This window comes from Gossypium hirsutum, chromosome A05 (assembly GCF_007990345.1).
Source record: "Gossypium hirsutum isolate 1008001.06 chromosome A05, Gossypium_hirsutum_v2.1, whole genome shotgun sequence".
Lineage (NCBI taxonomy): Eukaryota > Viridiplantae > Streptophyta > Magnoliopsida > Malvales > Malvaceae > Gossypium > Gossypium hirsutum.
This window is the reverse complement of record NC_053428.1, coordinates 107,606,682-107,732,937: the sequence shown is the minus strand read 5'-3', so window position 1 is coordinate 107,732,937 and position 126,256 is coordinate 107,606,682. Positions and strand designations below refer to the sequence as shown.

Sequence of the window (126,256 nt, the reverse complement as noted above, 5' to 3'; positions counted from 1 at the left end):
CTAAAAGTATTAGTAATTACCGTCTTTCTATTATTTAACCGAAAAATTGGAGTGATGGATTAAAACTAAAATTAACTAAATTAATTAACTAAAAAACATAACAAAAAACAAATCAGGAAAATAATCGATTAACAACCAAGAAGCAAGACAATATCTAAGAAAGAATCCACCTAGACTTCATCTATCATTGTAGCGACCTAAAAATTTTGGTGGATTCGGGGTCGCTAATTGTGGCAATCTAGTGAAAAAGTTTGAAAACTGAAGTTTGATTTTAAAATAAAGAGGGAGTCGCCACCGATCCTTTTCCTAGGTGTGATCGGACACCTACAAAATTCTCCTTTTTTAGAAAACTTTATTCTTAAGCTTTTCTAAAAAGAGGTAATTTTAGGTCTGCGTGAAAATCCAGAGAAAATTAGGGTTCGGGAGTCGGTTACGCGCGAGGAAGGTATTAGCACCCTCGCGACGCCCAAAATTGGTATCTCGTTAAACACATGTTGTCTTAATTTTCAAAAATGCGAACTCAATGTAAAGTTTAGTTATGATCCGAAAAAAAAACGAGAAATTTTAGTTTATTCCGGTTTTGAGAAGGATATGCCGTTTTAACACGAGTCAATTGACGTTCACCCAACATAGCGATGAACTCGATGACTTAATGTTTAATCGGTACATTTCCTTGTTTATTGAAATTAATTAGCAAAACAAGTATATGATTTTTGAAATAATGCAAAATAAATTGATATGAAATAAAAATAAATAAATGATAGGGCTAGGCATATATTGAAACAAATAATCGAGGTGACAATAATATTAGAAAATAATAACCGTGCATGCAAGATCAAATGCAATGTTAGCATTGAATACGAGAACGTAATAAGAATACAATGATTACACATATGAAGATAATTAAGAGTATATACGTAAAATATTTATATAAATGGTAGTAGTGTTAGAAATATATTATACGTATAGTGTTTGAAGTACATATAAGATAGTAAAAAAGTACATAACTAGCAACAATAAAATAAAATATATACATATATGTGTAAAAAATAATATTATAAAAAGGGTATGTATACATGTATAAAAAAATAAATGTATTAACAATGAATATAATAGGGGTAAGAAAACAAGTATATACACAATATATATGTAACGTGGTACTAAGGATATATATATATACAATACAGTATTTAAAATAATATTTACGTAATATAAAAATATAATATTAAAAGGTATATGTACATACGTAATATATAAATACATATATAATATAATGTTAAAATATTTACATAATATATATCATAATAATGTGGAAAACGAATATTAATAATGTTACATAAATATATACCTATATATATATTAAAGATATATATAAACATATACTAATATCAATACAAATAATAAGGATAACATATAAAAAATACATACATGAAATAGTATATATAAGAAAACATAACTAATAATAAAATATACATACAACGACATAAAAGTATATGAACAGTAAGAAATATACAATACATAACATTAAAAATATATATAATAATATACACAAATATAATATATATATATATTAAAATAATAATATGAAAAAGAAAAGCATCCGTACATTATATAAGTACATACATGAAGATATACACTAATGTACAATAATAATAATAATAATAATAATATTGAAATACAAAAAATGTAATATTTAATAAAGAAACAAAAACAAATAAAAAAGGACTAAAATTGAACTAATAACAAAGTTTTGGGGCAAATGTGAAAGGAAATAAAGAGAAAAGTGCTTATTTGAGCGCGCACAAAACATAGGGGACCGAAACAACAATTATTCCTTTCCATTAAAACGCAGCACATTGGCGGGGACTAAATCGAAAAGCGCAAGAAATTATGGGGCCAAATTGGAAACAAGAAAAATGACTTAATTGCAAAACCCTGAAAAAGCGGAAGGACTGCGCGCATAAATATCCCATTCAAACGAAAACACGCGGATCCTCTAGCGGGTCGGGTCGGATGGGTCGGGCATGGTCAAAACGACGTCATTTTGGGGCTTAAGTGTAGCCCCCAAAACGACGTCGTTTTGGAGGGCTATATAAGGCCTAAAATAACCAAAAAAAAATCATTTGGGGAGAAGGAAAGAAAAAAAGAAGAGAGAGGGAAGAGAGAAGGGAGAGAGAAGGGAAGGGGAAGGGGAATCCGGAAAAGGTAAAAAATATTTTTTTATTTTTTTATGTTTATACTTTTTTGTATTTTTTATATATATTAATATTTATGTATGGAAAATAGGTTTAGAGAACGAGACTAACAAAATAAAGAAAAAGATTACCTTATATTTGTAGTTTTTGATTTTTTTGACAACTTTGAACTTCTGATTTCAGTGTTAAAGTCACGGCTTGTACATGTGTTTCATTCTATCTTGGTTATTGATTTCTTTTGAACACTTGAATGAATGTTAAAAACGAAAACAGAAAAGAAAAAAACCCCCCTTTTTACAGTGTTTCATTCGGCTTTTTATAGCCTGTTTTGTTACACACTTTGTTATTATTTTTTTTCTATTCTTGCTTCTGCTTTGCTTGTCTGTTATTTTTGCAGGGCATGGCCGGTGTTGGTGGTGGGAGTGTCAGACGGTATGGGACTGTTGTAGTGGAGGTATGGGGCTGTTGTAGTGAGGGTATGGGGTTCCTTCATGGTTGCGGCGCAGAACAAAAGGGGGGGACTTAGGGTTGCTGAGATATTTTGTGTGTTGGGCTAGGTGGGCTTTTAGGGTTTTTGTATTATTTGGGTCAATCGGGTTTGGGTTGTAAGAGGGGGCAATGGGCTTGGTATTAGTGGGCCAAAATTGGCCTACTACAATCATTATCAATCTAAATTATGCAATTTCTTCACTTAGTATTTTGATCCGTAGAAATCCCTATATTATGTTAATATCTCTCTTCAAGACTAAGAACAACTAACTCTAGGTTGATTAATTGAAATTTCATTCTAATTAAAACCCCTATTATCGCATTAACTCAATCTGTATATTCTCCTATTAGATTTGACTCTAATCCAGTAGATTTATGTCGTTCTATTTCTAGGATTGCATGCAACTCCACTCCATTACGCTAGATCTACTTTTAATATGGTCTATAACAAAATCCATCCTAGGGTTCATCTTCTTAGGTATTTGAAAAATTAGTTCATGATAACAAAGATAGTATAACCACAAAAAATAAAGAAACTTATAATAAACTTCAAAGAAATCAAAATGAGATCTTCAATCTTAACAGAAATCTTCTTTAGAGTCGGCTTCAATGGTATTCTCCGAATTGTTTTCTTAAATATTCTATAACGGCTCTCCTCTATCTTCTTATCTTTGTCATATATATGTCTTAGAATGCTCGAAAAACCTGTAGGTTTGGAGTGCGATTTGCAATTTTCACACGGTCTGGCACATGACCGTGTGGCAGCCCGTTTGGCTTCTAAAACTTGCTCCAATTTTTTGATTTTCGCTCTTTTTTGCTCATTTGCTCCCAAATCCTCTCCTAAGTATAAAAACATGAATTTAAAGGATTAGGGGCAGAAAATTCACCATTTTAAATCAAATAATCATCTAAAAACACATTAAGAATGAGACTAAAATATGTTACTTGTGGCATTTATCATACTACTCTAGTATTAAAGTATGTGATACAGTATTATATAATGAAATAATATATTTTATAAGTATTAATATATATTATATTATAGATTATAATAAAAGATATAACATCAATAGCTATGTGTAATTTAGTATATTATGTTTATAATTATAACTAACAATACATAAATTATTATTCAAATTTTAATATCTTAATAAAATATTATTTTTATAAAATTAGATTTCAAATTGGGATTTAACTTTTACAAATTGTAATTGGGTATTAAGTTTAATTTCTTTTTATTTTGGAGTTGAGATTTCGATTATAATTAGTTTATTTTGAGTTTGGGTAATAAAGAGCATATTATTTAGGTTTGAACTTAGTATAATATATTTGAATTTTTGAATAAATATTTTAGGATATGAGCATCATATTTATAAATTTAATAAGAAAAATAAAAAATTATTCGATTGTCAATATAATATAATAATGAACAATAAAAGATATTTTCGTTAGTTTATATAATATCATAGAATAATAAATTTTACATTTAATTATTTTATATAAAATAAACTTATTAAATATATATAATTTATATTTTTTATAAGGTAAATTTGAATTGCGTTGTCATCAAATAAAATTAAAATGAAGTATTACATTTGAAACTAATATATTAATAACTTATAAAATTCAAAATTATTTAAATTTGTCAGAGACCAACCGACTCGATCCGACCCGAAAAAATCCGAGTGTGAAAGGGCTCAATCCAACCATCATATTTTATATTTCCTTTATATAAATCATGCATGTCAAGTTTTACGTAAAATTAAAATTTTTTAACTATTTGTTTATGTAAAAAATTTCAACTTTTCAATCAATATATATATATAGTATTTTAGATCAATATAATAGATATATTAAATTAGTTCGAAAATTTACATGCATGAAAAGTATGATCATTAGAATATTATCCTACAAAGAGATATGAAATTGTATAAAATTATTTTAATTTTACACCAATATAAGTGGATCCTTCCCTCTACATATTCAATTTTCTTAATTCTAAATTCGAGTATTTTAATGCAAATATTAAAAACTGATTTGGTCTAGTGTTTTTTTAGGCTTAATATAACATTTGGTACCTAAACTTGACACTTTTTTCTAATTTGGTACCTAAACTTGACTCTTTTTCCTTAATTTGGTACATAATCTTTTTTTGTTCGATTGGCACTTGAACTTGCCAAACATTTTACAAATTACTCTAATATACTAACAATATTTTTTATGAGGTAGCAAAAATAATCAATGTATGATCGACATGTGACAGATGATATGTTTTTTTTATACATTCAATTACTTTTAGTTTTATTTATTTATTTATTTCATTAATTAAAAATAATTAATTTATTCTAATTTGGATTTTTAAAACTCTTTTTTTTCTTACTTAATATTAATTTGTTAAGCATAGCTAAATACCTATTTTTTTAACATGAATTTCCTCTAATACTAACAAATTTTTGTAGCATAACAAATTTTTTTTAACACCATTAGCATTTTGTGTAATTTGTATAACATTTAATAAATTTAAGTACCAAATTGAACCTAAAAAAAAGCTTATGTACCAAATTAGGAAAAAAAAAGTCAAGTTCAAGTATCAAATTAGGCCCAAAAAAATTTAAGCATCAAATTAGGCTAAAAAAATTTAGATGTCAAATTAAAAAAAATACCGAAACTAAGTACCAAATATTATATTAACTTTTTATTTTTATTTTGTTGGTCATATTTTCTAATATTTGACGTGATTCATGTATGTTAGTAAAGAAGAAGATATAAACATGGGAACCGTAAATTCCTTTTTAAATAATGGCCCAAAAAGTATTCCCTTCTTAAATTAAAAAAAAAATGAAAAGAAAGAAGAGAACATCTGCCAATCTAAATAAAATCCCTATAGTACAGCTAGGAACAGCACACCTTCATATGGATTTGTCAATAATATTCTTGTAAAACAAACAATTAAAGGAATTAATGAAAAAAGAAAACGGGTAGTTCAAGTATGATAGTAACATATTTTATGTTTACAAGTTTAGTATGAAATGAAAATATGGGATAAAAATGTTGTCAATATTTACTCATCTTTGTGAATGTCTAATTCAGGTCCATTTTACGTTGGCACATTTTTTTTATTTTTTGAAGAATATTTATAATATTTTAATTTAATATTTAACATTTTTTTATATCTTTTTCATTTATTGAAATTTTATATATAGTAACTTAATATTTTTTAATGTTTGCATTATACTATTATATATTATTATAATTTAATTTTTTATATGTTATAAATTACATAATATAACATCGGACTTTGAATATTTGAATCCAAGTCTAACTCGTATTTTAAACGAATCTAACTTTTTTATTCAAACCCATTTTTTAACCTAATATTTTAAGCGAAACCCTCCTAAAATTCGAGCATACTTTTGGACTTGAGTGGTGTGAGACCTCATGTATTTTGAATTTTTTAGTCATATCGGATTCAATTATTTTAAAATTAAGTAGAATTAGATTCTACAAAGCTCAAACTCCGAAATTTTATTTAAAAAAATTTAATATTGTTGATAAGAATTAATGTGATACGATTGTTGACACCATTTTTTGGATGAAAACGGGGTCGACTTGGATTTTAAAAATGAAACGAAAATGGGAGTCGCCACCAATCTTTTTTGATGAGGTGTGATCGGGTCACCTTTAAAAGCAGTTGTTTTTAATAAACAATTTAATTTTATTAAAACAATGAGTTTGGTCTACGAAATTCAGAAAAATGAGTTCGGGAGTCGGTTACGCACGAGGAAGGATTAGCACCCTCGATACGCCCAAAATTGGTACCTAGTTAATTAGTTAGTGTCTTAATGTCGAAAATTAAAAACTCGAAAAGAATTTTAAAAATATGATCCCTCCTTATATCGTGTTATTTTAAAAATACTCGAATAAATCAAAATGGAAAATGCCTCCTTATCTCGAAGTAACAAGATGTTATATCCAGTAAGTTAGGACACGACACCTCATATTTTTGAGAGTAAACTTGCCTTTCATTTTCTTTATTTAAACCTCATTTATTTTAATTTTAAAAGGATATTCGATTACTTAGAATCAACGAGAAAAATCGAAGCTCAGTAAGTTAGGGCACGATTTTCTCGAACTTTCTAAATACGGAATATTGCCTTTACTTTCGAAAAATCCTCATATCGAGAAAACCACGTGTCATATCCAATGCGTTAGGACACAACATATTGAAATCCCGATAATGAGTTTTTTTATTTATGTTGTTTATTAAAGAGCATTCTCGAGTATTTAGATTCAACAGAAAATTAGAACCCGGCACGTTAGGGCCCAATTCTCTCGAAGATCCCAAGTATCGAGTATTGCCTTTATTTCCAAAATTTTCCTTTTTTACGAATTTGGGTAAAAATTGATGTGACGGAATAACAATTACGATAATGCGAGCAAAAATAATACGAGCGAAAATAACAAAAATAAATATATAAAAGAATCAATTATATACAATAACAAGTAAATAAACAAAATAAAAAATGAAAACATTTTTTAAAAATAATAATGGACACATAAATAAATAAATAAACATAAAGTAAAACAATAATAATAAAGAAATGAATAAAATTATAAACATTTTAAAAATGTATGTATGAATTTTAAAAAATTTAAAATACAAAAAAAAAACTATGTAGGTATATATATAATGAAAATATGTATGTCTATACGTATATATATGTGTATGTATAAGAATTATAAAATATGAAAACATAATTACATATATATAAAGAACATGCGCATGTGTGTATATATATTACATAAAGACAAAAAAAGATATAAATATGTATATTATAAAAATAAAATAACGTAAGTGTGTACATACATTTATAAGTATATGAATTAAAATATGTAAATATATAAGTATATATATATGCATGTAGAAAATACGAAATATAAAAATATATATTTAAAATAAATAAAGAATATGTACATGTATATAAATTATAAAAAGAATATGTATGTGCATATATAATGACTTAAATCAAATAATACAAATAAAAAGAAAGATATTAGGTAAATAATAAATATATATATATATAACTTAAAATAAATAATAGAGGAACTCCCCTTTTCTAAAAAAAATAATTAAATGAACTAAAGGATGAAATTAAAATCAAATCAAAATCCGGGGGTCCAAACTGTAAATATATGAAATATGTGGTAAAGGGACTGAAATAAAAGGCACCGAGGACATGGGGGACCTTTAGGGAGATATTCCCCATCCCAAAACGCAGTGAGAGTCTGCGCATGGTCCAAGGACCAGATTGAAACAGACGCCATATTTGCAGCCCAAATCTAAAAGAAATAAAGAGTTATATTGCACCTTCACGCAAGATGGAGGGACTAAATGCATAAATTACCCATTAGGGCAAAGCATGCACAATATCCCCCACCAAACGGCGCATTAATGGTTAATAAAACCCAAAATGTTTTTTTTTTTACTTTTCTAGCAAAAATTGAAAGAGTCTCTCCCCTTTTTTTAAAACCCCTTTTTTTCAAACACCCAACTCTTGGGTTTCTTAACACCTGGAGCGCCACCGCCACAGCCACAAAGATCGACGGCCGACGATGAAGGAGAGACCCCCCGGCGGCACGGTCACGGCCAACTCCTGTGAGTTTCTCCTCCCCTTATTTTTTTTGCTTTTGATTTTATAGTTATTTAAAATAGATTTGCAAAAGAAAAGAAAAAAAAGAATAAAACAAACAAATAAATAAATAGAAAAAAACGAAGAGTAAATAACAAGGATTTAACCCTTTAAAATTTCTATTCTTTTTGATTTCTGATGTGGGTTCTTTTACAAAGAAAATCCCCCCCTTTTTGTGATCGATTTTGGCTTTTTTAAAGCCGATCTATAAAATATTCATTTCCTATTTTTTGTTTTCGTTCTTTTGTTTATTCTTTCCCCCATCCCTCGCATGCTTCCTTTTGCTGTTGTTTTTGTCTCTGTTGCAGGTGTGTCGGGTATGGGTGGTGCACGTGATGGCCAAGGGCAGAGGTAGCATGGGGCGACTGAATCTTGGGGACAGAGGGAGGAGCGGCTAGTTTTTTTTGTTTGCTGAAAATTAGTTAAGGTTGTGGGCTGATTGGGCTTTTAGGGTTTTAATTTGTTTGGGTTTAAATTTTGGGTTATTTTGTTGGTATGGGCCCGGGCAAAATGGGCTCGTACAGCTGCCCCTCTTTGCTTGTTGTCGTGTAACGAGAACAGAGCAAAGACTAAGAAGGCCAATTTTGCCGGGTCTCACCGAGTCTTGATTTTATGGTGCTTATCTTCTTCAAGTAACCTCATTTCAGTCCACTGCGTCTTCTTGCTTTGATCCACTTCACGGCAACTTCAGATACGCCTTGTAGCTTCAATCTACTTTGTTACGACTCCATGGGGATGAGATCTGTGTTTTTAGTCTGCTCCACTACTGCTTAGGGAGATAAGACTTGATGCGATCTGCTCCACTATTGCTTAGGGAGATAAGATCTGTAATCTTCACTCTATTCCACTGTTGCCCAGGGAAGTAAGATTACTGGCTTCAATGTACTCCACTGTAATCAGTGAGGTAAAATCTGCCATCATCAATCTGCTTCTTTACCAAATACAGGAAGGCAAGATCTGCAATCTTCAATCTATTCCACTGCCAAATACAGGGAGATAGAGTTATCGGCTTTAATGTACTCCACTGTAGTCAGGGAGGTAAAATCTGCCATCTTCGATCTGCTTCTCTGCCAAATACAAGAAGGCAAGATCTGCAATCTTCAATCTATTCCACTGCCAAATACAGGGAGATAGAGTTATCGGCTTCAATGTACTCCACTGTAGTCAGGGAGGTAAAATCTGCCATCTTTGATCTGCTTCGCTGCCAAATACAGGAAGGCAAGATCTGCAATCTTCAATCTATTCCACTGCCAAATACAGGGAGATAGAATTATCGGCTTCAATGTACTCCATTGTAGTCAGGGAGGTAAAATCTGCCATCTTCGATCTGCTTCGCTGCCAAATACAGGAAGGCAAGATCTGCGATCTTCAATCTATTCCACTGCCAAATACAGGGAGATAGAATTATCGGCTTCAATGTACTCCACTTTAGTCAGGGAGGTAAAATCTGCCATCTTCGATCTGCTTCGCTGCCAAATACAGGAAGGCAAGATCTGCAATCTTCAATCTATTCCACTGCCAAATACAGGGAGATAGAGTTATCGGCTTCAATGTACTCAACTGTAGTCAGGGAGGTAAAATCTGCCATCTTCGATCTGCTTCGCTGCCAAATACAGGAAGGCAAGATCTGCAATCTTCAATCTACTTCACGCCAATACATGAAGATAAGATCTGCTTTCTTCGATCTACTTCACCACCAGTATGGGAAGACAAGATCTGTATCTTCGATCCACTTCCTACCAATATAGGAAAATAGGACCTGCTATCTTCGATCTACTTCACGCCAATAAATGAAGACAAGATTTGCTTTCTTCGATCTACTTCCTACCAATATAGGAAGACAAGATCTGCATCTTCGATCCATTTCCTACCAATATAGGAAGATAGGACCTGTTATCTTTGATCTACTTCACGCCAATACATGAAGATAAGATTCATTTTCTTAGATCTACTTCGCCACCAATATGGGAAGACAAGGTCTGGTTCTTCGATCCATTTCCTACCAATATAGGAAGATAGGACCTGTTATCTTTGATCTACTTCACGCCAATACATGAAGATAAGATCCACTTTCTTCGATCTACTTCGCTACCAATATGGGAAGACAAGGTCTGCATCGTCGATCCACTTCCTACCAATATAGGAAGACAGGACCTGTTATCTTTGATCTACTTCACGCTAATACATGAAGACAATATCTGCTTTCTTCGATCTACTTCCTACCAATATAGGAAGACAAGATCTGCATCTTCGATCCACTTCCTACCAATATAGGAAGACAAGACCTACTATATTTGATCTACTTCACGCCAATACATGAAGACAATATCTGCTTTCTTCGATCTACTTCCTACCAATATAGGAAGACAAGATCTGCATCTTCGATCCACTTCCTACCAATATAGGAAGACAAGACCTACTATCTTTGATCTACTTCACGCTAATACATGAAGATAAGATCTGCTTTCTTCGATCTACTTCGCCACCAGTATGGGAAGACAAGATCTGCATCGTCGATCCACTTCCTACCAATATAGGAAGACCGGACCTGTTATCTTTGATCTACTTCACGCCAATACATGAAGACAAGATCTGATTTCTTCGATCTACTTCGCCACCAATATGGAAAGACAAGATCTGCATCTTCGATCTACTTCACGCCAATACATGAAGGTAAAATCTGCTTTCTTCGATCTACTTCGCCACCAGTATGGGAAGACAAGATCTGCATCGTCGATCCACTTCCTACCAATATAGGAAGACCGGACCTGTTATCTTTGATCTACTTCACGTCAATACATGAAGACAAGATCTGCTTTCTTCGATCTACTTCCTACCAATACAGGAAGACAGAATCTGTATCTTCGATCTACTTCCTACCAATATAGGAAGACAGAATCTGCTTCCTTCGATCTACTTCACGCCAATACATGAAGGCAAGATCTGCTTTAATGACTTCAATCCATCCCACTGTAACTTCAGGGGTATAGAATTTGTTTCTTTGATCTGTTCTCTGGGGAACATGACCTGCAAAATCCATTTCATGGACCTATTTATGCCTAGTGTTTAGGATGACATGATCAGAATGAATCAAATGCTCCTAACTAGATGTGTATGTATTATATTTGTAGAATGTCATGAGAATGATCCATTTTTAATGCTTAGGTTGTCATTCCTTATTGTTCATCAAGGTTCTATCACTGATGCCTTCTTGTTCAGCCAGTTTGACAGAAAACCCAAAGAAATAGACGCTATTTAGACTATCATTTCTCAAATGTTTCCAACCCTTAGGTTTGGTTAGTTCTAAACAATAGTCCTGTTTCAGGTCCTCGTATTATTTAGAAACTTTCAGAGTAATATGCAGAACTCCTTCTGCATGTGTATTGTCAATCCATTAATCATTATTTCAATGAAAAATGCTTAAAAAGATTATCAAAATGGACAAAATAAAATTTTGCTGAGAGCAAAGCTCGAAATGAATAAATCAATCAAAATAGCAACTTTTGCTGAGATATGATGAAAAAGATTATTACAATGAATAAGATGGAACTTTATTGAGAGCAGAGCTCAGATAGTAAATTTTGCTAAGATGTAAATAAGATAAAAACAGGTGCCCCAGATATCGCAGCATGAGCTTCTCTGCCCCAAACTTCTTAAGGACCCTTTTGAACTTGATATGTGTTTAGAAGTCCTAGAAGGCTTTGTTGATGCCCCAAGATGTAGCATCTCTCCTTCTTATTAATTCAGAAAGGGCAAGACTACCGCATGCCCCACCTTTGAACAAAATTTGAACTGCCCATTCATGGGTTTTCAATTCAAAACCCTTTGGTCTCAAGGCGCCCTTTGCGGGTTTTCACATTGGCCTCTCCTTTTTCTTTTTCTTTTTTCTTTTCTTTTTCATTTTTTCATTTTTCTTTTCGTTTTTTTTCAAGTGAAGTATTTATTTCTTGAATCAGAATTCTCGAGATTAGGCAGGTTCTTGCCATCCATCCTGTCAATATCAACGCTTTTTCAGATAAGGCCTTCCACATAAGGTCCTTTCCAGTTCGGCATCCATTTTCTTCTGAAGTCCTTTTGTATGGCAAGAATATTCTTCGATATCAGGTCTCCTTCTTGGAATTCTCTGGGGCGAACCTTTTTTGGTGAGCTCGCGTATTTTATTTTTGGTACTTTTGACCAAGACGGATAACCTTGAATCTTTCCTCTTCAATCAAATTTAACTGATCATATCGGGCTTGGATTTGCTTCATCCAGATTCAGCTCTGACAAGACTTAAAGGGTAGAAATATCAACTTTGATTGGTAAAACTACCTCTATTCCATATACTAGTGAGAACTGAGTTGCTCCAGTAGAGGTTTTTCTTTTATTTGGTTTTTTTGTTTTTTTTTGCTTTTTATTTTTTTTATTTTTTTGCCTCCACTGAACTGTTCATTTTGGGCGGCATGGTGTTAATAGACTGCAAACTTCTGATGTCGTGTCGTTGTTCAAATTCAATGCATTGTCTGATATGAGCATTTTTGGCATTCCATATTGACATATGATTCTTCAAGAAATTTGCTGATTGTCAGCTTTGTGATATTGGCATATGAAACAACCTCTACCCACTTTACGAAATAATCGATGACTACAAAGATGACTCGATGACCGCTAGAAGCTTTTGGCGAGATTAGCCCAATGACCTCCATGCCCCCACATAGAGAAAGGTCATGGAAAAGTCATAACATGAATAGATGGAGGTACCTGAATTTTGTCCCCGTAAATTTGGCCCTTGTGGCGTTTCTTGGTATAACTGATGCAATCCTCTTTCATGGTGGGCCAGCTGTACCCATATCTCATGATTCACTTGGCCATTGCAAAATCAATGCATGGGTTCCTCGGATACCCTTATGGATATTTTCTAATACTTTCTTAGCCTCAATAGCATCCACATGTCTTGGTAGCTCAGGCATATCTTGATCATACGAAAATATCTTTGAATTCTCAGAGTAACTCAATTATGTCCTGCTTTGTCTCTGCGGTGATACAAGCTCTGATTTTCACCTTTTTCTCTTCTCCTAAGCTCATAATTTCAAACTAATTTTTTTTAAGGCAGGGTCTGTTTCGACTTGTTCTACCATCCTTAACAAATCAGGAGATAAACCATAATCTCGGTCGTCTTCAAAGTCCTGAGGTACCTCTAGACACATATCTTGCTCAAAAGGAGATTCTTAGTCAATAGCAGTGTCGCTCATATCATTGATATCTAGAGACCTGTTATAGGAATGAAAGAAGACTCAAAGAACAAATGAATCAAAGGGTAATTTTCTGTGTGGTATGAATATGAATGAAATAGAATGAACAAAAAGAATGTTTTCCAAAACAAGACACAAAGATGCATTTCATTGAAATAAAGAATAATGGACACGTGCCTTTTTCACAAAAGGATTTTCTATTGCTCCCAGGCTTAGAGCAATAAGAGTGTTATGAATATTACTCTAAAATGGTCCTAAAAATTACAAGAATATCCTTCACAGTCCGGTTGTTTAGAACACCTCTAGGGATGTAGAAACAAATCCCTAATAGGTTTTTTAAGTTCTTTCTTCAAAGGCGCGAACATCTTTCCTTTCCATACCATAGATATCTCCAAAGAATTCTAATTCTTTTTCCTCCATCTGGCTCTGTACTAGAGTTCTGAACTCAAAGCACTTTTGGATTTTAGGAAATTTATTGTGTGCAATGAAATGTAATGTTAATGAATGAAAAGATGCATGCAATGAAATGTAATGCAGATGCATGGATGCAAAAAGAGACGCTGATTCTTGATTCAATTCTATTAGAACAACTTTACTAGAAAATAAATCTCTTTACATAAAATGGATATATACAGTTTTGCCCTCGTAGGCGGAGTCCTTCGATCCTCTTCTTCAATCGAGCGTTAAGGTAAGTCTCACGAATTCTTCAAAAGGGACGTCGCTTCTATCTCCGTTTTACTTGATTCGGGCCGTGACTCGTTGCTCACTCAATCTCGTGATCCTCGTTGGCTTCTCTTTTTAAGAAAGTTCAGCAGCTCTCAAATAATCTTTGTCATCTTGAATTCTCAGGCAACGGAGCAATGGTTGTGTAGTCCTCCATTAAATTACCATCCTTCTCTTATCATGTTTTCTTAGACCATATTCGGACAACCGTATTATTATCCACTTTATCAAGAAACTCATTTCCTTATGACAAGCTCTCTATTTAACAACCGAACATGAATCAACACCTCTTTTTATGATGAAAATGCAATGCAATCATAACAAAAAGAAAACATGTTAGTACAAAGCAAAAGCAAGTAAGAATAAATAGAACACCTATTTGGGTGAATACTAGGGGTTCGAGGTGGTTCTACCTAGGGTGGGCTCCTAAGGTTCACTACATGAGGTTTAGTTCTAAAGTAAGGGTACCTGAACCAGCAGATTCCTCGATCCTCACCCATTATAGGCTCATACGGACTGAGTTCAGTTCAGGGGAATACATTTCCCTATGGCCATGCGGAGATGAAAATCTCACGAAGACATAGGTACGGATGTATCCCGAAAGCGATTCACTATCCCATGCGGAGGTGAAAACCTCACGAAGGCGTAGTTTCTCACTCCCACTTAAAAGGGTATGACCAGCGGTCATGCAATGTAATGTGCAGAGGTATAAAATAAAATACAGAACACGATAAAAAAATATAACTCAAAACAAAAGAGATGCAATGAGAGGATCGTAAATTTAAATCGAATTTTCAACTTTTGACTAAAAGACAAGAAAACCGAACGTGAATCAACACCTCTTTTTATGATGAAAATGCAATGCAATCATAACAAAAAGAAAACATGTTAGTACAAAGCAAAAGCAAGCAAGAATAAATAGAACACCTATTTGGGTGAATACTAGGGGTTCGAGGTGGTTCTACCTAGGGTGGGCTCCTAAGGTTCACTACATGAGGTTTAGTTCTAAAGTAAGGGTACCTGAACCAGCAGATTCCTCGATCCTCACCCATTATAGGCTCATACGGACTGAGTTCAGTTCAAGGGAATACATTTCCCTATGGCCATGCGGAGATGAAAATCTCACGAAGACATAGGTACGGATGTATCCCGAAAGCGATTCACTATCCCATGCGGAGGTGAAAACCTCACGAAGGCGTAGTTTCTCACTCCCACTTAAAAGGGTATGACCAGCGGTCATGCAATGTAATGTGCAGAGGTATAAAATAAAATACAGAACACGATAAAAAAATATAACTCAAAACAAAAGAGATGCAATGAGAGGATCGTAAATTTAAATCGAATTTTCAACTTTTGACAAAAAGACAAGAAATAATCAACACGTGGCTTGACTCTCTTATTGTCCCCAGTGGAGTCGCCAAGCTGTTGACACCATTTTTTGGATGAAAACGGGGTCGACTTGGATTTTAAAAATGAAACGAAAATGGGAGTCGCCACCAATCTTTTTTGATGAGGTGTGATCGGGTCACCTTTAAAAGCAGTTGTTTTTAATAAACAATTTAATTTTATTAAAACAATGAGTTTGGTCTACGAAATTCAGAAAAATGAGTTCGGGAGTCGGTTACGCACGAGGAAGGATTAGCACCCTCGATACGCCCAAAATTGGTACCTAGTTAATTAGTTAGTGTCTTAATGTCGAAAATTAAAAACTCGAAAAGAATTTTAAAAATATGATCCCTCCTTATATCGTGTTATTTTAAAAATACTCGAATAAATCAAAATGGAAAATGCCTCCTTATCTCGAAGTAACAAGATGTTATATCCAGTAAGTTAGGACACGACACCTCATATTTTTGAGAGTAAACTTGCCTTTCATTTTCTTTATTTAAACCTCATTTATTTTAATTTTAAAAGGATATTCGATTACTTAGAATCAACGAGAAAAATCGAAGCTCAGTAAGTTAGGGCACGATTTTCTCGAACTTTCTAAATACGGAATATTGCCTTTACTTTCGAAAATCCTCATATCGAGAAAACCACGTGTCATATCCAATGCGTTAGGACACAACATATTGAAATCCCGATAATGAGTTTTTTTATTTATGTTGTTTATTAAAGAGCATTCTCGAGTATTTAGATTCAACAGAAAATTAGAACCCGGCACGTTAGGGCCCAATTCTCTCGAAGATCCCAAGTATCGAGTATTGCCTTTATTTCCAAAATTTTCCTTTTTTACGAATTTGGGTAAAAATTGATGTGACGGAATAACAATTACGATAATGCGAGCAAAAATAATACGAGCGAAAATAACAAAAATAAATATATAAAAGAATCAATTATATACAATAACAAGTAAATAAACAAAATAAAAAATGAAAACATTTTTTAAAAATAATAATGGACACATAAATAAATAAATAAACATAAAGTAAAACAATAATAATAAAGAAATGAATAAAATTATAAACATTTTAAAAATGTATGTATGAATTTTAAAAATTTAAAATACAAAAAAAAAAACTATGTAGGTATATATATAATGAAAATATGTATGTCTATACGTATATATATGTGTATGTATAAGAATTATAAAATATGAAAACATAATTACATATATATAAAGAACATGCGCATGTGTGTATATATATTACATAAAGACAAAAAAGATATAAATATGTATATTATAAAAATAAAATAACGTAAGTGTGTACATACATTTATAAGTATATGAATTAAAATATGTAAATATATAAGTATATATATATGCATGTAGAAAATACGAAATATAAAATATATATTTAAAATAAATAAAGAATATGTACATGTATATAAATTATAAAAAGAATATGTATGTGCATATATAATGACTTAAATCAAATAATACAAATAAAAGAAAGATATTAGGTAAATAATAAATATATATATATAACTTAAAATAAATAATAGAGGAACTCCCCTTTTCTAAAAAAATAATTAAATGAACTAAAGGATGAAATTAAAATCAAATCAAAATCCGGGGGTCCAAACTGTAAATATATGAAATATGTGGTAAAGGGACTGAAATAAAAGGCACCGAGGACATGGGGGACCTTTAGGGAGATATTCCCCATCCCAAAACGCAGTGAGAGTCTGCGCATGGTCCAAGGACCAGATTGAAACAGACGCCATATTTGCAGCCCAAATCTAAAAGAAATAAAGAGTTATATTGCACCTTCACGCAAGATGGAGGGACTAAATGCATAAATTACCCATTAGGGCAAAGCATGCACAATATCCCCCACCAAACGGCGCATTAATGGTTAATAAAACCCAAAATGTTTTTTTTTTTACTTTTCTAGCAAAAATTGAAAGAGTCTCTCCCCTTTTTTTTAAAACCCCTTTTTTTCAAACACCCAACTCTTGGGTTTCTTAACACCTGGAGCGCCACCGCCACAGCCACAAAGATCGACGGCCGACGATGAAGGAGAGACCCCCCGGCGGCACGGTCACGGCCAACTCCTGTGAGTTTCTCCTCCCCTTATTTTTTTTGCTTTTGATTTTATAGTTATTTAAAATAGATTTGCAAAAGAAAAGAAAAAAAGAATAAAACAAACAAATAAATAAATAGAAAAAAACGAAGAGTAAATAACAAGGATTTAACCCTTTAAAATTTCTATTCTTTTTGATTTCTGATGTGGGTTCTTTTACAAAGAAAATCCCCCCTTTTTGTGATCGATTTTGGCTTTTTTAAAGCCGATCTATAAAATATTCATTTCCTATTTTTTGTTTTCGTTCTTTTGTTTATTCTTTCCCCCATCCCTCGCATGCTTCCTTTTGCTGTTGTTTTTGTCTCTGTTGCAGGTGTGTCGGGTATGGGTGGTGCACGTGATGGCCAAGGGCAGAGGTAGCATGGGGCGACTGAATCTTGGGGACAGAGGGAGGAGCGGCTAGTTTTTTTTGTTTGCTGAAAATTAGTTAAGGTTGTGGGCTGATTGGGCTTTTAGGGTTTTAATTTGTTTGGGTTTAAATTTTGGGTTATTTTGTTGGTATGGGCCCGGGCAAAATGGGCTCGTACAACGATATTATAAAAAGAGAGAGAAGAAAAGAAAAGAAAAATAAGAAGGCAAAGGAAAGGAAAGGAAAGGTTAAAAATTCTTAAACAAGGTTGACACAAGGAATAAAGTGGCAGGTTAACAGGGTAAGATTTGGAATGTTGTTGTCTGGTTTTATCAAGAAACTGAAAAAAAGTTGTTCATCCATTGACTTTAATATTATTAGGGTTTTACTTTTTTCACTGAATTCTGGGTAAAAATGATTGTTCACTACAGTTTACGAAGTAAAACCTTAATCCAATTAAAGAAAAAAAAAGATTTGTGGTTCAGCAGCTTTAAATGTGGTTGATGAAGGAATATAACCCAATGGTCTACCTTTTTCAAAAAGTTGGTGTCACATATAGAGGACATGAACCATGCAAAAATTGAAGAGAGTTTTCACGTGGAAAGAGAAGATTAATGAGTTTGGTAAAACCTAATCCAACCAAAATTTTTGATTAAAATAGTGAAGAAGATAAAGCGTCTTCAAGGCTCTAACATGGAAGAATCCAATGCCAATGTCAACATGAAAACACATGCCATTTTATTATAACTGGATTTCCCCAATCATTGAACCAAATGAGATCATCAGCTTTATTTTCATTTTTATTTCTGAATGATCGGATCTAAGTAACATTTGTTAGATTGGTACGTCAAACATAGTATTAGTGCTACACGTTTAAAACTTAAGTTTGAGAAATTGTGTGATTTTAGGTGATTTTTTAGTTTTATATCTGTTTAAATCAGTTTAATATTTAAAAAGTGAGAATTTTCCCAAAAATTCTTTAAGGCATTGAAAAAATATAGTGGAAGAAAACTCGAAACGAAATAGTAATGAGAGAATTGAAAAAGCCACAAGAAAGTAATGCATATCAAGTGTTTGAGTAATACCTCTCTTTATAGTTGAGCTCTCCTAAAATCAACAGTACAATTTGAATTACATCAACGACTAGATTAGTGCCTACCTACAATGTTAGAGTCCTAAGGGATTTAAACTCTATACATCTTTATCCATTAGGATTTACATTAATTATCCTGATAACTTTAGTTTTATTAGAGGGCTTCACTGAGCCACCAAAGCTTCAAGTAGATAGACTTCTTTATAGATTCCACTATCAAACCAGTTCAAGTGAGTTGAACGAGTCTCATTTAATAAATTAACCTCTATAAGATGTTCTGTACGTAATGATCACGAACTTTAATCCGTAGCTCGTAACAGTAACAATTTCACAATCTTCTTTTAGTTAAAAAATATAAATTTATTTTTGTTAGGTAATTAATATATTTAAGTAGCACATCTTAAATTTATGATATCCAATGAAGGTTGGTTTAACATTGTTTCATACAATTACTCTCTAGGAAAAAGTTGAATAGATTTAATAACGTGTTTCACTACTAAAAAAAATTTAAAATTATTTTATAATAATGTATATTTATAATTAAATTTAAATAAAAATAGTTTTTACTAAAAAAATAAATTCTTAGTTGATTCCAATAATTTTTTTTTTAATTCTGTATCCATGTTAAATCTAATACAAGCTAAACCAATAGAATTGAGCAAGTAGGTCGAGTGTCTAATTATACTTGAGGTTAATTAAAATATATATTGTCGAAACTTTTTTTTTGAAAAGGCGAAACAATGTGTGGAGTCGCCGCCAATTTTTTGTTTTGGTGTGATTGGATCACCTTAATAAAATATTTTATTCCATTTAAATTAATTTTGGCCTATAAAATTCGAGAAAACGGGTTCGGGAGTCGGTTACGTATGAGGAAGGATTAGCACTCTCGTTACGCTCAAAATTGGTACCGAATTGATTAAATAATGTCCTTATGTCTAAAAAAAAGTTTTGAAATACTATTTCTTTTAAAACACTTGAATGACTCAAATTGAACGTCAAGATTCGCTTGTTTCAAAGGAATACAGTATCACATCCAGCACATTAGGACACAATCCTTTAAACCCTCGAAACTACGATAAATTCCGATTTCTGAAAGCCCATACACTTGAAAATTACAAAAGGATGTTCGCTTATTTGGTCCAACGAAAAAACGAAACCCAGCACGATAGGGCATGATTTCTCGAATTTCCAAACATTGAACATTGCCTTGTTTTAGAATTTAGAAAATACAGATGAAATTTCAAAGGAATATTTGATTATTTTGGACAAGCGGAAAATCGAAACCCAGCACTGTAGGGCACGATTTCTCGAGCTCCCAAACATCAATCATTACCTTTGTTTCAATAAATTTTCAAATAAACAATTGTAGAACTAGCTCAAAACGTATTAGTTTGACTTGAAATAAAATGGAATAAATAGTTTTTTAAACTAAAAGAATAAAATAAAATTATGGGATGACATACGTGCATAAAGTACAATCCTTGGTAAATGAAAATAACATAACCTTATTTAATCAATCAAACCAAACAATTGAATATAATTAATCTAAGCAAAATGAAACCAACTTTCTAAGCATGTATGGAGAACAATTGATATAATAATACAAAAATGAAAATAATATACAACAATAATATATATAGCCTAATATAACACAATCAATACAAGATATACAAAACAAAATGGAAATTAGAAATCAATGATGTATATAACAATTTTAAAATAATGATGAACTAATGAACACATAATATATAATATATAAATTGATGAAGTTAAAAAACTAGAGATATATATGTAACCATTAAAATAAGTGTTATAGAAGGAAGATTTTAAATCACATAATATATACAGTGTTAAAAACATTTGTTAAAATACATAAAATAAAGGAAAATTTGAATAATATATAAAATATGAACGAATAGCAAGAATACATAATAAAATATAATCTTAGGAAATGCACATAATAGATTTACAAAACATATATATATATATATAAATAGATTTAGAAGTAATCATTTGTAAAAATATCATGAAATTAATAATGCAAATAAGATTAAATTAATTTTATCATAAATTATGTATGTAACAAATTTAAAAAAAGGGTTATGTATACAAAAAAAAAACTATATGTATAAAACACGTGGACTTAATGATGTCTCTAGATCAAACATATTTACCAATATATATAAAAATATTTAAACAAAATATTATAAAAAAATGGTAAAATAATTTGATGTAAAAAAAAGAGCTTCAAAATGATGAAACAAAATAAGGTTATCAAAATAGCTCAACACGTATAAAGATGTTAAGAACCTTAAAATAATAAGCATTACAAATTAAAACCCCAATTAAAATAATACATGTATAAATATATATAGAAATGTTATACAAAGAAACTTCAAAATAATTGTACAAATAAAGACAAACAAAATTATTAAGGTGGATTAACATATATAAAAATATTAAATGTATTTTAAAATGGCAAGTTATACTAACAGAAAACTAAATTAAAAAATGAATTAAAATAACAGGGATAATTTAAAAATAAAAGAAACCCAAAATAGGGACCAGCGTGCAATGTGCGCAAATGCACAGGGACTAAAGCTGGAATTATTCCAGATCCCGAAACACTTCGTTGAGGCTTGGACCCAATCGCAAATAAGCACAAATTACAAAACCAAATTTAAAAAACGAAACAAAATGCATAAGGCACGATTACAGACTTGTGCAAAAGGGGAGGACCTAATGTGCAATTATCCCCTCTCCGCATAAACACGCGGATCCTAGGGGCAAAGGACCGAATCAGGTTGGGTTGGCTCCAGACAACGTCGTTTTTAAACCATTGAATATGGTTTAAACGGCTCTGTTTTTGCTTCTTTATAAAGGCTAACTAAGGCCTTCATTCAGCTGAACCAACAAAGCAACCCTAGCCTCCCCATTTCATCATTTTCAGCCAAACCCTAGCCCTCTTCTTCAAGCACCAATCCACCTCCCTAAACGGCGATCAGTACTTTCATGCTTTGAGGGACGCTTTTTAGCCTCAAAATTCCATTTTAACTTTGATTTCAACAAAGCCAAAAGAAATCTACGGCCTATTTGCAAGGTAAAATTTATCTTATCCCTTTTCTTTTATTTTCTAAATACAATGATGAAGAATTTGAGTAAATACCAGAAAAAAGAAAGAAGAAAAAAAAAATAAAAGTATCGAAATCAAAAGTGGAAATCATCTTAAAAAATTGCCTCTGAATTTTCTATTCAGTATGTATTTTAGTGTGTGTAATGTGCGTAAAAAAATTACAATGGATTGTTCATGGCTTTATAGCCGAATGTTCAAAAGAATAAAAATACAATTTTTTTCTTTGTTCTTCGTATTGGTTGTTGCTCTGCTGCTGTTTGCTTCTTTTTTTTTTCAGGTACGGAGCGTGTGTTGACACTAGGCGTGAGACGTACGGAGGCGCACGTGGCAGTCGTACGATGCTGAAGGCTGAGGCTTGGCTGCGGCGTAAAAGAGGAGAAACCCTAGGGTTTCTGTTTCTAAAGTATTTTGGGCCATTTGGGCCTCGAATTTTGGGCTGTAATTGGGTTTTTTTTTTGTAATGGGGTTTGGGTCTATTTGGACTGTTTAAAAGATTTAGATTTTATATTTATTTAGTTTATGTTTGTACAGGCCCCGGGTAGATTTGGGCCTATACAGCTGCCCCTTTTTGCTCATTGTTGTGTAACGAGAATAGAGCAAAGACTTCAAAGAGGACCAATTTTGCCCGGTCTTGCCGAATCATAACTTCTTTGGTGCTCTTCGTCTACGAGGTAGCTTTGTTCCAATCCTTTGCAACTTCAGGGGTATAGGAATTATCGCTCCAATCTACTCCTCTGTAACTCTAGAGAGACTAGCTTTGTAGCTTTTAATCTGCTCTATTGCAACTGCCCCACTGCAACTTCAGGGAGATAAGGATTGTGACTTCGATCTGCTCCACTGCAACTTCAGGGAGATAAGATCTGCTAACTTCAGTCTGCTCCACTGCAACTTCAGGGAGATAAGACTTGGGTAATTTTATCCTGCTCTACTACAACTTCAGAGAGATAAGCATTGTGGCTTCGATCTACTCCACTGCAACTTCAGAGAGATAAGGATTGTGGCTTCTAAAGTATTTTGGGTCATTTGGGCCTCGAATTTCGAGTTGTAATTGAGTTTTTTTGTAATGGGGTTTGGGTCTATTTGGACTGTTTAAAAGATTTGGATTTTATATTTATTTAGTTTATGTTTGTACAGGCCCCGGGCAAATTTGGGCCTATACATATATAATCTATTTTACCAATATTATTTAGATTATTATTTTAATACGGATAGGATCAAATGAGGATTATTTAAAATTGAAAGTTTAGAGGTAAAAGTATTAGGAAGGTCCCTGTAGTAGGAGTAAAATTACATTTTGCTCCTTCTATCTAAAAAATGTGTAAATTAGTTTTTATACTTTAGATCACAGATAAACTAATCATTCTCTTAAAAGTTCCATCTATTTCTATAGTTAAAAATAACTAATCTTTGTATATCAATATGATGTATACATGGTACACCACGTGTAATTGTCTGATTATCTTGTCAAGCACACCCGTTTTTAACCGTACAAATAAATAATAATTTTAACAAAAATGACTCATTTGCACTTTGATCTAATGTACAGGGGCTAATTTTCCCATTTTCGAGTAGAGAGGGCAAAATGAAAATTAACTACTCCTAATATAAAAACCTTGTTCTAGAATTATAATAAAATATATCGTAACTCGATTCGATGCCCAACCCACTCTGGTGACCCAGTATCCGACCCGAAAACCCACCTTAAATACATTTCCAAAGACCCTATTTGGGGAGTCTACTCTCCAGACGATCCACATCTTATCTCCTTCTCCACTTCCGTTGATACTATGTATCAATGGTGCGGTGAACGTGGCTCGAACTCGCCAAAAGAGTTTGTCGTTCTCTGTGATGTTGAGGTTCTTGTCATCATCTTTGCCAATACTGGCAAGCTGTTTGGTTTTCCAGCTCTGGTTCAAAAGCAATAGTTGAGAAGCTGAAGTACCCAATGGCGACGGTGGATATCAAGAGGAAGCGAGTGGCATCAATAGAAGAGACATGCACTGCTAAGAGCCACGCCAACCAAGGGGAAGGGCTCTAACAACACTATATCCAACACATACTTCTGCCTCTTTAGTGCTTCATAGCGATTTATGGATACATTTGTGATTTTGGCTCCACCTTCATATATTCCAGCTTGCCCCAGTTACCGTCTCAATTGTTGCATTATTCGTTTCCTATCATCTGTGTTATGGGGTTCGCCATTTATTGGCGGATTTTTCGGGAAAGCTAAGGTGAAGAACGATGAGGAAGAAAGGATGTGATTCAACTTCAAATCGACTGATTTGTTGGCTTGAAAATATAGTCACCTTTTAGGAAATAAAAAGAGAAGGTATTATGCCCACACCAACTGTTTCTACTGTGCCCATGATATGCCAAAAAAAATGACACCTAAGGGTGAGCCTCTAGTCTTTTCCTTTGGTTTGTAGCACCAAAAATCAAACTTATTTTCATAAAACAATTAAAATATATTTAAACTATTTTATAATTTTACATTAATTTACAATTTATTTTATATATTTTGTAATTCAATTTTTATTTAACAAAAATAAAGTATTAAATTATTAAATGTGTATGATATATACAATTTCTTAGATCAAACATAGATAAAAAAGTATTTATGGATTTCAATTGTTACTAATTAAGTTAAAATATGTTTCAAGTTGTACTTTTTATAAATTTGGAATTCAGTTATTATACTTTTCAGATTTCAAAATTCAGATTCAATTGTTAACAGCACATTAAATTTATTTTGTCAATTTCACCGGTGTGACATTTTAAAATTTTTAAAAAATACTCACTTAGTAATCATATAACAAAAAAATAATGCTTCAATGAACTTGAATTTAACAAAAAAAAAAAACAAACTTTAACGATGTTAATAATTAAACTTGTATTTTTAAATCTAAAAAGTAGAGGGACTAAATTATTTAAAATAAAAGTAGTAGGATTAAATTTCAAATATAAGAGTATATGGATTTAGATTTTAACCTACTTTTAACCTACTCATTAAATTCAATTTTAAATATTTATAGGGTCTTTATAAAAAAATTAATTTATTTTTAAATATTTAAATATTTTTTATTTTTAACTTGTCGAAACCATTTTTTTTGAAAAACAGGGATCGACTTTTTGAAAACAAAACATGGAGTCGCCACCAATCTTTTTTCGTTTAGGTGTGATCGGATTACCTAGAAATTTGATTGTTTTAATAAAACATTCTGGTTTACTAAAACAATGATTTTGGTCCACGAAATTTTGAGAAAACAGGCTCGGGAGTCGGTTACGTATGAGGAAGGATTAGCACCCTCATTACGCCCCAAAATTGGTACCAAATCGATTAAATAACTGTCCTTGTGTCTAAGATTTAAAATGTTTTTGAAATGAGGTTTCTTTTGATCACATCTGAATAACCCGAATTGATCGTCAAAATCTTCTTGTTTCAGAGGAATATAGCACCACATCCAGCACAGTAGGATGCGATTCTTTATACCCTCGAAAACACGATAGATTTCGACTTCCAAAAATTTATAATTTGGAAATTTCAAAAGGATGCTCAACTATTTAGTTCAACGAAAAATCGAAACCCAGCACAGTACGGCACGATTCCTCGAATTTCCAAACGTTGAACATTGCCTCGCCTTAGAAAACACGAACGAAATTTCGAAGGGATATTCGATTATTTTGAACAAATGGGAGATTGCAACCCAGCACGATAGGGCACTATTCCCCGAATTGCTAAACATCGAACATTTCCTTCATTTTAAAAAGTTTTTAGAAAACATGAATGGAATTCTAAAGAGATATTCGATTATTTTGAGCAAACGAGAAATTGCAACCCAGCATAGTAGGGCACGATTTCCCGAATTGTCAAACATCAAACATCGCCTCCGTTTTAAGGAACAAATAATTATAAAACCAGCTTGAAATATACTAATTTAACTTGAAATAAAAGGGAATAATTGGTTTTAAAGAATTAGAAATTATAAAGTGATATTTGTAAATCGGAATGGAAATAAAAAACACGGGATAATATACAAGTATGAAGTATTATGATGAATGAATGGAGATAATATAATTCGTTTAACCAACTAACAAGATAACAATCGAATTCCACTAATCTAAAAATTATCAATTTCCTAATCATGGATGAAGAATAATCAATTGTGATACAAAACGAAAATAATATACCACAATAACATATATAACCTAATACGACACATTCAAATACAAAACAAAATGAAAGTTAAAGAAAAATATGTATATGTGTATAAGACAAATTTAAAAGGATGAACACATAATATATACTACATGAATTGTTAAACTAGGAACTTTTTACAGAGACAAAATACAGGTATATGTATGACCATTAAAATATGATTTAGCATTAATATTTAAATCGAATGATATACGAAGTGTTAAAGGATATCGGTTTAAATTTGACAACTTATATATAATAATGGATAATGAAAATTATGTATAAAATATGCAAAGATGATAAAAATATATATAATGAAATATAATTTGAAGAACATATTAGATTTCCAAATCGTATATATATGTAAATAAATTTAGAATAAAATAAAAGGGAAATGTATACAAGATTAAATTAATTTTGTTATATACGTACAAATATATACAAAAGTGTTTGAATGAGATACTTAAAATAATACAATATAAAAATTTCAAAACAATAATTTTAAAAGCACAAAAATGAATTTTAAAACGACAATCTAGCCATGAAAATAATATATGTACAGATATACACAAAATATTTAGATAAGACATTATACAAAAACATGATAGAACAAACTTCAAAATAATTATACACATGAAAACAAGGCGAAATAATTAAAATAGATTAACAAATACACCTAGATTGATTTTAAAATACAAATATTCCCAAGTAAAAAGCTCAACAAAATTAATATATGTACACAAGTGTATCAAAATATTAAAACGAAATGCTATATAAAACGTCGAAATAATATGATATAAAAGAAACCTAAAATAGTGATTTCATGAAAAAAAAGTGGAATTATTAAAGTATCTCAACACCTATATAATATCATGATCTTTAAAATAATGAATATTTTAAATGGAAAGTTCAATTAAAATAATGTATATGTGTAAATGTATAAAATATTTAAATGGAATATTATGCAAAATGTTAGAATAATATATCATGAAAATATTAAAACGATACATATTTTTACAAACTAAAATAAATAAAGTAATCTCGACACATAAAAGACTTAAGCAAATTCTTTTAAAATAAGCATTATATAGATGATAGACTTGATTAAAATAAATTTAAAATAAAAAGGATAATCTGAAAATGAAATAAATTATTGGGTAGATAATGGGGACCAACGTGCGACGCGTGCGAAATCGTAGGGATCAAATCTGGAAATTTTCCAGGTCCCAAAACGCTGCGTTAAGGCATGGACCCATTTGCAAACATGCGCGAACTATAGAACCAAATTTAAAAAACATATAAAATGCGAACAAGGCCTGATTGAATGTTAGAGCGAAATGGGAGGGTCTAGCGTGTAATTAACCCCCCCACAGCAGAAGCACGCGGATCCCAGGGGCAATCGGGTCGGGTAGAATTAGGTGGCCCTATACGACGCCATTTTGAAGCCATTGCAAAGGGCTCTAAACGACGTCGTTTTATGACGTATAAAGGAAAAAAAATCCTAAAACCTAAACACTTAATCATTCTTCCCATTATTCTTCCCATTATTGGCTAAGCCAATACACCCCTAATCGGTGGGCCCCACGTAATACCTCTCTAACACGTCGTTTGGTTTGATGTATTGGTAATACGCATCTAATCCATTACCTTCTTAATCGGTGAAAACCACCGATTTCTATTCCCCCCTCTTTGCCCAGATTAGCTACTGATTGAGCATCACCTCCCTGATTTGCCCTCCCCACATCCCCTTGTTTCTCTTCTGTTCCTTCATCCGATTTCCTTCCTTATTTCTTTGCTTTTGTTTTCTGCCGATTTCCTCCCAGTCCATTATGCCTCTTTGCTGCCGATTTGTTCCCTCCGTTTCCTTTCTTTTCTTTTTCGCTCTGCCACTCTTTCGATTGCCTTCTCAACCAGTCGACCTTCTTCTTCTCAACCAGTGAAACCAAAAAACCCGACGATATCCCCACTGTCACCGTAGCCATCGCTGGTTCTATCGTCGACAACGCTCAGTCTCTCGAGCTCGCCACTCGAGTAATGGAAAATCCCTCTGTTTCTCTTCACTCTTTCTACCCTATGTTACAAATTTTCATTTAATTTCTCCTTTTTCTATCAGAGTCAAGGAGGAATTCATCATTTGGAATTTGGATTTGAAAAAAGCAATGCGGGAAAGTCTTTAGTATCTGAAGAAGGGATTCAAGCTGGAAGGAAAAGAAGAGTTGATAGCTCACCTTCACGTGGTACTAAAAAAATGAGGCAAACAAAAGATGCTTCTGTAATTCAAGAAGAGGATTGTGCTCACAGGTATCCACTTCTGCTCTTATATTGATTTCTTTTGGCATGTTATTTAACCATGTGCTGATATTCTGATTATTTCTTGATTCAGATAACTGAGGTTTGTTTACAATTACGTTTGTTGTTTTTCAGTGTAAATTCAACAGAACCAAATTCGCTTCCAGATCAGCCTGTATCATTGTCATATGATCAGAGTCAAGGAGGAGCTGATGAGACTAATGCACTGGTTGTTGATAAAATAACAGAGATTTTGGAAGAGACTTTTGAAAAAAAGGTTGTAGTTGATTCTTTCAATCTAGGAAATACTGATCATTTGCAGGATATTGTAGCAGAATCAATGCAGGGTATTCCTCAAAGTGGAGGAATGTGCAGTCTTGCAAGTGCTTCAGGAGAGAATGGTGGATCTGGGGATCCAGTAATTGTTCAAGAAGCACATTTGGGGAAGGTTTCTCAAGTTACCAAGCCCTATCAGGTAAAGGCTGATTCTAGCTATATGCAAATTCCTTTTTTCTTGCATGCAGATGACAGTATCAACATTTTACTAGGCTCTTATTTACAATGTGCATTTGTATTTTGTTTGCTTTTCCCCTCATTTGTGTTCCCCGGGTCTTTAACAGTAGCATTCCCCATTTATGATCAAGTTATTAAATTTCTCATAATAGTTATACAAGTTGATCAGGTTCTTTTGTTTTTGGGTGTCTTTTTCAGTCTTTCTATTTTGTATCCTTGCGGTTCATAAGTGTTTTTATTCTGTAGCCAATGAAAGACGTGTCAGAAGGAGGCACAAAGCTTGAAGACAACGTAGTTCCCAAACTAGATGAGAATGAGAAAATTGGAATGAGGACGAGGTCAAAGCAGAAGTTGTAGAAATATATGTAGTTTCTTTTTAGCTTCTACAGTTATATTTTAACCATTTTGCACAAAGGTACTCTTTTCTTTCCAATCTCGCATCCTAGTGTCCCGTCAAATTATGAATTACACCTTGAAGCAGCTTTTGAAGTACTCTTTGTTTTTGGAGTTTTGCAGAATAGCAGATGTTCAACATGCCATGTAACAACTAAACATGGGAAAGTTGCTTACTAACTTGGATCTTGTTCAGAATACTTGTAAATGCTTATCCTTTTATTTTGGTGTGGGTTTGTTTAGTAGTGCTGGTGCCTTTTGTGATTGTTATAGGTTTCTTACTAGGTCTATAATTGTTAAAAGGTGAATTGTAGGAAGGATAGATGCGGACAGATAAATTGGATTATTTTCACTTTTTTGTTGAATTATTTTCACTCTTGAATTATAAACTTCATCTTGTTTCCTTGTTCTTGCTGGTAATTCACAATTAGTTCTTATGTAGCCCTGTATAACAGACACAGTCACATAGATGATCTTTGTAAGTCATCCTTCTGAAATCTAGAGATAGTCAAATGGGAAAGAGTCGTAGGCAGTCTAAGAAGAGGTGTACAAAACCGACTCAGAGTTTCATTAGAAACTGCCAATGGTGCGTCTGGATTTAACCTTAGCTACTGGTTGCAACTCTACGTCATTGAATGTACTATTGCGGGGTTCATGCGTATCAATCAAATGGTGGTAATCTTCCTCGACTGATGTTATTGTGTTTGTATCTGTCATTATGATTGAGCATGTTTCTGTGTCTATGTTACCGTTGCAATGGGAACTAACCAAAACTTGGATTATGGTAATAAAATTGTTCTTATACTATTTCATGTTTCATGTTTCATTGTCATGTAATTGTTTTTCTGAATTGTTTTTCTGAATTTAGCTGATTGCATTGATTGTTTTAATTCATAGGATCAGTGATGGACATCATTCAGCTTCATTGTTTAGTTTCTGGCATTGGTGCTCATGACATAGGCAGAGTAAGTAGAGATTCCCTTCTGCTGAAAACGAGGAACAAGTAAGCTTTTGATTTCTTCTGCTGAATGCTTGCTTTATATTGTAGTTGAACTAAGATCTTGAGGCAGTACTGCAACTTGTCAACAAATATGTCTTCTGGTTTTTGGTGCTTTAGAGGAAACATGTGCTCTTGGCAATTTAGCCTTCCTGGAGAGGTAAATTACTTTTGATTCATTGTGATTTTTTAGCAACCTTACCTCATGGCCTTCTATTTCCTGATTTATCAATGCATCATATAAATCCAGAATTGGCAGAGATTGTTTTTTCCCTTAACTTGTGGAATGGACACATGAAGTTGGAGGTTATTTTCAATGGCAACTTTGGACAGTATTCGTTTTCCTGCTAGATTGGTGAGCTATTTTGTTTGAAGTGAAGGATCGGTTTCATGGAAGGCCAATTGGAGTTGACAGCAAGGTGAAAGAGATATTGTATCGGCTTGAATTTCTTCTATTGAATGCTTGCTTTATATTTTTAGTTGAAAGTGAGATATTGAGGCAGTACTTCCGTTTAATTCAGAATTGTTGTAAATTCAATCGAGTTCTTGATGATAATTCGATATGGTTATGTTTTATTTTTTATTTTTTAGAGTTCAATTCTTACTTATTAAATTTTATTAGTTATAATTATTTTAAATTTTATTAAATCATATATTTTAATTAAAATATATTTAATATTAATTATTTCAAATTATCTTTTATAGTATCATATAATATATTATGATTTGAGTAAATTCATATAAGAATATTAATTATTAAGAATTTTATTAAATTATATATTTTAAGTATAATATATTTAATAATAATTATGTTTAAATATGATTAAATTATTTATTATTCATATTAATAATCTTATCAAAATTTAAATAACAATAACAATAATAATTTACCAAAACAAATTTTTGGTAATTATTAAGAATTTTATTAAATTATATATTTTAATTAAAATATGTTTAATAATAATTATGTTTAAATATGATTAAAATATTTATTATTGATAATAATAATCTTATTAAAATTTAAATAACAATAACAATAATCATTTACCAAAATAAATTTATGCTAAGGGTATTCTAGTCATTTTAGTTTTTTCCACTATGCTATTACACCTCTATTCCATTCAACCAAACACAAGATTACTATTACGCATCTATTCCATTACATTCAACCAAACAGTTGATTTGCTATTACACCTCTAATCCAATACACCTATAATCCAATACACTTCTAATCCAATACATCTCTAATCCAATACAGCGAACCAAACGCACTCTTAATCATTCTTCCGAAAGAAAAAAAGAAAAAGAAAAAACCAAATGCCCTCTCAACCTTCCCATTATTCTCTCTAGCCCTCAGACTCCGACCTTGGGGACTGCCGAGCTCATGTCATTGAACACCAACGACGGCGCAACCGTCTGTGGTGACCTTAAAGCCCGTTCTCGAGCCCTCTTGGAGATGAAGTCTCCGACCTTCGCGAGGAGAGTGAGGAAAGAGAGAAAAAGGGGCGGTTTCTCTGAAAATCGGCGTGCCGTCGAACCCCGAATCGGACCCCAAGGGGTCTTGGGCCTTGGCGCCGGAGAGTAAGGCCAACGGAGGAAGACAAAACGCCTCCGGTAAGTGTGTATCTTCCCCTTCCTTTTCTATTATTCTTTATCAATATATTCAGATCTTTTTTTTTTTTTTGCTTTCAAGTTTGGAAGAAAAATAGAATAAAAGTGAAGGAAAATCACCTATTTCTTTCAATCTGATTTTTTTTATCACTGTTTTGTATTTCAATGTCCGTGTAATACAACCCTTTTTTGTGTTCCAAGAAAGAAAAAAAAACCCTTGCTTTCGATCTCTTAGGCTTTTATATAGCCAATTTTTACAACATTCTCTGTTTTCTTCACTGTTTTCGCATTTAATCCTTGTCTTTTCTTTGCAGGAGTAGTTGGTGGTGGAGCAAGTGGCCACCAGTGGCGGTGACAGAGTCTCGGGGCTAGGTTCGGCACCGAATAGGCAATAGGGGCTAGGTTTTTTTCTTATTTTCTGAAAATATTAGGAATGGGCTAGGTTTATTTTTTTGGGCTTGTAACCGGGTAGTGGGCTTATTTTAATTTAGTTTGGTTTTGGGTGTTGGGTTTAAGGATTATAAACGGGCCGGGCAAATTGAGCTTATAACAGAACTCATCAAATATAGTAAAAAATATTTATTTTACAAATATTTTAAGGAAAATAGGATTTTTTTAATGGTTAATCTTTGTTTTGACCTTATCACTTATATGAAATCCTTTTTTTTAACTAATAAAAAATTTTAAATATTATTAATTAACTTAAAATATGAATAACCCATGTGGTAGTTAATTAGGTTGTTCACAATCAATTGGGAGCTATATATATAATTTTAGATATAGTGTCATGAGTTAATATAACGTTAATTTAATTGGAAACTAACTAAAAAGCACCACCTCTCATAAAGTAACAAATCTAAATCTATATATTTAAAGGAATTTTTTATCTTTTATATTTTTTGACATCATCTTTTTATATTTTATGTAAAGTTGATATAAAATTCGAATTCACGTGACAAAAAGAAAAATAGGAGAAGGCCAAAAAGATTAGAGCTAAATATAATCACGGGAGTTAAATGATATGATACTGGTGTTTTCTATTTTTAATTAGTGGTCGAAAATTCAATTCTCGCCGTGAGTATAAATTAAATTTAAAATTCATGACCAACATTTATTTCTTAATGGTTTACAAAATACGAAAAATCAATTATTAGGTTTGTTCCTATAAATACTTGGAGAACTCAAAAAAAAAAACTAATATATCAAATATTTTAGATATAATCATAATTCATAGGATCTTGGATGAGTATGGAAGACGGAATGCTCACAACCTTTTGTCTGTAACGTAAGTTTCACGTTCCCGTGTTATAAATTAATTCCGCTATCCTTCTATGTTGCGACTCTTCCATCAATTATCAATTTTGATTATAAATAATTTGATTTTTTAAAATAATAAAAATTTGATTTAATTTTTCTCTTTTTGCTCAATTTGTAATTAAGCTTTCAAAGGAAAAGTCTCGGTGAGAAGAATGATATGATTAATGTGTTGGAGTGAGATTGTAATTTGATGAATGAATTAAACTTAAATAACATTTTGTACTACAATTAATAGTAGATTAATTTCTGGTTATTACCTTGCAGAATTAGTAAATTTTTGAACTACATAACCATTGGAAGGCAAATTATAAATATGTAAATTAATATATTAGTGAAATTACATTTTAATTTTTATAAAAATATATAATTTAATTTGGGTTTTTTTTTTCTATTTAGCAGGGGTGAAGATAGAATTTTTTTTGAAGAGATTAAAATTAAATTATATATTTTTATAAGAATTAAAATGTAATTTCACTAATATATTAATTTAATTTTTTTAAAATTTGCCTTCCAATGGTTATGTAGTTCAAAAATTTACTAATCCTGCAAGTTAATAACCAGAAATTAATCTACTATTAATTGTAGTACAAAATGTTATTTAAGTTTAATTCATTCATTAAATTACAGCCTCACTCCAACACATTAACCATATCATTTTTCTCACCGAGACTTTTCCTTTGAAAGCTTAATTACAAATTGAACAAAAAGTGAACAATTCGTTTACTATAAATTTGTACTAAAATAAATTCCTCTCGAATTGATGGAAATAATGTATTAAATAATAATTTAATTATTGTTCTCTCAGAACGAATTTTGTTTTAAAATAATTATTTAATTATTATTTCGCCAATGGCTTTAGACATTGCTAGTATTTATTATCTATGTGAATGTTTATTAATATATTTATTTTTATTATATAATTTTATATATTTTAAAAAAATTGAACTCAAAAAGTGTAAGGTAACTAAAAGTTATATTAGCATAGCCGATTGAATATTAACTTGATTGATATGGATATTATTGTCAATACAAGATGATGTGGGTTCAAGTGCACTAAAGCGTATTATCCTTCTATTTATGAGTTAGGAGGAGAATGTCAAAGCAAAACCACACAATACACTATATGGCGACAATTGGCCTGTTATGATCCTACCACCTACCGACCTCATGATCATTGTCTACCCTTCGTACTGTCGATTGCGTAGCATTACAAGACAAGTACCCCAGAGCATGAGGGACTAAAGATCTCCCCTTCTAGCCCCAAAAACCCCTAAGGATGTGCTTAGTTGAGTGAAAAAGTTGATGGATAGGAAGGAGGGAATGAAAAAGTGGAAAGAAAATCAGATTTGACTGTGGTTAGTAAAAATTAAAAGTTAAAAGGAAAGAAAATACGAGAGATGATCATTTTCCATCCTAATATATAAAAATCAATCATTCAAAATTGAAATGAAGAGAAGAAAGAAAATGAGAGAGATGTATATGTTAGTTCAAAATTATGTATTTTTCAAATGTTTTATTTTATTTTCCTTTCATTTTTCAAATCTATCAAGCCATGGATGGAAGAAAAATAATTTTCTTTCCATTTTTCATCTTTCTTACCAAGCACACCTATGAAAAGAAAATTTATATCTTCCATCTTTCTATTTTTTTCTATCCTTTCAAATTTTCATCTTTTTAATTTTTTTCCACTCTACCAAGCAAAACCTAAGTGTCACCAAGCTTTCTCATTCTTTCTTCTTTCCTCTCCTTTAACACCTAAACTCGTACCTCCACCACCGTCTCCTCCATGTTGAGTACTCATATCGACATATTTATTATCAAATTATTTCCTTTAACAAAAGTGTTATAGTAAAATTCTTAACTCAAACAATTAATAAACCTAATGATAAACCTACAATGTGAGTGAAAAAAAATATGTATCAAATTTATAAAAATTTATAATATAAAAACTAAATGTAGGTTTGTTTGAAATAGTACATATCATAATGTCGTTGATTCAAATTTTACAATTCCTATTTTATGAACATATTGTTCTAAATTTATCAAAATATAAAAAGACATAAATATCTTCAAAATAATATAAGTTATTTTGTAAAAAGAAAGAGTTTTAGGTAATTCTACAATCGAGTTAAAACCTAATTGATGAGTGACATCAACTTAATCAAACTCTTAATATATATACACATATATATACTATAGATATAAAGTAGAATATATTATTTTTATTACTGTACAATCATAGACAAGTCAGAAAATTTGGATTGTGGAGTTGATTTTTTTAAAATTAAAACGATTATAAATGTCATATAAACAAATGCATAATATTGTCCTTAATAAAAATAATATATAATATTAACTCGCAATTTTTCTTTGGGGAAAGTTGTGATTGTGAGGTTGACAAGGTTCTTTTTGCAAATATGCCCTTCTTATGTTGTCTCTATCATTTGGATAATCTATATATAATCTTAGTTCGAATTAGTTGAAAGGTTTCTTGACCATTTTTTTACTCTTTTTTTAATTGGCTTGTATTTCTTAAAATAATTTTCATTTCCGTTAAATAATTTTAACAAAAAAATCTAAACCTTAAACACATAAATGTTTTCATAAAGCCAACATACAACTATTAATTTTATTTCACGAGAACAAAAATCACTTTTGGTATTATGATAATGCAGTATGTCAAACACTAGATAACAAAAATACAAGATTTGCAATAATCACACTAGTAACAACAATTTCTAAATAAAAATGTTAAATTTTTAATCAAAGTTCAAGAAATTCAAGATCATTAAGACATCAATTCTAAATTTTTTTTTCAAGTATTTATAATCAACCTTTAAAAAACTATTATCCAAACAAGATGTTAGAATTTTTGTATAAAATCAATATCCCAACAAAAATTAATCAATAAAAAACTGAATCTTGCATAAAAATCTTAATCTATCACATGAAAAGTCACAATCTTAATTTTCTATATATTAATCGATAATGCTTGAAAGGAAGAGTTGTTACCAAATTAGGGAGCCACACTTGAAAGTATTGGAAGATTGATTACCTATCTTGTAAAAATACTAAAGAGTGTATGTGAGCGAAAATATTATGTATATTTTTTAAATGATATAACAACAAAAAATGACTTTAGTTGAAATTGTAAAGTTAAAAGAATAAAAATGATAATATTTTGAGTTCAAATCCCATAAGGTACAAATATTTTTCTAAATGGTATATAAAAAGATAAAATTACTTTCAAAATAATATTTATTATTTATTAAAAATAAAAGATTTTTGATTAATTCATCACTAAATTGATAACTCAACGGAAGGTAACATCAACCGTCAATAGATAATTATTATCACATTTATTGATTTGATTCATATAATACATATAAACAACCATAAAAATTTAGATCTCAGAGCTGATTGAGTCTGACATGAAGATTGTTGTCAATGCAAAATGACATGAATTTAACTGTATTGAAATGCATTCTATTTATAAGTTTGAAAGAGACTCTAAATAATTCTATACATTGTTTGTGTAAGAATAAAATGATAATTAAAAAAAAACAGATTGTATAAAAAGGCAAAGCAAAATCTTGGTGCCCCCAACAAGACAGGTAAAAGAAAAAATAAAGTAAGAAGACTGAAAAAGCAACCCACCCAAACCCCAACTCATCAATCTAGCTTATACAGAAAGTTTTCACACACTAAAGATTATACCAAATTCATTAAATAATTCCATGAACTCTCCTTCACATGAACAATATAAAAGGATTCCTAACACCTCCATTCTCTTACCTCCCTTCACACGTCTTCTTCTCTTCCTTCATTGTTTGAACCGAGCTATAACCTCCATTTTTTTTTTTAATAAAGGAAGATGTCTACAGATCTTTTAAGATTACCCAAACTGAAGATTCAGTCACCCACTGAAGATCAAACCCTATGTAAAACTCCCTGCTCCAAAGAAAACAAGATCCCAGCAGTTGTGTCATGTCCGCCAGCACCCAAGAAACCTAAGACCAGACCCCTTTCATGCAAACGGAAGCTGTCTCTACAATTCCAATTCCTGGAAATGGTTAACAGGGATGAAGTGGATGCGTTTTTCAAAGCTGCTTTTGATGATTCTCACTCTAAACGGAGGTGCCCTTGTATATGAAACAACCTTATCATTTATTTTATTTATTTATTTTCCTCGTCTGTTTGTAATGAATTGAAATTACATGCAAATTCTACCACTAGGATTCAAACCAAGTCTGTAAATTGTTCAGACGTTTGGATCCCATGTTCATTTTATATGATCTGGTTTTCAATGTAATTTTATCAGATCATATATATATACATATACTATTTCTCATTTTCCTGCTTTTAATTATAGCCAGTGAATGGGTTGCAATGAATAGCATTGAAAATTTGTTCTTGGGGATGGGTGGTAGTTTAAGTTTGAAAAAGAAGAAGAAGAAGAAGAAGAAGAGATTAGTTGAAGTTTCTAATCAATATTAATTTATTACTTTGTTGATTCAAACTTAAAATGGTTGGGTTTTGTTTTTCTTGATTATTATTTAATTTTGGTTTGACATGTGGGAAACTTTGTGAGTGATTGACATGGCTTTGGGATTGCCCAAAACTTAGATTTGAATTTCTCGGAGATGATTTTCCTCGAGAAAGTGACAGAAAGGGAGAGAAAATGAGAATGGCCCAATGTGCTTGTCATAATGCTATTGTTTTGTCTTTTTGGATCATGTTTTTTGCATCATGATGGTAGAATATAAAGATAATGTCTTACGTTATCTTTGAATTATTTAATGGTTAAAATATTCAGAAGTTACTGTACTTTTCAAAAATTAAAAATTTTGCTTTTAGATTTCGAAATTTAGATCTAACTATTAAATTCTTTTTGTTAAATTCAAGTTAATTACAAAGTTATTTTTTAATTACATGACTATCAAGAGAGTATTTTTTTTATTTCAAAAATATCACGGTAACCAATTTAACAAAAATAATTTATTAATGTTAATAGTTGAACCTAAATTTTAAATTTTAAAATGTAGAAAGACTAAATTTCTAATTTTCAAAAAGTACAGGGACCTTTCGCACATTTTAAGCTTATTTAATTTGTCAATATGAATTTTGTACATTCACTCTTTGATTATTTAGGTTTAATACATGTGAACTGATAATATTTTAGTATATGGATTTTCATCATATTTTGAACTACATTTTAAGTTATGTACCGAATATAACCTAATACAAAGCATAATTTTGGGCACATGGCACAAACAACCCCTCAAGTTTATGTGAACTTTTAAAGAGGTCTATATATTTTCAAATTGTTTAATTAAGGACTTAAAATGTCATTTTATTTATATTTTATATTTTGTCATTAACAACTTGACTTGTAGCATTACTAATTTATGACATTTTTAAAAAAAATAATTATATTTTTTAGGCTTAATAGTATCGTAAGCTCCTATACTATTACGGAAATCAATTAAGCCATTTGAACATTTTACACTCAATTGAGTTCTTGAACTAAGAAAATTAATCAAATTAACCCTTTGACTAATGTTGACTGTTAGCTGCTAACGGCATCGCTGATGTGCCCATTAATGGTTGCTGAGTCAACTAATGGATATTGATATGGCAATCCACACTAACAAAAAAATAAATAAATAAATACAGAATGAACCTAAACAAATAGTTGCCCTCGTTCATTTGGATCTAGACAGCCATTCGTCCAGATTCATTCTGGATGTAGTTTTTTAAAATTGCGATAAATGCATAAAAAAGTTATAAAAATTATAAAAACAATCAAAATTTTATAAAAATATAAAAAATAATAAGCCTAACTAAAAAAATGGTGAAGAAAATTTACTAAAACAACATTTGAATTGTTATAACAAATCATTACAACATTTGAATTTTTTTTTATAAATTCTTTACGATCTTTTATAATTTTAGTGATTCCTATACAAAATTAAATTCTATTTTTATTATAAATTTTAAATATTTTCTATAATTTTTTATAAAATTTTAATTTTTTATAACTTTTATCGATTTTTATTTCTTTTAATATTTTTCGTCACATATCACATCGTGTTGCGACACATGATGGCTTTAATTGAAAAAAAAGGGAGTCGTTAACTTTAACGGTGAAATAACCTTTTTGATTAATTTGGTAGTTCAAGTACCCAATTGAGTGCAAAAAAAAATAAGGACTTAATTGCTTTTCTTGAAAAAGTTCAAGGACTTTTTACTTCCTTAAGCCATTCTTTTATATATCTTTTTCATTTTTTTAATTTGTAAAATTTTTAAATTTTCAAAAATTATTATATTTTAGGAATATTTTAGGATATTTTAGGATTGATTGTTATTTTTAAATGAATTTTTATGTAAATTTTAAGTATTTTAAAATATTATTTTTGGTATGAGCAATTAAAAATATTATTATTAACAAATAATTTTAATTTTTTATACTTTTAATATATTTTATTTGCATATCTTGCTTTTCAATTTTTAAAATAATTTTATTTTTCTAAATATTTGGAAACTTAGATTTAATTATTTTAAATATTTAAGCATTTAGCCGGTTGTGTCTTGATTCGATTGTCATGAGTATTGTTGCTAATGCAGGAGAACATCAGTTTGAGTGTGTTGAAGATCATTATCTTTTTATTTACGGATTGGAGAGAGACTATGGGCAGTTCTAAACATTATATAAAAGGAGAATAGATATAATCAGAACCTGTAATTAAAAAAAGGGGTGATACATCCATATATATATAAGTTTTTATTATTTTTAGTAAATATTAATTTGCTATCTAGATCCATTTTCGATAAACATGAAGTTACTTACACCAATTACATTAAATTAAAAATTCATAAAAATATCAATAGGACATGTGCCAAAATCTCAATCTTGTTTCCGAAGTAAAAACTTTCTAATACTTGTGTACTAAACCATCACCCTTTTATTATTAAATAAATGGATGAAGGATTGTGTTAAACATATATTGTTTTAGACCAAATTACTGATATGATCTCTCTATTATGTTTAAATTTAGAATTTAGTATCTATTATTTAGTTTTATATAATTGGTTCCTCTACGTAATATTATTAGTTAGTTGAAATAGTCTATACCCTTAATTAAACAAAACTTGATTCAACCATCAATTCAACTGAATTTTTAATTGATTCATACCGATTCTCAACCTAACCCGTTCAAAGCTACTTTTTAAACCGTTCTAAATAGCATTACCAAAAGTCGATAAGTAGATTAGAGTAGGCATAATTTGCGAGTTAATAAAAAATTTTAGGAATAACTTTGAAAAGGAAAAAAGAATAAGAAGAGAGCGTAGAACATAAGCAATTCTTAATTAGCATCCTAATGTTGACTGAATAAAGAAGAGATAATTTTGTGAAGAGGAAACAATAGACGTTACTTAAAGTATAAACAAACTCAACTTTTGACTTAAAGAGATTTATTTCCTTTTACATACTCTTATTTTTATTTATTTATTTATTTACTTACTTATAAAGTGTTCAAAACTCGAGCTGGTTCAAGTGGGATATAAAAATCCAATTCAATTTATTAAAAAAAACTCGAAAAAAATTATTTTATTGTTTTATTATATATTAGAAATTTGGAAATTATATATTTAGAGTATAGACGTGTATTTCAATGTATACACATCACCAATGTTTGCATTCATGGTGAAAGGTTACATGATATCCTAGACAAACTCCACTAAGTAGTGATGAGCAATGCTAGTAACCTTTTAGAGTTGTGATCAATTGAGTGATGAGCAATGCTAGTAATTTATAAAAGAAATAGAGAGAATTAGATGAGAGATTAAACTAGTCCTAATATAGTAATTTAGGCAAGGACCTAAGATTAATTAAACTATTAATAATATATGGTTAGTGTCTAAGTGTGATCATTGCCACTAATTTCCACTAAGTGTTTCATGATGAACCTATAGCCATTGATTTATTTATTGTTATTGTCAATTAAGTTTAATTATTTATACACATACATAATAGTGGGAGAGAGAAGGATGAAGCAAGGTTCATCTTCATCCTTTCTCCACTGTACAATGAAAGAAAAAAAAGGAAGAAAAAATCCTTAAGATTCTCTCCCATTGTGGTGCATCAAACCATAAGGTAAAGAGATACTTTCCTTTGATTTTTTTTTTTGAATCCTTAGCTTTAAGTAAGTTGATATAAGTGACCATGTGTTAGAATTGAAATTTGTCATGAATTGATCGAGAAACCATGGATGGGTGCTTAAAGATAGAGACAAATATGATGACAAGTTTGAAGAAAAATAGTGTTTATAGATAGTTTGAGGTCCCTAAAGCATAGTTATAAAGTTGGATTTAGAATCGAATGAGAGAGTGATAAAATATGGGAATTTTGGATATTAGAGTTTTAAGGGGCATAAGTAAAAAAATATTCATTCATGTTTTGATTTTGATGGCTTTTATGTTTGACTACAAAACTAACAATGTTTTCGTAAACATATTATTGTATATAATTAAAGATGACACTGAGATTTTGAAGGAGAAAGGAAAGACGAAAGTGATCAACGACTAACAACTTCGATTTGTACTTACATAATTCATTTTCATTACATGGTTTATCAAGTAATTGAGTTTATATGTATATGTATATGTATTAGAGGTAAATGGTGACATGAACATGAGCTTATGCGTTGTTGGTTATGAACATGAAAGGTAAGTTATCAGCTTTTTTTCAAAATTAACCTAACAAATTAAATAATTATCAAAATTAACCTAACAAATTAAATAATTATAAAAATGACTTAGGAGCAAAATCATGTACAGGAATGACATGAAATCTATAGTGCTTGTCGATGCCACCAGATACATCGGCGGCATCACTCTTCATCATTAGTCAATCATTGGTTTTTATAAATAAAAAATTTGGGTGTTGCCACTATATGTATTTTTCAAAATACTTGTATTTCTCACAGGTATTCACGGTGGAATTTTTTTTTATTTTGGTGTCATCTCTGTGTTAGGCGGCACCAATTTTTTTTAAAAATTTGATCCCACCGCCGTATCAAGCAGCACTGTTGTCAGGTTTTGAAGATTTGCTTTATTTATTTTTTGTGTTGCTAGGGTGTCAGACGACACTGGTGACCGTTTTTAAAAACAATTATTTTTTATAGTTATAAAAAGCAAGCAATTCTTAAATATAGTGAAAGAGAAACAAAAAAACACTATAAAAACCAAAATCACAAGTAAAAAATCCAAGCTAAAAACTGAATAGTAGGATGTAGTAAAAAGGAGCAAAAGAAAACAAAATGGAAAAAAAATATATACTTGGAAAAATTATTTGCAAGAGTATTGAAAGAAATTAATGCTTTTTCGTTCCAGATTTTCTAGGCAAGAGAGGGAGAGGATTATTGAAAACTTTTCCTGGTAAATTCTTTTCTGACACGAAAATGAAAAATGAGAGAAGGGGAGGGACAGATAAAAACAAATTTCTGGATTCAAAAAAAGTAATAATTAACGTAATTTAAGTGGTGTATTGAAAAAAAATTAATGCTTTCTTTTTTCAGATTTTCTAAGCTTAATTGCATTAATTTTCGTGTATGATGTTGCTCCTAAAGTTATTTTTGTAATTATTTAATTTGTTTGGATCAATTTTGAGAAAAAAAGAACCTAAATCATAAAGTAAGTATATGTGAATTTCACTATAATATGTGGTAAGATATATTGATTTCATGATGAGTTGAATTATGTGATCATGCTATATGAATAAGAATTTATGTTTGATGATTTCACAACTGAATATGAGTTGTGATTGGATATTATGGTGAAAGTTGTATTAAAATATGCTTTAATGATATTTAATAATAGAAATATACTATTAAACGATGTCGGATAGAGTTTCAGATATAATTAGTATGTCATAAGATTAGATATATCAGATGATGTTTTAGTATTGGGCATACTTTATTTGACTCTCATATTCATTGTTGGGTCGATGAGAGTTCTTTAATTCTCTATTGAGTCAAAAACACATTATTATCTCTAATTTATTATTTGATCGAGAATAATTCTTTAATTCCTTGTTGGGTTGAAAACATGTCATTATTTCTAATATTTGGATTTAAATTCATAAATTTGTTTATTATTTTTATTAAATTTGAATATTATTATTTTAATTTAATAAAATAAAAAATTAAATTAAATATTTAAAAGTAAAACAAATATTCAAATCCTAATCAATTATCCACAAAAGCAAATTGATTTTAATAATAGATATAAGAATCTAAAGTTATAATCCACAAAAATAAAGTAAGATTTTATTAGAAAATGTATTTTGAAATACTTTACATTTTAAATTAAAAAAAATAAAGGTAGAAAATGTTTGATACAATAAATTTGTCATTACTTTTAATTTAAATTCATTCAATGTATTAATTTAATTTCTCCCTATCTAATTTTTTTAATCAATAAATATATTACTATTAATTGTTGTGTTTAATGTTTTTTTATTCTACCGATTGAGTCTTAGTTCGAATGACATTGATATTATTGCCCGTGCAAAATGAGTTTTAGTTAATTCTATTTAGCTTTCCTCTTCACCCTCATCTGCATCATATCCTTGATCATGCAATCTGCAACAATTATGTGTGAAGAGCATAATTGCATTCTCATAATCGTGTGAATGAGAGAGATACCAGGCAATCTCACAATCTGCAACAATTATGCTCATATCATGTCCTAAATCGTCAGGTTTGACATAACAAGACCATCTATCATTTTGTTTAATCCAACTTAAAATCCAAATAAAAAAACTGAAAACAGTTGCCAGAATTTCATATCAGAATAGGAGGAATATACTGATCCTAGAGTCTGCATGACTGACATTGGATGAATATAATGAATTTTCTTAATTTGTCGCACCTCAGTGCTGAGGAACACTAAACTGCCTAAATATTACAGTCAAAACATATTATGCTGCCAAAATTGAACAAGATGACAATTTCAAAGAGTGTTCGAAGAAATCTTATCTTGCGTGATTTCATATCTCCCCGGTTCCAAGAGGTTGCCTTGAGGTATCACCAGAAGCCCATGCTTGATAGTCTTTAACAAGCTGCCAACACAGAAAGGTATTACAACTATGTCATTCAAAATTCAGAATTGAGCATTTACTTTAAGTTATACTTGTTGGTTCGTATTTTCATATTTCCAATTACAGAAACAAATCAATTCCAGTAGAAGCAGCACTTGCTGCAACTGCACATCAGAAAAAAAAAATGATATCAAGCACCTATGTTACTCAGACTCGGATGCGAAAATCGGGTATGTATCGGTGTGCAGCATACATAAATCCATTTCTTTTGAAAGTGTTTTTTTAATGAAGATATGATCCTCCGAAGACTTTCTAAATGCATGAAAGAACTACAAAAAATTGAATATTCCCGTATCTGCTACTCATATGAGTCCAAGTAACAAAGAGTAAGAGTCCGCAAGGATGGCCAAACCGAACAAGAGAAGAATAGTCAGGAACATTTTCAATCGCCAGCTATATTTGTCAATGCCATTCATGCAAACAATTTGGATTTGTTTGAGCAAAAACTCATTCCAAAAGTGAAACCTGCTGAAAAAATATTTTTAGATCAAAGGGATCTCTAATGTCATTCCCACCCATATAAGCACCATAACATGATCCACTGCTAAGCTAGTGTCTGAATACAGAGAGGCTTCCGATGAACTAGAAGTTTATAATACTCTATAAGGGAAATTCCAAGAACTTCCAAAAAGTTATTTCTACCACTATAAATAATATAACTGAAAACAGAAGTAGAAGATATAAATAGTTTTTCTAGTTAAAATATTGTACTAGACCAGTCCATTGTGTGAGTCAAATTGATTTCAGATCTACTAAATTTGGATTTTAAAAATTTCAGATCATTTTGGTTTGAATTAATTCCAAGTTTGGGTCAATTTTGGATACAAGTGGTCTTGGGTTTGAGGCTCGGATTTTTCAAGTCGGGTCATTATAAATTCAGATCATTTTGGATTCTAATCACTTTGGGATCAAGTCATTTCGAGATTACTTGTTTGAGTACTTTCAAGTTCGGGTGTTTCGGTTTGGATTGTTTCATGCTCAGATCAACTTGGGTTCGATCAATTCATGTTAAGGTTAGACAAATTCATGTTATTGACTTTTTATGGTCACAATACATTGGGTCGGGATTGGTTTCCGGTTGATTAAGTCAAATTTTAGGTTTGGATCAGACTAGACGGGTATATATATTATACCCTTTGTATCAACAATCAAAATAGTATAGTCTTACATTCTTTATAAGCATGTAATCTTTCCCAATTGGCAATCAAACATAAATATAAATGTAATAGTTGGATCCCAAGAAGTGCTGCCACCATCTTTATTTTCTATCATTTTGACAGATACCCTTTAATTGATAGTCAATTATAAATTTTGACTTCAAATTGGACCTCATTGGCCACAGAGAAGAATCTAGCAAACAAATTATGAGTTTAACGTGACTATTACCAAGGAGTTTAAAGTAACCTGTCTGAGAAAAACTCAAACTGCCAAAAATATCTGCTTACATACTAAATTTATGTTACTTGGACTAGGGTGTATGTTAGATATAGGTATGCGTTTGACATAGGTATGGTCAAATTTTTCTAAGTTTTTTCATGTACATGGAGGATACTCAGAGATATCCATATGTCGAACATGGAAACTTCAAGAAAAATGAAGAGCAAAGCAACAATTTAAGTATTGAGGGAAAAAGAAATCAGTGAATCAGTGAAAAAGAAATCTGAGTAATATTCTACAAACCTGCGCCATAAAACGGGGCAGCATCAGCCTGAGTATTTGTTCAAGGACTTGGGTCCCACTTGATTCAATCATTCCCAATGGAATTGGTCTAAATGCAAAAGGAACCTCGATGTTGACCTAGATAGAATGCAAATTACAGTGAGAAAGATATGCCTCTCTGAAATGCAATGGCGATATTGGAGAAAGAATAATTTGCAAACACTACCTCAATAACTGCGTCCGATGTAAGCTCTTGTACTAATGAGTCATTTCGGTTGGTATTGCACGATATTCGGTTGACCATAGAAGCTGCAGTTTAATGTCAAATCAGTGTCAAAGCATACCAGAAAGAAAAATTGCACCTTAATTTAGGTATAACTGACTCAAACAGATAATGACTAAGCAAGTTGCCATTTCCTTAAAATCATGCTGCAGTTGTTCAATATCTCATCAACACCAATGGCACCCCACAAGCCACAACCCAAAAAAAGTGGCGAGCTACACAAATTAGTTAAGACATCCAAGCTTATCAGAACAGTACCCCAAGCAGCAAAGGCACTTGAGTAGAAAAGAGCTAAATGTATACATTCAATTTGCAAGGTGAGATGAAATAGCAGAGAATGATGAGATTCTGTAGAACGTTAAGATTTTATTATGTTAATGTACTTGACAGTACAAAGCTAGCAATATCCACACACAACCCAACCCACCTACCCACAAAAATGCTTTTGACAAAGAAAGCTTACAAAGATGACACCGGTGTGGTCAAGGCATGCGCCTAGATATGCCTACGTATTAGCATTATTCAACAAAAAGACCTCATACCCATTAGGCGAGGCCCATTTGATCAGGCACATGCTTGGTGAGCTTAGGCACTTTTTTTAAGGCGATAGGCATAAGAAAGAAAACAGGGCTCGCCTGATTGAATTTCACTTTAAATTTCATTTTTCTTTTCAGTGTTTTCATTTGATATACCTTTATTAGTAAAAAAGGAGATAACATCAAACTCTGTCCTTCTCAATATACAGCATAAGAAAATCATGCATATTGACCTGTGAAAAAATTGCATGTTTTGTAGATAAACTACACCACACTTTAGACTTTACTATATATCTTAAGCTTTATATGTTATATATGCAAACACAGACTAGAAAAAACTCACATACATATTGCGGTTTACTTCACTCTGGCTAGTGCTTTTTTTGCACCTTGCACCTAAAGCAATATAAGGGTTTTAGCACCTAGACTGCATCTTGTGCTTCACAACACTGGATGACACTCGCACATAAAAATGGTTTTGAAAAATAAAGCTAATAAGCTAGTTAAAACATTGCATATGACCAAATGGAATTCAAATACAGAATAAGGGGAGAACAGAACACATACAAGTTAAAGGTCTATCCTAGTGCGCATGTAGTGACAAAATGACAAAAGCTAGCAACAACCATATATAGTCAATAATTGGAGGGAAAAAAGTATGTTAAAACAATACACATTTAAATTTATTGTTCTCATTAACGTCAATAGCCAATTTGGAGCCAGAGATGAAAAATACGCTACAAAGAGATTGAGAGGAGAAATGGTTCTTTTATTGGAATAAAGAGAAGGAAACAGACCCAGTAAAGGATTGTTAATCTAAATCAGACAAATCAAATAGACTATGAAATTTCATTTGCAAAATCTCGTATAACAGAACAAGCATAAACAGCCTTTTGCAGTTTGCATTGTGCAACAATTAGTTGTAAAACCTGCTGCTTGTAATTTGGATTAGAAGAAACTTAAGATAATTGTTAAATTAGAAAGTAATTAAAATAAATCAGGGTAAAAGTAACAGGTCACCTACATAATTCAACTTATTCTATTAAAAGACAATAGGATCAAAAAGCATCGGTCCAAGACATGTTTCTGAGATGCTCAAGCTTCACAAAAGTCTCATTGCCTTTTAAACATAGTACTAGTGCTTTTTTACTGATAGCCTGATACTGCTTCAGCTATGAATCAATTATATACTTCTTTGATGAGCCACGGCTTAATACATAGCAAAGAAAATATCAAACAACAAGATTAAACAAAAACCACAATAAGAATTGACAATAACTATGGATTTATCCTTAATTGACCTTATCACATAACATTCAAAACTAAAAATATGATATCTTTATTGGATGGAGAAGTTACAGACAGATACTTACCATCAAACTTATCATTCTGTGCAACCACAATTGGTGAGCCCTCCAGCTGCAATCAGTGGACAGAACATTATGACACTCTCAAAATCCAAGAAAATCTATAAAATTCTAAAATGTATATATTAGCAACCCTTCAGTATCTGAAAAGTGTTTCTAAGCGTATGTCTAAGTCCCTAGAAATACCGATTAAGATACCATTTCAAGAAATGTTGCACTTCAAAATGTTAACAAATATTAGATGCAAAGTATATTTTAACGAATTCATAGAATGGAACTTTGAGATTACCTTACAAGACAAGAGCTTAATACAGCAACCATTAGGCTGTTCTTCAACTCTAACAAGCAAAACAGGGCAAACCTCGAAATTGAAAAACTTAAACCTATATACATAACACCTAAATGTATTATCATCTACCCTCTCAATCCTTTCTGCATCCAGCACCGAGTATTGGCTCGCTGGTAAGCTCATATAATCAACTGCACCAAAAAAAAAATCCCAATTAAAATAATAACACAAAAAAATTATCTCATCAGGCTTCAACAGCAGATTAAGAGAGTGACCCATCTATTTTAAAAACAACTTTTTTTTTGGTGTGAAAAAAATACTTTAAAGAATTAAAAAAATGTTTTAAGTAATTATATGAATAATTCGTTAATATTGCTATTTATAATTAGATAGAAAACTGTTAATTAAATAAAATCAAACCCTTTTAACAATTTAAAAATAGTTAAATGCATAAATAATTTTAACCTTAAGACAAACAGCAACAAAGAAACAAGTAAAAGAAAACAATATATATAATTGTGGTGCAAGATTACTAAGAGGGCGGTTCAACTGGCGAACGGAAATGGACTCCTTTCGACGAGCGACAAAACGGGCTTTAGGGGGGGAGTTGGTGGCGGAGGCCTTAACGCAGAGCAAGTGAAAAGAAGGTGGATTTTTGGAGGTTTTGATGGATGATATGTTTGAAGGGAAGGAAAGGCGCGTTGAAGTGAGTGAGGAAGAAGATCCTAAGACCATGTTTGAAACGAAGTCGGAGAAATGGTTTCCGAATCCGAGAAGGTAGATAGAAAGCGGATATTTGGGGAAGAAGCCTTGGACTGTGGACTCTGGTGTTTTGTTCCCAGGGATAAGAGAAGAGATTTTTTGCCTGCCATTTGCGCCTGTGGTTAAATTGCGCCCCCTCGATAAAAAAACAAAATTCAAACTAGTCAGAAAAATATGTACGTTACTTGTGAAAGTTAAATTACTTAAAAAGGTTAAAATGATAATTATATGCACAGGTGCTCATAGATTGGGTCGGGTTAAATTTAGGTCAAATTTAACTAAAATTTTAGGTTTATTTAGTGAGCTCGAACTGAGCTGGATCTAAAAAATTAGCCTAAAATTTTACCAAAACTCGACCCAAATAAAAATATTAAAACCTGAGTCTGGCCCAGTCTGCCCATATTTATTTTTATATTATTTTTAAATATATATAATATATAAAAAATACTAAAAAAATTAAAATAAATATTTTTCATCAAATTGAAAATAAATTTTAAAAAATATGTAGACTTAAATAGCACTAAGATAGATGCAACTTAACAAGCAAATACCTCTAAAATAATAACAAAATTAACAAATGTCTTTAAAATAATAACAAAATTAATAATAAAATAAGTTTTATACAATATCCAAACAATAACAACAAAATAGTAGCAACTAATAGTAATATGGTAGCAAAATAGGGAGAAAACAACAAGAAAATAACATTCAAAAACAAAAAAAAGCAAATTTTTTTGTCATTTACTGAATTCGAGCCGAGCCGGGCTCGGGCCAAAAATATCTTACCCGAGGTCTGGTCCATTTTTTAAACAAGCCTTATTTTTTTGTCCAAGCCCATTTTTCGGGCCTATATTTTTGCTCAAACCCTCCCACATTTCGGGCGGGCCTTCGAGCCGGGCTGGGTAGCCCGACCCATGAGTAGGTCTAGTTGTGCATATACACCTTCACTCTTGTGATGGATACTCGTGATTTTTGACTCTTGTAGATGCGTTTATATAGACTATTGAGTGTGATGTGTTGTATTTAGTTTATTTTTTTGTCTTACCTTACTGTATTGTTATAATATTTAATCTCACCGCTACTATTATTTTTATACTAATCACGAATAAACATACTGTCCATCTAAACTCACCCTTCTTCAAAAAACCTAAGTGTTGTTACACTATACTATACATCTCCTATTCCTTAACCAATGATTCCTTCTCTCTCTTCTCTCATTCCAACTTTCTTCAAAAATTACACTCTCTTCCTTTTTTTTTCTAGCTCCTTATTTATCACTAATTAGGGGTGTGTTTGGGACGGCGGTGCGGTGCAATGCGGTGCATTTAGTTTACTTTTTGTCTCACGCTACAGTATTGCTATAGTATCTAATCTCACCGCCACCGCTATTTTTACACTAACCACAGATAAACGCATCGCCCATCTAAACTCACCCTAACTCTATTTTCATCTTATAACTCTCAACTTATGAAATAAACTATAATGTCAACTTTCGCCACATTTTCCCTCAATAATTGATTTGATGAGCGTAAACATACATAATTCATTCTAGCTTACACATTCTTGAATGTATAAAGAAGAATGAGAACAAGATTCTCAAGTTTAGTACCAACTTCAAACAACCCAAGTCAACTTAGACTAGTGGGAGGCAACAATATCTTCCACAACAGTTGCAACCAAACCACCATTATTATCTACATTAACCTGTAAGACCCTCGCCACCTAGATATTACACTCAATATCCAAACCAACAAAACCAACCACCCCCTCCTTAAGGCAGCCATGGGGAGCAAATTTTCACAAACCCAAACTCTAGCTTACAGTAGTTCACAGAGATGCAAGAAAAAAATGAGGATACTTGATGAACAAATTTCCATGCAGCAACGAACATATTAGCAACAACAAGAGATGAATTTTACGAATAAGAAAATTATAGAAGAACTCAAAGCAAATAGAAACCCCCAAAAATAGAAGCCTTCAACTTGGATTATAATGGGAAGAGACAGTTCAATTCTTTAATAAAAAGAGTCCAAAGTCCATCAGAAACCTAGAGGCTGACCCATATACTAACCACAAATGCATAACCCACAAAGGCAAGCCAACTTTTTTAAGAGCAAATGCAGACTCTTAGGAAGGAAATGCAACCTTTTTTGCAAAGGCAGGTCCATCGAGTTTGAATGGGATTACTCTAATGAACCCTTGGCTCTAGAGTGGTAGGAAAATCTATGTGTCAAACTCTCAAGCTATCTAAAGAGACGTACAATGGCTAAGGCGACCCTCAAGGCAATTTAGCGCACTACAATAATAAAATGAATATATTGGGCACTTCAAACGGGGTGAAATGTCACGCCTTTTCGATGACCCTAAGAGATAATGAAAATCTTGGTATTTGTCTTTACCAAAGGGCTCCATACATTCCTTCCTTGAGTTTACAAACCTATTCATGAGTCAATTCCTCGCCAATAAAATGTTGCAGCAAAGTCCTATTTCTCTCCATTAAAAAAGAAGAACGACGAGCCCCTCCAAGAATTCATCTGCAGATTTAATACCGCAATGATGAAAACTAAGGGATTAACGGATGAATGGACGATGCAAGCGTTTATTGCAGGGGCAGTGCATGAGCATTTAAAATATGCATTGATAAATGATCACCAACCAGAGAGGTTGTCAACTTTATTTGAGAAGGCACATAAGTACGCAGAAACTAAAGAACTTCAAGGAGCTAACATTCAATTATTTAAGTTTTATGTTGAACCTTCACTAGAAAGCTATAATAGCTCGCACAGAGGTTTCCCACCATTACATGATCACCAAAGGCGAAATCCTAACATACACTTACATTTAAGGGCCAACATTTTTCTAACCTTGCTAATTCTATGAACTCGATGAGCAGAAGGAGAGATGGTAGGTAGTGGAATCAACAACGAAAGCAAATTGAAAGAGCTTCATATAACAGGTTTGAAACTTATGCACCTAACATTACTTCGTCGCTTATATTCTTAGCTAGATAGAAAATTAAGGAATTTTAGAAACACCCCCATTGGTGAAACCTAGTCACTTTACAGTCAGCCCATCGGTGTTAGTTTCATAATGCTCCTGATCACAAGAATAAAACTGTATACACCTAAAGGGTGCAATTGAATCTATTGTGTGGAAGGGATAGTTAAAGTAGTATGTAGCTCAACCCTTCAAAATCGAAATAACAGAGAGTATGGTAATTGAAATGTAGGTTCTTCTCAAGCGTTTAGAGAGGACAAAGCAAGAGATAAGCAACTACTTAAGGGAGTCATCAACGTGATAGTGGAAAATAATTAGGATTGGACAAGACTTAATGCTAAGAGGAATGCAATGTTCATCAATGCTCCATTAAAAAAGCCTCACTCGGGGCAATCATGGCAACTTGGGCTTAATGGAATTGATTAAGATCAACTTTTAGATGTAAATAGTAATGACCTTCTGGTGGTTATCAGCGACCATAATTGGGTTTCAAGTGAAGAGAATATTAGTTGACCCTGAAGTGCAGTGGAAGTTTTACATTGATAGACATTCAAGTTGATGGGTTTTAAGGAATCAATACTCAAAAGCGTGAGACCTATTTATGGCTTCGCTAACCAGCCAATAGAGGTCAAAGTGGCAGCAACTTTATCAGTCACGTTAGGCGATGGTCAGCATACAAAGACAGAGATGATTGAATTCTTGATGGTTGACCATCCCTCAGCCTATAATGCCATATTTGGTAGATCAATCATAAGGATGGAAAAGATGGTCGCGACAACATTTTGTTTGAAGCTTAAATTCCTTACCCCTACAGAAAAAGGCTACATGAGATCCAATCAATGTACTACTAGACAACGTCATTTTGCATGCGAATAAAGCAAGTAGAAAGGGAAGTGGCATAGGTATCTCCATTAGAGAAGCGTGGGAAAGATATATTCACATGATAAATGCAAGGGCTAATCAAATTGGAAAAAGTACGATGAACTTGGAGAGTCTAGATAACAAGGCAAAGACGAGGATCCATAAAATAGAAGCAGCAAACTAGACAGAAACTTTGTGTTTTTTTCATAATGATTTTGAGAAAACAACATAAATTTCATTTGTTTTTCCTAAGACAAAAAGTGAGCACTAATTCACCTTATAGGAGTAATTCGATCTTTTAAGGGTTTTTGGCTTAATTGTGATAAGAATGTAAGTTTCAATTTTAGGGGCTAAATTGAATAAAAGGTAAAATTTTAGGAAAATAGTGTAAAATGTTATTAAATAGTCATATGTATGTGTTTAGACATTTTAAAATTGAAAGTGATAATTGAGTTAAATTATTATTACAGACCAAGAAATGGATCAACCAATTAATAAACGTGGAAAAAGGAAAAATTGTTGATTAGTCATCGATGTGGTGTTTATTGTTGTTTCGTTTAAGTAAGTTCGCAGTGGGCTCATTTTGATTGATACTTATGTTTGTATTAGGTGCATATATGTGTGTTGTTGTTGTTGTTGGCATGATTGTTGGAAATAAATGTTGAAATTGATATTAAAAGACTTAATTGTAAAGTATAACAACTTATGTGTTTGGAATGAATTGAGAGATGATTTGGAATGTAAATGACCATGATGAATATGAAACTATGTTATAAAGATAGAAAGAGTGTGATGGTGGAATTAAGGCCCGTGTGATCTTAGTGAATGATTAGGATATAAATGACATGTCATCATTAGGGTTTATCACACTATGTGCAGGTGATTATATTTATCAAGTACTATGAACCAGTGACCATATTATCAAATACTTTGTACGGTGTTCATGTTGTATAAGGCACTATGTGCCGGTGTTATATTTATCAGGCACTATGTGCTAGTGTTATATTTATCAGTTACTATGTATCAGTGGTGGATACCATTTCGATGGCTAGAATTTAGCATTTGTCACTGATACTCGACAACTTGTGTGAGCAACATTGAGTAATGGTTAATGTCTCGATTTACAACTTGAGTGAGCAAAGTGATCCCAAGTATCCTAAGTTCATTTATTATAGTTCTCCGGGCAAAACTAGATAAGGAAATAAATGGAGATGGAATATTATGGCATAAAATGTTATTCATTGAATGAATGGAAATGTCATGTGTATTATGCTATTTATATGTCTTGATGTTTGCTATATGTTCATGACTAACCATTTTGGTATGGTAAGGAATATGTAACTTGGTCAGGAATACTAAGTTTATATGTTAATTTCAATTTGTAGGAATTTAAATGACAAGTATGTTGTGTTTGAATTATATGAACTTACTAAGTTTTGAGTAAGCTTACCGTGTTTCTTTTCTTCCTTGTAGATTTTGGAATCATGCTGTCGATTGGATCGTCTTCGGAGCTCACACTATCCGCTAATTCTTTTGGTAGACTTTTACTTATTTTGGCCTGGTTATAAGTGACATTTAAATAGGTTAATGGCAATGTAAAAGTCCAAAATAACCAGATGAATTTGTATATAGAGGTAAACCTTGATGGTTGCTTTGGTTAGCCGTGGTACTTGATGGTATAAGCATGCTTTGGTACCTAGAATGCATTTTGTTTGATGAATTTGACCATTTGGGATTGATGTTGTATTGGTGAATAAATAGGTATGAAACTTTGGTATGCTTATACATGAACATTAAGTGATGAATGGTTGATTTGATGTGCCAATTGTGACATTAGTCACTTAGGATAAATGATATAAGTGTTGTTTTGGCATGTTTTGATGTATTTTACTAGGTTGAGGAATGATATGTTGCATGGTTGTGGTATATTTGAATGTTTTGATTGGTAACTTTCCTTGTAGGGTGCCTTTTAGGTATACACGGTTTGTCACATGACCATGTGACACACATGGCCACGTGGCACGGTCGTGTAGTCTGTATGTTTTGGAAGGTTATTGTTGTACATGGCCTTAGAGAGTTACACGATCTAGGACATGGCCGTGTGACTTTTTTTTAGTAATTTTGCATTTAGGTCCACATGACTTCAGTCTGTTACACAGCCTGATGACACGACCGTGTGACCTTGTTATACACAGCTTTAGTCTGTTGCACAGTTTAAGCACATGACCATGTCATCTAGCACCACACGACATCAGCCCGTCACATGGCCTGGCCACATGACTGTGTGACCCCTATTTTTCATTTTTACCTATCTTTTTGTAAAAGTTTCAAATTAATCTTGATTTGTTTTGAGTTGGTTTAAGAGCTCTATAGGCTCAATTAAGACACAATTTTAGTTGTAAATCATGTTATACTTGTGTTAAAGAATGGCTCGTTGATCGATTTAATATTTAAGTTTAACTCATAATTAATAGTGATCGTTAACTGTCGTAGCATCTTATAGTTCAGGTCTAGCAACTGGATCGGGTATAGGGTGTTACAATTTCGTTTAAGATAATCTGGAAACATAAAATAAAATTTTAAAATTTAAAAGGAGATTAAATTAATTAATTTTAATATTATAGTAACAAATTAGTTGACATTATTAATGGATAAAAAAATTCAACAATTTATTCAATTTATTTTGATGTTTAGAATTTAAAATTTCAATATTTAAAAAAAATTAGAATTTTGGCAATGGGATAAACAAGTATAATTTGACAATTCCTGTGTATTATTTTAGTTTATATCGCTTTTTTACTTTGATTCTTGAATTTTTTACCCCAATCAATACTTTAAAAAATATTTATTGGGTGAAAAAAATGAAAGCGACCTAAAAGTTGGGTGACCAAAATAAACGTATAAACATGATGTGGACTGTACAGTTTATCGCCATTAAAGATTTAATGCTTGGATGACCAAGATGTAAGCGCCTAAAATTTGGGTGATTAACTAGGTAGTTTATCCTAAAAAATAACGCACGCTTGTCTTGAATCATATCAACGAGATTAAAACTCTTATCAAATACTCATTTGACACGGATTCAAATTGTATGATCCTATCCCCTGACCAATGTTGTATAAAAAAATAATGCAAACTTTTAAAGATAAAAGCTTTATCTTCTTTGAAATCCAAAAATCCAAAATTAAAAATCTTTACAACATTTAAATTTATTATAGAAATAAAGATATGCATGCAATGGTGATAAGCAGACATTGCATTTTTATTTTGAAATTTATAAATCAAAGGACATTTTTGTACGTCATTGATTGAGTAGCAACCACATTTCATCCATAGATTGAATTTAAGGTGAGAAATCACCACCTTCCCCACTACCATACCCTGAGCCATAGCCTGATCCACTTCCATAACTTGAGTCATTGCCTCTACTTCCACCACCTCTTCCTCTTCCACCACCACCTCCTCTTCCTCCACTGCCACCTCCACCACTACCACCTCCACTTCCATATCCGGACCCATATCTTGACCCTCCTTCATTGCCACCACCGCCTCTACCACCTCCACCACCACCACCACCACCTCTTCCACTACCTCCACTTCCATATCCAGATCCACTTCCGTATCCAGATCCAAACCCATATCCTGACCCTCCTCCATTGCCACCTCCACCTCCACCACCGCCACCTCCTCCTCCACCACCACCACCACTAGCACTACCACCTCCACTTCCATATCCAGATCCACTTCCGTATCCGAACCCTCCTCCATTGCCACCACCTCCACCGCCACCTCCTCCTCCACTTCCTCCTCCACCACCACCACCACTAGCACTACCACCTCCACTTCCATATCCAGATCCACTTCCATATCCGAACCCTCCTCCACCGCCACCTCCTCCTCCTCCTCCTCCACCACCACCAGCACTACCACCTCCACTTCTATATCCAGATCCACTTCCGTATCCGGACCCTCCTCCACTGCCACCACCTCCACCGCCACCTCCTCCTCCTCCTCCACCACCACTACTAGCACTACCACCTCCACTTCCATATCCAGATCCACTTTCGTATCCGGACCCTCTTCCACTGCCCCCACCTCCACCTCCACCACCACCTCCTCCTCCACCACCACTAGCACTATTGCCTTCACTTCCATATCCAAACCCACTTCCATATCCTGACCCGAAACCATATCCCGATCCTCCTCCATTGCCGCCGCCACCACCACCACCGCCAGCTCCTCCTCCATTTCCTGTCCCACCACCAGATCCGTACTCTGATCCAAATCCTGACCCATATTCAGATCCACTGCCTGATCTAGAGCCACCTCCACCTCCTTCACCCCCGCCTCCACCTCTTCCGTTACCATTAGCTCCTGAACCATACCCAAAGCCACTTCCCGAGCCATAACCTGAACCATATTCAGAACCTGTGATACCACCTCCACCTCCACCACTTCCTTCTCCTCCGCTGCTACTAGCTCCCTTTCTTGCAGCCTTAAATGGCCTAGCAGCAAAAGCTAAATCCACAATGAGCAAAACCAAGAAAGCAGCACCAATAACCCTAGAATTTCCCATATTCAAACCACACATAGACAATTAAAAGCTGAATTCAAACTTAGAAATCTACATAAAACAAGCTTTGATGATGGAGAAAAAGGTTAAGGCCAAGCAATCTATTTATAGGAGTTAGAAATCAAATAAAAAAGTTTAAGTAAAACTTGAGATTAATAATTTAAATCTCTCTAATCCACACTTGCAAATTAATAATTTAAATCTCTCCATGTTAGCTGAAATTCTACTACTGCAGTCACGAAAAAGAAGGTTGAGAAGAAGATGGTAATGGCTATCAACTTACGTCTTCTTCTGCATGCAATTTTAGCATAAAGTATTATCCTATTTTCCCAGTTTTGACTTTGAAGTTTTTTTTTTCGTCACAACTGTGGGCTACTTAATTTTTATAAAACAATATTATATATAATTGAAAAAAATATTATCCAATGTTTCAGAAACAGTAGATATGGTTTTCCTCTTCTTCTTTTTTTTGTTATTAAACCATGTTTTGACTTTTTGGTTTTGACTTTCCGCACAATGTTTTAGTGGCTTATAGGCATCCATCAACAATGGAGGGACCAAAGTTTCAATAACCATATATATTGAAGGATTCAGTAACTATACCCATATATCAACCTATCCTCATAGAGACACCTGTCATTTTTTATAGAAAAATTCTCTTCATTAAAAATATTTATTTCTCCTAATAATATATTAAGATATTATATTAAAAGTATTCGCGAGTCAAGTCAAGATCTAATATAAATATAATTTCAATTTGAGTTTAGATAGAACCAATAGTTGATTTTTAAGTTTCTAAAATAATGAAAAATAAATTTTATTTAAATTTAATTATAAAAATATATTAATATTAATATAAATCTTTTAATTTTTAAAAAATAATTCAAGCCATGAGAACTTACAATAGTATCAGTAACATGAAATAAATACATGCATATTTTCAATAAAAAATAGCGTTACAACTCAAGTCGAAGGGTTAATAGTTAATTTGGTCCCTGAGATAGCGTTAAAAATTATTTTGATATTTTTAAAATTTTTCTAATAATAAATGTAAAAAAAATCTTAGACTAGAAATTATTAGAAAATCTATAAAAATAATAAAACATCATAATTTTTAAAAATATATAAAATATTTAAATATGTACAAATCTAAAAAATTCTTAAAATTAAAACTAAAAAAATTTCAAACTAACATTTCTTGCAAATTTTTATTATATAAAAATGAGTGAGATCAAAGTGAATGGGTGATTTCTTTTTCTTTTGTGAAAGTTCAAATACTGTGATTTTGATGAGATTGGATATGCAAAAATTAGCTGCAAAATTCTTGGTTCTTCCTTGCTGCAATTCAATGATTTTTTTTAAATTTTTAGGGTTTTAATTTTTCTAAAATTATTGCTAATTTTTTTTAAAAATGTCAAAATAATTTTTTTAACTATAGCTCAAGGATGAAATCAACTATTAACCCTTTGACTTAAGGTGCAACGTTACGTTTTTAACGGAAGTTTACAGTCATGTGACAAAAATGTAACAATTTGATATTGTTAGTGACTATTATGTAACTTTTGAAAGTTGAGTGATCGAAATATAATTTTAAACTAAATTTAAGGACAATTGGTGTAGTTACCTTATGTTATATTATACGTCGATATTGGCAGTAGAAATGACCCAAAGTAATAAGAAAGAAAAATAAGAACACAGATTTTACGCGGAAAACCCTTTTTGGAAAAAAACCATGGGCAGAGGAAGAGAAATTCACTAATGCTGAGAAACAACAATACAAGAGTTTTTCGACTACACACATTTTTAAGTGTTAAACAATCCTGTTATAATCAATTTCTAATAGAAGAAGTATAGTTCTATACGGATTCAACTTGTGCGGCATGGTTCGTACCGCGAGGGCTCCACCCCCACAGATCTCCCTATTTTATTTCTTTAACAAGTGACGAGATTCAGGTCACATAACTCTAACATCTTATTTTATAATATATATAGTAATATTTTTAGAGAAAAATATATAAAATATTTTTTTTAACATTAATCTCATTATAGGTTTTTATCTTATCTGCTCTTTTTGATACAATGTCTAGAACTACTCATAGTCTATCCCAAACCCTTAAATAGGAGGATAATACGTTTCAGTGCACTCGAACCCACGTCCTCCTATATTGACAACAATATCGATGCCAATCAAACTAATACTCAATCGATATATATAAAATAAGTTAATATTAAATATTTAAATATTTAAATATTTTAATGTATTAAAATTATATAAAATAAATTTAAACTCTAATACGTATAAAACAAAAGGTTATCCACGAATCATTAAACTATTCATTAAATTCATTGCAATTTTTTATGTGGTTATCATGTTAATATTTAAAAAAAAAAAATCAAACTGCCACTTCAGCAATAAAAGAAATTTAATGGTGTTACAAATTTGACCTAAATTTTAAAGTTAAAAAAAATAGACTAAATTATTTAAAATAAAAGTATGAAATTTAAATTTTAAATAAAAGTATGAAATCTAAATTTTAAATGCATGAAGAGTATAAAGGCTAGAAGTATATTTTAACCTTTAAATTTTACTCTATAATTTGGTCAAAAGCAATTCTTAAGTTGTCCCATATTATTTATAGTTTTTCATAATAATTTGTTTTTAACCCTAAATCCATTTACAAAATATAAAAAATTAAATAAATTATCATAATTCAATTTTAAGTGTTTTTTTTCATGTGGCTGTCGATGTGTCAATGGAAGTGGCCACTTCCGCTAGCACATCGACAGGAAATATACTTGCCTTATTTGGAGTTTCAACCAAATCACTTGGGCAATGACTTGAATAATCTTGTGGGAGTGTGCTGGACCATATTTGAAAATTCATCTTTTGGAACAACAAATCTTTAAAGATTCGATTAGATTGGATCAAGCAATCAAATCTCGTGAAATATGGAGATTGAATCAGGATTGATTAGAAGACTTATCTTGAAAATCTTTGATTTATTTTGGACTTTATTAGGATATTTGTAAAGCCTTTTTATAAGTTTCTTTTAGTGGTATATTCATTGTTATTTATCTTTATCTTAGCAAGCCATTAACTCTTATATGTTAGAGGCTTATGTGCATTAGGACTATGTATGGAGAGCACTTATTTGTTCAGTAAGGAACATTATTTGTAAGAGTGCATTTTGATTGTAAAACCTCTTTGTATTTGGTTTTACAAGCTAAGTTCTTAAAGAGAGAATTTAGTAGTGAGAGCTTGTAACACCCCCATACCCGACCGGATCGCCGAGTCAAGGCATCAGGATGTCACATTCGTTGCCGAATCAACTACTGAAAATTTCATATCAATTTATCATATTATTTAATTAATGTAGATCATTAACTAATTTTAGTAATAATGGAATTACGATAGAACTAATTATGAGTTAAAGGAGCTCATTAAAACATCCACAATTGATCAAAGGTCAAATTATAGAGTTCATAAAAATTTTTGAACTGTCGTCGCGACATTGGGGCTTCCACGTCGTGACATGGCGGACTTGTCATCGTGACGTCGTCTCCATTTTCCTACAAGTTCCACGCTTTATTTTTATTTATTTATTTTATATCATTACCTGAATAGTATTCAGATGTCATAACCGCCACTTCATTTTACATATCATCCACTTACATCCATTTCTAATTTCAAGTCCTCATAAAAACATTATATTCAATCAAAGATAACAAAGTTTATAAAATTAACACAAATATTAAAGTTTTACAAATAAGACCATTGGAGGACTTGCACTTGCAAAATTAGTTTACCCACTTTATGTATATTTCATATTTATTTCTAAATTATGCCAATCAATTTAATTCTTCATAAAATTTTAACAAAGAATTCAATATCACATCAATTAACAATTATTCACTTATTATTTTATCAATTCGTTTAAACATACTCACATGTATTAATCATTCCATCACCTACAACCATTTCGAAACATTTCAAATTCATCTACTATATATACATATTCATATATTTTTCCTTATCCTCTCTATTCCACATCCTTTATGTTATATTTGTTAGAATCTTTTGCTTTTAGTATATAACATGCTTACATGTAACATTATCTATAATTCCACTATTTACTTATGTGTTCATATCAAAACTGTCCACTTGAGTCATAGTCACTAAATTATTTATATCTTGATCTACAGAATTCAAAATTAATTTACACTTGATGTTTTTGAAACTAGACTCAAATATATTTTTACAAAAAAAAACTTCAGAATTTATAATTTAGTCAATAAGTACAGTAAATTCTTCAAATTTGTCCCTATTCTGCTGTTTGACAATTTCAACTTTTCTTTACTAAAAATTATTTATCTCTTAGTATGTGGTTTGAATGATGTTTCCATTTATTTCTATTGAAAATATATTCATTTATAATTTAAACATATAAATTTAAACCCCTAATAATTTTTTTTTAAAATTTTTGATGATTTTCCGAAGTCAGAATAGGGGAACCCAAAATCTATCTGACATTGTCTCACAAAAATTTGTATATCTTATAATATGAAATTATTATTTTTACACTGTTTCTTCTATGTAAAACTAGACTTAATAGGATTTATTTCATACTTTAATTAATCTCTAATTAAACTTCTAAAATTTTTGTTGAATTTTCAAAGTCAGACTACTGCTGCTGTCCAAAACTGTTTTAGTGCAAAATGTTGATAACCAAGTTTATAACACCCTCATTTCCTTTCTCTACAATATTTCTTATCACTTCCTCTTATTTCCCTTCACTAACATATTAAGAACATAAAACCTTTATAAGAAAACTTTACATTAACAACATATTCATGCTTTTACAATAATATCAAACTTAAAAATATATTAAAATATTCATGTTTTGGTGGAAGGACCAAATTGTAAAGACAGTAAAGTTTTCTTCTTCTCTCGCCCTCACTCCGTTGGAAAGATGGGAGGATCTTTTCTTTTTTCTTTTTTTCTTCATCTTTCTCTCCTTTTATACTAGCTATTTATAATAAAATATTAGTAAAATTTCTCATTAAAATATTAATAAAGTAATATTTATCTAATTAAATATTTATAAAATATCATCAAAATATCTCCAACATCATCATTGCTTTCTAGAGTTCTCTCCCTTTCTAATTGACCATTTTTCCTCTTTTAAAATTCCATCCTTAAATCATCACTTATTTTAGTAAAATTGCAATTTAGTCCCTTACACTTTTTTTGCTTATTCAATTTGGTCCTCATTAGTTCATTTTCCTTAATTACTAGATCCTTATACCTTTAAGATATTTGCACTATTGACATTTCATTTCAACTTTTACATATTTATACTTATGCCACAAACTTTTCACATATTTAAAATTTAGTCCATTCCTTAATTTAATACATTATGTCTTGCTTCTTGATTTAACTTTTGTTTGATATCTTGCAACTTTCGCTTTCATTGATCTTATACCTTTTTTTTGCTAAGATTTTATCTCATATTATTTACTACAAAGGTGGTTTTGAGGATGTTATAAAGCTCTAATCTTTGAGGAACAAAAGTGATGATTCTTCATTGAAATGTGTTAGATATAGGTTCACTGATTGTATTTGTTTCAAAGATAGTGGATTTTTCTTACTTAGATAGGCTCCGTAAATGTAGGAAAACTAAACTGTGTATTCAATCTATTCTGTTATATATGTGATTTATTGATGAAAATAAACTATTATAAAAGTAGGAAATATATTGTAATAATCTTAATAGTTATCTCATATAAATGACTTAAAAGTCTTTAGAAAACATGTGTGATTCATTAAATAGTATGGAAATTCATAGAGTGCTAACAAACATTACACTTTTATTTTTGAAAATTACATAACCATGATCACTTTAGTATATGATCAAATAGAAAGCTGAAATCATCGTTGGTTTAACTTTATGGTGAGAAATCATCCTCCACCGCTACCATACCCTGAACCATAACCGGACCCACTTCCATAGCCCGAACCATTGCCTACACCTCCGCCTCCTCCACCTCCACTGCCACCACCTCCTCCTCCACCTCTACCACCTCCATTTCCACTCCCAGTCCCACTCCCACTTCCGGATCCGGATCCATATCCCGACCCTCCTCCATGACCACCACCTCCGCCACCGCCACCGCCACCTCCACTGCCACCACCTCCTCCTCCACCTCTACCTCTACCACCTCCACTTCCATATCCAGACCCACTTCCATATCCAGATCCAGACCCATATCCCGGCCCACCTCCATTGCCACTGCCTCCACCACCTCCACCTCCGCTACCACCACCACCTCCTCCACCACTTCCTATCCCACCACCAGACCCATACCCTGATCCAGATCCTGACCCATACCCAGAGCCATTACCTGATCCAGAGCCTCCACCACCTCCGCCTCCACCTCCGCCACCACCCCCACCACCTCCCTTTCCTAACCTAGCAGCAAAAGCTAAATCTACAAGGAGCAAAGCCAGGAATGCAGCACCAATAACCCTTGAACTTCCCATATTCAAACTGCACTTAGACAAACACTCAAAAGCAAGCTTTCAAATCTACGTGAAACAAGCTTCGTTGGTTGAGAAAAAAAGGTTCAGGCGATGCACTCTATTTATAGTTGTTACCAATCAAATAAGAAACAATAAAAAAGAAAAACTTGAAAATGAATATTTTAAATCTCTCCAAGTCATCTCAAAATTCTGTCACGAAAGCAATGTTTAGAAGAGAAAGTGCGGTTGGTATTGGGGCTGTCAGTGATGTCGGTGTTGACCTTATGTCGTATTCGTGTGCATGCTTTGTATGTCCTTTTTGACTTCAAGGTTTTCTTATTATGAAGAATTCATCAAACCGTGGGGGGAAAGTTGGCTCTTAAATAAATAATATATAATTAAAATGAAACTTAAAAAATACCATCCCTGTTCCCTCATCAAGTGACCACCAAAGTGTCAAAAACTAGATATATGTCCTTGGGTTGTTTTTCATTCTAGGATTAGCATTTGGTTTTGACTTTTGAGAACCAAGTTTTAGTGGCAAATACGATCCAATTTCCATCAACTAGTAAGGAACTTTTCATTCTACAATTCCCATGATTTTGACTTTCAAAGTTCATACTCGTTTTATCTTTCATGTCCAATAGTTTTCTCTCACCCATATGCTCTTATTATTCAAAAACAATACCCATCTACTTTAGTGGTTGCATTGGTTAAATATTTATTTTTATTTATTATTAAAATATTAATATAAATATTTTAAATAATATATCAATAATATTATTTATAATTTAAAATTAGTATTTTTAAATTATATTGTTAAAATAAAATTGGAATATTAAAAATAACTTATTTATTTATATATAGTTTCTTACTTCTATGACATTATAATATATGTCCTAAAAGAAAACATTAATTTAAAGTAAAAACCCTATATATTTGAATATAAAAATCCTAGATTTTCGTTAAATTCTATTATATATATATATAACTTACATTAACTTTCCAAAAGAATTTGCATACTAGAAATTGAAGAATGTACGAACTGAACTGAAATATTGATTTCGGTAACATATTACTTTTGCAGAAGTTTGTGTATAAACTCATATTTTGTTATATTATTGTTTGCATTTTCAATATGTTTATTTTAGGAAAGTATATATCATATATATATATATATGATAATGATCTAATACATTATATATATCAAATAAAACATTGTATTACAACCAAATTTCTTGCATTATGTATGATTTGTTTTCGAAAGGGAGACGATTGAAAAATATGGAACTAATTGACACAGTTTTCATATTTGAGATGTTGACAATTTATTGAACGGTATTTATGGATTGTGTTAAGTATATGGATGATATCTAACTCAATAATGAAGATCATGTCAGTTGAGGAAACATATTTTAGAGATTGGATCGAACCAGATCATCCCCACCTAATCCTTTGGGTCGTGGATATATTGGATTGAATTGAAATATTAATTAGTTAGATTCCAAGAGTCCATGTTTACTTTCTACTTTATTATTATATTGTATTCAACTTATCCTATTGATGCTTTATAGGAATGTATATAGATATTCTTATGTTAACAAGTCTCGAAATATTCTATATGACTGAGAGACTTGTATAAGTTACTGTACTGAGAGAATTAAGCATTTAATTTGTCTTTGTGAGGAACCTTATTTTATGAGTGCATATTGATAGCAAAACCCTGTGTTTTGGTTTTGCTTGTTAAATCTACAAGGGTGAATTTTGTGGTGAGAGTATCATTCTTCAAGGTACAAAGGTGAGAAACTAGTCATGGGTGTGCGGTAGATTAGGGTCACTTGTTGTAAATATTGAAGATAGTGGATATTTCTCAATGAGTTAGGCTTTGCAAATGTAGGAAAAGCTAATTGCGTAAACAACTTTTGTGTCTTTTGTTTGTTTACTGTTTTACTTTCCGTGGTGAAAGAGTGCCCACTCCCTTGGCACTCCTTCACAGTGTGTAGCTTTTATCTTAGCAACATTTTAAAAGCTTCAAAGAAAAATGCACATTAAACTTCTGTTATTAACTTAACGGTTTTGAAAACTTTAGTGACTCAATTGAAAAATTTTGTGCTTAGGTGAGCAAAGTAGAATCACTCTCATTATTGAATGACCGTTTGTTTAGTTTGCCCTAAAAATATCAATTTCAAAAACTATTTCAGAGGGTGAGGTGTCAACTTAAAAAGTATTGGAAGTTAATTTTTTATAAAATATAATTATATTAATTTTTCATTTAGGGTGCGTTTGGTTCGTCAAATTTTAAATTGCGTTTCATTATATGATTACTAGAATATAAATTAAGGATGGAATGTAAGATTACTTAGTTGGTTCGTTTGGCTGGAATGTGATATTCAAGCGTTTGGCTAACGGAATTTTACTATATTTTGATTGTTATAAAATTTTCTCTTTTTTAAGTTTATTTCCTTTAACATTTTTAGTCTTAATTTTTTTGTAAAATTATAATAACTTTAGAAATTAATTATTATTAGCTAAAATTAATTTTTTTCTATATTTTCAATACTCGCTACATATGATTTATCTTTTCTGTCGAAACCATTTTTTTGAAAAAAACACGGTCGACTTGATTTTGAAAGAACAAAAAAAAAAGGAGTCGCCACCAATCTTTTTTGATGAGGTGTGATTGGGTCACCTCGTAAAAGTGGTTGTTTTTAATAAACGGTTTTATTTATTTAAACAACGGTTTTGGTCCACGAAATTCAAAAAGATGGGTTCGGAAGTCGGTTACGTACGAGGAAGGATTAGCATCCTCAAAACACCCAAAATTGGTACCTAGTTGATTAATTAGTGTCTTAGTACCGGAAATTGAGAACTTTGAAGAAAAATATGATCCATCATTAAATTATTGCTTAATTGAAAATTTTCTGAGAAAAAGGGCGTATTTCATGTTAATCGAGAAAAAAACTTATACCCCGTAAGTTAGGACACAATATTTTAAATCCCCGAAACGAGAATAAACACTGAAATTTATTTATTTGAAAGACATTCGATTATCTCGTGTAGCGACGTAAAAATTTTGGTTTGGGGTCGCTAAATTGTGGCGATTTATTAGGAAATTGGAAATTGAAATTTGGTTTTAAAATAAACCGGGAGTCGCCACCGATCCTTTTTCTAGGTGTGATCGGACACCTATTAGATTTTTCTTTAAAAACGAGGAAAAGGCCGAGTTAAGGTCTACGTTAAAAGTCAGAGAAAAATTAGGGTTCGGGAGTCGGTTACGCGCGAGGAAGGTATTAGCACCCTCGCGACGCCCAAAAATTGGTATCTCCTAAACACGTGTTGTCTTGACTTTTAAAAATACGAGTTCAATATTAAAATTTAGTCGTGATCCAATTAAAAGAGGACGAGAGATTTTAGTTTATTTCGGTTTTTTGAGAAGGATATGCCGTTTTAACACGAGTCAATTGACGTTCACCCAACATAGCGATGAACTCGATGACTTAATGTTAAATCGGTACATTTCCTTGTTTATTGAAATTAATTAGCAAAACAAGTATATGATTTTCGAAATAATGCAAAGTAAATTGATATGAAATAAAAATAAATAAATGATAGGGCTAGGCATATATTGAAACAAATAACCAATGTGACAATAATATTAAAATGATAAAGATCTATACGACATTTAGCGCAATACTAGAATTAAACACGAAATAGAAACAATGAATATATACATAAGATGGTATAAAAATATGTACATGGAAATGTATAAGAACTATATATAACTAGTAATATTAAAAATATATAGAACATATATGGAACATATACAATACGTACATACCTTAGAAATGATAATAATAATAAGAAAACTATTTCGTACACTACACACATACTTATACATATATATAAATAGTAGTATTAGAAATCATATAGTATAAAGATATATAACTGATAATATTAAAATATATACATGATATTACATATAAACTATCCATATAATATATATTTAGAAAAAAAATTGACTATTAATACGTACTAAAAAATATATACGGGGGTAAGAGGCATACACTAATAAATATAATAATAATAACCATGTAATACAATACAAAAAAGTAAATATAATAAAATGATATTAAAATAAAGTCATTAAAAACAGTAATATATGTATATATACATCTAATAAGAATATATAGTAATGTTAATGATAATAATAAAAATAATAATAATATTGAAATACAAAAGCTATTATAATAAAAAATATTAAAATAAAGTAATAAAAACATTACTACATATATATATACATACATGAAGATATACACTAATGTACAATAATAATAATAATAATAATAATATTGAAATACAAAAAATGTAATATTTAATAAAGAAACAAAAACAAATAAAAAGGACTAAAATTGAACTAATAACAAAGTTTTGGGGCAAATGTGAAAGGAAATAAAGAGAAAAGGGCTTATTTGAGCGCGCACAAAACATAGGGGGACCGAAACAACAATTATTCCTTTCCATTAAAACGCAGCACATTAGCGGGGACTAAATCGAAAAGCGCGAGAAATTATGGGGCCAAATTGGAAACAAGAAAAATGACTTTATTGCAAAACCCTGAAAAAGCGGAAGGACCGCGCACATAAATAACCCATTCAAACAAAACACGTGGATCCTCCTGGCAGGTCGGGTCGGATGGGTCGGGCATGGTCAAAACGACGTCGTTTGGGGCTTAAGTGTAGCCCCCAAAACGACGTCGTTTTGGAGGGCTATATAAGGCCTAAAATAACCAAAAAAAATCATTTGGGGAGAGGGAAAGAAAAAAAAGAAGAGAGAGGGAAGAGAGAAGGGAGAGAGAAGGGAGGGGGGAAGGGGAATCCGGCCAGGGGGTCGGTCACCAGACGGCCACCGGAGGCTCGCCGGCGCCGGCCACCGCGTGCGGTGGCCGGAAAAGGTAAAAATTTATATTCTTATATTTTTTATTTTTTTGTATTTTCTTTTATGTTTTAATATATGTATAGGTTAAAAAAAACTTAAAACCGAATTTAAAATAGAAAGAAAAAAAAGAAATCACCTTAGGGTTTTTTAAGCTTTTAATCCTTTGATCTTGGTGTTTTGATAATATTCAATACTGATCTATTGTTGCTCCTGAAAACTAATCTGTATTCTCTGCTTCTTTGTTTTTAAACTGCCGAAAATAAGAAAAAGAAAAAAACAGAAAAAAAGACCCCCCTTTTTACAACCTTTCATTCGGGTTTTATAACCCTGTACATTTTATTTTTATATGATTTCTGTCTTGTCCGATTGCAGGAGATGGGCAAACGGTGGAGGTGACTTCAGACGGCATGGGCAATGGCCAAGTTGTCAGAGGCGTGCGTAGCAGAGTATGGGGCTAGGGTTTTTTTATTTTTTGTTTCTTTTGATGTTGGGTTACTTTAGTTATTGGGCTGGTGGTATTTTGGGTTTGACGGGCTTTAGTGTGAATGGGTCATGTTGGGTTTGTGGGTTGTTTGGTTTAGGGCCCAAAATTGGCCTGTACATCTCGGTTTTAGAAAGAAATCACATTCCATGAGTTAGAACACAATCTTTTCATAATTCCCGAGATTATTTAAAATTCTTGCTTTAAAAAATGTTCGTTTATTCAGATTCATCGAGAAAGTCAAAACCCCGTAAGATAGGGAACGACCTTTCGAATCTCGAAATACGAAAAAACTTATTCTAGAGAATATAGTTTCATTCGTCGAGTAAAGATTAATGCTGCACAATTTATAGTATAAATGTGAAAAGGAATCACGGTATTAATACACGTAACAACATAATTATAGATGTGATAGTACTAATAACAGTAATATGAACAAATATATAAAAATAAGACAAATAAAGACAAGGCTAACAAAAACATAAGTATTAAACAAATAAAAACTATAGAAGAGTTTAAACAAATAAAAAAATAAAATAAAAATATTTAATAAAAAATAAGAAATGATAATAATAATAATAATAATAGTAATAGTAATAAAATAATAATAATGGTAAAAAATAAAATAAAATAGTAGTAACAATAATGATAATAAATAGTAATGGTAAAAATAATAATATTAATAATAGTAATAATAATAATGATGATAATAAATGATATTAAAAATAATAATAAAATTAATTAATTTGATAAAATAGCCGAAATAACAAAAAAGGGACTAAATTGAACTTAAAACAAAAGTTTGGGGCAAATCTGAAAAAGGACCAAATGGCATGCACAAGTAACAAGGAGGGACCAAAAGGGAAATTATTCCTCCCATCCAAAACGAGCACTTGCAGGAGGGACTAAATTGAAAAACGAAATAAATTATAAGGCCTAAATTAAAAATAAAAAGAAACCTAATTAAAAGCTAATTAAAAATCGGAAGGGCTAAAAGTAAAATTAGCCCTTCCGTTAAAAAAAAACGCGAGCTTTGGCTATGGGTCAGGTCAAAATCGGGCTAAGGGGGAAACGACACCGTTTTGGGCCATTAGAATCAGCCCTTAAACGACGTCGTTTAAAGGCCCTATATAAGCCAAATTTGTTTTAAAAATTTTATTTTTCCTCCTTTCTCAAAAAAAAAAAAAACAAAACAAAATTCGATCTCTCAAATTCTCTCTTCCCCCTCCAAACTCTGGTCACCGGACCATCGTGGTGGTCGCCGGTCTCCAGCGACAGCGCCGCCGTATACGGTGGACGGAGAAAATTTTTTAGGCCCTTTTGGCCTCTTTCAGCTCCACGATTTCAAAATACCATCATTCATCGGTGATGGTGAACCTCAACCCCTCCCCACGGCTGTGCAAACTCAAAAAGGTAAGATTTCCCTTTTCTTTTATTACTCGTTTTTCTTTGAAAATAAAACAAATATAAAGCTACTAAAAATATATATGGATCACCTTTTTTAAATCTAAAAAAGAAAACAAACAGAGAATAAAATAACCACCTTTGTGGGTTTTTTGATTGATTTTCGTCTCCTATTTTACAATGATGTTTGTATGGCTTTTATATAGCCGAAAAGTAAAAAATAAAAACACATTTCATCTGTCATTTGTACTGTTGTTCTTTTTGTTTTTTTCTTGCTGGTACGGAGCAACGTGGAGGCATAGCTTTGGAGGCGTAGATGCTTGGAGGTGCTACAGGCGTGTTGACGTGGAGGCACCAGCGGCAACGACAACTAGGGGGCTAGGATTTTTTTGCTGAAAAGTTTTAGGTTTAGTGGGCTAGAATTTTGGGTTAAGGTTGGTTTTGAGTTTGGATTAATTTGGGCTATTTAGGCTTTTGATGTAAATGGACTGTTAATTTGTTGGACTCTTTATTTTTGGATTTTATTTATTCTGAGTCAGGCCGAAATTAGCCTATTACATTTTCCATCATGAAAATTTTGAACAAATTAGAAATTAAAAAAGTTGAACCAAGGTTTTCAAAGTGACTTTTGTTTTTAGTTATAGTTATTTTTTGGGAAAAAACAATTATATTGATTAATATAATAAAAGCAAACTTTAATTTTTGTCTTAAATTTCAAATGAATTCATTTGAAATTTAGATAATTTAAGAAATGGGTTATAATGAGATTACACTTATATTTCGATATTTTAACACTATTTAAGAATGTAAAATTATGAAATGATCGGAATGTTGATACTCCTAACACTATATTTCATTATGAAATTAACATCATAGGTTATTTTTGTGTTATGTACTAATCATATCATATTTTGGAATTTACAGATTATTTGTTGTCATACTTTTAGTTTATAATATAATTTACATAATTTATTAAATTAATTTAATAAGTATTATAAATTAATTTCAATAATTTACATATTAATCATTAGTGTTGATAATTTAGGTTAATATATGTTCAAGTCTTTATACTCGTTATATAATTAGAATCTAGTCTTTCTATTTTTAAATTTCAAAATTCAGATTCAATTGTTAAAATTCTATTTTTAAATTCGATGGTGTAACAGCGTAAATTTTAAAAATAAAATCATACTCGATAGTCATGTAGCTAAAAGAAATTCATTGTAATAAACCTCAAGTTACAGAACAATTTTAATAGTGTTAACAATTTGACTTAAATTTTAAAAAATCTAAAAAAAAGGGGACTAAATTAAATATGCACGAAGAGTACAAGAACTAATAACAGATTTTAACCTAGAATTTATATATTATACATGTTATTTTTCATATCATCCTTGTTTGAGTTATTTTCTCAAATTAACTCTATGTAATATCTTAAGCCTTCCCACATTATGTATAGTTTTTTCATAATAATTCGATTTTAACTCTAAATTCATTTACTTAATACATTAATATATTTCAAGTGGATGTCAATGTGTCAATGGAAGTGACCACCTTCGCTAGCACATCGACAAGAAATATACTTGCCTTATTTGGAGTTGAAAATCCTTTCAACCAAATCACTTGGCAATGACTTAAATAATCTTATGAACGCGTGCTGAACCATATTTGAAGATTAGATTAGATTGGGTCAAGCAGCTGAATCCCGTGAAATATAGAGATTGAATCGGGACTGATTAGAAGACTTGTCTTGAAGATCTTTGATTTATTTTGGACTTTATCAAGGCATTTATAAATCCTTTTTATAAGGTTCTTTTAGTGGGATTTTCATTATAATTTATCTTTATCTTAGCAAGCCGTTAACTCTTATATGTCAGAGGCTTATGTGCTTTAAGACTATGTATGGAGAGCACTTATTTATTTAGTAAAGAACATTATTTGTAAGAGTGCACTTTAACTGTAAAACCTCTTCGTGTTTGGTTTTACAAGCTAAGTTCTTAAAGAGAGAATTTAGTAATGAGAGCTCTAATCTTTGAGGAACAAAAGTGATGATTCTTCATTGGGATGTGTTAGATCTAGGTTCACTAGTAGTATTTGTTTCAAAGATAGTGGATTCATCTCACTTAAATAGGCTCCATAGATGTAAGAAAATCAAACTATGTAATCAATTTATTCTCTTGTATATGTGATTTATTGATGAAAATAAACTATTAAAAAAAGTAGGAAATATATTGTAATAATCTTAATAGTCATCTCTTATAAATGACTTAGAAGTCTTTAGAAAACATGTGTAATTCGTTATATAATATGGAAATGCATAGAGTGCTAGCAAACATTACACTTTTATTTTTGAAAATTACATAACCATGGTCATTTTAGTATATGGTCAAGTAGTAAACCACATCATCATTGGTTTGAATTTATGCTCAGAAATCATCCTCCACCGTTACCATACCCTGAACCATACCCAGAACCACTTCCATAGCCCGAACCATTGCCTTCACCTCCACCTCCGCCTCCTCCACCACCACTGCCACCACCTCCTCCTCCACCTCTACCACCTCCACTTCCACCCCCACTCCCACTTCCGTATCCGGACCCAGACCCGGATCCATATCCTGACCCTCCTCCATGACCACCACCTCCGCCACCACCACCTCCACTGCCACCACCTCCTCCTCCTCCTCTACCTCTACCACCTCCACTTCCATATCCAGACCCACTTCCATATCCCGACCCACCTCCGTTGCCACCGCCTCCACCACCGCCGCCACCGCTGCCACCACCACCTCCTCCACCACTTCCTATCCCACCACCAGACCCATGCCCTGATCCAGATCCTGACCCATACCCAGAGCCACTGCCTGATCCAGAGCCGCCGCCACCTCCGCCTCCCCCACCCCCACCCCCACCACCTCCCTTTCCTAACCTAGCAGCAAAAGCTAAATCTACAAGGAGCAAAGCCAGGAATGCAGCACCAATAACCTTTGAACTTCCCATATTCAAACTGCACTTAGACAAACACTCAAAAGCAAGCTTTAAAATCTACGAAAAACAAGCTTTGTTGGTTGAGAAAAGAAGGTTCAGGCGATGCACTCTATTTATAGTTGTTACCAATCAAATAAGTAACAATAAAAAAGAAAAACTTGAAAATGGATATTTTAAATCTCTCCAAGTCATCTCAAAATTCTGTCACGAAAGCAATGTTTAGAAGAGAAAGTGCGGTTGGTATTGGGACTGTTAGTGATGTCGGTGTTGACCTTATGTCGTCTTCGTGTGCATGCTTTGTATGTCCTTTTTGACTTCAAGGTTTCTTTATTCAGAACAATTCATCAAACCGTGGGGAGAACTTAGCTCTTAAATAAATAATATATAATTAAAATGAAACTTAAAAGACACCATCCCTGTTCCTTCAACAAGTGACCACCAAAGTGTCAAAAACTGTATATATATGTCCTTGGGTTTTGTTTTTTCGTTCTAGGATTAGCATTTGGTTTTGACTTTGAGAACCAAGTTTTAGTGGCAAATACGATCCAAGTTCCATCAACTAATAAGGGATTTTATATTCTACAATTCCCATGATTTTGACTTTCAAATTCCATTCTCTTTTATCTTTCATGTCCAATAGTTTTCTCTCACCCATATGCTCTTATCATTCAAAAACAATACCCATCTACTTTAGTGGTTGGAATGATTAAAAATTTATAAATTGTAATTTTTTTTATTATTAAAATATTAATAGAAATATTTTTAATAATCTATCAATAATATTATTTATAATTTAAAATTAGCATTGTTAAATTTTATTATTAAAACAAAATTGAAATTGTAAATAACTTATTTGTTTATACTTTCTTACTTCTATAAGATTTTATAATATATGTCCTAAAAAACATTAATTTAAAGTAAAAATCCTATATATTTGAATGCTAAAAATCCTAGATTTTTAGCATTTTTACTTTAGGAAAGCATACATCATATATATATATATATGATAATCATTTAAGACATTATATGTATCAAATAAAACATTGTATTACAACCAAATTTCCTGCATTATGTATGTTTTGTTTTTTAAAATGGGAGATTGTTGAAAAATATGAAAAAATGTATTTGAGTGTTAAGGAAGTGTCCACTCTCTGGTCACTGGAACTGTTTGTGATAGTTTTCATATTTGATATGTTGACAATTTATTGAACGGTATTTATGAATTGTGTTAAGTATATGGATGATATCTAACTTATCAATGAAGATTATATCAGTTGGGGAAACATATTTTGGAGATTGGATTATTATATTGATGTTTACTTTGGACTTTATTATTATACTGTATTCAGCTTATTCTATTGATGTTTTATAGGGATGTATATAGATATTCTTATGTTAACTAGTTTCGAAGTATTCTATATAATTGAGAGACTTGTATAGGTTACTGTACAAAGAGAATTAAGCATTTAATTTGTCTTTGTGAGGAACCTTATTTTATGAGTGCATATTGATAGTAAAACTCTTTGTGTTGTGGTTTTGCTTGTTAAATTTACAGGAATGAATTTAGTGGTGAGAGTATCATTCCTCAAAGTACAAGGGTGAGGAACTAGTCATGGGTGTGTGGTAGGTTAGGATCACTTGTTGTAAGTGTTGAAGAGTGTGGATATTTCTAAATGAGTTAGGCTCTACAAATGTAGGAAAAGTGAATTGCGTAAACAACTTTTACATCTTTTGTTTGTTTACTGTTTTACTTTTCGTGGTGAAAGAGTGCCCACTCCCTTGCCATTCCTTCACAGTGTGTAGCTTTTATCTTAGCAACATTTTAAAAGCTTCAAAGAAAAGCGCACATTAAATTTCTGTTATTAACTTAACGGTTGGGTAACTAAAAAAATCTAATTTCAAAAACTTTAGTGACTCAATCGAAAAATTTTGTAGTTAGGTGAGCAAAGTAGAATAACTCTCATAGTTGAGTGACCATTTGTGAAGTTTCCCCTAAAAACATCAATTCCAAAAACTATTCCAGTAATTAGTTTGACACTTTTTTAAATGTGCTACCTGTTTTATTTTTGGTCCAATGTTGATACATGTACTTGACAAAAGTTGTGCGTTTTAGTGTTTAATTTGAATTTTAGAGTTGATTTGATAAAAAAAATAATTTAATTTTTTTTAAATTTGATTTTATCTTGATTATAAATATTATCAAATTTATAATGAATAATTATAACCCATGCATAGTACGAGTTTAAAATTAGTTCAAAATTATCTTTTTCCAACAAAAATATAGGAGCAATTATTTTACGAGATGGCGCCTTAGCCTTGTTGGCTTCATTATGGCAACAAAAATTTCAACATGTTTTAAATTCAAAAGCCTCATAATCTATAAAATGGATCAACAATTAAACAACCCTAAATTACATATTCGAAGTAATGATTCAGATTCAGTGTGTTGATACTATGAGTCAATAAAGAGGAGATAAAAAAGAGAAGATAGTAAGTTGTAAAGAGATCGATTTATCAATGGTAAGCGAAAAGTTGGAGTTGAAATTTAAGAAAGGGAGAAAGGAGAACAAGAGGAAGGAGGCTTTTTAAGTGGCTAAGGGATGCTCAAGGAAGAAGAGAGGATCCTTGATTCCTCGTGTGTTAGGGTAGGATTACGTAAGAAATTTTGAAAAATTTAAAAATTGAAAATCAATTTAGATCGAGGTGTTTGAATAATTTATGGAATAAAAGTTTAAAAACTAGGAAATTGAATTATATTTTTATTTAATTTATAATAATTTTGAAAATTCTTATGGTATAAAAAATAAATATTTTAAATTTAAAAATTCTTAAAAATGATTTTTTTAGAATATTTATAAAAAAATTAAAAATTTGTCAAATAATATTTAAAAGTCATAAAGTAAAGCTCATTTTTTCAAAAATAAATTTAAAAATCCAAAATAAAAATTAATATAGAAAAACCAAGTACCAAACCAAACCAAACCAAATTATAACGGGCACTTCAAAAATTCAAAGAATCTGATTGAACCGAACCGATATCACTCTTATGTTGAGGTAGATATAGGGGAGGTTGCTTGTATGGACAGTTTGGTGGCAAATTTGTTATATATCAATTATCACCATACATGATACTGTTTGTTCTTACTCTGACATTCTTCTTAATGAAGTTGTACAAAGTTGTTATGCGTTGACGATCAATCCTCTCAAAGAATCCGTGGAGGCATGCTTGAGCTCTTGCTAAACCACTCCTCGTTCTACCATGTATCCTTGATAGAAAAGGGGTATAACAGTGACATAGTATACGAAGAAAAAAAAGTACATGCTTGAATATAAACTAATTTATTTTATCCTTCATGTACGTGTTACTTTTTTTTCATATCTTAATTTATCTTATATTTTGCAGAATTTGTTACAATAATTTAATTTTAAATTTATTTAAGCATTGAATATAAACTTCGATTGAGCATTAGTTTGATTGGTATTGTTACTATTGTATCAATTAAAAATATGTGGGTTCAAGCGCGCTAAAATACATTTTTCCTTCAGTTTAAGGGTTAAGGAGGAGTTATGAGTAAAAGTAGAAATTGGTAAAAATAAATAAATATGAACACATAAGGTTTAGAATTCAATTGTTGATTGAAGTTTAACTTGGTTGGCATCAGTATTGTTATCAATATAAGAGCTCGTGGGTTTGAACATGTTTATCCTTTTATCTACGGGTTGGAAAATTTTACATATTAAAATTTTCGAAGAGATTAAGAAAATCCATAACAAATACCTGAACTTTTACAACTTTTGAACAGTGTTGTGAAGTATCATTATAGCTAGAATTATTTGTGTATAAGTTTATAAGTGATAAAATCTAAAGATATAAAAAATTTCCAATTCTTTTGTTAATCAAAATATTATGTTGTAAAGTATATTAATATACACTTACTAATGTTGGATATGATAGATTTTCGTAACCATAAACATGATAGAAATATACTACATGAAATTAAAATAACTACAAATATAAAAAAAAAATCACTAACATAAATATATAAACATATAAAAAGTTATATAAATATAATTAAGCACGAAAATCATGTTCAGAAACTATGTTGTGAGTTGAAGCTTGCAAAGTTGTGATTTGTTGGTGGAAATGGTGGTGATATGGCCTTTGGTGCTAAGACTTAAGAGCTCTGTCAATGAGGTATTCATTTGACGCTTTTCATGGGCTTGTTTGGGTTTTGGTGCTTTTTCTTGAGCAGGTGAGTTGTGTTATGATCGAATTTAAGAATGGTTTGTCAATCTCATGTGACCGATGCTCTCACCATAGCTGGTGTCTCCTTTTATAAAGCTTGGTCCTTCTTTGTCTTTGACCTGCTGTTGTGGGCTTTGTTTTTTATTGTCTAGTTGATATTTGGTGATGATGCTAGTACTTTAAGTAATATAACCGTTTTTAAAAACAATGCAACGCTGGATTTTGTGTGTATGTTTGATAATCTAACCTGAATTCGAGTCGATTTTACCCTTCTTTTAATACAGACTTTAAAAGATAAAATTTTGTGTTATTTGAAATAACCAACATTTAGAATTCCATACAAAAGAGTACAAGTCCTTTAGAAATGCATATGGTAGTGATAGGTAGACATAGAACTTTTATTCGGAAAATTGGAAAATCCTAAATGTTTGAATGCATTGCTAACTAAGTAAGAAGTTTGAATTTATGGTGAGTAATCATCATCTCCACTACTACCATAACCTGACCCATTTCCATATCCTGAACCACTTCCATAACCTGAACCATTGCCTCCACCACCTCCACCTCCACTGCCACCACCTCCTCCTCCTCCTCTACCACCACCACTTCCGTATCCAGACCCACTTCCGTATCCTGAACCGGACCCATATCCTGACCCTCCCCCATTGCCACCACCTCCACCACCACCACCACCACCACCACCTCCTCCTATCCCACCACCAGACCCATACCCTGATCCAGATCCAGACCCATATCCAGACCCACTACCAGATCCGGAGCTGCCACCACCTCCACCTCCACCTCCACCACCACCCCCACCACCCCCTCCACCTCCTCCACTACCATAAGCTCCCGAACCATATCCTGAGCCACTTCCGGAACCATACCCTGAACCATATCCAGAACCTGAGCCTAAACCATTGGCACCACCTGCACCACTTCCTCCTCCTCCTCCTCCTCCAGCACCACCTCCCTTTCCTACAGCCTTAAATGACCTAGCAGCAAAAGCTAAATCTACAAGGAGCAAAACCAAGAACGCAGCGCCAATAACCCTACAACTCCCCATACTCAAACCTCACTTACGCAAAAAGCTCAATGCAAATCTTAAAATCTACTGAAAACAAGCTTAGTTGATTGATAAAAAAGTTAAGGCAAAGCTCTCTATTTATAGGCGTCACGAATCAAATAAAAAAAAACTTGAAATTAATATAATATAAATCCCTCCAATCCAAAGTTAGCTGAAATTCTAGTAGCTTCTGCCACTAAAAGAACGTTGCTATGATGATTATATGTGAAAGGAAATTGATTTGCTCTAGCTAGGAACTGTTAGTGGTGTGGGTGGTGATGGTGATGGTGATGGTGATGGTGATGGCGATGGCGGTGAACTTATGCCTTCTTCTGCATGCAGTTTAGTGTAAAGTTCTTTATTCTTTTGACTTTAGGTTTTTTATTCATAACAACCCACTATGTGGCTAAAATGTTTTATTTTTATACCAAAATTATCTTTTGACTTTCATATGAAGTGCATGCACTTCCGTGATCATGAAATCATATATACTTAATAATAATAATAATAATCCAATTACCTCATCTTTGAAAGTTTTGATTTTGCTATTACTCATTTCTGCATATGAATAGATGATTTTGTTGTTTTTGATATAATAATTTTTTTTTAACAATAATCTCATTATAGATTCTTATCATATCTGTTTTTTTTTATATATAATGCTTAGAACTATATATAGTCTCTCCCCAACCTTTAAATAAAATGATAATGCATTTTAACGTACTCAAATCTATGTCTTCTCACACGGACAACAATGTCCTTACCAATCGAATTATGACTCAATCGACAATATTTATCAAATTTTTATATACAAAAAAATAATACTTTGTAATTCAAATCTCAAATCCAAATAGTAATATAAATTGTTACAATCGCAAAAATTAAAAATAACAATTACACATATTTAAATTCAAATGTTACAAATTCGATCCACTTCCTTCATAATGGCTTACAATCACAAAAAGTTTAAACAAGTTATTCTATAGTTTTAACATGCTTATTCTTTATTTCAAGTCTCAACCTCTAAATTTATGTTACATTGACCTTTCGATGATAATTCTCATGTATTTAACATAGCAGGATGGGACATAAATCATGAATCCCAGTTTCACTGAAAAAAGTTTAAATTTAGGGTTTAACTAGAAAAAGAAGGAAAGTTGAGTGATAGAACGAGCATATTGAAGCTATGATTGTTACAGGAAGAATACTTTTGGCAAAAAAAAATGAATTTAAGAAAGATGGATACAATAATATAAATAATATTTAAATGAAATTTGTTATACCCTTCTAACTTCGGACATGTGGCAGTATGATAAATCATTCCAGAAATACCTACATATCTTTTTGTTCACTATTAATCTACTAGTCATTAGAGAACTGAACTCTCAGATCGCCAAAGGACCGATAGCCCGGAAGGCCTGGTTCTAGTCAACCTCCCATTTTTCCTAGAAAGGATCAACCATCCTTGCAAGTTGGCGATCTGCTTCAATCAGAAAGTTCTCATACAACTGCTAGCTACGCATCCTTGATTGATAAAGCTTCAATTTTTTTATAAAAAAAAAATTTTAATGCAACAATTAATGTATCAAATTTTCATTAGTTAGTTTAGCATTTGCTAACCTTGTTAACATCATGTACCATAATAATACACAAATTGATAATTTAATTACATATTAGACATTTTCAAAATATTAGACATTTTCTAGTCAACCTCCCATTTTTCCTAGAAAGGATCAACCATCCTTGCAAGTTGGCGATCTGCTTCAATCAGAAAGTTCTCATACAACAGCTAGCTACGCATCCTTGATTGATAAAGCTTCAATTTTTTTATAAAAAAAATTTTTAATGCAACAATTAATGTATCAAATTTTCATTAGTTAGTTTAGCATTTGCTAACCTTGTTAACATCATGTACCATAATAATACACAAATTGATAATTTAATTACATATTAGACATTTTCAAAATACAGATACCACATTGAGCATTTTATGAAAATATAAGTACCAAATATGATATTATCCCTGTCATTTAAGTTATAAATATTCTAAAAAATTGAAAATAAATATATTTGTTTTATATTTAAATGGATACTTTAAATTTTGTTTATTGTTTAAATAATAAGTTTTAATGTTTAAAACATGGTATATCTACTCAAAAAAATTGGAGCAAATATTAGAAAGTGCCTAATAGCTGTAATACATTAAATATAGTAGGAAATTGAGTCTACGCTTCCCCATGGTATTGGATGAATGAGAATGATAGGATCGAAGACTGGCATGATTGAATTGAAAGCAAATGGCAAGCAAGCATGCTTAGAAAATGGAGGCATGTTGGTAGCCAAGCAAAGTAGTAGAAACTAAAATGCCATCTGTCAATCTAAACGTATATTTTAAGCAAGAAGACAACTCCACTATCAAATTCTAAGGTGGGGGGAATTTGGGTAGGTGAGTTAGTGGGTATGATATATTTGTGGCTTTGAATTTTTAGTATAATTTAATATTGATGGAGGAGTTTTTTTAATTTTATAAACATGAGAAATTATTATATTTTTAATTAATATTTAAATATTAAAAATAAAATAAACAAGATAAATGATGATTTCTTAGGTTTTGTAGTTTTTAGTTTTAATAATTAATGTACTATGTGTTAGTATTGTATATGGATAGCCTCTTCCGAATTCATAAATAAGAGAATAATGCATTACAGTATACTTGAGCCTATGTACTTTCACATTGGAAACAATGCCCATATGAATCGAACTATGACTCAATAAACTTGTATTTTTAAATAGGAGGATAATGCGCTGCAGTGCACTTGAACCCACGTCCTTTTACATTGGAAACAATGTATATATCAATCTAACTATGACTTAGGGTTAGTTTTAGTTTTTATATTTACATTCTGTTTGTGTTATTTTTTATTATATTTTATTATAATTATTTTAATTTGGGTTCTTTTATTGGATTACAGTATTATTTGAAGTTGCCTAGAAGCAATGATGAAAGGATAACTCATCCATATTCCATAAGAGGAACCAAAGTTTCAAAAACCATATTGTAAGTTATATAAAATGTTAAGAATTAGAATGAGAGTGTTTCACACCATATAGGATGTAAAGAGTTAGTAGATTGAGAGCGATTTATAATATGAATGGTGTGGAGAGTCGTTAAGTTGATAATTTGAGACAGTTTTAGAGTTCATTGGAGGGTAGAGTGCGGATGGCTCTTTCTTCTTAGGTGCTGAAAAGGTATTTATAGAAGAAGAGTAGTTGGATGTGTATCCTACTTTCCATTGTTGTAATTTAGTGCCTTTAGTGTAGTTATTTTGTTAGGAATGCATGCATTTTTTTCGAATAGATTGTTTAATAAAATTTCATCATTTATTTATTATCTTTTGTATATGTCCTCTATGATTTTTGCAAGAAAAACAAAATCTATCAAGAAAATATTGACTAACTGATTACCTAATGTTTAACTAATATTAAGTTGCATTATATGGTCAGATTATGATGCAAAAATACAACTTATATTAGTAGGAATATTTTGCCCTTGGTCAAATTATATATTTTCATTTATGTTCTTTCCAATTTTAGGTATTTGTACTTTTAGTCCTTTAACTTTTTGAATTTACATTTTAACCTCTCAACTTTTAAATATCCACACTTTGACCCCATAACTTTTCACTTCTTCTCAATTTATTCAATACCTTGAATTTATATCTCACAATATAATACTTTTTTCAACTTTCTCTAGTACCCAATACCTTTCTCCACTAACATTGATGTACTTTATTTTATTTACTCAATAAATCAATTATACACTTTCTGAGTATGACACTTTACAAATTTAGTATGATGATTTTAGGGGCATTACAATTTTTTAACTCAAAAACTTCACAAGATCCATGATTTTTAGCAAATTAAAAAATATATGATACATGCACAGTTGGGATGAAATTTATTAAATTCTTTTCACCGAAGTTGCCAATTTTCAAGTTTGGAAAATTAGTCAACTTGTAATTATTTTTTGGATGAAATCTAGGAATTTCTAAGTTTGATAACGTCCAAAGATATATCTCTAAGCTTCACAATGCACTTTGAATCACTCAATTCCGAGTTTGGGAGCTTAAGTGATATGTGAGTCTTAAGGCGCAATTTCAGACCCATAAAAGTGATGGGCTTACACTACCTCAAGGCCCAACAACAATGTCAAAGGTCAATCAAATCAAACCAAGATTCAATCAAAGACAATATGAGAGGATGAATCTTTTCGAGGAAACAAGAAATGATAAATGCACGAAATGGGTGAAATTTATTAAAGATTCAACCAAGATGTTAGTCCTCAAAATGAAAAGATTAGTCAACTTGAGACGAATTTTTGGATGGGATCAAGAAATTTATGAGCTTAGATGTCTGCAGAGAGCTTGAAGCTTCGAAATGCACTTTTAATCACTCGATTTTGAGTTTGGGAGCTCAAGATATAACTGATTTAGTGAAGATTGCACAAGCAGAATTTCTGAACGAGATTATAACAGGAATTACAAGTTTCAAGCTTTCAATTCGAGTTTAAATCATATTAGGTTCGATTTTTAGGCTTAATTTTTATTATATATGAGTCCAATATTGTATTTATTAGGTTTTATTATTTTTATTATTTATTTATTTTGAATTTTGGATATTGTTTAAGTATTTTAAGTTTTTTAGGAGTTTTTTGTTTCTTGGTCAAATAAGAAAGTTTAGTTTAAAACTATTTGTTTAGATTTATTAGAGTTTCAGTATATTTTAAAGTTTTATTTGGATGTATTTAGCTAGCCTATATAAAGACTTTTTCATTGTTCATTAAGGAGACAATTGTTTTCATTAATAAAGTTTTCAACTATAAGAGTTAGATTCTTTGTGCAAGATTTCTTCCTTGTGATTTTTAGAAGTAGTTTTTTTCTAGATTTTCCTTAAAGGATCATGGGAATTCATTTTTTACCCTTCAATTTGCCAAGGATTATTTTCTGGAGGGTTGATTAGAGTCAGTAATTGAGTTTGTTGGGATTTAGTTTCTTTGTGCAAAATTGCTTTCTTATGATTTTTAGAAACAATTTTCTTCTCAATTTTTTTCAATGAGTCGTGAGAATTCATTTTTAATCCTTCAATTTTATAAGGATTATTTCTTGGAGGGTTGATTAGAGTCATTAATTGAATTTGTTGGAGTTTATACCTTAAAGAGTTCAATTGGACACTTATCTATCTATCCATCATATCCATATCGGTTTATTCGATTCATCTTCCACTTTTGTATTCTATCTTTTATTTATTTAGTTATTATTTTGAATATTTATTCTTTATTCTTAAATTTTTTATTTTTGTTATTTTCTTTTTTTTTCTTATTTCTTAAATTTGTTTGGTTTCTTCTTTTTATGCCAGGTCTAAATTTTTTTTTCTCAAGTCGAACAACTTGAATTGGATCTTCTTTTGCTTGCCCTCTCTTATCAACATGGAACATAACATAATTAGAAAATTGAAATTAGTATTTTAACATTAATACAATAAAATGTTAATGTTTTATTAAATAATAATAATATAAATGTGCAATTTTAATACATTAAAATCATAATTAATTCTATCTATTATTTGTGTACATATACAAATTAAATCAAATTATAATCTCAATTCTGAAAATCCTTATTTAATTTTTGAAAATTCTTTAAAATATTTACAAAAATTTCCAAGGTAGAGTTCTTGTTTTATCTTTAATTACACTTTCATTAAAATTTAAATTATTTAATTTAATCAATCAACAATATCTTATTATTTTAAATTATTTTATTTACATCAATTTTGTAAAGATAAAATTTATACATCTATAATATGTCTATCTTTTAAACATTATATTTATATATTTCTTCAAGATTGCACAAAAATAATAAAAAGTGTAATGTCACTAGTTTAATATAACTGAATCAATACATTACAAAGATTATGATTACACCTGATCATGGGTCAGGCCATTCGGCTTGGCTCGAAGGTCCGCTCAAAATGTGAGAAGGTTTGAGCAAAAATATATGCCCAAAAAATGGGCTTGGACAAAAAATAAGATTCGTTTAAAAATGGGCCGGACCTTAGGTAAGGCATTTTTGACCCGGGTCCGGCCAGGCCTGAATTCACTAAAGGACCAAAAAAATCTACTTTTTTTTAATATTATTATTATGTTGCTACTATTTTGTTGTTATTGTTTGAATATTGTATAAAACTTATTTTATTGTTAATTTTGTTATTATTTTAAAGGTATTTATTAATTTTGTTATTATTTTAGAGGTACTTGCTTGTTAAGTTGCATTTATCTTAGTGTTATTTAAGGTTACATATTTTTTAAAATTTATTTTCAATTTGTTGGGAAATATTTATTTTGATGTTTTTAGTATTTTTAATGTATTATACATATTTAAAAATTATATAAAAATTAATACGAACGGGTCGAGTTGAGCCCGGGTTTTAGCATTTTTATCTGGGTCGGGCTTGGGTAAAATTTTAAGCCTATTTTTTGGGTCGGGCCCAATAAATGGGTTTGAATTTTTAGTTGAGCCCGGCCCGGCCCATGAGCACATCTAATTATGCTATATGCAATTTTTTCTATTTAGGTTTTGAAATCTTTTTGTTATAATTAGTATCTAAACTTTGATTCCATTATCGCTTTAATCCAACAATTACAAACTATTAAAATTTTTTTCTCACGGCACGTGCCATTTTTAATTAAATAAAAATAAATAAATAATATCATTTAATAATGTTTATCCCTCTCCCTCTCTTCGTTTCTTCGTTACCTCTTCATCCCTCATACTCCTTAACAGTAACGGAGTCAACAGGGTTGGCAGGGACTCTAGCCCTTTAAAATGGGAAATTTTTTATTTATGTCTTTTATAATTTATAAAATTTTAAATTAAAAATAATAAAACTACACTTTGAGCTCTTAAAAATAATAATAAATTAATTTAATCATTCAAAAATTATAAAAATATAAACTATTAAAATAATAAAATTATATTTTTACTATATTTTAATTTCGGTTCAAAAATTTTTTTCTCCCTCCGCCATTACTTCAACCGTTTTGAAATGACACCCCGTTAGTTTTCATGCAAGCTTTATTCTCAATTTGACTGCATATCTAACGCTTGTGAGTAATTTAGTTCCATCATGGATCAATTTACCAATTATTTAATATTTTCTCTCTTTCTTTTGTTTTTTTACCTGTCTTCTCAATTTAAACTCTTCTCTTTTTTTATGAATTTACTCTCTCTGTTTTTTTCTTATTTAAATTTTATATTAATTTTAAATTTTGAGATATTAATTTAAGTTTGATGTTTCAAATTATTTTTAGCTTTTTTTTTTCTTACAATTTTTCTAGGTTTCATCCAAAATTTATGAGTTCGTTTGTCGTTGTTGTTGTTCAGTAAAAGAAAGGAAGAAAATTGGTATATATTAATATTATTTTTCATATACATGATATGATAAGATATTATTTTATTAATTAAATTATTTAAAATTATACAATAATGACATGTTTATGTAAAAACGATAATTTTTAACATGAATATAATATTAATTTATATGAAATTACATTAAAAATATTGAAATAAATATGTTTGAGAATGACATAAACATATATTTAAATTAACATTAAAAAAATTTGAAGGATTCATGTTTATATGTTTTTTTCATCATTTCATTAATGATCTTAAAATAATTTTTAAAATTAAAAAATATATGCAATGAATTTGTGGCACACTTCTCTAAATTAATAAATTTGTGCCACGATTTTCTAACTTGTTTCGGCTCCACCATACCCTATGTAAGGTTTTCTATTTGTCTTCGTCACGTCGTAATATCTCACTCCATTAATTGGATGTGTGGCTTTATTAAGGGTAAATTCCCTCTAGTACTGTTCTCACATCCCTTTTCCTCTTCCCCACCATCTCTTCTCATTCTTTCTCTCTCTCCCACCATTCCTTTGCTACCATTCCTCCCCTACTCCAATTCTCTCCTACTCTTTCTCAAACGACGAAGGAAGGAGGAAGAAAGAGTACAAAATATGATATGATATAATAACATGGAATTAAATTTTAGACTAGACGGGTGGTCAAACTGATAAAGTTATCGTTTTACCGATTCAATTAATTGGATTGGTTCGATTAAAAAATTATTAAAAAATGAATTGTTAAAAAAAATCATTTAAAATTTATTGATATGATAAGAAATTGTTTTAATTTTATAAATTAATTAAAAATTTTACAATAATTACATGTTTATGTAAAAAAGGATAAAATTGAACATGAATATATACATGTTTATGGATGCAAGTGTGGACTTTTTAGAGGTGTCCATTATTAATTATGAAGATTGATAAATATATAGGCACCTACTTTGAGTAAGTAGACAGATCACTTTTTGTGACAGATCCAAAGTCACGTAGGAGCATTTAAAGGAAAAGATTCAATTTGTATCATAGCATAGGTATAGACATTTTTATCCTTGTTCTAGTGAGGTTGAAGGACGATAAACGTGTCATGTTCTTTACATGGTGGTTGTTATATTCTAATAAGTGAACTCTGAAACTCCACGTTATTTCTTTATTTTTATGTTACTACTTGGTATGTTTCCTATAAAAGCAACTGTGCGATAAGATAGGGAACACAAAGCAGGAGGAAAAAAAGGAGTCAGATGGAGGTGGAACGAGTCCAAGCCATTGTTTCTTCATCTCTAGCTAAAGACAATACCCCACTAGAGTTTGTTCGACCCGAAGATGAACAACCTGCAATTACAACATTTCATGGTCCCATCCCTGACATACCTGTTATCGATATCAACCACCCTGATCAGGATCATATCATCCATTTGGTTGCCAATGCTAGCAGGGATTGGGGGATATTCCAGGTTGTGAACCATGGGATACCCTTTGATCTAATTCAAAAACTGCAACAAGTTGGAAAGGAGTTCTTTGATCTCCCTCAGGAAGAGAAAGAAGTGTATGCTAAGCCTCCGGGTGCACTCACCCTTGAAGGCTATGGAAGCAAGATCGGGGAAGATGTTAATGGAAAGAAGAACTGGGCTGATCACCTTTTTCATAAGATATGGCCAGCTTCATGCATTAACCACCAGTTTTGGCCCAAGAATCCTCCTTCTTACAGGTCATAGTTTATGCAAGATATAATCATTTTCTTGTGCTTTCATTTTTAACAAGATTGTAAAAAATTTATTGGTTTGGTGACAGAGCAGTGAACGAGGAGTATGCACAGGAGGTGAGGAAGGTGGTGGATAAACTGTTCAAATGGCTGTCAACGGGGCTAGGGCTTGAAGCAGATGTTTTGAAACAAGGAGTAGGAGGTGAGGAGATTGAGTATCTGATGAAGATAAATTATTATCCGCCATGTCCACGCCCTGATCTTACTCTTGGGGTTACATCCCACACTGATCTTTCTGCCATGACTGTGTTGGTGCCCAACGAGGTCCCTGGATTGCAGGTCTTCAAGGATGGCCATTGGATCGACGCCAAATATATCCCCGGCGCCCTTATTATTCACATTGGCGACCAAATTGAGGTTACTGCATTTTCTTCTTTCAATGCTTCTTATCATTATTTTAGTTAAAACACACTTTAACTTGTACATGTTAGTTTATAAAAAAAATTTGCTCCATTAGACATTTAATATAGTCTAAGTACTTTTTATTTTTAAATTTAGATACTAAGCAACGGGAAGTACAAGGCAGTGCTGCATCGAACAACAGTAGACAAGGAGAAAACGAGGATGTCATGGCCCGTATTCTTGGAGCCTCCAGGGGAATTTGTCGTTGGCCCACTTCCTCAACTCGTTGATCCCCAACTTCCTCCTAAATATAAGCCTAAGAAATTCAAGGACTATAGTTATTGTAAATTTCACAAACTACCCCAGTACTGAACCCAAATTGCATGCTCTATTATTTTTCTTTTTTCTTTTTTTTTTTGGTACTATGTAGTAATAATTGTGTGTTGTATTTCGGCCAAAATAGAAATTTATGTGAGGGTATGCCCTAAGGTTTATGTTAGGATCGTCCTGATTAAGCAACGAACAAGTAAAAATAGTAGAAGAAATTGAGAAGATGAACACACAAATTTAACGTGGAAAAACCCCTCAAAAGAGGATAAAAAACCACGGGCAAAGATAATTTTACTATAATGGCAAAAGAATGAAGAGTACAAAAGATGGAGATAAAAACTAAACCCCGAAAACCCGAAAAACAAAGAACCCTCAAACGTAAACACAAAATTCTCTGAATGTGTTATGAGTTCTAATCTAATGGGTGTCTCTTAATTCTAAGATTGTAAAGGAGCCTATTTATAGGCTAAATTAGTAAGTCAAATAAACTATACTAATAAATGCTAAATATATTATACTAATAAATACTAAATCTTCTAGAAAGAAAATATATTTTTGTTTAACTTGACTTGCAAGCAATCTCTTAGAATTTGGGTCACATAATTCTAACAATCTCCACCTTGACACGAATTCTTTCAATGCCATCTTTGCCAAAACCCGCCACGGGCCTATCTTGAACTATGCAGGGAATTAACTGAGTCGAATCTATGCTTAGAAGCTGGAAGACTTCTAGCCTTCGACTTGTGCACTGCCAAATCAAAACTAACCCGGGTCTGATTTTCACGAATACAATGCCTTAACTTTTCAAAACCTGCATCCAAAAGAGAACCTCTCTTCAACGAAACAGTCATACCTTTTTCCCTCCTATGACCAAGTTGCCTCCGCTTCAAATGAGTTGACTTTGACTCCGTAACGGACGAGGGACGTCCGATTTCACCAGTCACTGTAGAACCTTCCAGAATATAAAGACTACCGGTTCTTTTACCTTTTAACAAAACGAGAGCTCCACGAGATACTTTAATGTCGCTCGACTCGATGTTGATTCTGTATCCTTTCAAGTCTAAAATACTCAAGGAGATGAGATTCTTTCGTAAATCAGGTACATACCTGACATCTGAGAGTGTCCTAATCGTCCCATCGTGTATCCTAATTTTAACAGTACCAATACCGATTATTTTACTAGATGAATCGTTTCCCATATGCACAACTCCACCTTCAACTGAACTGTATGTGGAGAACCATTCTCTATTGGGACACATGTGGAAAGAACATCCTGAATCTAGGATCCACTCAGACGTAAGCTTGGAGTTATCGCTCGTTGACACTAACAAGAAATCATCACCGCCTTCATCGACCAAATTAGCACCAGCTACATCTTCCTCGTTACTCTCAGCAGCTCTTTTATTTCGCAGTTTAAAACAATCTGCTTTGACGTGACCTAACTTTTTGCAATAGCGACACCTTTTGTCTCGTTTCTTTGATGCTACCAAAACGGAAGCTTGTCTATCTGCTTTGCTATTCAAATCAAACTCATTGTCGAGTTTGTTTCTACTCAACAAATGACCTTTCACATCTTCGAACGAGAGTTTGTCTCTGCCATAAATCAGGGTCTCCCTGAAAGACTTGTATGAAGAGGGTAAAGAGCACAATAATAGCATAGCTTGATCTTCATCGTCAATATGAACCTCAACGTTCTTTAAATCATTTAAAAGAGTAATGAATTGACTGATGTGATCTTTAAGAAGCTCACCTTCGTTCATGCGAAACGTAAATAGACGTTGTTTCAACACTAAACGGTTAGCCAGAGACTTAGTCGCATAAAGAGTTTCTAACCTTTTCCACAAGGCGAATGAGGTCTTCTCCATCAATACCTCCTGCAATACTGTATTCGCGAGGCACAACTGGATTGCAGACAAGGCCTTTTCATCAAGCTCTTCCCATTCTGTTTGATTTAGATTCTCAGGCTTTTTCCCTGTAACAACCTTTTTCAAGCCATTTTGAACTAGAATTGCCATCATCCGAACTTGCCACAGATTGAAATTTGTCTCACCATCGAACTTCTCAATTTCAAACCTTGTTGCTGCCATCTCTGACCGGGCTGATCTATGAAAGTTAAACTAGTTCTGATACCACTTGTTAGGATCGTCCTGATTAAGCAACGAACAAGTAAAAATAGTAGAAGAAATTGAGAAGATGAACACACAAATTTAACGTGGAAAAACCCCTCAAAAGAGGATAAAAAACCACGGGCAAAGATAATTTTACTATAATGGCAAAAGAATGAAGAGTACAAAAGATGGAGATAAAAACTAAACCCCGAAAACCCGAAAAACAAAGAACCCTCAAACGTAAACACAAAATTCTCTGAATGTGTTATGAGTTCTAATCTAATGGGTGTCTCTTAATTCTAAGATTGTAAAGGAGCCTATTTATAGGCTAAATTAGTAAGTCAAATAAACTATACTAATAAATGCTAAATATATTATACTAATAAATACTAAATCTTCTAGAAAGAAAATATATTTTTGTTTAACTTGACTTGCAAGCAATCTCTTAGAATTTGGGTCACATAATTCTAACAGTTTAACTATTTTCTTATATGCAATAAAAGTTTAAATTTGATGTGAGTTTGAGAGTACGATTACATGTTTATTATTAAGCATTTATTAATTCACTTATTTGGTATTCTAGAGTCTAGACGCATTAACTCCCAAAGAAAAAACTGAATACTCAGCACCTTGAAGAGTCCAAAACATACCACATTAAATTTTTTACTTTAAACCAAATAATCGATTTCATTTTTTATTCTCAATAAAAAAAAGTAATTTTTAAAACACATTTATGGTACGTTTGGTTCACTGTAATGGAATAGGACTGTAATTTAATAGAGCTGTAATGGAATAGAGCTGTAATGGAATAGAACTGTAATCAGTAATTCAATTGTTTGGTTGAATGGAATGGAATAGAACTGTAATAGTACCCTTGTGTTTGGTTGAACGGAATGATGTTGTAATAGCATAAGAAAAAAATCTGAAATGACCAGAATACCCTTAGCAGAATTTTTTTAGGTAGATGACTATTGTTATTGTTATTAAATTTTAATAAGATTATTGTTAAAAAATTAATAAAAAAATAAATATTTTGACCATATTTTAACATAATTATTATTAAATATAATTTAATAAAATAATATATAATTTAATAAAATTTTTAGTATAATTATTATTATATAAATTAAAAAATCATAATATATAATACTATAAAATTAATATATAATCTACTTTCTTATTTTTAAACTACAATACATATTTAATATGCTAAAATATCATTAGTGAAACAAATAATTTAATTATTCTACAATAAAAAAACCAAAGTATTAGAAGTAATAAATAGCTTGTGATTAAAAAAATTTAGACACTAAAATAGAAATAATGATAGAATTTAAATGCTAATTTATTAGTTAAGTAATAATTTTAATCGATACTTTGTTACATATAACAAACATTATAATGTTACATTTCACATTTTCATTTCATTTAATTATGACAGAAAAAATGTTAAACACCACATACATATAAACTATTCTTGAAAGCTAGGCTGTTAAGTAATAAGCTTTTCACAGCTAATCTATTAAGCAATTAACTTTTCACCAACATAACTAAGTTTGTTAGAGTTAGAACAAAAAACATGGAAGCTAGCCCGTTAGAATACTAGCTTTTCACACGCAGCAAAAACGCCTCAATAGCATTAACGTTTTTGCTTTCATTGACCATATCATATATAAGATGGTCCAAGAAATTGATCCACCTTACATATTCAAACTTGTGGCATTAATTAGATGATGAAACATGATCGTTGAGTATAGCACCACATGAAGTATGAAGTAGTGGATCCTAATGAACACATTCTCCTTGAAGATCATCCATTTAGATCTCAAACACAGTGCATGTGAATCCTTCTAAAGCAATCTTGGTACCTTTAAGTAACAATAAGCTTCAAAGAAACAAACTATCGAGCAAATAGAGAGCAATAGAAAATAATTCAATAGCTACTCTGATAAAAAACAATAGATTCCACAGCAGATCGAATCCATTTACCAAACTGAATTTACTCAAGAGCATCAATAATTAACAGATCAAACTATTTTACTAATCCACGAGCAGCAAAGAAATAACTAACCACATTTACATCACCTCAAACTTAGATTAACAAAGTTAATGTATTGAAACTAGAAGTAGCAAAAATGAACAGATTGAAACTCATTCATCAGACTAGATCATCAAGCAGCTGACAGCAGATATCTAAGTAATTCTTCAGTTGCACTTAACAAAGACATAAAGCATTAAGGTTCTTTTACATTTCTCCAAGCTCAAGCACGTTGAATATTAAACTACAACAAAAATTAATAAACATCAAATGATAAGAAGGAAAGAGCATCACCATTGTCAATGAAGATTTCCATTATTTTGTAGTTTCTAAAGGTCACTTTCTCAATACAGGAAAATTCTCAGGACATGTATCATTCTTGTGATTTCATACCAACTCAACTCCACCAAATCTCTAAACTTGTATCTACAATAGGTATGCTGGAGAAGTACTCACATGCATCTTCGATTATGCACTTATCAGCCATCAAGTTGAATTTTTATCAGTATTGCCTTCTTGATGTGCTTTAAAAGAAGCTTCATTTTTATCCATGATCTGCTGGATACCTTCTTGATATCCTTCTATGAAACTCTTAAGAGCATCTCTATATGCAGAAGCCCTTGTCATGTATAACCTCTGTAAAGTAGACCTCAAAGTCTCCATCCCTCCTCTTGCAGCAATTGCTATTAAATCATTTCCATAGACAACATCAAAACAATGTAAAATTCAACAAAATAAACTATAATACCAGGAAAATAAGAGAGAGAAAAGGGTGAGAGGAGAGAAATTTGGCCTAAAAACTTTTAGTTGAAAATTTAATAGCTTCCTTAACAACTGAACCTTGGCCTAGTGCCAACAACAAAATAAAACAAAATGCAGTCACTAAAAAAGAAATCAAAGAATAAATTCCATGCTACCTCCAGACAAGTTCTACTAAAAAAGAAAATTGAAATGAAAACCTAACTGAACTCAAACATTACAGAACTTTGTACCTTGACCTCTATAAGATGTCTCAAGCACGAATCTAACGTAAACCATCAAAAAATACAGTTCTATAATCCAGTTCTAATATAGCTTCTCCATCATATAAACTATCCAAAAATACAATACTACTTAATCAAAATACAATACTACTTCAAAAGGCTTGCCTAATAGCTTGACCAAAATGCCATACTACTTAATCAATGTAGACTTAGGTTTAATAGTTGAAATAGTAAATACTTCTAAGTTGTTCTCTGGCTTATTCTATAATTTGTTTTTCTCTATTATTCTCTTTCTTTGTTTTCATTCTTTCATTCACATTTCTTCTCCCTTTTCACTCTAAGGAGTTTCCATCTATCTTTCTTCCTCTGTTGCTCACCATTAACAGTTTGTTTCCTTTTATAAGTTACAATAATTAAGCTCATATCTAGAAGAGATGATTATCATCCAAATTTAGAGATGATTATCATCCAAATTCAACCATGATAAACTAATAATAAGAAATGAAGTTCATATAGAATGTTCACATGGCAAACCAAGATTTAATCTTATATTAACTTAAGCCAGATATCTCAAGTCACCAAGGAATCTGTATAGCAGTCACAAAAATGAAAATCAAAAGACAAAATCTATGATACTAAGATATGTGAGCATTGGATATGAGTACGTGTCTTACACAGGTATACTCATTTTTTTCAAAGTTTTTCCATATATTTGGACGATGATACTACATATTTGTGTCCATATATGTGTCAAACACAGACATAAAGAGCTGGTAACACAAGACAGTATTTATAAACTGACTAAAGCATCTACATTCTTTTCAACTTACAACAATCCCTATCCTATTCATTTTGATTTCCATAACAACAAATATGCATTTATAAGTATAAAAGCTATCAAACCCAGGGTCAAAGAAATCATTACCTTCCAAGGCCATAATGTAGTTATAGCAGTCTCTGCCATCGAGAAGAAAGCTGAAAGACCCAAAAGAGCTGTCAAAACCAGACCTTGTTCCTTAAACACTTTAAGAATCATAAATGCCTTAGGCCAAGCATTCCTCAACAACAATATGCACTGCCCAATAACTCCATAACCAGCATTAGCCACTCCATCTACAGCAAAAACTCTTTTGCATCCAAACACCAATACACCACAAACCATTGCCACCAAAATACCCCTTTTCACCAAAACCATTTTTTGATCATTCACCACACTTTCATTTTCTTTCCTCAACCATCCCACGTGACCAAAACTACCATTTTTGGGGAATCTAAAAGCTTTCAAAGCTTGGGGATTTGAACAGGTGGAGATAACAGGAGCTGGGTAGTGATTGGTTTTGGGTAAAAACTTTGATTGGTTCTTCAAATTTCTATTAAAAAAATGAAAGATGAGGAATTTGTTGAATAAATGAAAGTGGGTCGGCTGAAAATTGAGTATTCAAGTGCCATTTTTATCAATAAGAATAAATAATTAATTAAAAAAAAGATCGAAACTTGTTTAAGCAAAAAAAAAAGAAGAAGAAGAAGGGATTTTTAGGTTTCAAAGGAAAAGTTGTTTGGTGAAAGAAAGATTCTAGTTAGCTACAAGTGGGATGGCAATATATTGAAGAGAGAAAGAGTTGAAGAAGAAGAGAAAATGCAGATTGAGTTCGGAGGAAATGGGATTAAAAAAATGTTTAAATTGATAAATTGGGAATTTGTTGATATTACAGTGGAAGGAAGAAGCATGAAAAAGAAAGGAAAATATTTCAGACGCGAGAAAGAAAGGATAATGGTGAGGGTAAAATTGAAAACTTTAGCTAATTTCTTACCCACCCATTCTCCGAATTGTCATTCCGTGGGGAGACCACCGAATGCTAAACAACATTTTTGCCCTGAATAAGCCTATAACGAATAGGGCTGTAATAGCTTATTACAGCCAACCAAACAATGTTTTAATAATGGGCCCGCTGAATTGAGCTGCAATGCATAGGTATTACAGCCAACCAAACATGCTGTTATATTATTCTTTTTAAACATTTATTTTCTAAAATACTATTGATAATTGAGATTTTTTAAATATGTTAATTTAAAAAAAAAAGAGTTTGATTCTTCAGAGATTTCAAAAACACAGTGTATAAGCCCAATTTAACCCGGGGCCCAATAAGACCCCAAACCTAAACAAATGACCCACTACCCAACTACAACCCAGCAAGCCCAATTTACAAATGCCCCAAACACAACCCAAAATCCCTAACCCAATCTTTATCGGCCCAATAGGCCCAAAACATTAAACTAACTCAGAAACCCTAGGGTTTCTGAGCCTCCCTCGCGCCGTAGCCACCACCCATGTGCCTCAGCGCTCACTCTGCCCAAGGGTAGACTCTCCTTGCACGAAAGTGGAAACTCCCTTGTCCGTTGACCCTCCATGGACCTGCAAACATGGCAAAGAAAGGAAAACATCAAAAAGCAGAGAAAACAAAGCCAAACAGTAGCAAACAATAGGTTAAAACTTTTTGCATTCGGCTATAAGAAGCCTCGAACGGCAATGTATTGGTTACACAAACGATTAAGCAATCAAAAAGGAAAAAAAAGGTTGAATCTCATTTTCTCGTTTTCTTTTTATTTCTTGTTTTCTTATTTTTATTTTCTATTTTCAAATCTGTTTTTTTAAATATATATATAAAAAGGAAAAGAGAAAAGAAGGCTTACCTAAACCTCAGAGTCTCGTCGTCGGAGCTCCTTCTTCGTCGTTGAAACCGACTCCCAAAAGGAAAAAAATAGGTCTCCTCTTTCGAGTTTTCGGGCTAAGAGAACACAGCCTTCGGGCATTTCAAAATCGGGGTTAAAAAACCCCTTTTCGCACGACCTCAACCACCGCCTACAGTGGCGTCACGACGGCGACGGCGATGACGGGTTTCAATCCCTAGCAGAGAAAATGGGGATGGGGGAGTGTTTCTGTTTTTTTAAGAAAAGGAAGAAAATAGCAAAAAAAAAAAACAAAAACTGGTTTAAGTGGCAAAGCAAAACGGTGTCGTTTTGCACGAAGGAGACCAATGCTGAAATCGCGCCGTATCGGGCCATCTGCGCGTGACCTGACCCGCTTCAAGGGGTCTGCGCGTTTTCAGATCATTGGGCTATTTGTCACTTTGATCCTTCCGTTTCTCTGCAATTGTCGATTTGTTCCTTTTCTTCCTTTTATTTTGTTTTTCAGTTTTGCCCCAGGGTATTGTGTCTGATCCATTGCGGTCTTACGTGAAACGGTGCGCAGAGAACTTCAAGATTAATTTCCCGATCAACCCTCAAACCTTGCGCGTTCTTATTTTTTGACCCTGTGTTTTCATTTATCATAATTTTTTACTTCTAATTTCATATTGTTCCAATTTCACCCTTAATCTGTTTGTTTTTAATCTCTTTTATTTATTATTTATTATTGTTCATTCTTTTGTTATATACATAGTTCACTTTAAATGGTTTTATATTTCATTTGTTAGATTTTTATATATCATTGAACGTTTTACTGTTCATCTTAAATTGTTTTGTTGTTATTCACTTTAAGTGTTTCCACATATTATGTATTTTAAACCATTATCCATTTTAAACTTTATATATTATTTATTTTTAAGTTATCATATATATTACTTATTTTGGTCTTTACATATATATATAAATATCTTTTGTTTTAAACTATTTTATATATTATTTATTTTAAAATTTTTATGCGTTATTTAGTTATACTATTTCACATGCTAATCGTTTAAAATTCATTTTTATTATTTATTTTAAACCTTTCACATATTATTTATTTTAAAACATTTCTATATATTCTTTATTATTTGATATATTATCTATTTGAAATTTTCATGTACGGAATTTAACTTAAACTGTTCATATGTTATTTATTTTAAAAATATATATATATTATTTTCTTTAAAAGCTCTTTTTATTATTTATTTTAAGTTTTTATACATTGTCCATTTGAAACCCCTTTTTATATTCTTTATTTATAATTGCTTCATTTGTTATTTATTTTAAATCGTTTTATTCACTTCGAAATTTTTCATATATTATTTCGTTTCATTCTTTTGTGATTATTAATGTTGATCTCTTAAAATAGTGTATTATGTGAACATGTCCATTATATGCTCTAGAAATTATTTGTTAATATTTTGTTGATATTTATTGAACTAGCATTTAATTCATGTATTATCATTTTGTGCTCTATATTCCCTTTTGGTTTCATTTTGTTTAAATCATATTGCTTATTAACCTCAAAAGTATTTATCCAAATATGGCCAGTTTTTATTCTAAATAAAATAAACGCACATTGTTAAATGTCGCGTTCGTTTTTATTCAAAGTAAGGCAATATTTCGCGTTTCGGGAATTCAAGAGATCGTGCCCTAACTTATTGGGTTTTGATTTTCTTGTTAAACCTAAAAAACCAAATATCCTTTAAGATTTCAAAATATACAAATTTTCGATAAAGATCAAAGGCAAACTTACTCCCGAAGATTTGAATGCCGCTTCCTAACTTACTAGATGTAGCATTTCGTTATCTCGGAACGAGTGGGCCTTTGATGCTCTTTTCAATGTAATTCAAGCGTTTTAAAATTAACATTCATAAAAAAGATCGTATTTCAAAATTTCTTTTAAAATCCTTTCAACTTTCGACATTAAAGACGTTAATTTATCAATTAGGTACCAATTTTAGGAGTGACGAATGTGCTAATCCTTCCTCACACGTAACCGACTCCCGGACTCATTTTCTCAATTTTTGTAGACCAAAATCATTTGTTTTAATAAAATGAAATATTTTATCGAAACGACCAAATTTCTAGGTAATCTGATCACACCTAATAAAGATCGGTGGCGACTCTCAATTTTTGTTTTCTTTTCAAAATATAAAGTCGACCCCATTTTTCAAAAAAATGGTTTCGACAGCTTGGCGACTCCATTTTCGTTTTTAAATAAGTCGATCCCCGTTTTCAAAAAAAATGGTTTCGATACACAGAATGTTAAAATTTGGTTTCAAACAAATCAATTTATTCATTCTTGATTTAAAAATTTTGAAGCCCATTTATTTTATTTTGTTTGATAAATTAAACAGCTATATGCGACACGACACTATGATAACGCATCACAAATAATTACTCCTTTTTACAATAATCCAGCGAATCTGATATTTTCTAGACCTTTTAAAGAGGTATAGATTGACGGATTACTTATTTGTTAGTATATGACGAACCTATATTGACACATGCTACTATCATTGGTATAGGATTATCTATAATGACAGATTTAATTTGTCTGTAAGTATATATCTTATATATACCAATGGTTTTATTTATACTTTCGATGTGGGGTGTATTCTAAAAAAATGGCTAATTTACTAAAAAACGCCCTTTTATAACATTATTTACCGAAATGGGTCAATATTTTGATTATTTATCAGAAAGTGTCATTTTTCCCGAAAGCTCGTCCACGTCAGCGCAAAGTCGGGGGATGTGTCAACAAAACGCTCCCCTAGGGACGCGTTTTGCCCCGCTCAAACGGTCACTTGACCGTTTGAACTCCAACGGTAAAAAAAAACTATAAAAGCTCTCACAATTCTTTCTAAATTCTCTCCAAATTCTCTCAATTTTTGTCAAAGCTCTCTTTAATTTTTGCAAAAAAAGCTCTGTTTAAATTTTTTTGAATTAGTTTTTTTTTTAAATTAGAAAAATATACGATCGTGTTAGCAATGGCCGGAGAATTAATTCGTCTTGATAACAAACACATATCTGTCGATCAAATGACAATGGTAAGTGATAAGTTTCATTAATTTTTGAATACTATTTAATTTTTTTCATTTTTTCAATTTTAATTATTTTTTATTTTATAATTTTTTATAACAGTATGTAGATAAGGTGTTGCAATGCTATATCCGTAATATGTCTGGTCCTCCGTCGCTGTTGATAGAGAATTACCTGCGGGAAGTAGGTTTTTGACACGTGGCCACGATAGGCCGGTGGTGTAAGTTGGACCCGAAACTAATCAGTCCGTTGATAGAGAGGTGGAGACCCAAGACGTACACTTTCCATCTTCCATGCGGAGAGTGTACTATCACTCTAGAAGACGTGCAATTGCAATTGCAATTGCGATTTCTAGTGGATGAGTACACAGTCACCGAATCCGCTCAATTTGCTGATTGGGGAGCCATATGCTACGAGCTTTTGGATGCTATTCCAAATAATATTAACGGAGGTCGGATCGAGATGGGCTGGTTATGAGACACATTCTCGGAGCCGGATAATGATTCGACTGAACTAGAAAGAATACGATATGCTCGGGTATACATTCTTGAGATGATTGGAGGTTATCTAATGCCAGACTTGTCACAAAACCGCGTACATCTGAGATGATTGCTGAAACTCGTTGATTTTAGAACAGCAGGTGAATTAAGTTGGGGGTCTGCCGTGTTAGCAACATTGTACCGGAAGATGTGCAGGGCGATGCGACCGAATAAAGCCAAAACCGGAAGATGCCTATCACTATTGCAATCATGGGCATGGTTACGCTTTCTATTTTTACGTCCTCGAGTGAACCACCCATATACATTCCCACTAATAACGAGGTAAATTTTATATTAGATTTTACAATTATTACGTAGATTTAAAATATAATTGTATGCTAAAAAATTATTTAATTAGGTGGAACCATTCAGTGAGTTATGTTGGAATACCCACATCTCTTGAAGATATACGGCTTCTATTAAACCAACGTTCGGAAGCACAAGTAAGTATTAAATAAAATATACATACATAATAAAATAGTCATTTCGTATTTCGTATTTATTATTTAGTATTATGTATATAACTAATATTTTTATCATGTTCATATAGTTTCAATAGACACCATACGATGATCCGATAATTCGGGCAGTAATTCCGGATAAATTTTTTCAAAATCCGATTATTTTCCATGTGAAGATCTCATTGGTCAACTATGCTATCGTGGAGATGCACCAGTCAAATAGAGTATTACAGCAATTTGAATTCTGACAACTGGTTCCCGTGGCACCTGAGGTGCTCGATGATGAGCATAAAATCGACTTACGACTATTGGATACGAATTGGCCGAGACACTGGTCAGAATATATCAAAATGTGGGAAAATCAGTATGACTATATACCTACTTAGGAACCGATTATTATTCCTGAGTTAGCATGCGTGCCGGAATACATGTCATGGTTTAGGATCCATGGCAAGCCATATTTACAGTCAGAAAAAGAGAGGCGATGGCAAATTCGAGCATAAAGGGAACAACGAGGCCCTTTAAATCCAAGAAGAATGGATGACGATGCGGGCCCATCAACAGCGCCCACATAGTCACCGGACCCATCAACAGCGCCCACACAGTCACCAGGCCCAACACTTCAACCGATGACACCCATATCACAGCCTTTTCAGATTATGCCAGATGCATATCCTAGCCCTTATATGTACCCTAACCTTATATGTTTCCTTTTCCCAGTCCTATGGAAGGTTGGAATGCATGGCCCGATTCATCTCCGTTCTCAATTACTCTGATTCAACCGCCAATCAATAGGTTGCCGTCGCATGAGGGATCGCACGAGGCTCCGTCGGGGAGCTATTCTTTTTACAATTACTCATCGCCTTATGAGATTCAAACACTTCCGCCATGAGTGATGCAAACACCTCCGCAGTCATTATTCTATCAAGGTGGGTCATCCTCCCAACACCCACAACCAGATCCCCTGCCGGAGGAACCACAATTTCTGCCGGAGCAACCACAACCTTCGCCGGAAACTGAACCAAGGAGGAATCTAGTGCGTAACCGTGGAAAACCCCCATGTGGCACTGATTCCAACCAGCACCAACATTGATTTTTTTAATATATTTGTAAATACTTTTTTATATAGTTTCAATTAATAAAATAAAAGTGGTTTTTAATATTTTAGTTGTACTTTACTTTTTATAATTTTAATAAAATAAATGTTCTTTTAAATTAGCCAATATTTTTTATTAAAATAAATGTTATTTTAAATACGAAAATATTTTTAATATTTTTAATAAAATATAAATAATACAACATAATTTTATTACAACAACTATAGCTATTCCGATTTGGACATGATCGAGTTGTATAGCCTGGGTTTCTACACCATCCGCACAACTTTTGTTGGTTTGTTCTTTCTCGGATATCCATATTGCTACGTATTCTAGTCGAGCAAGGTCGACCCTTTGGTTTGCGACGTAATTCTCTATCCGGTAATAGCTTAAACGGAGCAAGCGATACAGATGACCACTTACATTCATCTAGGATCGGTGAGAATACGTGTCTCCACACGACATATGTAGTGGGATCCAGACGAAGAGTCTGACAAGCTGCAATTACATAAGCGCATGGATAACGTAGCGCGTCAAACACCCCACAGTCGTAGGTCCAATTTCTCAAGTGTACACGATATTGCCCACCAATAATACATTGGTTCGATCTGTCAAACTTCGTCACACAAAACCATAAGTTGTCGCGATCATGACACATTGTGTACATGGTATTGGCCCGTGCCTTCGCCTTGTTAATCCTCATAATACATTTGCGCACCATACATGACCTCACTTCATTTAACCTTTATAACTCGCTGCTTGCTTTAAAAATAGTGCCGCTAAACGAAAATATGTCTCTCGCACAACCGATGTTATTGGCAAATGACGCGTTCCTTTTAAAACAGAATTTATGCATTTAGCCAAGTTTGAAATCATATGACCATATCGTAGGCCGCCGTCATATGCTTGTGTCCACTGTTCAAAAGGTATGTTACAAAGGTAATCTGCGCCTTCTTCGTTAATTGAACGCAAAACCGCCAACATGTCATGAAAACGGTCCTTATTTATTTCATACCCTGCCAATAAAAGTTGATAACAAAAATTACATACCACTCTTCCATTCAGAATAAATTGAATATTACAAACGAAATTATATTAATAGAGATTAAATAACCATGTTGGTCACTTGTCGTCATTCAGTTGTAAATAGATATTGCCCGTAGTAGTTGGATGTAACGTGCCTTAGGCAATATCGATGGTGTGTGCGATGCCATTGGCTTTCTTGTCACTCAATTGCGGTTAGTATTTTAGTGCCCCGATCTGATAAAACGCATATATCAAGTTGGGGGCAAACATGCCTCCTTAACCTAGAAAGAAAAAAATCACAGTCATCAGCTGACTCCCTCGGTGTTATTGCAAACGTAATTGGAAAGATTTTCCTATTGCCATCCTGTGTCACAGCTAGAAATAGCTGATAGGCATATCTACTATACATGAAGGTACCGTCAATTTGTGTCAATGGCTTGCAGTATAGAAATGCGTACCGGTATTGCTTAAAACTCCAGAACAGACGCTTGAACACTTGGCATCCACGGAGCAATCGGTCGTTGTAGTATGCAGGTGCCGTTTCAAGGTCTGTTATGCAACATGGGACATATCTCTCCAGCACTTGACACCACTGCCACACTTTATTATATAAAGCGTCCCACCTACCATACGTCTTTTCCAACACCTTCTGCTTAGCTATCCAAACTTTATGGTAAGAGGGTGTGTAGTTCAACTACGAATATTGATAATTAAGACCGACACTGAAGTCTTCAGATCCGCCTTCATCGTCGGTAGTATTCATCTAGCTAACATATCTGAATCCATCTTGGAATGATCTTGTGAAACACCTGTCAACGAAGTACGTTAAATAATGCAACATTACGTAATAACAATATTATTCAAAAACCCTAAACACCTAGTGATATTGTACCGCTAACACATGTATGTGGACCTTTGTACTTTTTTATCTCCCACAAGTCTGTCATTTTTCTCAACGAGGCCATGATTTTTCATGAACATGTATTGTCTTGCACTGCACACTTGGCCTCAAACTTATCGAACTTGGATTTAACCATGTTGTAGTTAACCTTATTTATGATGCTATGTTGTTTCAATGCACCAAGAAAGTTATCCTTATTGGAAAACTCTCTACCAACTTCCAATTCACCCGAATCCAATGACGAACTTGTACGGTCACGCCTTCTGTGTGGTAGCTCTGGAAACTCCAACGCATCATCTTGAGATTGATCGACATTATGCATGTGGGCTGGAGGCAAGTATGCCCTGAATTACGGATCTTCTTCTTCTTCATCTGAACCCTATTCAACATCTTCAGATATGGTTGGAACAGGCTCCAGTTCTGAAAATAATGGAACTTCTGCACTATCGGGGCCGGGATCTCGAGGTGGATCCATATCGAACTCATCATCTGCAACAAACGAGGTCTCCTCTCCGGTGGATGTCGTAGGGAGTACATCATCCCTTTTTCTAGATATTTCATAACATCCCCAATTCGATGTGGATTACCAACCACTAGAAGTTGATGTCATTCCCCAGTACGTATTTCCAGTATCAAACATTGACCCACCGAGGTACATGTCCCATCCACTAATAGAGTATCATGCAGGGGTTGTGTATTCCATACTGCTACCAAACACAAACATTTTTGTGCTTTGTTACCCACTAATGGAATGTCGGGCAGGGGTCGTGTATTCTTTTTGAACAACAGTAGATGTTGAAGTCGCAAATGCATCATTTAGAGATGAAAATTGTACATATAACTCAAAATAGGGTGATCCACTAGCAAGATGAGTCTGCACCATTGCCTCTAAGCTACGAGGACCTTTTATATTGAATGAGTCATATCTCACGGGATCAACCGAAGCACAAAATTGATACTTAATAGACAAAACTTTCATTGGCGTCGGTCCGAAAATTTTACGCCTAATTCTTTTACCAAGTTCTGTCAAATCTATGTTCTGTTTAAAAACCAGTCGCGCTATGTTCTCCGATTAAAAAACAACGGCGTTCTCAGTGTCACAGACCTCACCATCATAGTAAATAACAACACTAATATGTTCACTCATCTTCAGTTTCTATTTTACTTTAGCCTCAATTTCTCTTGCTATAACTTATGCAACCTAAGAATGAAATTTGGCTCATATATAGTCTAAGGTCAAAAAGTAACTACTGTAGCAAAAGAGCATCCACGTGAGAGCTTTTTTTCCGTAATTTTACTGACAGTGCATCCTACTTAAAGCGTTTTGGACACTATTTGTTCAGAAACGTCTTCTTAAAATTATTTTTTCAGATACTAATGTAGCAAAAGAGAGTCTATGTGGGAGCTTTTTTCCGTAATTTTGTTGACAGTGCATCCTGCTTGAAGTGTTTTTGACACTATTTATTCAGAAACGTCTTCTCAAAATTATTTTCTCTAATACTATTGCAGCAAAAAAATAAAAAAATTTATATATTGATTTTTTAAAATTAATAGTTAATTTAATTAATTAACCTTAATAACCCTAAACCCTAATTTAATTGATTCTTTTAAATTAATAATTAATTTAATTAATAAACCATAAAAACCCTAAACCCTAATTTAATTGATTTTTTACAATTAATAGTTAATTTAATTAATTAACCCTAATTTAATTAATTTTCCCTTAAAAATACTAAAACCCTAAACTCTTAAAACCCTAAACTTAAACCCTAACCCTAAACCAATCAAAAAACTTTAACCCTTAAAAAGGGAGCAAAACGCTCCCCCAGGGACGCGTTTTGTTAACACGTCCCCTGACTTCACGCTGATGTGGACGTGCTTTAGGGAAGATGACCCTTTCCGATAAATAATTAAAATATCGGCCCATTTCGATAAATAATGTTATAAAAGGACCCTTTTTTAGTAAATCAGCCCTAAAAAAACACCCAAACCCTTTTAATCTTATTTTCCACTAATCGGAGAACATATGATGTCTAAACAAAATCTATTAAAATATTGAAGCAAGTGCAAAAGGTACAAGGAAGTCCCTTTACTTTTTGCTAAGAAAAGTAAAAGTGCAGAAAATTTAAAGAGGAAATTCTAAAAATTTAACCTAAAGGAATATACTATTAAGAATCTAAAAGTGACTTATATAGTCTGAGACAATTGATCTACATTTGGTAATTATGCCCTCACTTAACATTTGACTTAAGCTTGATTGGATTGAAGACTACGCTTCAGATGTTCCCCTTGTTAGGCACTAATGTTGTATCACCTTGGGTATTTGAAAGCTTTAGTGTCATGACATTGTCCTCAGGCGACATGATATCCTTAACTTTGGCAACTGTGCTCGATGTTACGACCTCAATAGCTTAGAGTTGCAACCACATAGGTTAGTGTCGTGACTTTTGAGACAGACTACTCAAGATTGCAATTTGGTGAAGTCCAACACCAAGACATTCATGTCGCAACGTTGGCCTCAGCAGACTTCTCTTCTCATTTTCAGCTCAACCACATTCTTGAAATAAGCTTAGTTCAAACGTTAAACCCCTAATGGTATAAACTTGTCATTTTATTCCAAAAAAATATAGAAATGCAATCAACACTAACATTGAACATGAAATTTAATAATTAAATAAAAGTAATAAAAAGCGTTGTAAAATACTTGAGAATAAGCTCTTTTAGGGTCTTAAGAGCTTAATTTGACATATATAAATATGGAAAGTAAGTTCTCTCTATAAAAAATTGATAAAGATCGTAATTCTCAAAAAATAGAATTTATTCTTAGGAAACAAATTGCCACTTATGAATAATGTATAAAGTGTACTTTTAGGTCAACTTGTGCTCTCTATTTATGGGGAGAGGTACAAGAATCTTGTTGGAAAATCGTGTTTGAAAAATGCAACAGAAAATAGGTTTAAGGGAAAATTTGAGTCTTAATTTTTTTTTCAAAAACAAGAACTTGTTTGTTTATCTAAAGTAATAAACACTTAATCAAAATCATATATTAATGATTTGTCTAGGATGAACGCTTTGACCAAGTAGTCTTCTTTGATATCCTCAAGCTCACGTCTACCAAGTGTGGACTCACTTCAAATAAAAAAAAATCACAAAATTACCAGTGAGGCAATTTCGTAATTTCTTTAAACTTTTGAGGTTAATTTGTAAATAGCAAGAATATCTCTAAATTTTTTTTGAAATAATTTCTTTAGAGAATTTTCTCTCTACAACTTTTCTTAAATTCAAGTGTATGAGAATAATGACTCATGCTCTCTTTATATAAAGAGAGTTTAGAGAGAGTTCAACTAGGATTAGAATTAATCATATTAATATTAAACTAATAAAATATTTTCTAGATAAATATTAAATTAAATTTAATATTAAATTCATTAAAGCAATATTATCTTTGGAAAAATTAATTTGAAATCAAGTTACCCGATATAGTCTCACTAGGAGTCTAATTTTTTTTAACTACTCTATCACCGGAGAACCATTGCTACCAACCATCCACCAGTCGCCAGATCGCCACCCTGCCCGGTGGTGCCATCGCCAACGCGACTCCCCCGGCACCTCGAACCGTCGTCGTTTTGCCCAAATGGACCTAACCAGCTTGGTGTCTCCCCATGAGGCTGTCGACGTCGTGGCTGGAGCTGGGCTGATAATTTGAATGGTTGGCTCTATGCCCAGCCTCCATTTTTTCCTGACCAACAAGTGTCTGCCTAGGCCGATCGTTCAAAGACAAGCCGCACGTGGTGCAACATCCCTCGATTAGGCAACTCTATTTGTATCATTGTTCCCTAACATATCATCAAAATCATCGTTACCTTGACTTGTATGTTGTTGCCTGCATGTAGAATGGACAATTTCTTCCTCTCTCTCTCTCTCTATAATGGATCCTACCTTTAAGCAACTCTATTTGCTCTCAACTCCTCAATAAGCTTCTCAATCCGTGCATTTCTCTCATCTTTATGTCTCTGCTTTTCCATCTACTCTTGGATGAATTAAAGTGTAACGCCCCAATTTTCGGGAATTCTGTGAATGTTGGCATAGGTTTAATTATGTTAGTGGGCCTCTAGAAGGCCCAAGCTTAAGATAGAACCCGGCAATTTTAGTTAATTTTTGTTCCATAAGAAAAAGAGGGTGAAATTATGAAATAGAACCTATGTGAAAATGTTTGAAAATTCTATAAGCTAAATTGAAGTGGCCAAAAAAATAGGAGTGCAAAATAGGAGGATTTGCATGACAAACCTCCCATTTTACATGAAGTGGCTAGCCATCATGTTGTTGTAGACAATATGAGCACTTGATATCCATAACTCATGGTACAAATTGATAATGGGTTAGGTAAATATTCCATGATAATGGATTAGGTAAATATTCCATGATAATGGGTTAGGTAAATATTCCATGATAATGGTTTAGGTAAATGTTCCATGATGGGCATTTCATGTCTTTTGTATTAAAGAATTAAATGGATGAAATATGAAATTTTATTAAAAGAAAAAGGGGTGAAAAGAACAAAGTTTTGTCCATCTTTGTTCATCATAGCCGAAAGTTAGAGAAGAGAAAGGAGAGGAGAAAGCTCTTGAATGTTCGGTCACTTGGGGAAGAAAATTGAAGGTAAGTTCATTGTAGTTTGCTTCTATCTTGATGTTCATGAGTTCTTCTTGATTCTACCTTAACTCTTGAAGCATATTTTAGTTTTTAGTTGTGTTGTGAGCATTTAGTCATGAATTAAAATGAAGGAAATGGTTGTTGTTTCATGTTCTTTTGATGAAAAATGGAAGATAGGTGAAGTTGAGCCAAATAAATGAGCATGCATGTGCCTTAGATGCTAAGGGGAAAAATCGGCTAACATGTTGTGCTTTAAAATGATGAAATGGAGATTATACTTAAGTAAAATCATAGATATGTGATGATTGATTGGTGATATACATGTTTAAATAACAAGCATGCAAGTTAGGTGTGATAGAGTGATTTGGTAATAAATCTGCTTGGGACAGCAACAGTAACGTGACTTTGGAAAATCACCATAAATTGTGGGAGATGAGTTAGAAGCTGCACAAATTATGTAATTAAAGCTTAATGAGTCTAGTTTCAAATGGAATAAACGAGAACATATTTTGAATTCTGTATAATGAGAAATTATTCGTAATGAAGAGTGGTCAGATTAGTCAAACAGTGAAACATGGGAAACTTTAAGAAAAATCTGGTATTGATTGGTCATACCAAAAATTCTGAAAATTTTATGGATAGAAGATATATGAGTCTATTTTCAGGAAAAATTAACGGCACTTGATTTGGAGTTTCGTAGCTCCAGTTATAAATAATTTAGTGACTGTTGCTCAGGAAGACAGCTTGCAGTGAAATTATGATTATGTGGTAAACACTGACAACAATTTGTTAAGGAGTTGCTTATTGATTTCTTATAAGCCTACTCTGATCTGTAGGTGTGGTTGGCCGAATATTGTAAGGGGTTAATACGTAGTTCGTATTTGAATAGTTAGATTAACGTGTTAGTAATCCAATTGTAGGCGGTTCGTGTGTGGATCTCGTCAGCATATCGTCGCAAACATGTGTGTAACTGACACTCTCTCATAGACTAGACTGGCAAAAGCCGAAAAGCTGAAATACCGAAAAATCGGTATTTTGGGAATTTGCGAGTGTGCGAATGCTCATAAGATAGTTGGGTTTGTATATTTGGTAATCTAAAGTAATAAACTGTAGTACGTGCGATTTCGTACATTTTGATAATTTGGGCTTAATGGGCCAAAAATCGGGTTCATGGGCCAACGGGCCCAATTCGGTAAGTATGCGCGATAAGTGTTCTGATAGTACGTAAATAGTTAGGATATGCATGAAAACCCTAAAAGTAGCTAAATTACTATAATACCCCTATGTATGGAAAATTACTGTTATACCCCTAGGTGCAAAATTACCGTTATACCCCTAGGGTTAATTTTGACTGAAAAGCATGACGATCTGATTCTGTATGATGTATGCCATAATTATATATCTGTTGCATGGGGACATGGGTTATATTATGGAGGAAGTGTCCTGGTGGCTATGCCACAATTATCTGATCTGGTGGCTCTGCCACATATATCTGTTCTGGTGATTATTTGATCTGGTGGCTCTGCCACATATATCTGTTCTGGTGGCTCTGCCACAATATCTGTATCTGGTGACTTTGTCACAATATCTGGCAGCCTCGCTGCGATTTCTGTGGTGTGTAGCGGTTGGGTGGGTCGAGTAGTCTCCCCACATGGTGTAAGGCTGGTACGGGGGTGGTATGGATGAATCTGGGTTGGGTTTCTGCATAAACATGTAATATCTGTTCTGTTCTGTTATGGGCCTATGGGCTTTGTTCTGAATTCTGTTCTGGGCTAAGGCCAACTTATTCTATTTCTGTGGTTTGAGTTGATATAGGCTATGGTTGGGTTAATTTACACACTGAGTTTCCCCAAACTCACTCCTTTTATTTTCATCCACGCAGGTAATCCCCAACCATAGTGGGCTTGGAGCTATGAGGGAATTCGAAGTGGCCACCCGTTCTGAACGTTTGATTTTCTTCTGGTGAACTGGACATCCTTTTTAATTACGTTTGAGGTTTTGGGCTTTTAAATGTAATAAGGCCGCTTATTTATTTTGATGGTTTTTATATGTTTTATTAAGATAGGTAATATTTATATTTAACTGTTGAAATTGGATAGCTTTAGGGCGCGTTTTCAAAAATAGTAATTGATTTCAAAATAACACGAAAACAAGCAAAGCTTCCGCAATGAAGATATTTTCCAAAATTAATCACTTTTCCTAAAAAGGACTTAATCAAATCGGTTTCCTAGAAATATACATGACGTTAAGGTATGGCAATGGCGGTTTGCATGTCTAGGATTGGATCCGAAGGGAGTTTGGTACTTAAGCAGTCCGATGGACTCACCTCCTCTTTTTCGGTTTCCTACCTGGTGCACAGCTTCCATTCATTTTAACCTATAATGAAATCATCTTTTAAAACACTCAGTAAGTTTTCTTTCTGGATCGGAAATGTTTTGAATGCTTCGATGTGGCATGTCGGATCCGGCCATAACGTCTGGGCCGGGTAAGGGGTGTTACATAAAGTTTACTATATACATTTGAACCACAATCAAAATTCCAGTAAATAATTATACCAAATCAAAGTTCATGTATCAAATTATATATTGAATCAAAGTTGACATCTAGTTTTAAAATTAATCTCTTATTTTAATTATATTAATTTAATGGAAGGTGCCTTAGTTTCAAAAAAACTAAAAAGAGTGAACTCAATTGGATACTTTCAACAACAACTTGATAATACATATCATACCAAAAATAGAATCCCATTCCTTATAATTAGTTCAAGGTGTGTCATTACTATTTTTTTAATTATGTTATATTGATTTTTTTTCATTCAAACTTTTTTTAATTATACTATTTTTTTCCAATTTTGTAGGTGAGTTATGTACAAAGAAATTAAAAGTTGATACGGCCAAATTAAGTCTTATTTTGTATCATTCTTAAAACGTAATTTTGTTTACCAAAATTTTGGTCCTTTTCATGTTATTTTTTATAATTAGTATTATTAATAAAATTTGTCTTATTTTATTGTTTTCTTTTTAGTTTTTTTAAATTTAAATCAGTTAATTAAAATTTACTGTTTATTAAATAAAATTTATCACACTAATCATTTATATATTACATTATTAAAAAATAGGGTAAACTACACCCATGGTCACTTTCGTTTACCTCAGATTATATTTTAATCACTTATATTTGAAATGTTACGTTTTAGTCACTTACGTTATCGTGTTGTAACATTTTCGTCACTGAGCCGTTAATTTCCATTAATGGTGTAGCGCTAAGCTGACGTGACATGCTAAATCATCATTTCAAACAAAAATTTTAGGTTAAATTATACAATTGGTCTCATTTTTTTGTTTAGAGCAATTTATTTTTTTATGTTATTTTAACTTCTTTTTTTCATTCTCTTCTGCTTTTCCCTTTATTTTCTTACATTTTCCATTTCTTTTAACGTCTTAGGAAGTCAAATTGGCAGTGAACAAATAAGCAAGAAGTTGAAAGCTATCATTGCTTATAACCAAAACCCATAAACCCATACCATCTGCTAACTATCAAAACCCTCCACCACCACCCTTTATCTTCATTTCATCCACTAACACCTTCACTACTACCATGACCTCCTTTAGAAAACATCTCAAAAAATCCCCAACTTTTGGACTACCCAAGATTGAATCTCCATCATCGACCATTAGATCGGCTCTCTCTCTCTCTCTCTCTCTCTCTCTCTCTCGATAATTAGTGGATGGTATGGGTTTATGGGTTTTGGTTATAGGCTATGATGGCTTTTGACTTCCTACTTCTTTCTTAACTGCTAATTCGACTTCCTGATACGTTAAAAGAAATAGAAAATGTAGGAAAACAAAGGGAGAAGAAAAAGAGAATAGAAAAAAAAGGAAAGTTAAAATATCATAAAAGAAAATTTTAAACTGCTCAAAACGAAAAAAATATGGGAACCAATTGTATAATTTAACCTAAAATTTTTGTTTGAAATGATGATTTAACATGCCACGTCAGCTCACCGTTACAATTTTTGTTTGAAATGATGATTTAACATACCACATCAGCTTACTGTTATACCGTTAACGGCAATTAATGGCTCAGTGATTAAAATGTTACAAGATGATAACATAAGTGACTAAAATGTAACATTTCAAGTATAAATAACTAAAATATAACTTGAGATAAACAAAAGTAACCATAGGTGCGGTTTAGCCTAAAAAATATTTGAATAATTTTATATTAACTAAATATGTTTCACTATAGGTTTGAATATCGATAAAAAACTAACCCTAAACCCTAATTTTTTTATTTATAAAATTCCCATTAAAATTCTCATTTTGAAGCTAGATATGAAGCATTTTATAAAATAAATTTTCTCATTTCAATTTTTTTTTAGCGCTCTACATACATGGAAGCACAAATTTGAAGTATTTGTAAATAAAAAAAAAAGAAAAAGAAGAAAAGTTTCGGTTTAAAAAAATTAGTAAATAATTTTGGTGATTCATCTAATTTCATAATCCTCCTACCAAACTAGGCTTACATGAAATAATATTAAAAAAATAAAAAATGATTTTTTATATTTAAGAACACCCAATATTTGCAAATTATATAATACTTCAAATCTAATGAAATATATATTATGCTTACACGGAATGGCAACTGAGGAAGCTACGGGCTGCGGAGGTTTTTTTAGAGACGAGGAAGAAATTGTAAGAGTTTTATTCTCGAGAACATGTGATGTCATTAATGCAAATTCAGCTCAATTAGGAGCAATAATTACAGCGTCGGAAGTAATAATTGAGATGGGGTGGAGGGGGATCTAATTTGATTATTGTTAAAATCGGTCACTGGTGGCGTATAACTAGTTATTGAACAAAGACAGGAGACCTTGGTCACAACAAACTACATTCGCAGATATGGAAATGAGACTAGCCTGTGTGCGTGAGATAGCATTTTCAAAAGCAGAGCATTATGGCAATGAAATGATAGTAACATTAGTGACAACAAGTATTAATCGCAAGGTTATGTTCAAGGCGTGGTGGTGAATGTTAGATTAGTAATTGAAAGGCTTGGTTTTCATGTTATAATAGCTTTTGTGACAATTGTATTGTTTAACTAGAACTATTGTTCTGTTACTTTTAAATAGAATAGTTTGAATGAAGCAAATATATATATATTATGCTTACAAATCTAAGAAAAAAAAAGAAATAAACATAATTTAAACTTTTGAAAACACCTTTAAAAACCATTACCTTTTTGGATTTAAGTTGTCTAGAGAAAGATAAAAGCATGATAAATTGTTTTAAAAAAAGAAGATGTTTGAGTAGGAGTAAGCATTTGATTAAATCGAGTGAAAAAATTTCGAGTTGATGAGTTCTATTTTATTATCCTAATTTGATTTGAATTTTTTTTCAAATCGAGTTGAATCAAATTTAGTGAATTGTTCAAGTTAAATTAAAAAAAAATTAAACATGCCAAATTAAAATCTTATTATAGTATAACTAATTTCATGTTACAGCACATAAATTTGAAACAATATATATATTAACAAAGTAAATATTGTGTAATTATATTTTCTATGACATTGATTGATTTTTTCACTAATCATATATATTAACAAAGAAAATTAAATTTTAAGGTCTTTCTTAATTTTTAACAACTTAAAAATTTTATTTATAGTTTTTTTTAGGTTAGTTTAAACATATTTAAATTAATATAATTAATTATGAGATACAATACTTAAAGCGAGCCTAGTAACTAATCATTCGCATTTTGTAGGCCCATTAAAGGGATAGATGCTGGCCATGAGTTTTGAAGCTACTCCATACCCAAAGTGAGGATTGAACCCTCGACCACTGATTAAGATAAGAAAAACTCTTACCATCTCATTTAACTCCGTGATTGATACATGTCAATTTTTTAAGATTATTTGTGGAATAAAAAAATTATACTACCAGAATATCGCAATAAATATATCTTAAAAAAGCTCCACATTTTTCTTAAATTAAAAATTCTACATAAAGTTGATTTCATTATGAGTTATAGTTTTAAGTCTGGGTCATGAAATTTCCATGGATGCAAATGTGGTTGAGTGTCGCATCTTTGAGGTTTAATGTATTTAATGAAGATGGTAAATATATAGCCACCTACTTTTTGTGATAGCTCCAAAGTCTTGTAGGCGAGTTTAAAGCAACTTTATGCCTCCCCAAGCCCAAAACCACGTAAATGAAATTGATGAGACATCGAAACAAAAAAAGCATCCATCCATACTTAGGAGAAATGGAGTTGAAGTTATGTAGACGAGGGATGTGACCTAAGGGCTAAGAGGAGAAAACAAACAGACCTTAGAGATGACTGCTCCATGGTATAATATCTAGAAGACCCAAAGACAAAATGTTTTGTTTTATCAATAATCACCATTCCATCTCCATCAAAATCAGCCTACCATAAGCAATGTTAATCAATCTACCATAGTTTTCTCTCTTTGTTATGTAGACAAAAAGCCCCATTCCTCCACCAAAAAAAATCCCCCTTAACTCATCTTCTCAATCACTACCCATTTCCTTCATAACTCTCCATAAACTTCAATTCTTTCTACTTAAGTCATCATAAAAATTTATTTCTGTTCCCACCCATCCACCTACCAATAATTTACTATTTATTTTGTTCTTCATTCTCTTTTTAAGTTATATTTTGTGCATTTAATTCTCTTTTTAAGTCGTTATACCTAAAAAATCTTAAAAACCCATGTTCATAGTATATAAAAAAAATTATATATGGTATCTCAATCATAATATACATATATTTATATACAAATATAAAATTTATTTGTTTGATTTAATGTTATAGATTTAATTCAATATTCATCACGTCAAAAATTTACCTATTAGACTAACATGAGAAAATATTGTAATTGTTTATTATTTTTCAGTCTTATAAATTAAAAGGATCGCGATAATAAATTTAAAATATTTTATTTTTTGTTATTTTTTTTATTTTTTTATTTCATCTACAAATTGTAAAATTAATTATAACTTCAATTAAAATTAAAAAAAAATAAGTTGCAAAAAGAAAAAGGAAGACGTGGCTAATTTTGAGACACGGATTGGGACAGGAAACTAGGGGCAGGGGATTTCTACTCAATAGGATAGGGGAAAAATTATTTTGATTAAGATCAAACCAAAGATATTTGCAAATCAGTAGTTGTTTTTAGTTAGGTATATTGAATTTATTTGATGAGAAAATAGAAGAATGTTGCATTGAAATTACCTCAAAACATAGAGGGCAACCATGGTGGATTGTTCCTACCACACATGGATGGTCATTTTTTTAGAAGAATGGTGCATTGAAATTACCTCAAAACATAGAGGACAACCATGGTGGATTGCTCCTACCACACGTGGATGGTCATTTTTTTAGAAGAATGTTGCATTGAAATTACCTCAAAACATAGAGGACAACCATGGTGGATAGCTCCTGCCACACATGGATGGTCATTTTTTTTAGGCGTATTTGAATAACTACAACATTTTCGTACAATGAATGCAAAAGGAAATTGATTTGAAATATTAGATGTTAAAATATATGAATATGGATAGAGTTGATCATGGGTCAGGTTGAATTTAGATCGAGTTAATGTAAAATTTTAGATCCATTTTGTAGGTTCAGGTTTGGTCTGAAAAATAGTTATAAAATTTTACTCAAGCTCGATCCAAATAAAAAATGCTTAACCTGAACCCAACTTGACATTCTGTATTAATTTTTTTTATATAAAAAAAATTTAAAAATATAATACATCAAATGCACTTAAAGCATAAAAATAAATATTTCTCAACAAATTGAAAATACATTCAAAAAAGTCTTTATACTTAAATAATACTAAGATAGTTGCAACTTAGTAAGTAAATGCCTCTAAAATAGTAAAAAAAATAAAACAATAGTTATATAATATCCAAACAATAACAACAACAAAATAGTAGCAATATAATAGCAAACCGGCAGCCAAACAACAGTGAAATTTTTTTGGCAAATTCAGGCTTGGTCAAAAAACTTACCCAAGGCCCAACCTATTTAGAAAATAGGCCTTACTTTTTGTCCAAGCTCATTTTTCGGGCCTATATTTTTACCTAAACTTTCTCACTTTTCAAACGGGCCTTCGAACCTGAATGGATAACCCAACCCACTATCATGTCTAATACGAAGTATGGTTACAAAACATTTAATAATATAAAATGAATACATTATTTTTTAAATGTAAAATGAACAACAAATAAAAAGAATCAAAATTATCCTATGCAAAGATTTATCAATAATCTCTTTAGCAAAATACGTTTAATCAATTTAACTATAGAGTCTTTTATTGACAAAAATAGGGTAGTCTCTTGAATTTTATTGATAAACCTCGAGGGTATATATATCTATACAGTAGCAGTTACGTAGAAATTAAATTACTAAGAGATAATATCTCATAATAATATCCTATTAGGAATTAAATTGCTAAAAGATAATATCCCATAATAATATCCTAAAACCCCCCTCAAGTTGGAGCATGCAGATCATAAATGTCCAACTTGCTAAGAAGATATTCAAATTGCGGTTTACTAAGTGCCTTTGTAAAAATGTTAGCCAACTAAACGAAGGTCGGAACATAAGAAGGTGCAATCAACCTATCCTAGATTACATCCTTAACACAATGACAATCCACTTCAATATGTTTAGCACGCCCGTGAAATACGAGATTCTGTGCAATATGTAGCACAAATTGATTATCACAAAATAAAGGAATTGCTTTAGGATGATGAACACCTAAACTCGATAACAAGGCCTTCAGCCACTTCAGGTCACAAATGACAAAAGTCATTGACCTATATTCAACCTCAACAAAAGAACGAGAAATAGTATGTTATTTCTTAGTTTTCTAGGAAATAAGAGATTGTCCTAGAAAGACAAGCCAGCCAGTAAGCAAATGCTAAGTTAATGGACAAGCAGCCTAATCCGAATCACACCATCCTTTTAAGGACAAATCACTATCAGATATCAAAAGAATCTCTTGGCCAGGAAAGCCTTTCAAGTATAGACAACATACAAAGCCGCGTCCCAATGCTCTTGCCTCGGCTCATGCATAAACTGGGATAAAACATGAACCGAGCATGCCAAATCAAGTCTGGTCACTACTAAACAAATCAAATGACCCATTAACCGTCTGTACGACTCAAGATCAGACAAAACTATCCCTATAACATGTGCTAATTTATGATTTTACTCTATTGGCGATCCTACGGGCTTTGCTCCCCAAAGACCCGCCTTCGAAATAATATCAAGTGCATATTTCCTTTGACAAAGAAATAACCCCAAAGAGCTACAAGCTACCTCTATCCCCCAAAAATATTTCAAAATACTAAGATCCTTCATATGGAAGTAAGAACTAAGATACCTTTTAAAAATTTTCAAAGCAACGGAATCGTTCTCAGAAATAAGCAAATCATTAACTTAAACCACCACATTAATGCATACAGATCCCTTAGTGTATGTAAAGATAGAATAATTAGAATATGATTGAAGAAATCCATACCCTTTCAGTGCAGTAATAAGTTTCTCAAACCAACATCGAAGGGCCTGTTTCAATCCATACAAAGGCTTGCACAAATGACAAACCATTCCAAGCTTATTTGGAGAAAAACCTGGAGAAAGCTTCATGTAAACCTCTTCATTAGGATAATAACTATGCAGGAAGGCATTTTGGACATCTATCAAATGTAACTCCCAATTTTTTGAAGTTGCAATAGCTAAGCAAGCCTGAACAGTCTCAATTTTCGCCACAGGTGCGAAAGTTTCATTATAATCAATACCTTATACCTAGTGATTACCAAAAACAAAAATATGAGTTTTAAGTCTTTCAATACTTTCATCAAAGTTATATTTAATGTAACAGCCCGATTTTGGGCCTAGTCGGAACAGTGGTTTCGGGACCACTATTCCGAGGCCAGAGAAAATTATTTTAGTATTTTTTATGTGTTATAATATGATTTTATAAGTGCATGTTAATTTTGGTATATTAATTTTAGCGATTTCTAATCCAATTTCGAAAAAGGACTAAATCGCGTAAAAAGTAAAAGTTGTGTTTTAATACCTAAAGGTGTTAAATTGCCTTGTATCTTAAATTGGGGATCTTTAAAGTGAAATTAGGCCATTGAAAGTGTGATGGCCGGCCATGGGAGACAAAATAGTTGAAAAGTCAAAATTAGACAAAATAGTTTTATTATTAACAAATAAAAAAAAAAGCTATCATTTTTCTCTTCCCCTTCACCGAAATATGCAGCAAAGAAAGGGTTTTGAAGCTGGAAAATTTCAGCAACATATTTCCCTTGCTTGTAAGTGATTTTAATGTCTTTGCTTGATGATTTTTGTATTTTTGGAACCCCTAAAGCATAAGCTTTCATAAGAGGGGATTATTTTGCAAAATGATGAAGAGTCTAGGGTTTTACCATGAGAGTAAATGTGTTGTTTGTTGTGTTTTTATGGAAGATTAGGAGTCCTAGTTGTCTAATAAACAACTTTTGTGAAAGAATTTGCATGAAAATACCTTAAAAAGGGCTAAATTGCTAAGTTGTAAAATGAGTTGTAAATGTGTAAAATAGTTGAAATTATGAGTTGCTATAGTTATGAAAATGGTTCATCTAGACTCAAGGAGTAAAGAAATGTGATAAAAATTAATTTACGAGCATTGGGGCAAAAGTGTAAATATGCAAAAGTTTAAGGGTCAAAATGAAAATTTGTAAAAATATGATTTTTAGACCCATATGAATATTGTGACTGATTGGTAGGCTAACTGTGATGTTATAGATGATGAAAATTGAGACTTGGACCTAGAACGGAAAGAAATTGATTTATGGACGAGTATGTCTTTTTCACCTTTGTGGTATCGAGGTAAGTTCATGTGTAAATAATGTAGCATAATTGTTATTTTTAAGTTATTGATGTTAAATATATGATATGCTGATTTCTATCATGAAATATATGCTTTGTGGTTATTTTCGAATAAAATGCAAGTTATGTGTATTATCTGTTAAATATAAAGTGCTACCGAGTATTGGTTTCGGTATTTTACGGAAGACGGCAAGGAGATTTGTTTGAGGAAAATCCCGTTTGAACCTTAGGAATAGATTAGGATACAAGTGACATGTCACTAGGATGATTGAGCATCCAAACTCGTTGAGTTGAGTCCGAGTTCACTTATGGATGCGAATGTTCGAACTCGTTCAGTTGAGTCCGAGTTCGTGAGATGTAACTAGGCATCCGAGCTCGTTGAGTTGAGTCCGAGTTCACTTATGGATGCGAACACCCGAGCTCGTTGAGTTGAGTCTGAGTTCACTTATGGGCGGGTTACATGGTAGGTTGGCTACATATGTGGCACTTATGCGCAAACTTTCCATGTATCCGAATTATATTTCGATGTGTTCAACGGGTAAAATTCTACTCAAATGGAGGAATACTCGAGATGAAAGGGACGTATTAGTAAATGTTGTGAAATGGATACTTTGAACAGGTATGTACTTAACCCTCGGGTTGAAAACTCGACATAACAACAATATGGTAAGATGATAAATGAAAATGTGATATGAATGTCTCGGTGATGATTATACAAACGATGTTGTATTAATTTTGTGAACAATGATCATGAATGAGTAATTTAGCCTTGACAGATTTGAGTTACTGCAGTAGTGTAACTTTGAAAATACACTAAAAATAGTGGAAAATGAGTTAGAGGCAGAATAAAATATGGGATTAAAGCTTAATGAGTCTATTTTCACATGAAAGAAACAGGGGAAGAAAAAGAATTCCATATTGTGTGATATTTGAATTCTTGTGAAACCGGGTCTGAATGAATTCGAGATTCCCTGTTCTGACTTTAGAAATTCACCAAAAATTGTACAAAAATTATTAAGAGTCATACCTTACATGCATGGATTCCTTATTGAGTCTATTTTTATGGGAAATAAACGCCATGGTCGTTGGAATTTTGTACAGGGATAAATTCGGTTTGTAGTGCACAGGGGTCAGAGTGGTCACACCCTGAAATAGGGGAGACTTTAACTAATAAACTGTACTAATTGGCCCAACCAAAAATTCTAGAAAAATATTAGTAAGTAGACATATGAGTCTAGTTTCAAGAGAAATAGACGAGAACATTACATTATTCGAGTTTTGTACTATGAGATAATTGAATTTTAGTACAGAAGGGTCGGAACTGTCAGACAGTGAATCAAGGGTAACTTTGAGGAATAAATTGTACTATTTGGCTTAACAGAAAATTCTGAAAATTTTATGGAAGAAAGGAAAATAAGTCTAGTTTCAGGGAAAATTAACGGAACTTAATTCGGAGTTTCGTAGCTCCAGATATAAATAATTTAGTGACCATTGCTCAGAAAGACAGCTTGTAGTGAACTTGAGAATATGTTGTAAACATTGATAAAACAAGTTAATGGGTGCTTATTGTTTTCATATGAACTTACTAAGCGAAAGCTTACCCCCCTCTTCTTTCCCATGTTTTCTAGAGTTTCCAGGTTAGCTCGGGTTGGAGGCCGTCAGAGATATTATCACACTGTCAAGCTAACGCTATTGGTGTAGTGATTTCAAGTACTTTGAGCCTATGGCATGTATAGGAGTTTAAATATTAGAGTATGTGATATGGCTTTAACCATATGTGTTGGCCTATTTTGATTATGGGGTTGTAAATCTATTTTAATTATGCATGCATGTGCTATGGTATTATGTGATGAGTTTATAATGATTATAGTATGAATGTGATAAAGATGTGAGTAAAATCTATTATATCTATTGCATGTGAAATTGCCATAATCATGACATGTTAGGAATGTTTAAGTACCTAATTTTGCCATGTTGTATGTTATTGTATAAGTATGCGTGAATCTATTGTGAGTGTGACAAAATGGCTTGGAAAATAGCCTTGTATTTGTCTAGGTTTTTGTACACGGGTTTGGGACACGGGCGTGTCCCTAGCACACGGGCGTGTGCTCTATACCCACACGGGCGTATGAAGCCTTGATGCAAGAGATTTTCTAAGTTTTTCATGAGTTCTCGGTTGGGTCCCGAACCACTCCGGATGTATGTTTTGGGCCTCGTAAGCCCGTATATGGGACAGATTGTATGTGAAAATAAAAGTTTTTAATTATTTGAGATTTCATAGCCCTGTTTAGTATGGAAGTGTTAGTAAAAGTCAGGTAGCACCTCGAACCCCGTCCCGGCGTCGGATGCGGGCGAGGGGTGTTACATTTAATCTTGTACACCCACTTACTACCCAGCACTTTCTTTCTAGAAGGAAGTGTTTCCATAGACCAAGTGTCATTATCCTCCTAAGCACAAATCTCCTTTTACATAGCATCAAGTCATCCTGCATCCTTCATAGCCTCTTTAAAAGACTGTGACCCGACCCCTGCAGTAATAGCTACAAGAAAATTTTGGTGTTTCACAGTAAATTTGTTACAATTAACATAATGCGCCATAGGAAATGGAGTACCTAAGGTAGGCTCTGAAATAGGTGAGATGGGAGATGAACTTTTCTTTATGATAGTATGAGTGACAAAATCCCGAAACTTCGTAGAAGGAAATTTCTCCTTATACCCTCATCCCAATTCAAACGCATCATTACCCAAAGCCCCTTATACCATCATGTCATTGGAGAAAGAACTCATACGTGACAAACTCACAGGCTACAGAGTAGCAAACGGAGGAATTGTAGCAGGTTGTAACACCTCTGATTCACTAAAATATGTATAAAAAATTACGTTTGCACTCTCATATGGAAAAGCAACATTGTCAAGCTCAATGGTTGCGACATTTCCATCCAAATATGAAAAAATATCCTCAAAAAATTCACATCACGGGACATAAATAATTTTTTAGAATTTAGATCATATAAATACCAACCCTTTTTGCAAAAAGGGTACCAAAAAAAAACACACTTTCGACTTCGACTAGCAAACTTATCACCCTTAGAATGTTGGTTATGAGCAAAACATAAGCAACTAAACACATAACTATCATCAAACAAAGGAGGGCTACCAAACAACATTTCATAGGGTGTTTTATTGGAAGAAGAGGTGAAGGAGTTTGATTTATGAGATGAGAAGTAGCCAACACACACTCCCTTTAAAAAGATATAGGCAGATTTCCTTTGAAAACGCAAAGCACGGGCTATATTTAAAATATATTGATGTTTCCTCTCCACTCTTCCATTTTGTTGAGGAGTACCAATACAATATGTTTGAAAAACAATGTCATTTGCAAGAAAATAATCATTGACACAATTAAATTTCGTCCCATTATCACTTCTAACACACTTTATTTGTTGAGAAAATTGACGACCAACCATAGCAATGAACGACATGAAAACTTTGAAAACCTCATTTTTATTAGCCAATAGATATACACAACCCGAGAGAAATTATCAACCAATGTCAAAAATAAGAGATCCACAAGATGAAGGAGTGTCATAAAACCCCCATAAATCACAATAAACTAACTCAAAAATACAAATGGCTTTTTGTTCACTAATTGGAAAGTTATTTCTAGTTTCCTTAAAATGATGAAAGAATTTTTTTTTCAAAAACTTTACTCAAATGCCATGACAAAAATAAGATAATCTCTACATTTATATATTACAAAGAAAATTGGAGTACTTTTTATTGCATTAAATTTTAAAATAGAATATAGATTCACTATATTATCTTGGGTGATTTATTAAAATTAAAAGTTTTTTTACTCGATTTGATTCGATGTAATCGAATGATTACTACTAATTCTATTAGTTGGAACTCTAAAGGGAAACTAACGTCATTTATTTATTTATTTTTATGTTACTAGGACATTTGCTATAAATAAGGGAACATGTAAAGGCTAGGTGAAGCAGTTTTCTAAAGGGATAAAAAGAGGAGTCGGATGGAGGTGGAGCGAGTCCAAGCCATTGTTTCATCATCTCTAACTGAAGACAATATCCCAACAGAGTTTATTCGACCCGAGGATGAACAACCTGCAATCACAACATTTCATGGTCCCATCCCTGATATCCCTGTAATCGATTTCAGCGACCCTGATCAGGATAATATCATCCGTTTGATTGCCAAAGCTAGCAGAGATTGGGGGATATTCCAGGTTGTGAACCATGGGATACCCCTTGATCTAATCCAAACACTGCAACTAGTTGGAAAGCAGTTCTTCAATCTACCACCAGAAGAGAAAGAGGTGTATGCTAAGCCTCCTAGTGCACACACCATTGAAGGGTATGGAAGCAAGGTTGGGGAAGATGTTAATGGTAAGAAGAACTGGTCTGATCACCTTTTCCACAGGATATGGCCTGCTTCATGTATTAACCACCAGTTCTGGCCCAAAAATCCTCCTTCTTACAGGTGATTAAATCCATAGTTTATGCATGATATAATCATTTTTCTTGTGCTTTAATTTTTAATAAGATTATATATTAAAAAAACAATTATTGGTTTGGTGGTAGAGCGGTGAACGAAGAGTATGCGCAAGAGGTGAGAAAGGTGGTGAATAAACTGTTTAAACGGCTATCAATAGGGCTTGGGCTTGAAGCAGATGTCCTGAAAGAAGGAGCAGGAGGAGAGGAGATTGAGTATCTGATGAAGATAAACTATTATCCGCCATGTCCACGTCCTGATCTTACTCTTGGGGTTGCTTCCCACACTGATCTTTCTGCCATGACTGTGTTGGTGCCCAACGAGGTCCCTGGATTGCAGGTATTCAAGGATGACCATTGGATTGACGCCAAGTACATCCCTGGCGCCCTCATTGTTCACATTGGCGACCAAATTGAGGTGTCTTCATTTTCCTCATTCAATGCTTTTTATTATTCTTTCAGTTTAAACATACTTCAACGTGTATACATTAACTTATAAAAAAAATTTTAAATTACTCCATTATACTTTTAGATATTTAATGTAGCTTTTTTATTTGAAATGCAGTTTTAGATGTGAGGAAATTTTTATAGGATTTAAAAGTAATTGTATAACAAATGTAGATACTAAGCAATGGAAAGTACAAGGCAGTCTTGCATCGGACGACGGTAGATAAGAAGAAAACAAGGATGTCATGGCCTGTATTCTTGGAGCCTCCAGGGGAATTTGTGGTTGGGCCACTTCCTCAGCTTGTTGATCCTCAAAATCCTCCTAAATATAAGCCCAAGAAATTCAAGGACTATAGTTATTGTAAACTTAACAAATTACCCCAGTAAATGAACCCATAAATATACTTATAATAAATGAATTGCATGCCCTATTATTTTTCTTTTTATGTATTATCCAATAATAATTGTGTGTTGGTTGTATCAAAAAAAACAACTGTGTTGTATTTGGCCCAAAATAGAAAATTGTGTGGGGGTATGCCCCAAAAATTTCCGTATTTTCTTATATGTAATAAAAGTTTCTAATTTAATAAAAAAGAGTTCTCCTTAGTAAAAAGAGTTTTTGTTTTGATAATGATAGACAACTCTAACTTGTAATATGTTTGGTAAAAAGTGAGTAACTCTATTTTAAAATATCTTAAATATTTTTAATTAGAAATTATTTCATGGACCATTCCCACCACATTATTCATAGTCACTTTTCAATTATTTAATGACATTTCAATTAATTTTTCCATTTCATTGGTACATAATTTTAGCAATTTTTTTATCCTGAATCTTGAACCCCGATCCCAGAACATTGAACCTTAAGCCTCGAACCCGAACCACTAATCCTCAGGGTTCGGGGTTCAAGTTTAAGATTTAGGTTCAAGTTTGGGGTTTGAGCTTGAGGTTTAGGGTTTAAAGTTTGAGATTCACATTTGGGGTTTAAGGTTTGGTGTTCGAAATCAATGTTTAAGGTTAGGGTTTTGGTTTTGA

General features: G+C 32.1%; 6 protein-coding genes and 3 long non-coding RNA genes across 10 annotated transcripts; 4 read left to right on the top strand and 5 right to left on the bottom strand.

Annotated features, from left to right (window-relative positions):
• The first annotated feature begins 17,363 nt into the window (after positions 1 to 17,363).
• Positions 17,364 to 18,597, top strand: LOC121229674 (uncharacterized). Its single transcript, XR_005927599.1, has 2 exons — positions 17,364 to 17,828; positions 18,169 to 18,597. It is a non-coding gene; the product is annotated as an uncharacterized lncRNA (long non-coding RNA).
• Positions 18,598 to 44,563: 25,966 nt separating this feature from the next.
• LOC107959508 (uncharacterized protein SYNPCC7002_A1590) lies at positions 44,564 to 49,979 on the bottom strand. Its single transcript, XM_016895579.2, has 6 exons — positions 49,577 to 49,979; positions 49,044 to 49,234; positions 48,761 to 48,806; positions 46,795 to 46,877; positions 46,590 to 46,706; positions 44,564 to 44,870 (listed from the first exon to the last, which is right to left on the bottom strand). The coding sequence occupies exons 1-6, from the start codon at positions 49,776 to 49,778 to the stop codon at positions 44,799 to 44,801; spliced, it is 711 nt and encodes a 236-aa protein (XP_016751068.1). The 5' UTR covers positions 49,779 to 49,979; the 3' UTR covers positions 44,564 to 44,798.
• Positions 49,980 to 57,006: 7,027 nt separating this feature from the next.
• LOC107960897 (glycine-rich cell wall structural protein 1.8) lies at positions 57,007 to 58,239 on the bottom strand. The gene has a single exon (XM_016897150.2). The coding sequence runs from the start codon at positions 58,237 to 58,239 to the stop codon at positions 57,007 to 57,009; it is 1,233 nt and encodes a 410-aa protein (XP_016752639.1).
• Positions 58,240 to 63,990: 5,751 nt separating this feature from the next.
• Positions 63,991 to 64,863, bottom strand: LOC121229673 (putative glycine-rich cell wall structural protein 1). Its single transcript, XM_041114454.1, has one exon. It carries the CDS (start codon positions 64,775 to 64,777, stop codon positions 64,196 to 64,198), a length of 582 nt encoding a protein of 193 aa, XP_040970388.1. The 5' UTR covers positions 64,778 to 64,863; the 3' UTR covers positions 63,991 to 64,195.
• An 8,944-nt stretch (positions 64,864 to 73,807) lies between these two features.
• LOC107960896 (glycine-rich cell wall structural protein) lies at positions 73,808 to 80,041 on the bottom strand. The gene is made up of 2 exons (XM_041112053.1): positions 79,280 to 80,041; positions 73,808 to 74,621 (listed from the first exon to the last, which is right to left on the bottom strand). Exons 1-2 carry the CDS (start codon positions 79,874 to 79,876, stop codon positions 74,010 to 74,012), a joined length of 1,209 nt encoding a protein of 402 aa, XP_040967987.1. The 5' UTR covers positions 79,877 to 80,041; the 3' UTR covers positions 73,808 to 74,009.
• Positions 80,042 to 88,451: 8,410 nt separating this feature from the next.
• Positions 88,452 to 89,944, top strand: LOC107959507 (flavonol synthase/flavanone 3-hydroxylase). The gene is made up of 3 exons (XM_016895578.2): positions 88,452 to 89,049; positions 89,133 to 89,460; positions 89,602 to 89,944. The coding sequence occupies exons 1-3, from the start codon at positions 88,583 to 88,585 to the stop codon at positions 89,815 to 89,817; spliced, it is 1,011 nt and encodes a 336-aa protein (XP_016751067.2). The 5' UTR covers positions 88,452 to 88,582; the 3' UTR covers positions 89,818 to 89,944.
• A 4,133-nt stretch (positions 89,945 to 94,077) lies between these two features.
• LOC107959506 (uncharacterized) lies at positions 94,078 to 97,865 on the bottom strand. The gene is made up of 3 exons (XR_005927598.1): positions 97,596 to 97,865; positions 95,830 to 97,317; positions 94,078 to 94,604 (listed from the first exon to the last, which is right to left on the bottom strand). It is a non-coding gene; the product is annotated as an uncharacterized lncRNA (long non-coding RNA).
• A 21,799-nt stretch (positions 97,866 to 119,664) lies between these two features.
• On the top strand, positions 119,665 to 121,938 carry LOC107961419 (uncharacterized). The gene is made up of 3 exons (XR_001701288.1): positions 119,665 to 119,708; positions 120,181 to 120,264; positions 121,893 to 121,938. It is a non-coding gene; the product is annotated as an uncharacterized lncRNA (long non-coding RNA).
• A 2,295-nt stretch (positions 121,939 to 124,233) lies between these two features.
• LOC107959505 (flavonol synthase/flavanone 3-hydroxylase) lies at positions 124,234 to 125,834 on the top strand. Of its 2 annotated transcripts, none has more exons than XM_016895576.2 (3): positions 124,234 to 124,763; positions 124,865 to 125,192; positions 125,396 to 125,834. In XM_016895576.2, the coding sequence occupies exons 1-3, from the start codon at positions 124,297 to 124,299 to the stop codon at positions 125,606 to 125,608; spliced, it is 1,008 nt and encodes a 335-aa protein (XP_016751065.1). In that variant the 5' UTR covers positions 124,234 to 124,296; the 3' UTR covers positions 125,609 to 125,834. The 2 variants fall into 2 exon arrangements, with proteins under 2 accessions (XP_016751065.1, XP_040970387.1); XM_041114453.1 differs by having other exon boundaries at positions 124,255 to 124,763; positions 125,340 to 125,834.
• Positions 125,835 to 126,256: the final 422 nt, after the last annotated feature.

Coding starts and splice junctions, on each gene's coding strand:
- LOC107959507 (XM_016895578.2), top strand. CDS start 88,583: ATGGAGGTGGAACGAGTCCAAGCCATTGTTTCTTCATCTCTAGCTAAA. Junction 89,050..89,132: donor AAGAATCCTCCTTCTTACAG/GTCATAGTTTAT, acceptor GTTTGGTGACAG/AGCAGTGAACGAGGAGTATG. Junction 89,461..89,601: donor ACATTGGCGACCAAATTGAG/GTTACTGCATTT, acceptor TTTTAAATTTAG/ATACTAAGCAACGGGAAGTA.
- LOC107960896 (XM_041112053.1), bottom strand. CDS start 79,876: ATGGGGAGTTGTAGGGTTATTGGCGCTGCGTTCTTGGTTTTGCTCCTT. Junction 74,622..79,279: donor GTGGAGATGATGATTACTCA/CCATAAATTCAA, acceptor TGTTTTTCGTAG/ATTTTAAAGCTTGCTTTTGA.
- LOC107960897 (XM_016897150.2), bottom strand. CDS start 58,239: ATGGGAAATTCTAGGGTTATTGGTGCTGCTTTCTTGGTTTTGCTCATT.
- LOC107959505 (XM_016895576.2), top strand. CDS start 124,297: ATGGAGGTGGAGCGAGTCCAAGCCATTGTTTCATCATCTCTAACTGAA. Junction 124,764..124,864: donor AAAAATCCTCCTTCTTACAG/GTGATTAAATCC, acceptor GTTTGGTGGTAG/AGCGGTGAACGAAGAGTATG. Junction 125,193..125,395: donor ACATTGGCGACCAAATTGAG/GTGTCTTCATTT, acceptor TAACAAATGTAG/ATACTAAGCAATGGAAAGTA.
- LOC121229673 (XM_041114454.1), bottom strand. CDS start 64,777: ATGGGAAGTTCAAGGGTTATTGGTGCTGCATTCCTGGCTTTGCTCCTT.
- LOC107959508 (XM_016895579.2), bottom strand. CDS start 49,778: ATGGTCTTAGGATCTTCTTCCTCACTCACTTCAACGCGCCTTTCCTTC. Junction 49,235..49,576: donor CCAGTTGAACCGCCCTCTTA/GTAATCTTGCAC, acceptor TTTTTGGTGCAG/TTGATTATATGAGCTTACCA. Junction 46,707..46,794: donor CATCGGACGCAGTTATTGAG/GTAGTGTTTGCA, acceptor CATTCTATCTAG/GTCAACATCGAGGTTCCTTT.